The sequence below is a fragment of the Erigeron canadensis genome, chromosome 2 (assembly GCF_010389155.1).
Source record: "Erigeron canadensis isolate Cc75 chromosome 2, C_canadensis_v1, whole genome shotgun sequence".
Lineage (NCBI taxonomy): Eukaryota > Viridiplantae > Streptophyta > Magnoliopsida > Asterales > Asteraceae > Erigeron > Erigeron canadensis.
In genome coordinates this window covers 36463579-36589748 of record NC_057762.1, presented here as the reverse complement: position 1 = coordinate 36589748, position 126170 = coordinate 36463579, and the positions used below count along the sequence as shown (strand labels likewise).

Here is a 126170-nt window from a genome sequence, read left to right as displayed (position 1 = left end):
CTTAAGTTGATATTAGTAATTTAAATGTGTTAAGCTTACTCTTTATTATGCATGTAAGCGAATCAAGTCGATACATTGTACGCTCGAAACCTGACTCAAGCCATTGTAGGCTTGAAACTCGACTCGAGCTCCTCTAAACCTTGATTTATAAGCTCTAGCTTTGCTTGATTCAGTGCAATTATGACCTAAAACTAGAATTCAATCAAAACTAGTAGGTTTTTTTTTTTTGAACATTAATCAAAACTAGTAGTTGAACTTAATAATTTCGTGCTTGACAAGACAATTTTAAATACAACTCTAAAACTTTGAGTTCAACTCCATTAGGTAGTAAACAATTAAATAAATACCCCCATAATATTCAAGGTTACGTATCTGGAAATGAAAAATACTCGAGCTCCACTCGAAACTCGATCAACTAGATTTTTCCTATCATATCCATCTACTATACATATTCTAAACCTACATTTACATGTCGCATTAATTTGAGGCATTTTTTCTAACATTGTTAACAATAACTTTTTCATTTTTACAAATTAATATTACCGAGTATATGCCAACTTAAAGTAAGAGTTTTCAACTTGTCATTACAATCTTCTGTGTTGTTTGCTTGCTTTTATATGTTTTTAGCATTAGGTATGGATGCAGTGTCCAGAACCATCCAGAACGCTACATCAACTTTCATGATTCCATCATATTTTAGCCGTTATGGATATAGAACGATCTAGAACACAGAATAACATTTTTTAATTTTTTATTATTTTTAAAAGTTAAATAAATTATTTTAAAACTACTTTTTATTCAAGAATAAGTTTAAACATATTTTAGTAATATAAGTAAAATATTACAATAAAAAACTATCTATGATAAACATAAAGCTAAGATAACCAAATTTATGTATAAGTATATACCTTTGTTTTACCATTTCGTTAGTAAAATTGCTTGTAAATTTAAATAATGACTCAAATTTTTTGGTCTTAAATCAGATGTAGTAATTAATTACTCGTATTGGTTATATCCTTGATGACACTTTTTTTATGAAGCATAGATAGATATATTGGTCAGTTTAGAGAGATTGTCTATAATTTAATTTTAATGTTAAATATGTACATATATGTGAAGGTTTTAGTCTCCACTCTCCACCATACATACATTAACTTTAAAAATAACCATTCTTATCCTCTTCTCCACTTCTATATGTAAGTTAGAGTCTGAATCTATTTTCCACAATTTGTTATCAAATAAAACCAAAGTAAAAATCCAAATGAATTAATTGACTCCTCTGCTTATTATAAGCTTATTAAATATTAGGTAGGCCAACATGTATTTACTAAAAGTAGAAGATAGATAGCATACCGTGGAACGGCAATGAGACCAAGAATCTTGATGGATTCTTGATGAAGTGTTCAGCAAAGAATAGGAGGGAACGGAGGAAGTTCTGTGTCGACAGCCATGTAAGCATTTGGGGTTCGGCGTTTTCGTTCCATACCCAATGCTCTAAGACCATTTGTAACCGTTCACCCCTTTACTTACACTTTTTTCTGTCACCTCAGCATCACCTTCTCATTTCTTTCACCTTCTACTTTTCCCTTTAACCATTCACCTATCATTTGGTCCTCACTTTTATTTAATTAAAAACAATGTACCCTGTCAAAATAGAACAAAATAACACAAATAATATAAATAAATTAAAATGGACCCACATCTCATCTTTCATTTAGGTTAAACTATTCACCTATCTCTTATCACCTATGAGTCTTAACAATTCATCTATCCATTATATTCTTTCTCCTATAATATTCACTTTTCCTTTAAGAATGGTCTAAAATAAGCTAAAATTTTGGTCTTTGCTTCCTCTTGTTGTTTAACAGAACATAACCTACAACCCAACACAATTATCAAAACAATCATCAGTTTCACACTTTCACTTGAATTGCTAAAAACGAAAGGGTGTCGTCACCTATTAATTGTTACATATCTAAATGCCCCTTACTAAAAAGCAAAAACTTTGCCTTTAAGCTGTCAGTATTAATTAATTTGATGCATTAAAATTTGTACTTTGTCAGTATTAGGGCTGTCATTATCATTTTCCTTAATATAATTTTTATTATTTATATGTCCAAATACTTAGAAAGATCTTCTGAACATTGATACATGATTTGATAATTCAATGTCTATGTTATCTTTACATGATATTTCAAATTTATATTCCACTAGAATAGTCATATAAAAAAAATCAAAATTCAAGATAAACCATATTGATGTGAACTGAAAATTCGATTTTCTCAAACGACCTCGACGACCCAATCGGAAATACATTATCCATCTACTTTTAAAGTTTTAATTGGAAAAAAGGAAGGTAAATTAAAAGGGGATAGCAAAGCGAATTGATAAAGGAAGGAGAGTTGATGCACGCGCGCAAGATAGGGGAGTGGTGGGCTACAAAAGGAGGGACTGAACAACGCATTTCTCGGATCTGCTGGGGGTGGGTGGCGAAGGACGTTTGTCTTTTTATGGGAGAGGGGTCCTTGCTTTTTATTTTTATTTTTATTAGATATATAAATTATAATTTATTTATTTATTAATAAATAAAAATTCTAATTAGGGGTGTTGTTTTGTTGGTACGTGCCGATGGGTTCGGGCGGTCACGTCCTGTTTCTTACCCCCCCAAAACCCAGGTCCGACCCATCTATTAAAGACAGACCCTAGACAGGGCTAGGGGGCCTAACAGATTCCAAAGATCCTTTTTCACTTTTTCATGTCAATCCAATAGACCCCCCTCTCTATTATCCTCCCTACCTATTATTGTCTACATCCCCTACCTCTACTTTTTTATACCAACAAAAATATTTTCATTTCTATCACTATATATATTGTTTTTTATTTTGTTTTATTTTGTATATAACGTAAATATTCTTATGTATTTCATATGAGAAATAATTTGATAAAAAATATTTTAACTATATAACGATGACATGTAATAAAATCAAAAGATAAAAATTTGAAAGAAGCTAGTAGCTTACACGTCATTATTTTGTAATTTAAAAAAAAAATTAGATAAAATTTATAAACATATATCATTTTCCATTTCATATATGTACGATTTGTTTACTATAAGAGCATTCTCTTCTCTACTCTTTAATAAAACAAATTTCTCCCTCACCCAATTAAATATTTTTGTTTTTAAAATACTTTATTTGTCTTTGGACTTTTTTGTTTTTTTTAACTACTCAAAATCCCTAAGTCCAACTTCCCCACTACAGCCGTCGCATTGTGCGGATACCATGCTTGTTGTCTTTGATGTTAACAAAGTAACCAGTTAATCAATGAATAAAAAAATTAAACTATACATTGAGAAAAAGTAATGATTAATCTTCCAAATTTATAAGTCTATAATTCTCTTTAATTATGTTGGAAAAAAGAACCCAAAAAATAGGCTTTATGCGAACCAATTTACACTAGATCGAACCAACGTACACTACCAAAAAGAAGCTATTAATTGCATGATCAAAGAAACTTTGTCATTATAGTTATCTACTCAACCAATAAACAAATCCTAATAAATCCAGTGCAACTTAGTGTGTAAAATGCATAATATTCATTTGAAGAATATTCTAGCATTCCTTTGGTGACAAAATTATACATCCCATTCCTTCAGCTTCACTATGTTTTCATCTTCTAAAACAAAAATCATCTTCTCATGAAATATAGTTCATCATTCTCTTGGTTTCTATCACCAGTCCTTATGTTCTATGTTGATTTTTTCTTCATCTTGAAATTTTGCTTAATGACTTTCTCTTCTCATTTCATCACTTAATTTTAAACACGTGAAAGAAATTTCACTACAAGAAAACTTCCATCTAAAGACATATTTAGTGACACACTATCAAAAGTCGCTATTTTGAGACTCAACTAGAGACTTGTTTAGCGTCTTTTTAATTGTCCTTTTCGCAACGTAAGTCGAAAACCAAGTCGCAAAAATTTTCTAGTCTAATAAGACGCAAGTGTTGTAACATTCGTGAATTTTGACCTATTTAACAATATGATTAATTGTAACACCCGTGGTGATGGACCCGTTGACTTTCGTTAATTATGCAGGTAACATTTGCCTTTTCTTTCCAGATTCATCCTTCATGTGTATAACTCATGCTTTTAGTAGACTAAATGTGGCGAAATCAGAAAATAGACTAATTCGTAGAGTATTAGTCTAAATAGACAGAATGAGACTAATTCGTAGAGTATTAGTCTAAGTGCTGGAACCCCACACCCCCTTATCTTAGACTTATTTCCCTTTCACCCATCTCATTCTATCTTCGCTTTCTTTCTCTACTTCTCTCCCATGAACACACACAAACACATATCTCCCTCTCTCTAGATTTCTATCATATTTATGGAAATTTAAGCAAGATTAAAACTAGAATAATAATCTTCATGATCTTCTAAACAACATATGAAAGATTTGAAAGTTAAAGTCCAATAAATTCTTCCATCTAGCTAAAATTCGGGTTTGAATCCTTGAAGATAATTTTGGTAAGTAAAACTCATCTCAAATCCACCATTTTATGTTTATAATCATGTTTCTAGTCAAATCCAAGTGTTCTTGAGTGAAATTCTAGGTCAAAAGTGAAATGGGTTGAAATTAGGGTTTCAAAGTGGGTAAACTAGGTCAAATCCGAATCTAAACTAAAAATGGATGTTCTAAATCGATTTTTGCAGTAGATGTACCTAATTTTCGTTCATATATACTTCCAAATGAGTTCCAAGCCTTCAAAAAGGCAATTTGGCTGATTTAGGGTTTTTGCAAAAGTCAAAGTGGGTCAAAAACGGGTTTTGATGATTTTGTGAGTCATGGGTTAAACTTTTGAAGTGGGTTATGTTCGTTAATGTTATTTCATGTCTAATAAAGCATGAAATTCAGTTTTGAAGCATTACAAACCAGTTACAAGTGTCTAATTAGGGTTTGGATGTTCTTGGTCAGGTTTGACTTTTTAGTCAAACCATTCTTACCCATGTTGTAGCCTACTTCCTTCTTGTATGTCTTTAACTCGTTTAATCCTTGTCAAGTCGATTCTTAACATCCTTTTAACCTCGTATCAATCCAACAAACATCGTTTTGATTCTTATGATCGAACGAGTCCCGAATAATGAAATTATGAACGTGTATTGATATGCATATATGTATAACTATAGGTTGGTATTGTGTGACGAATATTGTGCGCTTGTGATCATTCTTAACTTGTTTATGCCGACAAAGGTGAGTTTCGTAAACCCTCCCTACTCAATTGAGATTCGGGCTGAAAAGTGTACGTGCTTGTTATTGTCGTTTAATCGATTGATTGATTAACGTATTGACTTCTTGCTCGGTTATTATGCTTCCGTTTATGAATACTTGTTGTGGTTTGGGTAGTTGTACATACATGGAAGACGGTTATACTTTCAATGAATAGGAGATATGGTGGGAAGGCTGCGGGTGACCCTATATATAAGCATCAATGATTCCTTGAAATTAGAATCGTAAGAAGTGTATGTGCATTGTGTTGTTAATTGATGGAAAACGTTTTGATAAGGATCGGGACATAGGATCTCGCATGATAACATTTTCCCCCTTAATGTATTATAGATTTGTGATTGTGATAACGATTAAGTTCATGTTGATGACATAGCGATAAGCCCACGATTTGTGGCATAACTTTGTTGTTAACGATATTGTTTAACATGTATATTGAATATGAATGCTTAGTTGTAACGTAACGTTGATCATGCATTTGAAATATATGTAAGTCATGCCGTTGAAATATACGTAAGACATGCCGTTGATCATGCTGTTGAAATATACGTAAGACATGCCATTGATCATGCATTTGAAATATATGTAAGTCATGCCGTTGAATTATACGTAAGACATGCCGTTGAAATATACGTAAGACATGTCGTTGATCATGCCGTTGAAATATACGTAAGAAATGCCGTTGAAATATACGTAAGACATGTCGTTGATCATGCATTTGAAATATATGTAAGTCATGCCGAAATGAACACGCCTTTGAAATATATGTAAGTCGTGCCGATATGTGTTGATTTGTGTTATGTGTTGATTCGTAGTAACGCGAAACCTTTTAGGGTTTCCCTTGGAACGTGAATTGGTATTTTAATCCTCGTATATCGTTAACGGTTGTTATCCCGACACACTTGTTTCCTATTACTTGCCCCTACGAACTCACCAACTTTATGTTGACGCGTGTTAGTACACTTTTCAGGTGAACATGTGAGCTCATAGACGTATTGGATGGTTGATTGCTTGATCATGCTAGACTTGGACTTGGACTTCTTGGATCCGTGATTCATTTCTCAAATTAGGGGTTATGCTTATGTGTGATCCGGATACTTACATTATTGAATGGTTCGTATGGATTACTTGATCCTTTTTATGCATATAGACTTACTCTACATAATTTCCATGTCGTGTTGTGCTTTTCTTGTGATACCCTATGATTCCGCCTTGTTGGGGGTGTTACAAGCGTTTTAGCCCCTTAAGTCGCTATTTAGCGACGTCTATGTAACATCCAAGTATTTTAAGGTAATAGAAAATTAACCCTTTTCGTAGTATTGACATCTAATTAATTTCCTAGTATTTTGTTTTGAGTGAAGGGGTTAATTTAGTTGGAACTTTAGTGGCTAGCGGGTATTTTACCCACAAAATACAAAGTGGGACGTGGCTAGCAGGGAGAAAAGCCAGCCACTATGTTGATGATTCATGCTTTCCCACTCAAACTCTTTTCTCTTCTAACTACTTCCTCTTCTCAAAATCCTCCAAATCCATGCAATTGAAGCTTCAAAACTAAAAGTAAAGAATTTTAATCCTGAAGCAATAACAATAATCATCTCCAATTGAATTAGAAATTGACGTTTGGGGTTTTCTTGGAGGTGGTGGTGGTCGAAATATTAAGGAAGAAAAGGAGAAGAATTTCAATTTGAAAACCCTAACTCTTTGTCTCTCATTCTTGAGGTATTGATTTCATAACCCTAGTTTTATTTGTTATTGAAATTTAGGGTTCTTAACCTTAGAATTTGGGGGTTTTGTTAATTGAAATTTCCAAGAAGAACCCTAATATTTTGAATTGGGAATTTGTTAGTTTGATTTAAAGAGTTGGTGATAATGGAAAATCCCCCATAATAAGAAATTCATATTTGGTGGTGTTTGGCTAGAAATCATGGAATAAAGTTCTAGCATGAAAAATTTGGGTTTGTTGGAAAAGTGTTTAGTAGCCAAACACCATAATCTTAGAATTTGTTGAATGCAACTAGATGTTTGAAAGTAGTTGAGTCATGGAACTCATAGATGATATGTGATTATTCTTGTATAGGTGTTGAAGAATAAATTGTTGAACTTGTAGCCTTATTGTGTCAAGTAGGCAAGTTTGAGGTGAGTGTATATGCATATAATCATGTTCTTGTTACTAGAGGTCATAGGTGGGTAAATTCCTATGACCCATTTGATAGTTGTTTGTTAGAACTAGTAGGTGGGTAAATTCCTACTAGTCAATTTGTTTGTAAAAGGTAGTAGGTGGGTAAATTCCTACTAGCCAAATTATCCATGGCCATGTTGAAAATGAATGTATGCTGTTTGAAATGTATGAAAAGGCTAGCTTGCTAGGCTTACATGGTGCTTGATGCACAAAGTTGAAATGGCATGATTATGATTATATGTGTATGCATTCACTAAGTGTTGCTTATGTTTTAGTTGTTTGACCCTTTTATAGGAGTTGGTAGTAGCAAGGGTAAAGAAGCGATCGAGTGAAATCAGAATTGAAAGCTCTTGCCATTGGAAGGTTGGCATTTTGGATGATTTGGGTAGATGATCCCTTTGGTACTTATTGGCTCTTGATACAAATCCCTTTTGGTTAACTTGTTTTGGAAATTCTAGAAAATTGTATTGACATGGGAAATGCAAGTCTTGAAAGACTTAATGAATTATCCAAGTTGGGCATCCAACCCACTTGTTGAACAATGTGTTTGTAAAGCTTGTATAGATGTCAAGTCTTTTGAAATGGTGTATTATATGTCATAAGCAGGTTTGGTTTACTCCATGAAAGGTTTTGAAGGAAATTGGCATTTTTAGTTGAAACCACTTTGTGTTATGGTACAGGAAAGTGGATTTTAAAAGAAGAGGTTTTTCTGCAGGTCGTCCCACTGCGCCGCAGTGGGAGTCATTCCCAGCTCGCTGCGCCGCAGTGGGCATGTGGTCATTTTGATCCGTGGGATTCCACTGCGCCGCAGTGGGTGAATGATGCCTCACTGCGCCGCAGTGGGTTTAAAAAAAACGATTTTGTTTAAATAGGTTTGGGTTCTTACAGTCTATGAAAAATGGCTGATAATGACGCTAATATTGCGACTTACGAACGAATGTCGTTAATGATGTCGCTAATTTGCGTCTTCCTATGAACTAGTCGATAATGATGTCGTTGGCCTTTTATTAATAACTAATAATAATAATAATAGTTTAATTAAAAACAAATATGTGGCTTTATTGTTTTAGTTTTTATTATGTTGACTAAAACATTTCATTTTTTTAAATTTTTGTTTGATGACAATTAATAAGCTTTAAACAGAAAGTAATAAAAAAAAATTTTAAAAGACTTTTTCTGGTTCTATATTTAAAAATATAAAAATCAACTGATGGGCAGCTATCATGTTTATAAAATGTTGTGGTCAAACAAAAGAAGTCTCACCAAATACTCATAAAAACGCGGCATAAAAAAGGCTTTCTAGTTTCCACATAAAAAAAAGTATTCTAAAAAAAATCTCACAAAAAAAGATCACTTTGATCGGAGTTCTATCCACCGCAGCACCACCACACAATCGTAGATCGGAGCTCTATCAAATCGCATAAAAATTAGGTTTACACCGTAGCTTCATCCAATCGCAGATCGGAGCTCTATCCACCGCATCATCTCACCACATTTCCGCCGCTCAGAACCACCGCCATTAACGGTATGAATTACAACTTTTCAATCAGCTGATTTAGTTAACTTTGATGATAAATTATCGTAATCTCTCAATCACGTGCCTAAATATTGCGTGTATATATATCGAATATATAAATATATTCAAAAGTCTGCATAAACTTGTTTGAAGTTATAATAGTCTTGATATCAAATTGTTGTGTTTTGTGAGTTTTATTGTTGAGCTGCGACTTGTTTAGAACGCACACTAACTGTTCGATCAAATGACTAAATGAAAAATAGTACATGTTGATGTTTGGCTGAGATTGTTTGATATTGTATTATGCGTTTGTTTTGATATCCATGAGGTTTTTGATGTTTGGCTGAGACTGTTTGATATTGTATTATGCGTTTGTTTCGATATCCATGAGGTTTTTGATGTTTGGCTGACACTGTTTGATATTGTATTATGCGTTTTTTTCGATATCCATGAGGTTTTTGATGTTTGACTGACACTGTTTGATATTGTATTATGCGTTTGTTTCGATATCCATGAGGTTTGTGATTGACACTAACTGCTCGTTATTGCTGCTGAGTATAAATAATTAGGTTAATATGATTGTAATTAGTATACATGTTATAGTATCTATTTACACTGGGAAGGTATGCAGTGCAGACCCCTGTACGACTTTTAACATTAAACATGGAATCAATCTGAGAAAGTTTTGTGTACTTAAATACTGAAGCTAGTGCATCCCTTCCTACCTTTCCCAGGTAGCTTGTGTGTCTCTTGTTTTATATTTGTGTATGTGTGTGCTAGACTGCTAGTATTTATCTTCAGTTTTATATTTGTGTATGTGTGTGCTAGTATTTATCTTCAGTTTTGTGTTTTGCTGTATTGTCGGCGTAGTCAAGAACTAGTTGCAAAGGTTCTCCATGGGGTTGAACTGAAGGTTAGGCATACATACAGAGGTGAGTGTGGTTAAACACTAGTTTTTAACAAGGGTTTTTATATGGTTGAACTAAAAGTTTGTGAATTGATTAGGAAACTGAATAATGTTCTTGCAGGTTAGTCGTGTGGCATTTGCTTACAACGGGCTTCGAGGCTTGGAGGGCATTTGCTTACTACGGGTTAGTATTAAGGTTATGCTAAGATCAGGTTAGTATTATTGTAGAGACTGCTCTAAAGTTTAATATCGCACGAGTGTTGGTTTCTGGTTCATGCAGAATGTTAATATACGAGTGCAATACTATATAGGAGTAATAGCAATGCAATTAACAACCTGACAATTAGTTATGTAGTTATGGTCTATGCAACTCTGTGATTTTCTATTCAGTCGTAGTCTTATTTTTCTTCTAACAATTATAGTATATGGATTTACTATATGAATTCCCGTTTCAGGAGTTGACCAATGATGACATTCGAACCACCACAGAATGCAGCTAGTTCTAGATCGACAAACGATTACAATCTGAAAGAGGTAGTAAGTCACGTTTGTTTGGCCAATCAAGCAATGGAATTATCACAGAGCTGGTTGTTTAGCTTAATACTATATTACTATATGATGTTTAGTTTACCTTAGAACAATTTTGAATGGTGGTAATGCTTAATACTTTGAGTTTGAATACCAAATTCTTTATTATTATTGTAATTATTAGTTATTAGCTCTCACAAGCTTTGTTTATTCAGTATTAAGTGAAGCTTCGTCATAACGAACAAGATGACATGGCCCACGGGACATGAAATGTTGCTAAGATCAGCGACTTAATTAGAGACTTAAATTGCGACATTCCTACAGATTAGCGTCACCGTTAGCGGGCATTCACAAGCATAGTCGCTAAATTTGCGTCACCGGTAGCGGCATTTACAGGCACAATCGCTAAAGTTAGCGCCGTTGATAGCGATAGAAAGAATAATGTCGCTAAATAAAATTGCGTCACATTAGGTGTCTCTATATGTGTCGCAATATTTAGCGTCTTTCATTCTATGACGCAAAAATTCTGCGACTTTTTTCTAGAGACATCAAGCCTGATGTCGCCAATTAAATTGCTAGCTAAACAATTCGCTAAACATGTCGCTAAAAGACATTTTTTTTTAGTGTTTGTTGTTAAGAATAAAAATATAATGTAGATTATGGCGAAAGAGTAACAATAAAGAAAATATTGATGTATGCACAACTATATTACATCTCATTTATGTTGATTTTCATAACAGTAGCAATTTTTTTGGACATATATCATTAATGGACAAAACCCCACTACTTCCATTATACTACTATTTCACTATTAGCTCTATTATTTAGTTAGCCTCCCTCTCTAACCTATCAAGCTCAGCTAGTCTGATTACATACTACATGGTAATCGACTCATGATTTCGTAAAATTATCTATTTCAAGTTATTATTATTTATGAAAAGTAGGTTAAAGAAAGGAGAGAATGCACCAAGTAGTAGGCCAACCTAGCTCTCACACTATTGGCTGATACCACTAGAATTTGTTTCCGTAAAACAAACCATTATCATTTTATCCCTATCTTTTATGTCTCGTCAACATTATTGTTATCGTTTTTTTCTTTGAAAAAGTGTTGGCTTTGAATCGTTTTTTGGAAAATGATAAATCCTCCTAACCAAATAACTTAATAATCCTTCTAATATATTAAGAAGGTGACATGTACGTATTAACCAACTGGGTTGGATCAGTGGTTGGAGCTCATGCCTCTGGAAACAGAGGTCATGGGTTCGATCATCATGCCCAGCAAGGCTGGAGGTCCTTTTCTACCTATGGTAGAACCTGGAAGCAGTCTCTCTACCTTTGGTAGGGGTAAGATTGTCAACATATCAACCTCCCCCATACACCGTCGAAGACGGTATTGGGACCCAAAACCCGTGGAAGACGACATTGGGAGTTACTTTACTTTATGTACATAGTATCCACTAATTCTCTTTCCTAACCTTGCCCTCTGATTTTTCCATGCCATCATCTCATAGTTAGGAGAATTATTAAGCTATTTGTTTAGGGTGATTACTCATTTCCCTTGTTGTTTTTTTTTTAAAGGTGAATTAAACTTATAATTTCATGTTACGATTTGACAACGAGAGGTCCACCATAGATTGTCTTAACTGGGTCCGTACTAGATTGCTCTTTAGAAATAGAATTGTGATTTTAAATACCCAATGAGGAAAAAACATCCTATCAATCTGTCCGAAAACATGAAGATTAATATGACTATGAATTGTTAGCTCAGTTTAGTGAAGAGGGTTAAAGTATCAATAATATAATTACAGTTATAAAACAATACAAAGTATATATGTCCGAATGTTGGTTCATTATAAGTTGTTGTTTTAGATTGTTTAGTACGAATATTTAATTTACTTAATGTTACTTTAGGATTATTTTTTAAAAAAAAATATAGTGTACACTAGCAGTATGTCGGAGATTCGGTGGCCTGAATGATTTTCTTTTATGACATAAAGTTCGTAACAATATTTATCTCTGTAAATAAGATATGCTTTAAATAAATGTCAACGACTTGCTTTAACTTTAAACAATTTGTGTTATAAAGCATACTCTCTAGTCTCTATGACTCTATTGTCATCTTTTCTATATTTCACATATCTATGATAATATATATTGTGTATAGTAAAATAGAATAAAGTTTATACTTAGTTATATACACAGGCTCATATTTTTGAAAAATGTTTCTAAAACTCAAAAATATAATTACACCATCATATTTCAATGGCATATACTTTTGGGTGACTCCATATATCGTCGTAAACGTTTTGTAGAATTGTAGCTGCACTGCAAACATATTAAAGTTGAAACAAAATGATCGATCGAGTCCCGCTAATTTGTTGATCTCTCACGGTTATCATTCATATCATTTTTCATTTTGGTTCTAACGTTAAGACGATTTGAATCTAGCTAACATGTTTTATAAATCACGATCATTTTCTTTTATATCAAAAACTTTGGTATAATACTTTATCATATCAAAATTTACAATTAAAATATTCGTTAAACTAGTACGATTCTTGCAAAAGCGATATTAAAAGATAACTTATGAAGGTTTCTTGATATTTTGTTATTTTTTGTTGGTTGGCAATGGTGATTGACAAATGTGGTGTAAATGTGTAATTAAGATGGATATAAAACATGGGCTATAAGCCTACAACAATATGTCAAGTGTAAATCATCAAAAAATAATGTACAATTCACTAACACATACGGATCGAGTATGTGTATGTCTGTTGGTAAATGGGTAGTTAGTTGTTATTTAATTAATTATATTTGATGAAAATTTATTTTAATACCGATTTATGTGATTTTTTTTTCTTCCAAATCGTGAATCAGAATTTGTGATATATCATTTTATAGGATCAGTGGTGAACTGGTTAATATTGTGAATTTTTGAATAAAAAGAATAGATAAAGTTTACAAATAGCAAATATAATCATTTAGTGAGATTATTAAGGTAAAAACAAAATATTGGACGATACAATATAGAACCCACATACTTGAAATGGACCCCCGAAGTATGGTTGGAGCTTAATTATATGGACGCTCTGCCAGGAAAGAAAACGTAGTGAAAGGAATTTAATTTCTTTATGGAATTAGAGAAATATATACGAAATTAATTAAATGGGGACGATCAAGAACATGGGTGAGAAAATTCGTCTGAGAGTACATATCTTTCATTACTGCAAATGGAAAACAAGAGCGTATGTAAATTGAGATAACTTATTGGATCTTAAATTTTTAACGAGTCACAATTCAGTACTTTTTTGTCAGGAGAAAAAAAAAAAACAACTTTGGAGAAATATGGTCTCCTTTGAAAAATTTATATGAGCAATGGTATAGCATGATCTTCAACTTTTACCTTTATATTTCGAGTAAAAGTACACCAACGTTGGCGATGAGAAAATCAATATGATTGGAGGTAGATAATGGAGTAATATTCTTGCTTAATTCCAAAGATAATAATTGGATGTTTGAGCTTGAGCAATGATATGTCACTTATGAATCGTCTACCTATATGACAAGTGACGCATTATAAATGGAAATGCCTTACTAAATACGGAGGGAGGAGACCGAGTTGACTATGCAATCGATGTGCTGCCTAAAATGTATTGAAATTCGAAAAATTTATATAAGATTATTCTAAAGAGTACAAATAGAATGTAACTTTTGTAATCTTATGAAACGTGTTTAATTTTTTATCTGTAATTTTAAAATGCAACATTACAATCATGTGGTTAACTCAAACCAATATTAATTTCTTTTTTTAATGGACAAAGAGTTGTACACCATATATAGATTATACATATATGTTTTACGAATATATTGAGTTATTGACCAAGCCTTAAGTTTATGGACTTATGGCTAGATGATAGTATTTTAGCCCATCAACTACTTCATATTTTCCTACAATATTTATATATTAAATTTCACATAGAATAAAAGGCAAATGAAACTGCGTCGTTAATCCTTTTTATAGTCATCCTGGTCCTACCAATATTTACCAATTAACAATAAATACGTGACGTGATTAGCAAAATTCGCTTACATCAAACTACAGTACTATGTTTAAATATGCACAATTGCCTCTACACATTATATCAAAACCTCATTTTCAAACATATATACTTTGAAAATATAATTAATAAGTTGTATATAGTGAGAAAAAAGTTATCTATACATCTACAGATCTACTAAAGTATTTGGTATATTTGTACAACGCGACGAAAGCAAAATGTTTACATAGATCCTAATGAATGATATTTTATGATGATTTAATACTTGTGAATCTCACGCGACTTGTTAAATGTATCTTTCAAGAATGAAAAAAGTTATATCAGTGAAAATTATTTTTGATAAATTTTAAGTACAACATAATTTATACTCCGTATGTAACTTCTTTATTTTTTTAGTTAAGAAAGACAATATTTCTTTTCATAAAACATGTTTTTAATACGACTTTTGTTAGATAAAAGCAGGGCCAGTGCTATGATATTCATTCTTATTAAAACAAATCATTGATTTATAACAATTATGAATCAATAAATATTTTTCAGATTAAGAAAAAATCCTTTTATCTAGTACTCCTAGAGTCCTAGTAGTAACAGTCAACAGATCCGAGAAGATGGGCTTTAGCACTCATATAAAATGTAATGGAAGTACTACTAGATTAAGTGTGAATTAGCCTAGTAAATGTAGATGGGCTTTAGTTATTTTCTGAAATGAGAGCCCAGTATCAAGCGATTCAGTAATTCTGTTATAATGGCCTCGAATGTTATAAACTTAAAATAGTGACTTGTGAATTGTGACTTTATATAACTCTATGTTATAAAGCTCATCTAATTATATATTATTCTATTCGAATTTTGTCAACCACAGCCATAATTGACGTAAGTAGAAGCGCATCGTGTACCAAACGTCTTAGATTGGAAGCTCTGCACCAAATAAGAGTGGAAATATTTGGATCAGTCAAGAAACCCACATGAATGAATCAAACCCATATTAAGTACCAACAATATTTATGACATCTTATCATAGTCAAGATGTTAAAAAGTCCTAAAGTTTAGGCTAACCATCTTTTTCCCAAATTGTACTTTTCACCTCTATATAGCTAGTTTGTGGTCAGCAATAATAAAAGCTAAAGAGTCGTATAATCCAGGCTAATTTTCACTTGCAAGGAAAAAGTAGACTCAACAATTAGACCTCAAGTAACTTCATAAACGTGCATAGCTCTTATTGAAAAAATAAATTCCATGTCTAATTCCAACGTTAGATTTATGCAATTTATAGTTATTGTACTTTCGTGTCTAATTCGATAACTGGCAAATTCAATGTCATAACTTTGATATTTTAGAAAAGGAATTGATATCCCAATAACACAAATTAATCATCCACAATAATCATTGCTTCAAATGACAATGTTGGACTAGCTAGTTGCCTAAGTGACATTAAATATATAGTGACATGCCGGGTCATTTATCCATCATAGTCTATACTCGAGAAATCCCACATGTCTAAAATATGGCATATATTATCCACATGTTTTCACAATATAAAATCTATGGTGTTCCTGCTTTGCTTTGTTGCTTTGCTTTGAGTGTGGTGAGAATCATGAGGCTTCCCATATGTTTTGATAGAATCAATAAGTACCAAATTGATTTTAAGAAGAAAACTGCAGTAGCATTTCGATTTTGAATATCAAATTAGTAATTTCTTATCATTTTATGCAACGTCTTCTCGAGTATTTTTTTAAATACAGTAACTGTTCGATGGTGGAATTGAATTCTTTCTTTTTTAATGTGTTCCCCACTTCTTAGAGGGTGTTTGGTATGATGGAATGGAAAGGGAGAAACGGAATGGGAAAGACTTCCTTTGTTTGTTTGCTCTAAAGAAATGAAATGGGAACGGAGAAAGGAGAATCAATTCCATTCTCTCCATTTTTTACAAATTATAGAGAATGGGTGAGAATGGAAAAAAAAATTGTTTTCAAGATGTCATATGTATTAAATTTATTATTATTTAAAAAATTATTTTTTTTGTATATTCATTCTCTGTGGGTACCAAACAACGGAATTCATTCTCTTTCCACCTTTTTCAATCATTATTACATTTTCATTCTCATCTACCAAACACCCCTTTAGTTCTCACCATATACAATGAAAGTTTTGCATAAGGATTCCCTAAAGTTGTTTCAGTTTTATCTATAAATTTAAATCATTGAATTAAAATCAATGATCAAGATTCAAACTTGAATCTTTAATATTAACCATTGATTGTAATCCAATGGTTCAAGTTGCTTCAACTTTACCTATAAAGTTGAAGCAACTTTTAGAAGATCTTTTTCCGAAAGTTTTATGTCACATACAATATATTAACTTTAATATTGGTATACAATAAACCGATCATTTAGCTACTAAAAAACATTTTTATTACTCATCACCCTCAATTCAAATGGTTAAAGTAGGAAATTTATTGGACTCAATAGATAAGTTGTTATGAACCACTAGCTTAAACCACAGTGACCAAGAGTATCTTTTAAATTGTAACACCTTGCTTTTAAAAATGTGGATTTCAAAAAAATTTTCAAAATAAAACATAACTCCTTTAAGTAAAGTGCGGAAGCGTCATTTAAAAATTCTCATCTGATCCCTATCAGATCAATAAAACATAATAAATGTCTTAAAAGGTGTTACCAACAATGTCATCACAATAGCCCAAATGAAATCCACAATCAACGTAAAAGACAACTGACATAATAATGGCCAAATGGCTAAATAAATGTCTACGTAAGTAAATGCAACTATGGGTAACTAAAGCCACAATCCTCAAGCTCCACAAGTAGCTACCTATCTTACCATCTATCGATCAGCTTCAAGTCCTAACCTGAGGGCACAACATTTTTTTCCACAAAACACAAGTGTCAACTTAAAAGCCGAATAAGATAACATGTTAGTACAAAACAAGGATTGCCAATAAAAACATTTTAATAAAGAATATATCTCACACATATGTATAGGCACAATCACACAATTCTACGTAAACAACATCTTAAGGATATTTAATCCTATAAGGTGCCTAGCAATCCTTATTATTCCACATTAAAACACAATGTTCACGTTCCACGATATCCACGTATAGTTATGCCATTATAGTCAACAATAAAAGATTTGTGTGTAGGTGGTCATAAGACCTTACAGGAACCTCACACCCGACATGATGGGTAACCTTTTGGGGTCCATCGACGTCGTTATGGATAGACATAACCAAATCTAGGAGCAAACCGTTTCCGCACGTATGGTGGTCAATCACTCCACCCGGTATACTCTTTCCACAATGATTGAGTCACATGGGAAGCATGTACATTGCCCCCGAGTGATTCACGTACACAAGAGTCCATTAGACTAATGTGGGTTAAACTTAATACTTTTCCACGTTGTGCTCGAGACTTAAACACACGATAAATTCCACGTTAACACACGATAATTCCTCGTTACATTATTAGGGCCCTTAACGTGCTTCGTGATATGACAACTTAAATAAGTCTAATGTACTATGTGTACAAGCCAACGACAAGCAAATATCACACAACAAACCATCCATCACAAGCATATCTACATAATCATGCAAAAATGTTCACAAGGAACCCCCCACACACATCCCACACATAACATACGTATGAGATAATTAAAACATTATAAAAGGGATTACTTATTGATTTGTTTCACACTCTTTTTCCTTTTGGGTTCTCAAACAATATATTGCAATTTTTTTTATGATTATATCCCGTTTGAGCATCTATTACGGGTTACTTATTGGTTTTTTTCACACTTTCGTTTTTTCCATTTGAGTTTCCAAACAATATATTGCAATTTTTGATGGTCATATCCAGTAACATTATATACCCTTATTTGGTTTTCACACACTTTCTTCTTTGTGGTTTAAACTATTCAAAACTTTTATTCGACTTTTTTCTTTGTGCATATTAAATATATGTATTCGATATTATAAACTTTTGGATGCGTTTGTGGTATTGCTTTAAATAAATAAACATTTCATGTGATAAAAGTTTTAAACTAATATATATTTATATATATATATATATATATCAACACATCATATGTAACAAAATGTAAACACCATAACTGACACTCCACAAATGGATGCTAATATGGTTTTGACATTAAGTATATTATATATATATGTACCAAACTTGAATATTTTTTATTAAACGGTTGGAGATTCAACATATATACTCTAAAAACAACACAATTATTTTAAAACGAAAGTTTAAGGCCCGCAATGCAGGCTCAAATTATACTAGTTATAATTAGTACCACTCGGATTATGTTACCTTCAAAAAGTAAGATAAAACATGTACTTTTTAATTTTAATTATTATTAAAACATAAACTAATAGACACTAGTTTGTGAACATATAACAACATACTTTTTTAAACTAAAAATACTAATCGAATATATTCGTTTTGCCTTTAATCCAAACAATATATTGAGAAAGATAAATATTACTCGTAATTAACAATATACACAGTTGCAAAAAGAGAAGAAAGACATGGTCAAATACAAGTTCATACATACAATTATACAAAAATTTGGCCGGTTGCAGCCTAGATTCAAAACTCACGTGGGTCAAACTCAAAGTTTTGTGCAACTATCATATTTTTCACAAGAAAAAAACAACATAAAAAAGACCAATAAAAATTAGCTTTCCAGCACACCATAACTTCCGACCAATCAGAAGCCACCACTACCCAGGCGTCCACCTACTCTTCCACCACATCACATTCTAATTTACTTTTTCATTATGCGCATATCTACATATATAAACACACATATAGATACATATCAACATATTACATATACACATTATTACTACATTAGTATTTTCTAAGTCACAGAGAGAAAATAAAAATGGCTACTACTTCAGCTGCTTTTCAAACAATCTCATATCTGAAGCTATCCCGGACCACGGCTGCCGCCACGGCCGCCGGAGCTCCATCACTACTTTCATTCAAGAACTCTGTTAGCCCAGTTTTCTGTCAGAAGCTGACCACTGCCACGAATAGCTCCGGCAGCCGAAGATCGTTGACAATTAAAAGTCAAGCCCTCCCATCACCAGATTCTTCAAGACCCAGTAAGCAGACCTTTAACTTTTTTTTTCTCATCAGGATTTGATTTTTTAGTGAAAAATAAATTGGGGATATGATTTTATTTGTGTAGGTAAAGTTCATGAACTGTGTGTGTATGAGATCAATGAAAGAGACCGTGGCAGTCCAGCGTATCTCCGGTTGGGTCAAAAACCTGTTAATTCACTTGGCGATCTTGTTCCCTTCACCAACAAAGTACTATTTCTTTTAGCTTAATTAAATTTGCAACTATTTTGCTTGTAATTATTAAGTTCACCGGAAAATAAAGAACAAATTGATCTTAAGGTCCTACTTCAATATCGGCTTATTCAACTAATTAAGCTAGTGATCGATCAAGCTTACTAACTTGAGTTTATTACACGGAGTACTTTATTTCATTCAGTATAAAGTCAAACTCGTAGGTAAGGCTATAATTACTCGTTAAAAATGAGCTTCTAATTGACTTTTTAAAGTAGACAATAGACACTTCATTAGAATCTTATTTGATTGGATTGATGTTTTTGAGGTCTTGTGTGGTCACTCATTTAGTAGACCCTGTCGTGATTAAGTTTAGAGAGTTGACACGGATCGATATTTGGAACAAATTTGAGGCCTCTGGGATCACATATCTTTAAAGGTGATTCGGGTCACATTCTTTAGACCAAACTGACAATGATTTGATCTGACTACAGGTATACAGTGCGGATCTACAAAAACGACTAGGGATCACAGCCGGAATATGTATTCTGATCAAAAACATGCCGGAAGTAAAAGGTGACAGATACGAAGCTATCTACAGCTTTCACTTAGGCGATTACGGGCAGATAGCCGTACAAGGTGCTTACATCACAACTGAAGACACTTACCTGACTGTCACCGGCGGCACCGGGATCTTCGCCGGAGCATATGGTCAAGTCAAGCTTCAGCAGCTAGTCTTTCCCTTTAAGTTGTTCTATACTTTTTACTTGCAAGGCTTGTCTGCTGACTTGCCGTCGGAGTTGCTGGTGACTCCGGTACCACCTTCTCCGGCGGTGGAAGCGTCACCGGCGGCTAAGGCAGCTGAGGCTGGTGCTACTGGTCCTAATTATTCTGATTAGTAAAAGTAATATAAATGGTCATGGGCCATGAAGTAATGGATGGGCTTTAACTTTGTTTAATTTAGCTAGAATAAATCTTTTTGTGGGCTGATCGAGATTGTGTGAGTTGTAATCAAGACTCAAGAGTGAACTGATAATGCAATATCTAGATTTGAATATAAAGTTAAATTGTTTTATCATATGGAAATCATGAGTTTTGGTGTATTTGTTTATACCGAGCATTTTACCATTTTGAATCTTTTAGAATTAATATGCAGTATATTATCAGCAATGCTCTTAAGGAGGATTCTTGAAACAGATTGAAGAAAGTTTGCCTCATGTTTGTCATCTCGAGTTGGATACAAGTAAGGGGTGGAAACACATTGAATACTGGGTAGCCGGACTACGGGTCTGCTAAATTCATTTAGTTAAATATTTTTGAAAAATGATGTATTTTTTATTGGTGCTACGGGTCAAATAAATATAGGATACCGGTCAGTGTAACCAACTTTAAGCTTTTAAAACATTGTCCTATCAATAAAACTTATAAAAGTGTATCTGTACAACTAAATGATAAATAAAAACTACTAAAAGTGCCAAAAAATTCTTAAAATCCATTATAAGTAGGCAAAAATCATTAAAAAAAATGCTAAAACTCGTAACAATTTAGTCGTTATCATTGTTGTCGTTACTTTATGGCGATAGAAGACTAGTGGAAAAAAAATTGTGCTACTGGTCACTTTCGTTTTTGGTTCCGCAATTGATACAAGTCCAAGCTGGTTTACACACAACTCGATCTTGTATGAGTGTATCTTCAATTTCAATATGTGACTTGGTTAATTATATGCTATATTTAACCTTTGATGCAGCTTCAGAACATAACTTCCATATCTTCGATTCTATATAATTACATGATATGAAACTAACACTAGAGGTGTATCAAGCCGATACACAACCAAGCTTTGATCAATTAAGTCTAAGCAAGATAATTATGATCAGCTTACAAATTAATTAGTTAACTATGTCGTACTTACATATTGTCATCAATCATCATACATATCATCCATTTAATAGGTCTCTAGACTTTTTTTTTTTCTTTTAAAAACTTTAAAGGCGAATTTGTAATTAGGTCTCAAGACTTAGCAAGTTGATTGTTATTTTTTGTTTATAAGTTGTTTTTACTATCAATTTGATATGTGATTTTAATAAAAGTACAACTTTAATAATCTTTCACCTTAAGATTAAGGATGTGGGGGACAAATGGGCACCAAAATTCGGTACACGACATTCCCATTCCTTATGTATCGGCAAGCATTAACATGCGGCATGTAAAATCGCCAAATCGGCACCACTATGCCGTTGGGTTGTATGGGTGCGTGTATGTGGACTTTTTTCTTTTAATTTTAATTTTTGTCCCAAATCGACATCACTATGCAACATCCTCGCACCCTAATTAAGTAGGCAAGTTTTTAGTTTTTTACATGGGATTTGTTGGGTTATGTCCATCATCTTATTGTTTGTTTCCATGTCAAAGTTTGACATTTTGACATGAACATCCTTCACCCTTTAACATTTTTATGTAATACCATTATTCTAATTTATGTCTTGATATAATTAAATTTGTCATGGCGGTCTTTAATTTGCTAATTTCATGGTTATGTCATGATTTTCATAACAAAATGATTATCAATCTGATCAAATGGGATTATTGGTCAATGAATTTAATCTACTAATTTCATGGTCGTTATTTTAATATAATCGGGTGTATTCTTATTAACCCAAGTTGGTCTATTGTTGTTATTTAAGATGCCCGTATATCACATGCATATATAAACTAGTACACTAATAACTTTAATCTGGTTTCAGTTATTAAAATTTGCATGTCTTCAAAACTTTAATAAAAAATCATACATGGATCATGTTGCTTTCAATTAAAAATAAATAGGATATCTTTCTCTGCTTCAAACATAGCTAGTGGCCTAGTGCGTACAGATAAATCATAAATGTGTGAACATTCAATAACTTTTGTAATTGTTAAATTACAACTGACTTTATAAAACATTATTTCATGTATATTTAATTTGCCTTGACGATGGATTATACCTACTACATATTCCAGGTATTAAAAAAATAATATATCTTGACTCGATTAATTATATTATTACGTATTCAAGACTGACTTGTAAAACATTCAATATCGATCGAGTCAAATTAGCTTCATTGAGCTCTAGTTACTAGTTCGGGTCAAGATATAAGGGGTAAGGGTGTAGTCGGTAAAAAGTATCGACAAGTTCTTTTGGCAATACCATAGCACATGCATTAACAAGGTTTGACAAATCAATCGACAAGTTTGATCGGCTAGTTTTGGCCGATTGTGGCAAGTTTTGGCCAGCTTTGACAAGAGTAAAGATTCTTAATTTTTTTGGTTTTATTTTTTGTAGCAACTTTTGGCAAGAAATGACATTACACCCTCAACATTGTCAAAGATCGGCTAGGATTGACAAGTTTTTGGCTAAATCCATGTATAAAGCTCCTATTGGTTAATTTTTTGTCAAAACTTGTCAAATTGCCAAAGGTTTGACACTACACCCTTCCCCTTAATATCCGCCTCCAAAAGCTCAAAAGCCTTAACGAGTTTGTACTAGCTACTTACAAAGATGAGCTTAAATACTCTTTTATATTTATTTATTATTGACGGACTATTAACATATACTATATAATAAAGATGAGCTGAAAGTGGTGATCAGTTTTGTTGAGTTGAGCTTGAAATTACCGATTAGTTTTATTATCCGGTTTATGTTCGTTGTTTACTGATTTTTTCCCAACAACTTATGTGTAAAAAAATACATAAATTAAAAACGTCTAGTGTCAAATTTAAGATCTATATTATCAATATAAGGCTATAATGGACGGTTACATTAAAAAAAAAAAAAAAAAAAAAAACATGGTGAGATTCAAATACAAAGTTCATAGTTTCTGCGTACAAAAGAGTTTGGCCGGTTATAGGTTTCATAGAAAACTCACGTGGGTCAAAGTGTCAAACTCAAAATTTTTCCGTCTAGATTTACTCATTTACATAGATTAGTTTTATTATCCGGTTTGTGTATCTTTCATCAACAAATTAAATAGAGGTGAATAAAAAAAATCAGCGTGTTTGAATACACACATTCGACTCGATTTCAGACCAATCCAAACCCATCACCGTCCACCTACTCTCTTCCACTCCAAAAACTCATTCTCCCTCTTCATTGACACCTATATATACACACACACAAATATACATACACATTTACATTCCCAAGTCGCAACAACTAATTTGATCAACAACAAAAATAATAGATTACTTCAACAATGGCTGCTGCTTCAGCTTCTTTGCAAACAATCTCATCATCTTTGAGGATATCACGTACCAGCCGAACCACCGCCGCCGCCGGATCTCCGTCACTACTTTCATTCAAGAGCTCTGTTAGCCCAGTTTTCTCTCAGAAGCTGACCACTACTATGAAGAGCTCTGGCAGCCAAAGATCGTTGACTGTTAAAAGTCAAGCCACATCACCAGATTCTTCAACACCGAGTAAGTAAAAAGCTTAATTAGTTTCTTTTTTCAATATTTTTGGTGATAAATAATTTGGTATTTTGATTTTATTAATTAATCTAATAAGTTTTGTTTTGTGTAGGTAAAGTTCAACAACTGTGTGTGTATGAGATCAATGAAAGAGACCGTGGCAGTCCAGCGTATCTCCGGTTGGGTCAAAAACCTGTTAATTCACTTGGCGATCTTGTTCCCTTCACCAACAAAGTACTATTTCTTTTTTACTTATAACTTTTTAATTTTTAAGAAACTACAAGTTATTGGTGTTTGTTTCATATTCTGAGTTAGTTGACTTATCAATTTTTACTTATAATTTAACTATATATGTTATTAGTTTTTGAAAGAAACCAGCACGGAATAATGATTTAGACACATTTTGAGTCGATACAAAATATGACCGACATCTGATCTCGATACTGCAGGTCTACAGTGCGGATCTTGAAAAAAGACTAGGGATCACAGCCGGAATATGTATTCTGATCAAAAACATGCCGGAAGTAAAAGGTGACAGATACGAAGCTATCTACAGCTTTCACTTAGGCGATTACGGGCAGATAGCCGTACAAGGTGCTTACATCACAACTGAAGACACTTACCTGACTGTCACCGGCGGCACCGGGATCTTCGCCGGAGCATATGGTCAAGTCAAGCTTCAGCAGCTAGTCTTTCCCTTTAAGTTGTTCTATACTTTTTACTTGCAAGGCTTGTCTGCTGACTTGCCGTCGGAGTTGCTGGTGACTCCGGTACCACCTTCTCCGGCGGTGGAAGCGTCACCGGCGGCTAAGGCAGCTGAGGCTGGTGCTACTGGTCCTAATTATTCTGATTAGTAAAGTAATATAAATGGTCATGGGCCATGGGCATTGACGGATGGGCCACTAAAATATAAACTTTTTTAGTGGGTTGAGATGGTGATTAAGAGTTGTACGTTTAGCTTTATTGTTTGTAATTGAAGGTGAGAAATGGGCATGAGATGAGTTCCTTTTTCTATGTTCATTCATGTTGTATTAGATTTTGATATTAAGGTCATAAATAAATTATGGAAATATTTGTTGGATTGACGGATGGGCCACTCGCCTGCCACCTTTGTCGTATGCAGACGAGACCGGTGTTCCCATTACCAGTTTCACTATTTGAACCATAAAGCCATCTCGCTTGAGATTTTTGAATCCGGTATTCCCACTACTAGAATACCCACTTCCGCAAATTTTTTTTGAGTGAACTCTTTTGAAAAATAGACCTCCTGAAATGTCTGTTATAAAAAAAATTTCTATAAATAAGTTAACTATGTATGGTATATATTGTCATCAATCATCGTACAAATAATCTATACTCCATATATAAACAAATCACCCTTCTTCAAATTAAACACTCTACCTTTAAATTCTCTATTTTACCCTTTTAATTTACACTACCACCAAACACTTTAATCCTGAAATAACGAAAATGCCCTTAAGAAAACCTTACGCCCAATCTCCCTTCCTTTCCCCTGAAGCAGCTCACATATTATACAAAAACACACACCCATACATCCCCCAAGAACAAAACACACATACATTCCTCAGAATCGCCTCCCTCTAAAACACACATAGCCACCCCCCAAAACCGTTGTCGTGTCCGCCGTCTAAAACACACATAACCATAGGTACGATGATCTGGTAATCGCACGGATACGACTAATAAACAACATTTTTTTCCTATATATCCTGTCGCATCACGCGAGTATAAGACTAGTCCATTAAATAGGTAAAGGGCTTGAAACATAGCTAGGGTGTCTCACCTATATCATAGATAAATGTGTGAACATTCAATAACTTTTGTAATTGTTCAACTGACTTTATAAAACATTATTTCAAGTATATTTATTTTGCCTTACGATAAATATACCCAGTACATATTCCTAGTATAAAATATATATATATATATATATATATAGTAGAGATCTAGAGAGAAGGTTCTTGAGGAGAGAATGTTCGTTTTTTATTTTTTTTAGCTTGTTTTTTAAACAATTTTTTCATTTCTTTTTTTAATTAACTCAATCCATTAAAAAAAAACTTTAAAAAATTAAGAAAAAAGAAAAATTTCTAACCCGAGTTAGTAAGTTATACATGTAAGGGTACGGTACGGGCTTCACCTTTAAGGATATTAATAAAGGGTAGCTGGTGGGAGTGATAGGTTATTGAGTGTGATACGTCATAGGGGGTGATCGGTGATAGAGTGATCTACCTTACGGGTTTCGCCCTTAGCTATCATGGCTCTGCCATAGTCTGAGAAGCTTCGCCTATAGCTTACGGGCTACGCCCTTTAAAGATAAAATATTTTTAGAATAGTTTTAAAATTTTTATATGAAATTGGTTGATTAAAGAGAGAATGAAAAAAAAGTGAAAAATGGAAAAAAAAAAAAGTTAAAAAAAAGAAGCTAAAAAAAAAATAAAAAACGAACTTTCTCTCCCTTCTCTCTTTAATATACCTTCTCATTTGATCTCTATCATATATATATATATATATATATATTGACTCGATTAATTATACTAATTATTATGTATTCAAGACTGACTTGTAAAACATTCAATATCGATCGAGTCAGACTAGCTTCATTGAGCTCGAGTTACTAGTTCGGGTCAAGATATAATAACCCGCTCCAAAAGATAAAAAGCCTTACCGAGTTTGTACTAGCTACTTATAATAATGAGCTCAAATACTCTATTTATTTATTGACGGACTATTAACATATACTCGTACTATATAATAAAGATGAGCTCAAAGTGGCGATCAGTCAACTTCAAATTTGTTGAGTTGAGCTTGAAATTATCTAGCTCATATTATTAGTTTTGGTTAATACTTAGTTATTACTTAAATCAAGTTGAATTTACCTTGAAAGTATTGATTTAGTTAACTGAACTTTGAAAAATGTTCGGCTGAAATTGATTTACAGTAATTTTCAAGCTTTAAATCTAATTACTAAGTAGAAATCAAGCCTAATCCTATACAAAACCAATTCTACCTGATTACATCCCTGTAAGAAGATAAATGATACGCATACTTAATACAGGCCTAACAAATAAATTAAAATAAATGTCAAATTTAATATCTATATATATCCTTCAATTCCGATTCCTATAATGGACGGTTACATACAAAAAAACATGGGAATACAAAGTTCATAGTTTCTGCGTACAAAAGAGTTTGGCCGGTTATAGCTTTCATACAAAACTCACGTGGGTCAAAGTGTCAAACTCGAAAATTTTCCGTCTTGATTTACTCATTTACATGGTTTGTAAACACAACAAATTAGATACTCGTAGACTTGAATAAAAAATCAGGGTGTTTGAATACACACACTCGACTCGATTTCAGACCAATCCAAACCCATCACCGTCCACCTACACTCATTCTCCCTCTTCATTGACACCTATATATACACACATACATATACATACACATATTCATACACATCATATCCACATTTACATTCCCTGTCTCAACAACGAAAACAAAAATAATAAATAAATTTTTTACTTCAACAATGGCTGCTACTTCAGCTTCTTTGCAAACAATCTCATCATCTTTGAGGATATCACGTACCAGCCGAACCACCGCTGCCGCCGGATCTCCGTCACTACTTTCATTCAAGAGCTCTGTTAGCCCAGTTTTCTCTCAGAAGCTGACCACTGCCATGAAAAGCTCTGGCAGCCAAAGATCGTTGACTGTTAGAAGTCAAGCCACCCCATCACCAGATTCTTCAAGACCCGGTTAGTAAAAAAGCTTTTTTCAAGATTTTGGTAAATTAATAATGGGGTTTTGATTTTATATAATGGGTTTGTATTATTTTTGTAGGTAAAGTTCATGAACTGTGTGTGTATGAGATCAATGAAAGAGACCGTGGCAGTCCAGCGTATCTCCGGTGGGGTCAAAAACCTGTTAACTCACTTGGCGATCTTGTTCCCTTCACCAATAAAGTACTATTTCTTTTTTACTTATAACTTTGTAATTTAAAAATATACAAAGGTAATTAGTGTTTGTTTGATATTCTGAGTTTGATTTATCAATTTTTTGAAAACAATAGGCCTCCATTTTTTCTATCTATACATATGTTTTTATTAGCTTATTTTTGAACCTATCAACTTGAGAATTTATTTCTTATTATTAGCATTTAATAAGCTTATAAATTACTAAAGTTAAGCAATTTCATCAAGCCAATAAGTAAAAAAGTTAATCTAGATAAAACTGTTTTTTCCTTATATACATCATTTTTTCCGAATTAGTTTTTGAAAGAAAGTAATTCACGGAACAATAATTTAGGGGGTGTTTGGTATTGCGATTCGTAAACAAAATCTGCGTTTTCAAAATAGATTATGCGTTTTCAAAACTGCGTTTTTAAAAAGCATGTAGTTACATGCTTCTCCAAAACTGCGTTTTCATAGCCAATAATCACTTTTTCATACAGACACTTTTTTAGATTATTTGCGTTTTACAAACGTAATAATCAGATAATCACTTTATAACGCATTCTCAAACACCCTCTAGATACATTTTTGATTTTTGATTTTTGAGTTATGTGTATATATATATACTAGGTCTTTTACCCGCACGATGTGCGGTAGTTTAAAGCTATAGTTTAACGTACAAAGTATTGATCAAAATTTTATTAATATAAGTCTAGGTATTTCCATGTATCTAGCTGCTAATCGGCTTATGGTTATTTTTAAAACGTCGCTCCTTCATAAAAGGATCATGTGACTTCATGACCAACCATTCGATTAATTTTGTAAATAATCCGGTGTGATGCACGACATTGCTTAATGCTTATTTTCCTTTCTTTATATGTCGTATGTTGATTAAAAGTAAAAAGCAAAGGGGCGCATGGCTTCATCCATGTTACAAATACATATGTCGATGGACAACAATACTACCTTCCAAAGTTGATACAATTACTCAACAATGAGCTCCACAAAAAGCTTCTAACTTAAACAAATACTACAGTATAACAATTACTCTCATTTTTTCAGATATGTTTATATTTCTAGCATTTACTATCGCATGCTAGTTACCAACAAATAATATAGTGTATCAAGCACAAAACCTAAAATCAATTTGAGATGGTAAGAATAAGAACTGTAGAATAATAATTACAGCATTTTAATTGAAACTAATCATTATGAAGATCTCAAATCCCGACAACATGAATAATTAGAATGACAAACAATTTATATATTGATATTGCTTTTCGTTATTCTAGACAATTAGAAGAACTAAATCAGGGATGTTTTTACACAATGTCAAATTTATTTTAAAGTTCGTTGAAGTCACAAATATTGATAGGGAACATGACTCACTAACCATTTCGCTTTTAGAAATCCATCGTAGTAAAACTTTATGAAAAAAGCATTATTACTGAGTGGCATGCTATGGCTATTTGTCTTGGGGCAGCAAAGCCCGCGTATTGCATCATCACCATCCTCATCATCCTTAAATCATTGTCCGTACCTATGTGACTGTGAAAATAACCTTTTAATTTTTAAGTGTCGCGTTCTTAGCACATTGAATTTCTGATACTATATATAAACATTACATTTAAATTAATAAACCAATTTTTTATTCTCCTATAGGATTTTTAAAATGAGGACCTACTACCAAAATTTGCAAATAATATAAAAGTACAAATAATATGAACATTGCATGATGCTAATTTAATGTTTTAAACTCTAAGTCTAATGTGTTATTGAAAAGGTAATGGTAAATGAGTGCGATGTACCTTGTACAGTTGATGACATAATGTTGTGAAGAGACTCTAGTGCTTCAGGTGGACACAAATGACGAAAAGACTTCATAGCCTCAATTGCTTCTTCTGATCTATTAAAGTGTTTCATTGCTACTGGTATGTCTTTTAGAGCGCTATCACCTAGATATATAGCAGCCCAAACATAGCCATAGCTTACAAATAGTTGGATGCTAAAGTAAGATACTAAATGAAAACTCTACACTCTACCTCTTCCAAATGACCTGTAACAAAACATCATTTCGAGAAAATACATTTGTTGTTATGTACCTAGGTTAACACCATCTCGGAAAAAGAAACTGGATGCTTTTTCATAGATATTTATAAATACATCATGAGGGCACACATACATTCAAAGTTACAAACATATCTAAGTTTCTTATAGTGCAAGTTCCCAGGGAGAATTCTTTAAAGAAGTGTATTCATAGAACCCTTGGATCTACCAAACTGTTTAGCCCTGTTTTTTTTGTTCTCTATTAACACTCATAGTAGCTATCTCCCTTCTCAATCTATTTGCTTCAACCTCCATAGCTTTGGTCAACGTATCTATTTAGCATCTAAGACGAATATAATATTCCTAATTATAGATAACGGCCTTATAAAGAAATCTCTCGTGTGGAAGGGTTGTCGCTAAACGGATTAAAATCAACTGACATAATCATTACACATAAAGCTAACATTTTTTATGTAGAAACCTAGACAATAAACCCTCATCAAACAGTAATACTAATACTTATTAATTTCATTCATACCATAAAGATAGATAGAGATGCAAATATACATACATAATCACGGAAGTAATGCCAACTTATATACTCTGACTAATTTCTTCGGTTAGTTCTAAGATACCATATATTCACCCTCTAACATTTGTCCACCACCTGTACACATATATACAAACAAAAAACATATATACATAATCAATTATGTAATTACCAAAAAAAAACACAATTATATAATTACATATTCAATATAATTGAATTTAATTAATAACTCACCGGCCATAAATTAGCTTCTTAAGAATGCAATTCGAATTGGGTATCTCTTCTTTTCTGTTTGTATAGAATCATAGATTTTATAGATATTGATATATAGACATATAGATGCTTGTGTATTTGTATTACGTCTAACTAATTAGGGCAAAAGAAAAGGGAAGGAAAAAGATAGAAGTTGTTTAAACGGATCGGGTGGGCTAGGTCCGCGTGTGTTTTTCTATAAAACATTGTAAGAAAAATTATGGTGATGCCATGTAGGATTTATCCTATGTGGCAATATTTTAGCATAGTTTTAATATATTGAGGAGGGCTTAAAACGCTTGGTTAACTACTGTTTTAATAAATATATAGATATATTACTTACACATATATATATACAAAAAATGACCGAAATCTGATTTGGCTACAGGTATACAGTGCGGATCTTGAAAAAAGACTAGGGATCACAGCCGAAATATGTATTCTGTGTTGGAATAAACATGGTTTGATTCAAGGAAAAATACTCACCAGATGATCCTGTGGAACCTGTAAGGGCACTAAACATATTTGTCATTTATTTCGGGTTCCCAAAACAAGGTGATTGAGTTATGATGAGATGAGTAATTCGGCTGTGGCTTGATGCACGAATCGGAGAGGAGAAAACACACAAATTTAAGGTTTAATTATATGTAGGGATTAACCTAAACTTAGGGTTTAATGTGTGCACCGTTAGTCCTCTTAGTTTACAATCACCTAATGAGAAATCTTATACCACGTCTCTAAGAGTAAATATGTCCATCATATATTTTACATAGACATAGGGATTTCATTATCGTCAATTATCATATCAGGAATGATAAACGATCAGTGACTGTCACACTAACGTGGTTCCAACATTCTCCCACTTGATCGAGCGATCATTTATCTATGAGTATTCATTAAGTCCGGAATAACACTCATTTTGTTTTAAACCGAAATCATAGCCAATAAGAGGTTCTGAGTAATCCTCGATACATATAAGGTATCTACTAGTCTAATGCATTTTCCAGTGCTCATACGTAAAATATAAGTTCCCATGGCTTCGACATCTAAAAGATCACCGCTTCCAACTCTAAGTTTTCTTTGGCCCTTTGGTAGCTTCTGGATTGTATGGAATCCCTGCATTGAGTTAGTCACATGAACCATAGAACCAGAGTCACCCCACCATGTATTAACAGGAACATCAGTCGTAAAAGAATCAAATATTACATAAAGTACGTTACCTTTCTTAGCTAGCCATTCCTTGAACTTAGGGAAATCTTTCTGAATATGCCCTTGAGTACGACAGAATTTACATCTGATGTTCAAGACATTAGAGCTAGAGGAAACTGCACCAGGACTGATCTTTGAAGCTTTATTTCCAGTCTTGTTACTGTTGTTACCCTTCCCCTTCTTGGAATTAGCAGTGGTAGTAAGGTGAACAACTTCAGGTTGCGCGAGCTTAAGGCGATCCTCTTCTTGTTGACACATTGCAATCAGTTCACTCATCTTCCATTTATCCTTCTAAGCATTATAGTTAATCTTGAAGGCATCAAATTGATCAGGCAATGATGTCATTATGAAATGCATAAGAAAATTATCAGAGACTTCCATTTCGAGAGTCTTAAGCTTGTTCGCCATGTCACGCATTTTCATTATGTGTTCACGGACACCGCTACTTCCATCATATTTCAGAGTAAGCATTTTTAGCATTAAGCTGCTTGCATACGCTTTAGACGATCCTTTGAAGTAATCCTCAACAGATTTGAGGTAAGTTTTTACTTTGCCAGACTCAGGAATAGCTCCTCGAAGACCAAGGTGAATGAAATTCTTGACCGTCATAAGTGACAAACGGTTCGCCTTATCCCACTTCTCAAATTATGCTCTCTGTTCTGCAGTAGAGGTCGCAGTAATAGCATCGGGTTCATCATGACGAATGGCGTAGTCAAGGTCAAAATACCCAGAATAAGATCTAATTGATCTTTCCAAGCAATGTAGTTAGCACCGGTAAGTGGCTGAATGCCAAGAGTAGGTACTACAATGGAAATAAGGAGGATATAAATTTAGATACAAGTAATAGAAGATTATTAAAGTAATGCCTAAAACTAAGGGCAATAAGATTATAGTGACATAATTAGCTATCTAAGGCAGACTAAGCAATATCTATAAAAGTAAGGGAACTAAAGTAATGCCTAAAACTAACTAATGGCTGTTATAAATGTTGCTTATAACTAGATATCTAAGGGAAGATTAAGTAATGTCTCTAAAAGTAATGGAACTAAAGTAATGTTCCTAAAAGTAATGAGACTAAGGCCATTACTGTATATTAATGAAGCTAGTGATAAGTAAACCTTTTATAAACACCAAAACAATAAGTTAACATAAGGCTCTACTTAGAATTTACATCACCTTTGGGCATAAGTAACTAATATCTAAGTACAAATGAGCATTAGGTCATGCAACACAATGCTTATCTTTTGACCTTTGGACACAAAATTAAGAATTGTGTATATTATGCATGAAAATATTCCTTTAAGCGCACAAAGTATATTAAATCACCTTTGGGCAGAATCAATACACTAAGTGTTCGTTATGCAAAAGGAAAAGAACGCAACATGAAAACACATTTGACCTTTTGTAACACCCGTCATTTTTGACATGTCAACTCTAACGAACTTGTAAAACGAAAATTTGTCAATTTAAAGTAATTAAACTTTTATAGTGAAAATGGAGGCATGTTAATAGTCATTAGAAGCGTAATTCGAAAACATTTAATATTGTGTCAACGAAATATTTGAACAATACTCGGGTTAAAAGTTTTAACTAAACGAATCATTTCTTGGAAGAAAACCGAAACTAGTCGTGAGAGTGCAAGAGGGGAACAAAACCCCCCTCCACCTCTCATTGCTCCCTTATCTATTCACACACAAAAACACACACACCCTCTTTTCTCTCTAAAACACAAGAACACACACACACCATTTTCTTCATCCTTCTTCTTGAATCCGAAAATTTAGGTTTTTGTAGCATCAAATTGTTAATTAATCATTGTATAATAATAATCTCTTGCAAAACTTCAAGATTTTTGGGTATAAATTAGTGTTCTTCGTCTCTAAATCCGAATCCGAAGCTCCGACTTGTTTTGGTAAGTGATTCTTAGCTCAAAATCATCATTATATGTTCCTTAGTCGAATCTAAACATTTTTGGTCTTGTTGGTCGTCAAAATCGAATTTTGGATTTCTAGGGTTTTGGGTTGGATTTTGGTAATTTGATATTAGATTGATGAAATTGAAGAGTTTTGATGATGGTTTTTTCAAATTATGTTAGTAGCATGTTTTGTAGCTTCAAAATAGTCCTAAATTGGTCAAAAATGAGTTTGGGGTCGATTTAGAGGTGCTTGGGGGTGTTTGGGTTTGTATTTCTTGATTTTGGGCATAGCTGGTCGAGTTTGTTCAGTAACCAGCGTAAGTTACGCCAGTTATGGCCGTAATTTACGCCCCTCTAGAATGCCAGATTTTACTTTACGCCAGAAAGCTCCTGTTTACGCCTCACTTTATGCCAAAACTCATCTTCCTTGTAACGATCATAACTTTTGAACCGTAAGTCCGTTTTTGACGATTCAAGTTGCCACAGAAGCGTAAATGACTCTAGTTTCTAATGGTATAGGCCTATGAGTCCAAAAAATAATTTGAACAAATCAAAAGTTTAGATAAAGCAAAACGTAACGATTCCACCTTGGTTGGATCAAAGCCTTATAAAATGGATATAATAAAGCTTTTATAGTAATATAGGGTCAATATTTAAGAGACCTTAACTTTTGAGATGCTTTAGGTTTAATGTGATACATGTATAATAGGTTTCGGCTCTCGTGGACGTCGGTTCTACTTCCTTTATCTTGGGCTTGTCATTGCTCGTCACATGTGAGTTCCGTAAGTCCCTACTCAATTGAGATTCGGACTAAAAAGTGTACACATACGTGCTTGTTTGATTGTTTGGTTAATTTGATTGACAACTTTTTGTTTGATTATATGATGGATAGTTTTAATTGATTGTTTTATTGATTAATAGCTTTGATTGATTGTTTGATTGATGGATGGTCTTGATTGATTGAATGATGGATTGATTGACACGTTTGGTTGATTACGCATATGATTGTGATATTGTGATTATTTAGGATAGATGTACATGCATGGAAGTCGATTATACCTTCAAAGGGTTTGAGATGTGGTGGGAAGGTTGCGGGTAACCCTATATATAAGCATCAAGAACCCATTGAAAGTAGAATCCTCCTAAGTGTATGTACATATAGCTTTGGTTGGTTGATGATTGATGGATTTGTGATTGAGGTAACACGCGTTGTTGGTTATGGATGAGATATACGTATCCTCGCGCTAATGGGAAACGTGAGCGAGAACGTACGCACCCCTCTAACATGGGAAACGTGTGCGAGGCCGTTCTCTCCCCGGGGAAACGTAAACACGCATACGTATTGATATGGTTATTGATGAAACACAAGCACCCCCACGCTAATGGGAAACGTGAGCCGGAACGTACGCACCCCTCTAACATGGGAAATGTGTGTGAGGTCGTTCGCTCCCCGGGGGACACACGGTATACACTCATGCATTGCTTGATCATGTCGCATGCACATATGTTTTATGCATCCTTATTGTTTTGCATACTCATTGATGATGATATTACATATGCATAATTGTGACACGCATTCCTCATCATTGTTGATACACTATTGGCTTGTTATGTGACGAGGTTTACTATTGCTTTACCTATCTTGATTGACTTTGTGCCTTATAAAGGCTACCGTAAGACATTGCTTACTTTTCCTTATACATATTGTGACTGTTGACAATGGTTCCTTATGATCCATTACTACGAACTCACCAACCTAGTGTTGACCTTGTTTAGTACACTTTTCAAGTAATCAAGAAATTCTTGGATGTGAAGTTTGATTGATACTTATGTTGGACTCGGGTTTGGACTTTGGTGGATCAAGGATTCATTCGCCCATTGCTTTACTTTATGCTTAGGATCGATAGCCCTCTTTTGATTGTGCAATTGTACTTTTATTGAGGTTGGATTCACCGGATCCTTTTTATTCATTTAGACTTATTATACGATAATTTCAAGCATACGCTATATCTTTTCAGTAGCATTTTGAGCCTAGCTCGGGGTGTTACACCTTTGGGCACAAATGTTAAAACCATGTACATAAGTGCGAAGCCCCCACACATTACGGGGGTCTGGGGGCTAACACACATATTGAGACAAAACAAATGAGCTCCATCCGCTTCGAAATGGGTGTCTTTTTTAGGGTTTTAGAATGCGTCCCTACCCCTCCGAATCAAATTTGATTTTCCACGTCCCTCCCCTACTAAATCCCACTCTAGGGTTTAGGGTTTGAAGATTGAGGGTTAGCCGTTTGGCTAACCTAACGACTTCAAACCCTACCCCGTGATCACACTTCCCCCTTGGATTCACTTTTAGCCCCCAAGGGTTTAGATTTTAAGGTTTTAGAATGGAACTTATCTAAAATGTATACATAAAATCAAAAATGATTTTACATATATTTTTAACATTATACATGTGAAATCAAATTTGATTAGCAATTAAGCTTTAGTTTAGGGTTTGAAGTCGTAGGGTTAGGCGCCTGATATATTTTACGCGATATCATTTCTTTTATATTTGTATTATTGTCATTTTTATAGACTTTTATACTTAATGTGAGTTATTATTTGATTATAGGTCTATATGATGAAATATGTCAAGAATGAGATGAATTAAGATAATTAATAGAGAAAATGAAGATTGAAGCTGAAATGACAAAAATCGCATACTTGGACCAAGAAATCTAAAACTAACATGGCTGCTGCTAAATATTATGGTCTAAAATGGCTAACAAGAAAATTTAAGCTAGACTCAATCTTGTCAAGTGGATCTCGGTTTGGACGTGTGACTCAGGTAGCTTACAACTTCACCTTTTCATTCTCTCCAGGCTAAAAATCTGTCACAAGGTGGGAATGTTTACCATATTCCAACTCTCTTAGTTTTTTTGTCCTCTTTTGCTTTCTTTCTTCCTGGAGAAACGCTTACCATATCCATCATTTGCAGCACCTATATTCTTCTCATTAAACTCCTGTGCTTTACCACTTTTATTCTTCTCATCTGCAGCACTTTTGTTCTTCTCATTGTCTATAGCAGCTTTCTTCTTTAAGTAATGGTCATGATCTTTTAATATAGACTTGCGAAGATGATCAATAACAGAAGATTCATAATCATATACAATATCTACTATGTGGCTGTACCCATCATCATTGACAGTAGCCAGAAGTAGATCAAGCTCTGCCCTCCCATAATGGTAATTACCCTCTAATACACTAGACTTCGGATTGAAATAAGGTGAGTCTATTTTCAACCGAAAGAAGTTGAAAATATTCACAGCTACACCGCTCTCTTTGAGCTTCTTTCCATATGAGCTTGCTTCGCTAAGATGCAGAGATATAGTACTGGCAGCAAAGAGACGCAATTACTTGATTAGCAAGTATACATATATGAAACAAGATTAACAAAATCTATCAGCGATTATGACAATTCAGATAGAGTATTATAGAATGGTTCTCATCATAAACACCGTTCCAGAAAAAGGACATTAGTTTTTCCAATCAAGTTTCTGGTTTTGGGAATATATGTGAGATTTTAACTTTAGTGGTCTTCCTAAAAAGAATATAAGTAAACAATTTAGAACTTGCATAGGTGAAACAATTAAGCAGATATAGGATTAAATACCTTCCAATAAACATAAGTAACCTTTTGTTCATATCTGAGGGAGCACTGGAAAAAGTAGCACATGCACTAGCCAAAGCCCATTGAACTTCTGTCTCACCTTCACCTTGACAAGGTACATCTGAGAAGCAAGCATAGTCCCGATTTCAGTTCAGCCAGAAAGTTCAATCATACACGCGCATATATATTTTTACTTTACTTATTTAAAACGGCAAGCTACCCTCCTCATCAGCTAGAGGAATGCCTAGTATAGAGGCAAGGACTACCGAACCGACCACCCCCTGCCAATTAATCCACTGCGGGACTGGGACTCGAACCTAGTGGGACACCCCGAAGTCGAACAACTTACCAATGGGCCACCAATCAATCACACACACACACACACATATATACACATATATATATATATATAAAGATGGAATATACAACAGGTAATTAAGTAAAAGGAAGGAAGACAACATCGAAGGGCACTCATGATTTGTTCTAGATCACTAGTTGGATGAACCAGCACACCAAATCCTAACGAACTCATTGTGATAATGCTCACAATATTCTTTGGGTCACACTGCAAGGAAAATGAAAAGGAGTAGTGGTAGTCAACATAAATAAGATAATAGTAAACCAATAATACAATTCAATGGCCCAATCAACAATATATGGTATGAAAATGAATGACCAACCTTTAATACAGTTTTACAATACAATCTAGCAGCCTTAACTTGAGCGTGATACACCTCTTCACAATACACAGCCCTCCGACCATTGTCAATACAGATAACTGTAAACTGAAAACACACACACAGTTAGTAAGTTTAAGAAGAAGAAGAAGAACAACAACAACAACCTCTGGGGGCGGCGGCTCCGTCATGCATGAAGGTACCTGATTTCATTTGAAAAAAGAAATAGAAAATCATCAAAGAGACTCGTAACTTTTGACTCGACTAGAAAACATGATTTTGCCTCGTGAAGGTGAATCAACTCGTAAGAGTCGGGACATTTTTAAATACTACATAATATATATCTGTGAGCAAAATATAAGTTCATTATCTTAACAAATTTAGCAAAATATTACATATTCAATAGTTTTGAGACATAAAGTTACATTTTATCCCCAAATTCGCAATAAAATGATCAAAACTAGTGAGCTACAATAATTATAAGTTTGTGACGGGTAACTCGGCCTAAGTTCACACGGCGACTCGTAAGAGTCTGGACAAAAGGAGTCATCTAACGAGTCGAATCGTTTCGTAAGAGTTTAACAACTGAAAACATCATCTAAAAACAGATTAAGGAGCGGAAAACATGATGAGAATTTATATTTTTTAAAAATTATAAGAAAAAGGGCATAACTTACAGCAGCATGTGGGTAAAAAAGACGAATTAGGATCGAGATAAATTAACACGTGATTGAAAACATCAAAACATTAGGATAGATGGAACGAATATGAATATGAATGATGATGCACCATACAGTTAGTCGGTTTTAAAATTCTAATTGAATAGCGAAGAAGATGAAAATTGGTACCTCAGGGATCGGCTCCGCCATCATGAAGGTACCTGAAAAATTGAAAACATCTTCGTCATCTAAACAACAGATAAATCATACACGATCCAGTGGAAAATCACCATGCGAATTTATAATTGAAAATAATTAAAAAGGTAAAAAGGATCGCTTACAGCAGGTGAGTCCGATGAAAACGAATTAGGGTCTACGATCAATTCACACCTGAAAGCATCAAAGAATTCTTTATTATTACTCTTAGATCGGCAAACAGACCCTTAGATTTATCTATCGATCGAATGAAATTAGATGATGCGCCATACCTGCCCTTACGCATCAAACCCTAGTCCAACCCTAGACGAATTGTTTTCTATGTAGCACCGAAACGGATACGGCAAAGCGGCACGGGAACGATACGGGAACGGGGAACGGCAAAACTAAAAAATTTAGGATACGGGTACGGCAAAGATACGGCAATAAAAAAATTTTAAAAAATAAATATATTGATTTTATATAGAGAGAGACTTGAGACTTCAGAGATTATGTAAAATTATATATGTATAATTTTATAATATATGTTTGATGGTGATAGGTGATCACGGATTAAATTTTTAATAATCAATTTTGGAACAGAAAAAGTCTAATGGTGATCTTAATTGTATAATTTAGTTGGTTTGTGTTTGGGAGTACGCATAGTCGCAAGATGGAAGTCGTTTTTGGAATACAAAAAACTCATTGAAACCCTAATATTAATTAGATACGGTATGAAAACTTCACATAAACGTTTCGGTATATATGGAAACTTCAAGAAAACGTTTCGTACGCGTTTCGTACGAGTTTCCGTTCCCATGGAGTTTCTGAAACGGGTACGCCTACCTGTTTGGAGTTTCGGTGCATCATAGATTGTTTTATCTCAAGGAAATGGGGGAATTTATATTTATAGACAGATTCGTTAAGGGGTCCGTTCGCTTTAGTAGTATACTTCTACACTTATATTGCTTAGCCCGGTTACTACTAATACTTTGTTCCATGCATAAAAAATAGTAGTTTATATATTAAAAAAAAAACATCTCTTTGAATTTTCGCATAATAATATACAAATTTTAATATACCCAAATAATTAATACTGATAGCTCTAATGGTGGTCATTAACAAAACTCTAAAATAAAAATAAATATATAAAATATAACATTAAAAATAAAAGTAAAAAATAAAAATTTCCTTTATGAGGAATACCTGCGCTATGCGGCGGAAACGGTAATGGTAATGCAACGGTGACGATAATTATCTAGTTCTTAATATAAAAGTAATTTATCATTGTATATACGAACCGTTATAGGTTTTTGATAACGTTGGATAGAGCCGGCAATATTAGCCCAATTGAATTTAATAGGATCAATTTGGGCCATTTAAAAATAAAATTGGACCATATTGGATCATATAAAATTATAACGCAGGTTGTATTGGGTTAAAATAAAATTCTTATTTCTTAGTACCGGGTCATATTGGGCGACTAACATTAACAACCGGGTGAAATCCCTGGCTGAAATCTCAGTCTTCAACTCTCCAAGCTCGATTCACAAGTTCTCCATTCTTATTCCCTCTCGACCTCTCCTGCGAATATGTAATCGGGTTTTTAATCTTTCCCTTTTTCAAAATTACATATCTATATATAATTACTTTTTCAAGGGTTATATATATATATATATATATATTTTTTTTTTTTCTTTATTCTGAGAGCCATTTTTTTTATAAGAATCATGAGAACTCTTAAATTATATATTTGTTCACATGTTTTTTTTGTTCATTCATATGTGAAACTTTATAAAAACATATGTCGAGGAAGAAATTTTTTAAGAAACCCTCAAAGTAGCATTTTATGAACTTGTGAATGAATTTGTTCACGTTTTATGTTCACATGTGACAAACAGCTACATATAAGGTTTTGGAAAAAAAAAAGTTCTTCTACAATATATGTTTTTATAACGTTTCACATGTGAATAAACAAAAAAAAAACATATGTTCCAATATAAAATTTTGGAGTCCTTACGGTTTTTCCAAAAAAATTGATTCTCAAAATAAGGGTCCCCTGTATATATATATTATAATCACTAAAACAAGTTAATGTAATTAACGGGTCAAGTTGGGTAATGTTGAAATTTGTTATCTCATTAGTTTTTTTACAAAAATTATTAATAGAAAACTAAAGATGATTGGTAAACATCAAATGGCTCTAATGTGTTTAATAATATATTTATAGATATAGATATATGTACTACTAATAGTAACTTTCATAAGGTTTTTTTAATAATCAAAAGCTATTATAGTTGTTACTTTTGAATATTTACACTTTTTCTTTGTTTAGTTACTTATTACAAGTTTGCTACCGAATGTTAGTACTTAGTATGGTGAATTAGTTTGTTGATTTAGATAGTGTAAATTGAGATATTTCTTAGTTGATTATTGGCTGAATTGGGGTTTTGCTTAAAATAGATTTGATGTCAGACCAACACTTTAAAGTGTTAGAGATGACATGACGATGAGGTATCTTCATCTAAATCAAAGAGAAAACGCTCTATAGTATGGAGTTGCTTCGAAAAGTTTGGGCCAACGGGAAATAGAAAGGCGAGTTGCACAGTTTTTGGCAAAGTCTATTGTGCCAATCCAAATTCGGGAACGTCAAATTTGAAGCGACATATACCAAAGTGTTTCATTATTAATGAGAATGGCCCACCACAAAAACGTGTTCCCTTGGATCAAGAAATGTATAAAGAGAAATTGGCAATCTCAATCACTAAACATAGCTATCCTTTTAGTTATGTTGAGCATGAGGCAACAAGAGATTTTAATTAATCAACTAATAATTAACTTGATAAAATATGATTTTCTTTATAAATTATTACGGTATAAGAGTAATTTATTGAATTTGTATATTTTACTAAAGAAGATATAAAGGTCTTGTTTTAACAAAACATTCATGATTATTTATATAAAACATAGTGTCAAACTTTAATCAATATTATTATATGAGATTTGCTAACTAGTACCCCTAGTGCACTAGTTAAGAAGTATTTAATGAACATGTTATTTATTTATTAATCAAAAATTGTATTTAATGTGTATTAATTCAACTTAGCAATTTCTTTTTTTAAGTCAATAATTAATACATATTTTCATATTTTAAGAAAGTTGGACTTCATTAAATGCTTATTAACTAGTGCACTACGGACACTAATTAGCAAATTCCTTATATTATATAATAAAGAGTTTGGATTATTTAAATAGACAATTTTTTTTAAAAGAGTTTAAATAGAAATTTCATGCACAAGTCAGTAGCTAGATTATAATTTATAAAACCCATTTTCAAGCAATGCAAAGTAACGAGCTAGCATGGCAACGAGATATATAAAATGGTAAATGAAATAGGTCGTTGAATATACCTCTAACGGATGATTACGGACTTACGAACTAGACTCGTAATTTATCTTAACGTAGCTCTCGAACAAACCCGATATAATTTAGAAAAGATCTTAGAATTTACTCGAAATGAACTCGAACAAACTAACGACCCTTATGTTGTCATTCTTCCCTTGAAACCCGTTTATTATTATGTGAAAGTGCCGAGGGGATTTAAGTGTTTGAAAAGCTCGTTTATAATTTTGTGTGCAATAAATGAATCCCAAAAGTTCCCTATTTATACACTTCCTTTAAACAGGTGAACGAGCACTCTATTTCTTCTAGGTTTCGTGAGTAAGCACCCTATTTTTTTTTAGGTAGCATTAGTCATGAATTCATCTGAAATATGTGTAACTCTCTTTTGATTCTTACTCATCATATACCAAGTAGGTTAGTCATTTTCTTCTAGATATATCTAGTTGATGATGTTGACTTTATACATAAATATCTCATTTTTATTTTGTGAGCTGAACAATCTATGTTATAAAAGTAACTTTTCTTTTGACATAAAACATAAGTTGTACGTATAAAAATTTTAACGTTAAAACTAACCCATTTTTAATTAAACTAAGTAGGTCAATTAAGTAGTAAATTCTTAGTAGTGTCCTAGTTATGTTAAAAGGTCATTAATCTTAAAGGTCTTATTTGTTAAGTTTATTATCAAGTTTATTTTGCAAGATTTAATACCAAATAAAGTAATCTAGCAAAAGTTGTCAAACTATTAACTAAATAAGCTAAAAATTGACATATTGCACATACATTGATTTAGTTATATTTTTAAGCAAATAAATAAGGGTATTTTTGAGGGTTGTTACAGTAGCTACCCGTTGAAGGAAATTTCGTCCCGAAATTCAGAGAGAAATCTTTGGTGGTGCAGATATTGAAAATAGATGAGGATATTTTATTTAAATTGATCTTCTCGTTCCCACGTGGAACTCGTGACCCCTACAAGAGTTCCATCGTACTTTTACTAACGGGATTCGATTATATCTCAATCCTTTGACCTCCTGATCCATGATTTCGACAGGTTGTTCGATGAAACGAAGTTGATCGTCAACTTGGATTTCTCCTAACGGGATGATAACATTTTTATCAGACAAACATTTCTTTAGGTTTGAGACATGAAAAACATCATGAATGCTGCTTAATTCTTGAGGTAGTTTTAAGCGGTAAGCAACAAGACCTATCCGTTCGAGTATTTCAAACGGTCCTACGTATCTTGGACTTAGCTTTCCCTGTTTTCCAAAGCGAACAACGCCTTTCCATGGTGATACTTTTAACATGTCTTTATCACCTATCTGAAATTCTAACGGCTTCCTCCTAACGTCCGCGTAACTTTTTTGACGATCTTGAGCAGCTTTTAACCTGGTTTGGATTTGGATAATTTTATCGGTTGTTTCATGTATGATTTCTGGACCCATGAGTTGACTCTCTCCAAGTTCTGTCCAACATATCGGAGATATGCACTTTCTTCCATAAAGTGCTTCAAAAGGGGCGACCTTAATGCTCGCGTGGTAACTGTTATTATATGAAAATTCAACTAACGGTAAGTGTTTATCCCATCCTTTGCCGAAATCAATTATGCATGCTCTTACCATATCTTCTAGAGTTTGAATGGTTCTTTCACTCTGACCGTCCGTTTGGGGGTGGTAGGCGGTGCTCAGGTCTAGTCTAGTACCAAAAACTTTTTGAAGGGTCTGCCAGAATCGGGATGTGAATTTGTTGTCGCGATCAGAAATGATGGATACAGGAACTCCATGTCTGGAGACAATTTCTTTTATGTAGACTTGAGCCAGTTTTTCCGTGTTGTCCGTTTCTTTAATTGGTAAGAAATGTGCGGATTTTGTGAGTTGATCAACGATTACCCAGATCATATCATAACCATTTGAGGTTTTTGGAAGCTTGGATATAAAATCCATAGTTATGTTCTCCCACTTCCATTGGGGTATTTCTGGCTGCTATAGTAATCCTGACGGTTTTTGGTACTCGGCCTTAAATGTTGAGCATGTTAGGCATTTGCTGACATATGTGGCTATGTCCGCTTTCAGGTTAGGCCACCAATATAGTTCCTTCAAATCGTGATACATTTTATCTGCTACATGATGTATCGAATATCTCGTCTTATGTGCTTCACTCATTACCAATTCTCTTAATCCTCCGTATCTAGGTACCCATATTCAATTCATGAAGTACGTAACTCCATTCATCTTGACTTCAGATTGCTTATCCATACCTCGTAGGGATTCTCTTTCTACGTTTTCTTTCTTGATTGCTTCAAGTTGGGCGTCCCGAATTTGAGAAACAAGATTAGTTTGAATAATCATATTTAATGCTCGAACTCGAATCTGTTTTATTTTCTCCTTTCTACTCAGAGCATCAGCGACGACATTTGCCTTCCCTGGATGGTAGCGAATCTCACAGTCATAGTCATTCAATAACTCCATCCAACGTCTCTGTCTCATATTTAGCTCCTTTTGATTGAAAATGTGCTGAAGACTTTTATGATCTGTGTACACGGTACACTTTGTGCCATATAAATAATGTCTCCACATTTTCAATGCGAATATCAGGCTCCTAACTCCAAATCATGTGTCGTATAATTTCTTTCGTGGGTTTTCAATTGACGTGATGCATAAGCAATGACTTTCTTTCTTTGCATTAGAACACAACCTAGTCCTTGATAGGAAGCATCACAATATACCACGAAATCATCATTCCCTTCCGGCAGTGCTAGAATTGGTGCACTACAAAGCTTCTCCTTTAATGCTTGGAATGCAGACTCCTGTTTATTGGTCCAGTCAAATTTCTTATTCTTTTGAGTTAACGAGGTTAAAGGCTGGGCTATCTTGGAGAAACCTTCAATGAATCGTCTATAATAGCCAGCAAGGCCTAAAAATTTTTGTAAAATATTTTATAATTTTAGTAATGTTATAAACTTATAATGGTAGACTTTTTTTTGTTTTTTGTTGTTGTAAAATATTTTATAATTTTATTAGTTATTTTTGTTTTATTATGAGACATGGAGAAATACTTGAAAAGAAAATTACCATGTTCAGAAAATGATGTTATTGGTAGCGAATCTTCAACTAGAAATACAACTCATAATATTCCTCGACCAACCTCTACTCCTACAATGTCTATATTAGTTGATTTTGATAATCTTCCATGCGATCTCGCCGATAGGAAAAAAATTCTTGAATATCACCATAATCAAAGAGATGAGATAAGACGAAAGTATTGGCTTAGGGAACCTTGTCAACCATGTGGCCATAAGTTCCCAAAAAGGGTAATAGGGAATCAAGAAAGAGCTTTTAGCCCGAATTGGTTTAACAAATATGAGAATTGGGTAGAGTATAGTGTCAAATTGGATTAAGTCTTTTGCTTGTGTTGTTATTTATGTAGAGATTATATTGTCAACTAAAGTAGTAGTGATGCTTATGTGACACAAGGCTTTAATAATTAGAATAAGACTGAGAGACTTAAGAGTCATATGGGTGATATTAATAGTTTTCACAATATAGCACTTAAAAATTATGAAGATCTAACGAAACCAAATCAATCTACTGGTGTTGCCCTTCATAAGCAAGATGATATTGTTAAGAATGCGGATTGAATTAGATTAAATGCTACAATTGATGCTTGTAAATATTGCTTAAAATGTGCATTAACTAATTCTAAATTAATATTGAAGAGTCAAGAGACCATTTAAAGTTATTAATTAATCAAATATTACTAGAATTATTATTATATATTTCTTAAAATGCAATTAAGATCACTTATCACAGCGTCAATTTTTTGAAACGCGATGTTATACCTAATAAACTCACGTGAAAAACCCAAATAACTAGAAAAAACCTTGTGGTGGGAATCGAACCCACGATGTACCTGTCCGGTAGCCCTTACTGCACCTGTCTGATAACAAATTTTAATTGGTTAACCAAATGTTAATTGATCGATATTTTACATAACAACATCTAAGAACTCAATAACTTCTTAAAAATAAGGTCAACACTTACAAACTTTGATACTCAAAGGGGTTCACAACAAAATTACAACAAACAAGATCTCCTCTTCCATACAAACACAAAAACATCTAAAAACTCAAAAACTTCATCATGTTTATAAGTTCATGTTTTGTTCTCAACTCAAACGACCATCAGTTGACTTTCCTGCCTCAATCCTGATGCCGTTAGCTCACCGTTAACTCCTCACCATACTCCGTTATCTCATCGGCTAAATGTAATGTCCATTCTAACTCAAGCACGGCAGCTCCGCCTCTCTCCACCACCACAAACCACCGCCATCTCCGGCATACTTTACGACCCCACCTCTTTCTCTTTAGCTCTCAAACACCCAGATTCATCTATCTCTCTCTACCCCAATATCTCACCTTTTTCATCACCACTTTCACTCTCTACCTCCGCCGTCACCGCCTTATCTCCGCCGTCTTCCGCTGCCGCGTTTCTCCACCTCCGATCAACTGGGTTTTCTCGTGTGATGTTCATTGTGTCATCCCCTCACCTTGCCGGAAACTACATATTGTTACGCTTTTATATACTTGGTTCCGATAAATTCGCTAGGGTTAGGGTTTGCTGTAATAATAATAATAATAATAGTAATAATAAAAGTGAAATGTTTTTTGATGAAAAGAAGTTTGGGGTACTAATTAAGGTTAATCATGGTGTGTCGGTTAAGGTTGTTGGTTCAGTTAATGTTTTTGCTCTGTATTCGGTTTCGGATAGTAAAGTTCGGGTCTACGCGGTGAAGAGTGTTTTTGGTGAAGGTGATGAAGTGAAGTTGATGAAAACCGCGGTTATTGATTGCGAATTGCCGGTTTTTAGCATTAGTGTTTCAGGTGGGTTTTTGATGTTAGGGGAAGAGAATGGTGTTCGGGTTTTTAATTTAAGGACTCTTGTGAAAGGGAAAGTTAAGAAATTTGATAATAAAGTGAATGTTAAAAAGGTTAGTTTGGTTAATGGAATGGTTTCGGATGGGGGTTCGGTTTTGTATGTGAAGAATGGCAAAGAGAAGATTGGGAAACATTCTGACAATTCCGGTAAGTTTGTGAAAAATTGTGTTTGAATTGCTAACTGTGTATGTGAATTTGACTTGTTAATTAATGTAAGTTCGGAATTTGATGTATCTATAGATATGACTCCTAGAAAAGCTAGGTTTGTTTAGTTGTGATGTTGTAGGTTTGAATGAATGTATATATACAGTGTGGCTTAAAAAGGTGTTAGTTCGGAGTAGAGTTGTTTTTGCCTTAGGAGGATGGAATGCTAGTAGGCTAGTTGAGGTCTTGCAGATCTATTGGTTAGATTATACTTTTATGTGATTGGCATTTTACGCGCCTCTTCTCACTTTACTTTAGGGCTATATATTTCTCAAATTATAATAGATTGTGCATACTATCCTGCATACTTCTCTGCTCCTGTTCCCGGTCGTTGTACCAACCTTTGAAGTTATATTGAGTGGAGACGTGGAGTGCCATCTAACTCTAGTACTTTTCAAGGAAATAGTTGATATTGATTTCTTTAAAAAGGGTAAGTGGGTGGGAACCCTCTGGTCCCATGTACCATCATGGTACCCAGAGTGCAAACTGCATAAACTCATGCCCGGTGATTCACCATTCTCACACATGGGTCACTAAATATAGTTTCTCCTCTTGCCTTTGGCAAGATTTGAACCTGTGACTTGCAGCCTTCATCTGTGGACCCATGTGGTCACCTGAAGGCGATACCAGTTGATCTATGATCAATTGGTATCATACACTATCAGGAGTTTTCAAATTATGCACTTTGAATATTGATTTTAGAACCATGATATCAAATGCATCTATATAATGTTCTTCAGTCCACTGTCAGCGCTGTGGAATTTTAGATACAATGGTTGTTTTTCATACTTAGATGTAATATCACTTACCAATCCACTATTAGCAGCAAGAACCTTGGTTACTTCCTAGATAACTAAAAGTATGAAACAGCAATAATTTCATATAGGGAAAGTTCGCTCGTGTCGTGAGATGTTTGGTCAAGTCCTATAACGAGCGAAACCCCTTAAGACCGGTCATTGAAACTAAAGGAAAAAAACAATGTGCTGCTCCCCACTACCTCATACTCTACAATCTACTTAGTCCATACTCCGTAGTCCATGCATCTCTACTTCCTCTGTTCCCGATATTTGTGTACCAATTTGTTATTTGTGACACAATGATGGTCTCAATACTTCATATTGCTTAAATCATGCTGTTTAGGGTTATTTAGCAGGTAATACTGGATATATTAGGATATGAAACCTTGATCTCATGGCTGATCCTTTGAAGGGCTTAATGGCATTCTCAACTCTTTCACTTGTTTTAGTAGTTCTCCGCTTTTCACTATCCTTCTATATACCGTCTATCTCCAAATATTCTCTGAAATATCTAATGCAGCATTCGCTTATGGCTGCATTAATGACCCAATATATTCCTGATTTGTACATTGTCTCAAGAAAGTAAAAGTTTAGTGTCATAGGCTTCAAAAGATCGTTGAGATTTTGTGCAGTTATTGAGCTGTTGTACACTTGATAATTAAAAAATATGAGGATGCAAATTATGTTATTTCCTCTATTAAACAGATAAGTAATAGAACCTTTGATGAACCGAAGAACAATTCTTGTTTATCTATCGTATATTGTTGAGATGATTCATGATTGTGAATGGTATTCAATGCTTGAATCTGTAACAATATTGCATTAATCTTTAAGCTCTGAGAATTCATGGAACCAAAAACTCTATGTCACTTTAATAGTTTTAAGTGATTTGTTTTCTCTCATGTTGTTTATGGTAGCGTAGTGGTGGGGGACATGCAACATAAAGGGATTCAAATCCCGCCGATGTCCATTTAATCGTGCTAAGTGATTTACTTTTTTCTCATGTTGGCTGCAGTGCCGATCGGTGGGGATCTGATAATGGGTCGGTTGTCCATTTTTTACTAGTTATGGCTTCTTTGGAACACCTGTACCTGATACTTACTGAAAAATATGAATTTACACTGATGAAAGATAGAGAATATATTGTTTTTCCTCTCCATTTCTTTTTATCAGAAGCTTAACTTGCTGCTCTGAAACGTTTGAATAACTTAAAGGCCTACTTGTAAACAATATTTCTGTTATTAATTAATCACGATTAACTAGTAAAATTAATAGATTTATTATCGTTTTGTGTCAAAAAAAGGCAATACCCAATTTGCTTTTTGTTGTGCCGACTGATCATACATTATATATCAACAGTGAAGTTGAAGCCTGTGAAAATGAGACAAAATTCTAATGAAGGTGGTGTTCGTTTTGTGGCATTTAAGAGCAAGGAGTTTGAGGATCAAAACTCCTCAAAAGTGCCATCGATGTCGTTAAAGGCGATTTCTATCCACTTTTTAGCCCATAATAAGTTTCTGATTTTAGACTCTCATGGCGAGCTGTACCTGCTATCGTTGTCTAATCCTAACTCTGGATCAGGATCGACATGTGATATGAAAAAATTAACTCTCACCATGAAAGTTCAAAATCTAGCAGTTCTTCCTGATGATTCCACAAGTATGCTGCTTATATTTCTTTGCTTTTATTATGTAAATATATGTGCTGATTTGTTTGATTTATGTTACATGTTTATGAACTTGAAGACTTGATTAAGATGTTATCCTTTTGCTGATTTTTTTATGTACATGCTATTCCCTAATTTGCAGGAGCTCAGACTGTTTGGGTATCAGATGGCGAGTATACCATCCATGCAATAATTGTATCTGATACAGAATCTCCTGCCGATGATAATGATACCAAGGACATTGAAGAAAGACTTCAAAGCATGGGTATCTAGCTTCTTTATTGACCCTTTAAATGGATTTTTTAATAATTTCTCAATGTTGACTGTTGAGTTTTTTGAATTCCAAAGATAATATCCGATAGGTTTTTTTTTTTTAGAAAAAAAAGCTTTTTTGCCTGTTATTTTATTAATCCAAAAAACCTCATTACACAGCATTAAAAAAAAATAACACTTGGACATCCCCAAGTAATACAATGCATACCATTCACTATCACTATTAATCCACTACTATACTTATCCTATCAACCTATATATCACACTCACACTAAATATATACAATTTATCCCCTTGACATCTAGATATTCCATCTTTGTTTTAGCTCCCTAAAAGTATTTCCATCCTTGAAGTTCAGCCTGACTAATCTACACTTGATGACATCCAGAATCTGCTCCTTCAATTTCTCCTTTAAAACGCAATTTTTGCTAAACACTCTTGCATTCCTTTCCTTCCAGATCATATTAGATTATTAACACAAGCTGCAAGACATAATCTTTGAACAACACTGGTCACAGTATTACTATTCTTCTTATTAGTATACCAACTTTTAATATCCTGCCATTTATTAGGGCCCTCTGATCCATCATAATAATCTTCATTTCATCCCAAATGTACTCACAATAATGACACTTAAAGAACAAATGCTCAAGTGAATCATGCTCATTCTCACACAACGTACATAAATAGTTCTTTGTAGGATACCACTTCAACAATCTGTCTTGAGTTAATAACTTATCTCTCATAGCAAGCCACAACTTAAAATCATGGCTTGGTATACATTGGCTGAACCAAACCACTTTATCCCATAGAACTTTATTACCACTATTTCTAGTATCTTTCCATACCTTCCCAACAGAAAAATGAACCTCCTTACCCATATCATTCAACCAAGCAACTGTACCATCTTTATTCCTATTCAAATTAGGCACTGCTAGCTTTCTCATAGCAGGGACCTTTTGCACCCACTCTGTAGGCCATTTCCAATTACCATCTTCAATTACTTCTTTGACAGTCACATTTTTCTTGATCTGTGCATCTTTTAGCATCCCTTCAGTAATGTGATCACTAAGAGGACTCATAGGACACCACATATCATGTAGCACAGCAGTTTGCTCTCCACTTCCAATCTTGCTAATGCAATGGCTTCTCATGATTGGTCTTTGCTTTAAAATACCTCTCCAACTCCAAGATGATTGCATTGTATCACTAATAGACCAGATAGACCTCCCTTTTAGTCTCTCAGTGTGGATCCATTTCACCCAAAGTGAATCTTGTTTGGTAAAAATATTCCACACATGCTTAGTAAGAAGAACCTTATTCCATTGTTGTAATCTCTTTAAACCCAACCCACCACAGTCCTTTGGTTTGCAAACCTAGGCCCAAATCTTTATAAATAGTCCCTCTTTTAGTTCACACACCCTAGGACCAAATCTTCATCCTGTAGCATTGTGCTTGTTTTTGGCTAAAAGGGTATTTAGGAGTGCATATTTGAAGTGTTTATTGCTTAAAGGCTGTGTTCAAAATATGCAGTACTGATGTCTTAAATGCAAGTGTTTTTTTTTTTCATTTAAATAAGCTAAAACACACTTAATAGCAAGCACTTAAAGGTCTATTTTGGCTTTCAAGAAACACAATAAGCTAAAATCACATGAAATATGCACTCCCAAAAGTTTTAAAGAAATGTGGAAAGAGCTATACCACTGACATCTTTTTTAATAGTTATTCTTAGAAGACGTATAGTAGCTTGTGTTCCAAGTCATGCATCATTCTGTTAATATTGATTTTAATCAGTTTTAGTTGCTTGTATTGAACTGAATGTTGCCTAAGTGTTGGTTGTATTTACTTCAATTCTGATGTGCCCTTCGTTTCTTTGGCTAGCCACTAAAGTGATCTTCACCAGTGAAAAGATTCAAGAAATAATTCCTTTAGCCGCTAATGCAGTATTGCTACTTGGACAAGGTACCTCGTAATATGGCTTTTTATATTTGGTCACTTCATTGAAATGGATATATAGTATGAAAGTCTCATCATTTCATGGTCACTTTTTTTTGTGATATATCTATTGATTCAGGTTTTTTTTCACTTCATTTTTTTTCAGCCAATAACATCTTTGCTTATGCAATATCTTAATGATGTTGGCCATTTCTTTCCAAACTGGTATTCTCATTTCTTGTTTTCTGTTTTTTAGTAATGAGTCTGAAAGCCCGTCATCATGCTACAATGTAAAAACTTTCCAGATTCATGGTATAATAGAGTTATTTATTTTCTCTTCTTATTTCTTTTTTGAATTTAGATTTATCAAGGCTTTTATCTTCATTCACATGGTGATGATTTCTTCAACTTACGAAATCCAGTGGATCGTCTTTTTGTTTAAAGAGTAAGGTCTCTGTTCTGGTGTATATTTAAAGATCTTGAATCATTTGCTGCCATTAAGTTTGATGGAATTAATGCTATTGGCGCTTGCATATTCAATTGCTACTGTATTGATATACCTTTTTGCAGATGGATGATACGTGTTCTCTTCCTTCCAGCGTCTCATTGTTATTATCTGACTAATCACGAGCTTCAGGTGTCTGTTATACTTACATAGTGTCTAACTCTCAGGGTGAGCTCTTGAAGGTATGAGTTTAGAACTATTCCCATTTGAAAAGGCCCAAATACCCCTCTTCTTCCTACGTACTCGCTCTTCGTATAAAAAAGCAGCTCACTTTTGACCCCAGATAACAAACCTAGTAATTTACGGATTCAAATTTGATGCGAGATATATTTAGTTACTGTACATGTCCCATGAAATCCCATCGTAGTTTCTAAAACTTGTTTTGAACATGTGTCAAATTTTCAAACACCTTTCAATTAAGATAAAAGATTAGAAAGTTTTCTGTGAACATGGGACTATTTTTCATCAATAGAGATATATTTGAACTTCAGAATCAATATTTGTCATTCGACAAATAAAGACAAATATTGCATTATCTTTCAATAGTTACTATACATGTACCATGAAATCCCACATTAAAATGACAAATACTGAATATTGATTCTGAAATTTAAAGCCAGTTTTTTCTCTTTTCATTTTGGAACATTAACAAGGTTACTTTGTTCAATACATTTGATAACATGAAAACTACTAATTCATATGTAAATTTTGACCAGAGAATGTTAAGCAACCAGTTCGGTGGATTGTCATTTGAGTTTAATCATGGTGAGGAGCGAGTTTCTTGACAGTTCATGCCACCTATGCAAGTGCCATGCTCCCGGGAGACATACTTTTGACTATTTGCATGGAACTTGAACTTCTGGTACTCAGAATCAACTATGCGAGGAGCGACCCACTGGATGTTTAGAAGATGCACTGTATTACATAATAAATCATTTGCTTTTGGCGATTATGTAGCCTCTCTTGCCATCTGCTGCTAATAAACTTAAACAAATTGGTATTTTGTTTGTTTCTCTTTTATGTATGCAAATAGGATAACTAAGCATCATCAAGATTGTGTAATCTGAAGATTGATGACCGTGATATTGATGCTTTAATGGTTCCTTTTGTTGGTACACAAGACGTTTAACAACATTTTTAAATAAATAAATAAATAAAACATAACCTTGGTCCCACTTTAATGTTCTATGATTGAGTCAAAAGAAACATACGAATACTTCGATAAGCATAATGGAAGAATTATGTGATTTATGATAAGCATGATGAAAGAATTACGTGATTTTTTTAATGTTTTCTTATTTATTCATAATTTAAATTTGCTTAAACCACAATTTCTATATTCATGTTAAAACACAATTTCTATATTCATGTATATATATTATTGTATTTCATACGCATATGATCTTTTTGCTACTTACACAACTGTTATTTTATTATATTTTATTTTTTTGGTTGTTTCATTTTTCTTTGTTTTTATGGTTTTTTTTTTCTTGTAACTTTCAAATTTATTATTTTTTGTCCTTCTAACATAAATTTCTGGATCCGCCACTAATCACAACACTTGATTCATGTATAAATTAAAGTTTACGAAATTAATTTTTGAATTTGATTTCCATTTTTTTAAAAGAAAAAGTAAGTATGAGGTTGTTATGTATCCAACGTAGGTGAAAACCCTCTCACATAATAATATTTTAATAATTTGATTAAATGTTTGGGCCCTATGTTTTTTATAATTTAATAAATGAGATGTGAGTAGTTTTTCAGCCAACTTAAATGCTTATATATTCTTCTCTTTTTTTAAAACTCATCCTTTAGTGAGTCTATATTTAATCACACTTCTGTTTCATTGTCTCTTCCTATCTACCTATTTCACTTTTATGCCTTTTTCAACTTTTTTCCATAGGAACCATAAATGTTTTTTCATTTCCATCCATTAATACTTAATTTTACATTTTTTTTATTATCTCTTCCTATCTACAACTTTTACTCATCTTCCATCTTTTATACAATATGAATCATACATGTTTTTTTAAAATTATTAGGCTATTTGGTTAAAAGTATCTATCATTTTCCATGTTTTTTACTTCCAATCATAATATTTAACCATATGTCTTTTCTATTAACTTTATCTACCTCCGTTACTCATCTTTCATCTTTATGTTACAAGAGAAGAGCTTTGTAATTAAATTTGTAACTACTCCACACCTAACAAACATGCATATAACTTAACTCATCTCTTTTACTCCTCCCCCATCTCTCTCTTTTACTTTAGGTTTTTTCCCTTGTAATTCTATTCCACTAGCAACTTTAAAAACCAAGAGGGAAGAGCTGATAATTCCGCTCTCTACTCTTTGGGATAGGGATGGGCAAATATACCGAAAAAACAAAACCGAACCGGTACCAAAATTCGGTACCGATGGGGATTCGGTATCGGTATCGGTTCTTGATTTAGGACATATTCGGTTTCGGTACAATTCGGTTAGGTATCGGTAACCGAATGTGAATACCGATTTGTTTTGAACCCTATATGATACTAGTATACTGGTACTTTAGTGATATAATTACCGAATTACTTCCATGTGAATACCGAATTACTTTATTTGACTTACAAGTTATAACAATGCTCTCTTCCATTTATATAATTAAGTTGAATCTAACTGCAAAAGTGTGTAACATCACAATTTCCTACACATTTCAAAAGCTTATCTCTTTGTCAAGCATACAAATAGGTTGAAGTTTAAAAATAAAAGAAGATAAAAATTCATTCTACTTGCCATAACCCACGAATTGTTATTTGGTTCTGAAATGCTTTTATGAACCTGACACAAGGTTGTGCACATATAAAAGTAATATCAAAAGAATATAGAAACCAAGTTCGTTCCTTTAACAGTGATGTTGTACATAGACAATCTCATAGTAGGATTTAAAGAAAAAAGAAATACGAAGTAATATGTAAAAAGATGATTCAAGTAAGACAATAAGAGCCTATCGTAAATATTATTTTTTTTTTGGTAAATTCAGTACCAAATAGGTACGGAATCGAAAATCTCGGTACCGAAACCGGTACCGGTACCGAGAGTTCGGTACGTCATTCGGTTTAGGATTTTGGGGTTTTTCGGTTTCGTTTTTTTTCGGTATCGGTACGGTTCGGTAGTACCAATACCATCCCTACTTTTGGAGTTGGGACGCATTTCCTTTGTCACCGTTTTCGACGGTCACAAAAGATTTCAATTTAAACTCATTCAATAAGGGAAAAAAGAGAGTTGTTGTTGTTGCCTTGTTGGAAACAAGGGCCCAATCTGTGACACAAAGAGAGTTGGCCAAGGCTACCCCTATTAATAGTCATCTTGATGAAACATTAGAAGAAGTTGCAATTATCCAACCCACGACTCTTTAATTTAATCTTTATCACATCTTTTCTAGCGAAACATCAAAAATGGCAAAATGTAATCAGAATAATTGCAACCCGGCAACATGCAGATGGAAGCAGAATGATTTTTAATCAGACAATTAACGGTTCAACGCAAATACATTAGAATACTGCAAGGCTCAAACTTTACTAATTTAGCGTCATAGTAACAATATACTTTACTTGTTTAGTTACAACAACAAAAGTACCCAATCCTAAACGAACGAGTTATATTAATCTCTACTTCTTTATAAAACAAACTACTCATTTTCCTTTTAAACTTTTTATCTTTAAAAACATAAAAGAGAAATGATATAGTTACAAACAAAAGTCTACTAACAATATTTATAAACTAATGTGAACCAATAGAAAAAGAACAATAAATCAAGAAAGAGAAAACACATACGAGTATAATTTTATTGGTGGTTATTGACATTTGTAACACCCCAAAGATTTTAAGGTAAAAGAAATTAACCCCTTTTCATAGTTTTGACATTAAATTATTTTTCTAGTATTTTATTTTTGGATATGGGGTTAATTTAGTTGGAACTTTAGCGGATAGCGGGTATTTTAATACCAAGAAATCATATGGGACGTGACATCTCCAAAGAGTGTCAGCCCTCTCTTTCTTTTGAGTCACCTCCCACTTCACTTTTTTTTTTCTTCTTCTTCTTCTTCTTCATCTCATGCATTCTTCTTATTTCCACTAAATCAAAGTTTAATCTTCCAAGCCCAAGGTAGAAATCAAAATAATAATCATCATTAACAACTTTTATCAAGCAAGATTAAAAGTTAGGGTTTGTGGTGGAGGTGGCCGAAATTTAAGAGGAAAAAGGGGAAGAAATTGTGTATTGAAAACCCTAAGTAATTGTCTTAAAGAATTTTCCCAATTTAGCTTTATCTTTTCTTTTGAAATTAGGGTACATGAAGGAACCCAAATTTGGGGTTTTGCTAGAATTGGATTGTGGTTAATTTTCCCCCCAATTCCTTAGTTAACCTAGTTGTCATTGAGTTATATAATGTGTTTGATTTCGAAATTGATAAGTTCTTATAATAAATTGAATTTATGAGAAAAGAAGAAGTTTTGTTAGCTATTGGAATAATGATGAAAATGGTAGAATGAGCTACCTAGTGTTATTATAAGAATGAAAGTAACTCAATGACAAATGGGTTGGGTTTTGGGTTTAGAAAAGGCTAGTAATTGAGTATGACTAGGTTAAGCTAGTCAAATTGTGAGTGAAAGCTTATGCATTTTATGATTGTGAGTGAAAGCTTATGCATTTTATGATATGATCATAGGTTGAGCTTGTTGAGCATTATTGTTTAGCTTTGTTGTCTTTGTTGCGGATGAGGTGAGTATACTTGCATACCTTTGTGTATACGTTGGGTCAATTACCATGAGATGTGAATGTTCCAAGCATGGTATTGATTTGGCGTTTAGCCCATGTGGGGCATTGTTTATGAGGCCTAAGAACATCCGGGGCCTAAGAACCCCGATAGTTGATCGATTGAGGCCTAAGAACCCTGATAGATGATCATGATTATGTTGTTTAGCTTATATGGATCCATATATGTATTTGATAGTGTGCAAAGTGAGCATGTAAATGTGACACGACGGTGTCATAGGTTACATGTGAAAGTCTTTGCACTTGCCTTCTTTCGTATTCGTAAATGTATGCAAGCATATTCACTCAGCCTTTGCTTATATTTTAGTTGTTTACACTTTTATAGGTAGTTCTGGAAGAAGGAACTAGTGTTATTGATTTGAAAAAAGTTGAATTAGAGCTTGAAGTAAATTTTGGAAGTTCTTGAAGATATTTAGGTCATCCTTGGATGGATGACGATCTTTTGGTGTAGATACCTAGTTGTCCCTCTCTTTTGGCTCTTGGTATATTTTGGTGTAATGGTCCTATTTCTTGTTGAATTATGTAAATGAGTAGGTGCAAAATTGTTATAGAGTTGTGAAGTTGAAATTTGGACGAAAATTGTGCTAATTTGGGTAAATGACCCGTTTAGTGGTGTTCATGGGTTTTGAAACTAAATATTGTTGTGTGATAGTCAAAATGTGTTTATAATGTTGTTAGAAACTTTCAGAATGTAGTTTTGAAGTTCATTGAGTCATGGTAAGGATTGCAAAATGGTTCAAGTGTCAAAAATGTATTAGGGTTGCTGATCAGGTAGCCCACTGCGGCGCAGTGGGATTCCTCGTCCTTAATTAGAAATTCATTATTGCGAGATTCGCTATATTATTTACTTTAATTAATCTTTTACAAGCTTATGAAATATGTTATTTATAATTAAAATGTGTTGTGTAAATATATTGTGTTTTTAATTAAATAAAAGTGGGGACCAAATGATAGGTGAATTGTTAAAGGAAAAAGTAGAAGGTGAAAGAAATGAGAAGGTGATACTGATGTGACAAGAAAAAGTATAGATGAAAAGGTAAACGGTTACGGATGGTGTTACTTGCTATTTACAAATAAAAATAAAAACAAAAAATAAAAGAGGAAGAAAAGAGGTTACGGACTTATGGGCAACCAACTATGGGCCATGTGACGTTAAGTCGGTTTGAAGTTTTAACACATCGATCTGAATCACACGCCAAAGTACCAAAACACTTCTCGTTTCCCTCAAAATTTCAAAACCACACGCAAATCCAAAAGCAAAAAAAAAATAATCCAAAATTTCCCCAAAATATTTTCCCTCTTTCATTTCATATCCCAAAACAATTCAAAATTTTCACCATCCCTCCAAAATAATTATATATCTATACACCTGTATACCTTAATAAGACCCAGTTAGCTCCCATAATACTAAATTATAATAACAATTATAATCAGATCGAAATATATATATATACACATATATAGATGGCGATTGCTGCAAGCTCTGACTCGAAAGCTTCTGTATCCACTGTGAATAAAATGATAACCGATGACAACGAGACCGAAATCGCCGTTGAGACGAAGTCCGAAAAACCGGCTAAGAAGAAGCGGAACAACAATCCAGGCGTCCGTGTTATTCGCGGTCAGATTTATGATTCCCAGAATGGAATTACTTGCCATCAAGTAAGTTATGCTTATTTGATTCCATTTTTTTTCTTAAGATTTACTTCATAAATTATAATATTATTTTTGTATAATTTAAAGTTTGTTTAGTGCTATACTGCTATATATGCATGAAATGAAATAATTAGTGAGATTTGAAAATGTGTATATAAGTTGATTGATGTAGGTGAGATCTGTTTTGACTTTTTGAGGCTAAATATGTTGCACATAAAATGTTTTGTTTGATGATGATATTATAAATTAAAGAAAAATATTTTTGTTGGTAAATACGCCACAGCGCGACGACCAGGACTCGGAAATTTGGAGGCTTTATCAAAAGTTCAATAATGTTTTAAGATTTGAAATTGCTACCAATGTATTGTTGTTGTTCGGATTGTTCGTTTTTTTTTTGTTGGATTTTTAGATTAAAACATGTTGATAGAAGAAGGTGAAAATATTGGGGTTGATTTTGTGTTGTATGGCTTAGATGAGTTGCCCTACATGGTGTAAATTTTAGAGTATTTAGAACTTTGAAACCACAACTAAATGACCTTGTACGAGGTTTTAGGTTACCCGGGCAAACATTTTAGGGGTGGCCAAGGAAAGCGTTTGAAAATGGTCACGAGGACACTCTTGGTAGGTTGCATAAATCTGAGTTAAAGGTGTGTCCAACTCGAGTTACCTGTATTTTGAACTATGAAAGATGGAGGCTATCTTTGAGTGAGTATATCAATTTTGTTGCTACCAGAATAGAGTTATGTTCTAGAAGTCTAGAACTGTCGGAACTATTGATGTCCTATGTGAGTACGACCTTGATTGTTTGTATACCACCATTTTCTTGGAAACCGATTATAAGGTGCTTGATTACTTGATTGTGAATATGACTGGTTCATAGTCACATATATGGTTTCACATTGCAAAGTCTAGTTGAAATGGACCACATTAAAGAAACACTTAACTGGTTTCTTTTTGACTATGGTAGTTTGTTTTGTGTGATTTTATATTGGATTGAAGTTGCCATTCATAGTTTATATGGGGTTATAGTTGTGATCCTTTCTTCATGTGTTAATTTCTGCTTTTTCTAGTTGATGATCATCGTTTCAGTTTGCAGTTAATTCTGTACAATCATATGATTATCCAAGTTCTTGTTTTTGATATTTGCCAAAAATGTAGCAAACTTTATCTAATTGTTTGCGTGTTTTAAAGTGCCGGCAGAAGACCTATACGGCATATGTTGCCTGCAAGAATCTGGAAAAGACTAAGCCATGCCCCATAAAGTATTGCAGAAAATGCCTGTTAAACAGGTCAGATTGTTACTTTGTTGTGTCATGTTTATGTTTTCATAGAAGTATATATCTTGAAAATATTTTTTTGTTGATGCATATGCTTCATCTTGAGTTAGGTATGGGGAAAAAGCTGAAGATGTGGAGTTATTGGATCAATGGGATTGTCCCAAGTGTAAAGGTGTATGCAACTGCAGCATGTGCATGTATGTTTATGAACTTATACCATCTTTATTTTTGGCTTTTTTTTTGAGATTATAATGAAATTTGAGTCTTTTTATAAACTATAGGAAGAAACGTGGTCAACAGCCCACTGGTCAGCTTGCCAAAATGGCAAAGGCAGGTGGTTTTTCTTCTGTGTTGGACTTGATTGATGCAAAAGGTGTTCAAAATGTTAGTAATTACAAGAGAGCAAAAGGAACAACCGCTTCACCAAGAAAGCTAGATGCTGCAGGAGAGGTGTGACTCTGTTCCCTTTTTTACTTTTCTATTTACAAGAGAGTATACCAGATGGGGGTTGGACATGTCACTTTAAATGTTCAAGGTGTTTTTGGGTCAACTAGGCCACTAGGGTAATCTTTTATGGGTTGACACATCAGGTTGTGTTGAAGCACTTTTTATATGGGATTAACATTATTTTTAATAATATATTAGAATGCCAAAACCTGAATAATTACAATGACAGTGTTGTCTTTTCTTAAGAGCAAAGGTTTAAGAAGTTTATGTATTAGAAACACTCAGTAAGTTTAGAGTAACACCTTTTTAAGTAACCTTTTTAGAGTAATTAGCAACTTTTGTCCCTATGGTATTTCAATACCCTGTTTTGTTTTCACCAATAGTTTAAAGTATTGGTTGGTAGTTTGATACACTTAGTTTTAAAATTAGAAAATTTTGTTGTGAAAACTGAAAAAGTAATCGAACTTTGAAGATGATCACTCACATCACATTCACATGATTGGTTTTTAACTCTTTAGGTACATTCACTAGTTTCTATTACATGTTTGACTTGCTATGGAATATGGATATTATGTGACCTTAATTGAACAATTTAGCCTCTGTTATACGATATTCACTATATATGCTTTTACAGCTTAGGGTTTTCAGACATTATCAGCTGTTTGAAAGATTGCTTGAGCTTTTTATATATGCTGCTTTATCTATATTCAACAGGAAATCATGATTACTTCACCAAAGAAACTGGGCAAGGAAAATCTGTTTGATGGAAAGACCGATTCAAATGCTGATTCCCAGCTTTCAGTACCACCTCATGCTGAGAACAAACCAAGGAAAAAGAAGCGAAAAGGAGCAGAAGTTATGCAAAATGGCACTGGGGTTAGCGATCATGCTCTTAATGAGAAGAATCAAAAGAAAGTTAAATCAAAATCTTCAAAGGAGTTTGTTGGAGAAACTACCAAACGTAAACCAGAAAATGAGGCAGAAGGAAATACTATTGTTCATGATCAAAAAGCAGCCCAGCTTTTGGAGAAACCACAGAAAATAAAGCAAAAACGGGTTAAAGTCATGCAAGACACCATTGGGGTTGGTGACCATGCCTCTAATGAGAAGAAGCAAAAGAAAACTAACTCAAAAGAATCAAAGGAGATTTGTGGAGAAATTGTGAGTAGTGGCACAAGTCTGAAGGATAATAGGGCTCAACAACCACAAAATGAGCCTGGAGAAAAAACTACTACTTGTGATCACACTGCAACCCAGCATTTGAATGGCAATCAACATTCAAAAGTAAAACAAAATGCTATTAGTTCGTTTGAGGCTGTTATTCCTTTACCAACCGGAAGTGAGTTGGTAACTATAGCGGGGGTAGACCTCCCAAAAGAGGATGCTGGTAATGCATTGCAATTGTTAGAATTCTGTTCTACATTTGGAAAGGTAACTTTGTTTTTCAGCTCATTTTATATAATATGGAGAGTTATTCTCTTAAGTTTACTTAAGCATCATGATTTCCTTTAACACATGAAAGCATGCATATATGTATTTAATATTTAATTTACTTATGCAGATTCTAGATGTCAAAAAGGGGCAGGCGGAAGCAGTTCTGAGAGATTTAATAAACGGTCGAAGTACACGTCGTGGGAAATTTACTTCAGTAATCCAGTTTCATATTCAGTTGCTGTCTGTTATACAAGAGGAATCTGAATCTGAATCTGAATCAGAGTATTGACCTTATACTGTTATCTCGTTAGTAAAGTAGGGCAATATTTTATATTATGGTATATGTACTTATAAGGATGCATAACTTTTCAGATCATCATCATCAGATCTGACTCTTGGAAATGATTCATGGTGGAAAGCTCTAAAAAGTTGCATTTCTAAATCTCAATTGAAACATATGGACTGTATAGAAACAGAAGCTGGGGAATATGATAGTTTAGATGCATCAATGAAACTTAGACTCTTAATCTGCCTTTGCGATGAAGTTCTTGGGACCGAGTAAGATTACTTTACATATTTTAGGTAACTTATGTTTGATATTTAAGTTGGTATGATCCAGTGATTTGTTCAATGCTCCAATATCACGACAGAAAATTAAGAACTTGGATGGATGATCAAAATGTCAAATTTGTTGAAAAGAAAAAGGAAGCAAAGGATAAGCTCTGTGCTGCAAAAGATAAGGTATAGATGGCAATGTGCCGTTGTTTGCTCAGACATTGACTTTCAGTTTGTTTTGATAATTTATGCGTTCTATTTTCTAATTTATAGGAGAAAAGCTTGAAGCAGAAAATGCTTGATGATGTTGCCAAAGCGGTCATAGCGAATGAGGGTGTTCCTCTTACTACAATGGAATATGATGCAATTGTTTCTAAGATCAAGAATAAAGCAGCTGAAGCTCATGCTGAGATGCTTGAATGTAAAACAATGGTTCCCATAGGTGTGTCTTTGCTTCCTTGCATTCTGATAGATAAAAATATTTGATTCATGGAATCAATAGATTGACCCATTTTGGATAACTCTGGGAGAACGAGATTGATATTCAAATGTATGCGGCCTAACCGGGTATCCTCTAGACTGTTTCCGAACCCTCTCCCAGGCCACTCAAGGTGTTTATCTAGGGAGGCTTGCACTGGATATCTTTTGTGAGGACATCAGGATGACGCCTAACCACTAGGCCACTTTGGTTCTGCTTATTTTCACTCTCATATTTAGTCAGTGTGACTGAATGACACAATGAGAGTGATAGCATGATACCCATGAGCTGTATCGCGCACTCAATAGCTTAATCCAACACCTAAAATTTGGTACTTTCAGACTTTTATAACCATACGATGTGCCAACTAATGACCAAGTTGTCTACATTTATGTAGATAAAGAAAGGCCGGACTCTGTGAGAACAGAGCCAATATTTAGAGACAATAAAGGACATCTGTACTGGCGATTGAAGGGGTGTTCTGACAAAGCTGGTATTCTTCTTCAAGGTAATGTCTAGTTTCTGGGGTTATACCTGGCTGTATATATGTATCACAATTACTTATAGTTACCTATCAACAGATATAGGAACTGGAGATCATGCAGTTGAAGTGGTTGACAATTGGTTTGAGTTTGATGATGAACAGACGGGTTTGATTGAGAGTCACATAAATCTTTTAAGGTAACTCTTGTTCTTTGGTTTTAAATGATATATGTTATTCACTGTTAAGTTAAGATTACATTCTGTTAATGATTAATGAATTTGACCAAAGGCATCCTTCATTAACCTGTTCAGCAATTACCATTCTGTAGCCTGGTTTATGGACTAAGTCAAAATTTATCTCATGAGATTTTGGATAGTTTAACAGGAACACCAAATAATGATACAAGTGCAAATTTTAAAGGGTGTGGGAAGATGTTCCATCAATGATATACTGATATGTGTAGGTATTTTAATAGTCATTCGATCCGGTGGATATCCACTTACGTCATATTGATGGATGAATTTGATGTGTAATGGAAATGTATGGTTAGTGTCACTACAATTTGGTACCCCTTTTGTTACCTCCCAAAAGTAGCAATGTTTGATTAGCAGAGTCTAAGAAAAATTTCTACTACTATGTATTAAATGTATAAATTACCATAATATGACAAAGTTAGTAAAAACTGCTAATAATATCTGTGGTGTTATTGTGCAGGTCCCGGTTTAGAAAATGCTATAAAAATTAGTGGATGTGCTCATGTGTAGAATGGTCTTCTATTTTAATGCTTCTAGGGTCAATGTTATGTTATGCTCTAAGACTTCTAACGGTCATGGTTTAAGATTGTTGCCATCCCTATTTTAATGTTGATGGGGGCAACGCTATGTTATATCACAACGTCTGTTAGTTATAGCCGAGTAGCTTCTGGTGAGTTTTGCATTTGATCCTGGATGTAATGCATTATAAATCAGCCTTTTGAATTTGCAAGCCTTTTGTAAACCACAATCATTTTGGAGGTCTTGGTCTATTGTTCTTACAAGTAAGATGCTGTGTTTTAGTTCCACTACTCTATGATCCAAGTTTGAAGGAATTGCTTATGTGTTTTGATGCTAGAGGGAGCTACATAATTAGTTTGCTAATCTTGGTGATAGAAACACCATCAATTAGGTATGGGCCTTTTTTTTTTTGAACCCATCGTCTGACTTTCCAGGGTTGAATGGTGAACAAAAAATAGAACCCAAAGCTTTACTGATGATCAAAGTGCTTATGTAAAACTTACACATTTTGAAACTCTTTCTTGAAATCGTTGCTTTATAAAAGCTTACTTTGTGGTCCTGAGTCCCTGACAAATAAATATAAAGCCTTTAGCAGTACGGCAACGGAATTACTATGTTTTGTTTTATCTATGACATCTCTTTAAGGCAACATATTCATTCTTTTATGGGGATAAATTATATGATGTTAACATCATTTAACTAGATGATATTCTTCTCACAAATACCATAAAATTTATGTAGGGCTATTTAACATGTGTGTAATTGATGTGAGTTCATAACATTTTCCCTTCTTTTATATGGTAATAATAATAAAAAGGAAATATACAATATTTTCCCAGGCAATGGAAAATCCTGTGGAAGTATTTCCTAGTAAATACAAATCGGATACAAGTAGCATGTAGAGTAATTACAATCTCTGATAAAATTTGACCACAATTCTATCTTTCTTTTTGTCAACTTTATACACATTTCAACTCATCAACTTCGGCAGCGATTCCTGGGCTAAAAAGGGAGGCAAACTTTTAATGTCAAGTCGAGATGAATTTCTACTGAGATCGACTCAAATGTCTACTCAAGTTTGCATGGGCGATGCCCAAGACTTAGGAAACATTGCCACTTTACTCGAGTAAAGTAGGCTAATTCGAGGCTCAAGATCGACTCGAATGTCTACTCGAGTAGCTTGAGATCGAGCTTGGGTTGATTCAGAATGAGTCGATTACGAAAAATTTTTGAGTCGATTTTGGGTAACTCGCGAACTGTGTCGTTTTGTCTACACCCCTGATGCCACTCCTATTTGAGTTCTTTAATAATTATTACCGTTTATATAAATAAAGGGATCTTTACCTTTATATAAAGGGGGCTTTTTAATAATATTTTGCCATTGGTGGAGGAAAGTAAATCATTGGTTCTTAAATAACCTCTTGTTTCTTCTTTGGGATCATATGTTAGTGGTGAAAGAAACGGTGATGTAAGAAGTACACGATAGAACCCAATTTAACTTGTTTATATATCAAACTCTTTTGGTACTTAAAACTTGAATTATTTGATTGATAAAACTTTGCTTGTTTGTAGCCGCAAGAAGGGCCATTATGGCATTATGCTATGCTAATGACTCTCTCCCTTATCTATGATACAGCAGGACAATTTTTTCATTCTTATATATAAATAATAAGATAATGGATTATTCAACGTTTCCCCAGCTATGAAAAATTAGTGGAACTCATTTCTAGCAGATACAAATGGTATTCAAGTAGCATGTAGTAATTACAACGTGTTGTTGGAAATTAGGCGTACATCGTACGTACTCTCTTCTTCTCCTTTCCCTGCAACCACAATAATATATGATTAATTTTTTTAACATAATTTGTGAACTTCATATAAATCTCAACATACAAAAACTCACCGACTTCAGCAGTGATTCCCGGGCCAAAAAAGGAAGCAAATTTTTGCTGTGAAACAGTATTGTTAACATGTTATATGCAGTAAATTACAACAAAAACTATAGCTGTGGCCAAATCAAAAAACACTTGACCCAACTCTTGCTGCATCTAGGGACATATTACTGTGTCATTTTGAGTTACGTTTTTACTTAAGAGGTGACACTTTTCAACTCAGTTTCCTAAGATTGTGTCATTTAGGGTTACATTTTTTACTTCCATCATGTCAGATGGGAAAAATCTAAAAATTAAATGAACATGAAATGGTTTAAATGCATAGGAAGTCCTCAAGGACCTCAACTGTAGACAATTTGTAAATCTGTGGTTATATGCCAATCTAGCAAAAGAATGTCCTCCAAAAGTCCAAAGTGCAGTCAAATGCTTACAAACTCATAATTGGTTTTACTACAGAACCTAGATTGTTACTTTTAATACTATATAGTATTTGTAATCATAGTGAATACATCATTATTTAAAAAGACTGAAAGGTGGACAACCAGTGTGAATGGATCAATTTGACCCGTTCAGATATGTACTAGAAAAAGAATATCCATTTGTCACCTCTAGATTTGACCAATTTACCGTTGGGAGATACTCAAGTTATTCATAAAAAGGAAGTACCTGTCTTTTTTCAAAATCAGTCAACTCAAGTGCTTTGGCTTCGAACACCAACACTAAGCAATATTTACCATCTTCTGTAACCTGAACCATATAGCATATCCGGTAAGTTGAGTAGAACTTACAAACTCCACTATTCCGCAAAAATAGCAGCATATTTGGACAATCTGTAATGCTCATACACCAATAGGTAACTTAAGCATGAAAATTGACCTTTTGAGGTATCTTGTAGTTGATATCGATACCACAGGAAAATTATAATTGATAAACGCCTAATCCGTACTACTTTAAGATATGAAAACGGACATGCTTTGTGAATGTTAATAGACGATTAGGGCGTTTTTATGTTTGTTTAAGTGTTTCAGGTCTTTGGTGACAAATTGAAGTTAAATGGATCATAAACAAGTCAAGCAAAGTCAAGAATCAAGTCAAGAAGTGTCAAGGCAAAAGTCTGGAAAATTGCATTTCTGGAGGGCAGTCTCAGACGCCCAGGAGGCAGTCTGGGACGGCCATAGCTGTACAAGAATTCCGAATTTTAGGGCTTTTATTATTTTTTAGTTTATATCCATTCTAGTCACGAACCGGGAAGTTACCGATTCATATTTTCACATACCTGGGCAGTTTTCTAACACACACAACACCCCAAGATCATCATCAAATCACAATTCCATGGAGATTCAAGCCCTAATTGAAGAATCAATGATGCTATCAATGATGAAGATTATAGGCTAATTCTCTTTTAATCATTCTCATGTGAACAATTATGTAAGACTTTTATGTTCAACCTTTCTCATATTCATGTTGGATTAGATGTTTAATTCTTAATTGTGTTTTGCATCAATTTTGTTTGGATTTGAATGAATGGTTACATGTCTATGACTTTGAATGAATTTCATCCATCTTTTGATTTCAAATTATTGTTTATCATGGATTATTGAAAGAATCTCTCATAAACTTGTAATTCTATGTTAATGAATTGAAAATCTAGTTGTGTCAATTCCTCGGTTTTTCATTATCGTGAATCATCACAACCGATTACTTTAGTTTTTAAGTTCATTCAATCCAAACATTATAACGAATCATGTCTATGTGGTTTCCAACGAATATAAGTTAGGTTACATAAAAGAAAGCATAATTTGAAGCATGAGAATGATCCCGTTTATTTAATTGAAGTATTTTGTTAAGTTTATGATCAATTGTAGTTTTAATCAAAATCAATCAATCAAATCGTTTTAAGTTTATGTCTAGTTCAATTAATTCTTGTAACTTATTCAACACTTTCCCTTGATTCCTTGTGGATACGATACTCTACTTGCCCTAGCTAATTAGTGGTATTTAGTTTTAATTTTGATCGGTCCAACGACATTGATCAATAATATATCTGTACTGGGGAAGTAATGTAACTAGACAAATTTTAGGAAAAGAAGATGATATAAATGTGCGAACAGGCGAACAGCTTGTTGAAAATTTTTCATCTGGAATTTTTGATGAATAAATTGTCGCTAAGACAATCACATGAGGACTCAACAGTGTATTCGTGTATATATGCAATTTCGTAAGTGAAGTATATTAGAAGCAATAGGAGATCTAACAAGTTAATTGGTAGTACAGTCAATTCCGATTATGTCAAATTGGGTATGCTGACATACAGATAAGTAAATGTCAAAGTAGCAATATAATTGATAAAAATCAAGAGGCTTACTTCTTCACGGATTTTTTGTAAAACTGGAGCATTCCTTCGTGACACACCGCCACCCTAAATCAAACAATAAATTATTCAGATATCAGCATAGTATGTTTACTGGAAGTTTATCGTCAAAAGAACATCTTAATGACCAACTTTAAGTATTCATAATTTACATTGACAATGATAGTGGATAGCTAACAGGCTAAACTACGTGCATATTGTTTACTGGAAATTTAGTTTTGTTTCATGTTATTGAGATCAGCAAGAAACGAGCACACATAAGATGTTTATGAAAGAAAGAACATACCAGACCATACTGGAAGATACGCTTCAAAGCCTCGTCCAAATGTTGTTCATCTCCATAGCGGTATCTGATAACATCATCCCTGACCTAACACAAAGGATCAATTTGACCAGTAAACAATGGAGGAAAAGGTACTAACACAATCAACACAAATATCTCCAACCACACAGACATGTGTCACAGGTAGGTAATAACTCCATTCTTTCGTTAGACTAAGTCGTAGCATGAACAAGGAAATACAGGCATGGGAATAAGCACACTAACTATAAGAAATTGAAAACAAAATTTGCCACCGAGCAAGCAAACGCCTCAGATTATATATATAACTATTTGATGAGGGAGGTAACATATTGATATGGTTTATTATCATGGAGATTGTTGGTTGTAAATATAGCATAGACAAAAGTTGAATGAGTCAGTTCTTAGGATGAGAGCTCTATTGTGCCCTCACAAATCCAGGTTAAAGAGATGACTAGATGATAGCATTGGATATGTACATCACTTCAAAATTGACTTGTATGCTTTTTCTTATGAGGTACTGCATGTGAATGTAATCATTTGATGATAAATATTTAGGTAGGGCGCTCACATCTTTAGCGATTTATTATGATGGCAAATAGAGAAAGCATAAATAAGACATTGGTACTCTTTGTGACATGTGTCCCGGTATTGAGCATTGTAGATTGTACTACCCCCCGTTTTAGTGCTAACAACCCATTACAAACAAGTATTTTTCTAACCTGCTTAAGGATAGGGGTCGCACATTTTTCTCTCAGAGCCTGAGCATCAGAGTAAGTCAAACATGGCACTGGTTTGAGTTCTGCGTACTGCAAAAATGTTTATATGGTTAACATGGAGAACAAATTTGCTTGTCATGAACATTGACATGTACAGCAAAAGAAGCATACAAGTTTTAATGCATCTCATACTCACACAGCAGATAGCTACTTTTCAACGTAATATTCCCAGCCACAAACATAAGAAATGGTGTATGATTTACTAGAACTTGATATTGCTTGATTTATGTTCCTATGTGATGCATAATGTAAGATAAAGATAATCAAACGAAGTAATATTGATTCACCTTGAGAGCCATCCCAATAATCGTCAGAGGAAATCCATACGTCAACATCAATGCTGACCATTCAGATCCTGGGAGAATATTGAAATATGCTCCAAAACCATAACTGCAAAGCTTACTCAACACATCATCAGGAATGCTTGAAACGGCAGACTAAAAGGGACTGCTAGAAACTACATGGCATTTAACTTCCTAATGACTGATATAATGTACATGGAAAGTGCATGAAGGCTATAGTTTCAAGTGAGACAAACATACAAACTAAATATCTGACGTGAAACAAACTTAGTCTATTGGTTTACCAGCCAAAAAAACATCGTTATCGGTTTGTAATGCATGTTTGGAAAATCAAACTTTTATACTTGGGGCTCGTTTTCCTCATTATGCAGATAATGTTTTAATTAATTTATTTTTTGCTTTCCAATATGCACTACTTTAGCACTTTGGGAAATACAGCTTAAGACAGTATAATCATAACAACAGGGTACTTACGATAGGAGTGAAAGTCCAAGACCTAGTCCAATAACACCAAAGGAGACCTGCAGAGGAGGCATTAAAAAAAAAACAGTTCAGTAATGATAGCAATAAATGGTTACATAAGTGGTTAAATGACTTAACACATACACTACGAACAACTCTTCTTTACAACCCTCTAAAATTATAATTGCCGAAGAGGAAGCTTCAGCCCTGCCCCTATAAGTCTCTTTAATTCAAGATGATACGTATTACAAACGACAAGATTTTACAATCCTCTAGATCTAATGTACTTCAAGAGGTTTAGGCCTTCTTCATACCATATCAATAACCGATATACGACTAAAACAAAACACTAATAAGAGTATCTTCACATCCTGCGTAACTCTTTAGGTTAGATTTTAAAAATATATCCAACTTCACACCAAACAATATAGTATGTATCCTATTATAAGGCTTATTTTGTGTGTATCCTTGTTTTACCGAATTGCCTATTACTCAATAAGGTTTATCCGTCTCACATTGAAATTAGATGCATAAAGTAGGTACTATAGATACAGCATTCTATATGGTTCTCTTTTATATTAAACCTATTACAGTACTATTCTCAACATTCAATCATCTAAATAGTATGTTCTTATATAACAATTCTAACTAAATATAATATACATACAAACACATAAAAAAAATATATGTATTTAATTTCATAAATTTTTTGAAACGAGAAACATAACATACTTTCGCAAGCGAAAACTCCTCGTCTTCGACTATCGCCTTTCCGCCACTAGCAGCGGCAGCCGGAACCGACGCCGGAGAAGAATCCGCAGCTCTAACAACAACAAACCTAAGGTTAACGTAACTTTTAGGTCTATCAATAAACTGATCCTGATTATTGAAGCTACCGGAGCTCCGCCGGAGATTCAACTGATTGAAAGAGATTAACTGACGGTTGTTGCCGGAGAGATTTAACCGATGAGAACAGAGGATATTACCGCCACCGCCGATTGATGCTGTTGATAATGCTTTCATTATGATGATGATGATGATAGTTTAATTACACACAGTGAAAACACACACACACACAGAAATAAAGAAAGAGAGGGAAATGAGAGGATGTCGTTAGAGGAAGAAGAAGATGGATGAAGTATTTTTCTTGTATATTTTTTTATATTATACATCTAATCTTAACCGCCAAATTAATGATGACGTGGCGTTTTGTTAGCTACCAAGTTAATACTGTATAAAAGAGTTCCGATTTAATCGTCAAAATTTCAGTGTCAACGTTATTATCACAAATCGTTTAATTTTTGCACTCTTTTTTTTTCTCAGTGAATATGAATATTCTTAAACCTTCATAAGTAAAAACGCTTTTAAACCCCACTCTCGGGTTTTAAGTTCAAAGGCTTTCATAATCTAATACTAGTAAATTTGCAATTTGTGTAGTAGAAATCAATTTATTAGTGTTGCTGTTGCATTTAGCCAATTATGTATCTCTTATTAGTTTCTTTACTATAATAATAATAATAATAATAATAATAATAATAATAATAATAATATTATTATTATTATTATTATTATATATAAATAGATGATTTTATTATTATTTTTTACAATGAGTTTACTACTTTGCGTTAGTGGAAAGTGTAGCTTGTTTATGATACATTGATGGTTTTTTGTTAAGTTACTTTTGTTGTTTATTGTTTTAATGCTCTATATTGTTGTTTTAATACTAGTAAAATTAATGTCATACTGGTTCCTCCTACTAGTGATCTTCGGAAACTCTTGAATGCCCTTCAATGTTAGTTGCCTGCCTTCCTTTTTTCTCATTTTCTTTTTTTCTTTATGTATGTATGATTGACCTTTATGTCAATTATGGGTTGGGTTGGGCTAGTGCGCCCCATTGGTAAGCTCTTTGACTTTGGGGTTTTCCACCAGGCCAGGTTCGAGTCCCACAGTGTCCTGGGCTCTAACCTAGGTATGTATAATGATTGAACTTTTTATATGGCTGAACTGAAAACGCGTCTATGCTTGCTTCTCAGATATACCTTGTTGCCTTGACGATGAAACGGACGTGCAAGATGCGTTGGCTCATGCATGTTCTACTTTTTCCCGTGGTCCCCCACAAATGAAAAAAAAGTTATATATGTTCATTGGACAAACTATAGATCTGCATCTTAGGGGGGCAGTCTTGTATGGAAAGGAACTTAAGGAGCGCAGTGTAGCTTAGATGTTTTCAACTTCTGTTTGATAAAAAGTAGCCACTTCTTCCTATATATGAGAAGGCTAGTATATTCCGAGGTAAATACCATTATGGGAGGGGGGCGCTTGAGACACTTGTTACTGATACCAATATTAATGGCAACAGCCACATAAAAGATATTACAAATGAACATGAATCTTCTGTTCTTCGCGCCTTCAAGCATAGATTAAGAAAGCATCTAATTAAGTTACCTAGAGAAGAAAGCTGCCGCATACGATGAGAAAAGTAAAAGTGCTGCAGATGAGAAGAATGTAAGTGTTGAAACACCGGAGTTGGAGCTGTTTCAAAATGAGAAGAATAAAAGTGCTGCATCCAGGAAGAAAAAGAAAAAAAACAAAAGAAAATGTTAATGTTTAAACAAGAGTAGGAACCCCCCTCCCTCTCTTGTGACAGATTCGAAGCCTGGAGAGAATGAAAAGGTGAAGTTGGAAGCTCTGCCTGATGTGTATGTTGCTCAATTGTTTCTCTATAGTTCCAAGCTAGTGTGTTGATTTTATTTGTGCATGCATACCACTTGATGAAGATCCTTAATTTTGTAGCATTCTGGAACAATGTTGGCCGGTGTTATTAAAGGAATTGAGTAAATGCCATATCCCAGTTTTCGATTAAAAACATCATTGATATGTAATGCATCTTTTGATTAACTTTGTTTCTAATACATTTTATAGTCTACATATATCGGAGTTAAGGATTTTTTTGGTATAAAGTGATTACTGATTACCATTCTTACCAAGAAAGAAATTGAATCCAAAAAAAAAAAAAAAAACTTTAGATCTATGTGAGTATGTAAAAAGCTTTTGTTCTAGATAAACATTCCTGACCATCGCCTTGCTAAAAAAATACCCTTTTAATGAGTCCAGCAAATGATGTTAGTCCTGCATTCAAAATAAATATATTGTAAATAATAATAATAATAATAATAATAATAATAATAATAATAATAATAATAATAATAATAATAATAATAATAATAATAATAATAATAATCGACATAATAAAACGTTATATAAACCGGCCATATGCAGAGCCAATTTAGCATCTAAATACATCCAATATCAAATGGAGACGACCATATATATACATCCAGAGCCGTATTATTTATCTGTAACGTATAAAGAAACCACACAGATACACACCACACAATAAAATAAGTTCAGCATGGCACGGTGCCTAGCAGCCTGATCGATCAAAAAATTGTCAAAAGATAATGACAAATAACTGGACACAATTTAGGGTCAACCCAACCTGGTTGAATGAAATCTGATTAAAGTCAGGAGAACATGGCTCTTGCTAAAAGTTACCCGTGAGAGGGTCAAGGTTGCAGGGCTCTTGCTAAAAACCTACATCCATAAAGTTTGATCTTGAGCAAGAATGTACGATAATTGGGAAGGTAGTAGATACCGTAATTGAAGAGTCAATCAGAAATTGGTGACCTTCAACAAATCATGTCTGCCCTTCAATGTTGCTTTCCTCCCTTTCACAGTACTTGATTACTTATGTATGCGTGATAGAGAAAGATTGAACTTCATGCCAATGGGGTTAGCGGCCCATTGGTATGTTCTTTGACTAGGTTTGACCTAGACAAACATAGGTTTGACTAAGTTTGACCCTATACTAGAATATAAGTGTTGTGGAAAAATGATCGAAGCCTGCCTGATGGATGCATATGGTTATTGCGCTGCTGATCGAATTGTTTATTTAATGTCTGCATAAAACAGAACCATGCACAATATGGATCAATGTGTTATCATCGATCATACTAGCTAGTATTTTACTTATCATATATGCGTTCTCTTCATGAATTTGTTAAATTGCCACTAGTATTATGAATGACTTATGCATTACAGGTCCTCATATTTCTAATTTTTTGTTCATTTTCATTCATGCTACGGTTTTGTACTTGTGATATACTTCGATATTGCTACATCACAATATTGCTCATTTTCATTTGAAAGGAGTTTCAGATGTACGTTTGCTTGTTCATGACATTCACTTCATTTCATTGTGAGGCTTGAATTGAAATCTTGATTTTAAACTTTACAACATATCATTTTCAACATATTTACTATTTAAGAAGGGTTTTGTTTTGTGATTTTGTAAGGATTGCACCTTTTATCAGTGACAAAGTTATGAGTAATATTTGGTATGTCATTTTAGAAGCACCGACGTGAACCCGAAAAAACGGATAAGCAATTAATTTTGTCACCATTGAAAGTAACCTAACTAAAATCCTGAATTTGACATGGGTACGGAAATTTTTTAATCCAACACCAAAAAAATGATTTTTTTTTACTTAAAAAAGTGAAAATTGAATCAAAGTTGAGTAATGAAATTTGTCAAATATTCGAACTTTATCTCAATAACATTATCAAATTTGGGCATTTGGCATCATTATTTTACCCTTATACGCCAATAGCAACGCAAGTTGGTAAATTTATTGAATTATTATTATTTTTCTATAAATATAAAAGTTCCTTAAACCCTACAAAAACAGCTATATTGTTAGATAAAACTAATTTTAAAGAATCCATTAGGAAACTTATTTATAGAATTAACATGAAAGACTTGAAAGCTTAAAAAAACAAAATTGTAGAAACTAGAAGTAAATATAAAATGATCTACCATCACTATGAGCTATGTAGCACCGAAACGGGTACGGCAAAGGGGTACGTGTACGATACGAGAACGGGGAACGGCAAAAACTAAAAAAATTAGGATACCGGCACGGCAATACAAAAATATACAAATATAAATTATATCGATTTTTTATAGAGAGAGACTTGAGAGATTATGTGTAATTGTATATGTATATCTTTATAATATATGTTTGATTAGTGATCACTCATTAAATGTTTAGTGTTTAATAATTGGTTTTGGATTAGAAAAAATTTAATATTAATCAAATTGTATATAATATAGCCGGGTTTGGGGAATGAAAAAAGCTCATTAAAACCTTGATATTAGTTAGAAACAATATGAAAATTTCAAAGAAACGTTTCAGTATCTATAAAAAACTCAAGTAGACGTTTCATACGTGTTTCGTATGCGGAAACGTTTCCATGGAGTTTCGGAAACGGGTACGCCTACCTGTTTGGAGTTTCGGTGCATCATAGACTATGAGAACTCTTTGAAAAACAATTGTTCCAAAAATGTGTAGCTATTCAAGAAAACGATTTTGTTTGTAACAAAAGATGAATCTATGATAGCCGGAAAAGTAAAAACATTCATTATTTAGCGGGTACAAAAGCAAACATTTGTGGTAGAGTGACCTCCATGGTAAACAATATATGGGTCACAAACAATAGAAGGGGCGAAGCCACCCAAAATAGCTTCAGAAACACAATAAACATATGATGAGCCAGACACAGTAGTGTGCCTAAAAATCCAGAATTTGATAAAAAGAAAAAACCAACTCGAGTCCTAAGCCACAAGTACTTGAACAAGCTTTCAATCTATTGGGTATGCTAGCAGCACCCAACAATTGTGCAAATCATCACGTCACTTTAAATAGAAGACCTAAAACGTACCAATGCGTAGTACACAAACTATTTTCCTACAAAACCCATGTATATTACTGAGTTTCTTCGGGTTTTGAGGATTCCTTGATCTCATCTCCAGCCTCATCCTGCAAAACAGATAAAACATTAAACATGTCAGAAGACTATACCAGTAAAATTACAGGAGCAAATCAAGTACAGCAGGTCGACCTGCCAGCATCTTTTGGTTCTTTTCGGATGAAACGTTCTAAAACTTTAATAAAACTACGTTTAGTTAACTATTTTAATCTTCCAATAAATTGTTTAACAGGCATTTCAACTTAACTCTTAAATTTTTAATTATATTCATCAACTTTACCCATTAGAGAATGGAACATAACCTCAAAATAACCAACTTCTTTAAGTATTAGTGGAACTTGTGGCCCTTAAGAATAAATAACAGTATGCATCTTCAACACAGGTGCAAAAAGTGGGACAGAAACACAAACAAGAGAGATGGGATGATAAATAACAGTATGCATCATTATAAATAACAGTATGCATCTTCAACAAAGTGCACAAAAGTGGGATATAAACACAAACAAGAGAGATAGGATGACCAACCGCAATATCAGATGTCCACAGAGTGAGATTATCTCGGAGAAGCTGCATGATCAGTGTGCTGTCCTTGTATGAATCCTCACCTAATGTATCCAACTCGGCAATAGCTTCATCAAATGCCTGCAAAGGATTACAACGATATAGCATAAATACTTGGAAGAGTCAGAATGTATGAAGGAAACTTGAAAGGAGACAAAAAAAATAACCAACTGGCCTTTATAATGTTCAACTGCACAGTTCTATGCATTACCAAAGCAACAAATTAGACACAGTTAGGCCAAATCATAAGTTAATAACTCTTTTTAGTATCATCACCAATTGTAGCTCCATAGCTAGTAGACCAATAAGAGATATGGTTTAATTAGTACAGCTAATCAGTTCAAGTATCCCCTCCATACCCTTTTGACATTATACAAAATATTCTGTTGTTTGTGGAATAGAGAACTAGAGAAGCATTAAAGAAACCCATTGCAGGCCAACAGGCGCTGATCAAAATTTTCAAATACAATCTGCCACCCTATACTTCCAAATGCTACCAAGAAAGAATGATCTTCAGAAACTGGGTGACGTGTTTTCCATTTGCAGTATAGCTTCCATTATATACCCAACAAACCCACATACAAAACCCTAAGGTATATAATTATGCTTTCAAGCAAAACACATCATCCAATTAAATGCTAAGGCATTTGTAAAAGACAGCAATAATAGATAATCAATTTATTAAAAACAACATAGAAGATTTTAAATATTGAATAGTAAAGAAATTACCTGCTTGGCAAGATTGCAAGCACGGTCAGGTGAATTGAGAATCTCATAATAAAACACTGAGAAGTTAAGTGCAAGTCCTAGCCGAATTGGGTGAGTAGGAGCCAAGTCGGAGAGAGCAATATCCTACAATACAATACCATGATTATAAGTTAGGGTAAGCAAATGGAAACAAAATAAACCAAAAATCAAAGTAGAAAATAAAAAACCCCAAAAAACAGCTACCCACCTGAGCAGATTTATAAGCTAACAAAGTGCTCTCGGCAGCCTCCTTCCTATCGGCTCCTGTCTTGAATTCAGCCAAGTATCTAAAGTAATCACCCTTCATCTTCAAGTAAAAGATCTTAGACTCGGCAGAAGAAGCAGAAGGAACAAGATGCGACTCCAGGAGTCCCAAAATTCCATCACAGATTTTGCTTAGTTCAGTCTCAATTGTAGCTCTGTAGTCCTTAATCAGCTTAACATGATCTTCATTCCCACGGCTCTCTTCCTTCTGCTCAATGGAAGATATGATCCTCCATGATGCCCTCCTAGCACCAATCACATTCTTGTAAGCCACAGAAAGAAGGTTCCTTTCCTCCACCGTCAACTCCTCAACGTCAACAGTCTTTGCTACCTTCTCCATAAACTCAACCATTTCCTCATACCTTTCGGCCTGCTCAGCCAACTTAGCCATGTACACATTTTCTTCTCGCGAAGGTTCAGCTGATGCCATTTCTATCAAGTAAACATATTCCTAAAATATCAGTCCCTATACAAAATCAAAATGCCAAACAGATCTACATCTAAAAGTAACAATACAGCTGATAGGCCAAACTCGAGTTCAAATCAATTACCAAATGAGCATAGCTAAATTTTACCAACCTCATAACGCTACAGCATTTTTCAACAATCGATGGACCATAACTTGTACATTACAAGTAGCAATTGCTCATATAATATCTTTTTTTAGTTCACAAAAAGCATCATTGGTACAAGTACTTTTTTAACGGCTAATTTGGATGACTGACGGATCACTACGATATGATCGTACCACTAGATACCAACCAAATGACCAATCATATCAAGTCACTAAGTTACCTGGTGCTCATTTTTTTCCATTTCATACATCAACTCACACTATGCATCATAGTTGTACGGTACAAGTAACTGATGCACAAACCATTTCCGTTTCATTTTATACATATTAAGCAGCATTACTTGTACAGTACAACTTTATATAATCGTCAAATCGAACCAATACAGATCCAAAACTTTAAAACTAAAAAAATAATATATTCACAGATCTTAGCAGCTAACAATATAATAATCAACAGTTAAAAATCTATATAAAACTAACAGATTCACATCCATATAAGCATTGATTCAGTCATACATACATATATACATACACATATATAGATATAGATATGATGTTTATATGAGTTTAAAAAAAAAAGAGAGAGAGAGAGAGAGAGATCGGAAAATACCTAAATTGACTGATAATAAGGAGTGGTGGCGGCCAGAGAGTGTGTGTGATTTGAAGGTGTTTAAGTGTGAAATTTGATGCGGTTTTATCGGAGGGGATGGAAAGAAGCGGATTCGAGGGGTTTATATAATTGAGGAAGGTGTGAAAGAGAGGAGAAATAAGCCAATGACAATATGACACGTGTTATGTTTTCTTAGGGGACGGAGTTGGCTACACGGATGCAAAGGCGATATACACGATTTTTTGCCAGCCTCAGCCCGTCGTAATAGTGCCTTTTTTAATTCTATCTCCAAGTGGGAATTAAGAAAATGACAAAATGTTTTCAAATTTCGAAATTCAAAGTATTATTTTATAAAATGATAGAAAAATAGCATATAATGTTCATAAAATAACAAGATAGATAAAAATGTATAGAGTCTTTGTTATTAGAAAATGTTAAACAAAGATGTTAGGGTTTTACTTAACGTGCATAAAAAAAATTGTACATTTTCATATCAAAAGCTCACCCCTAAATTTTATGGTAAGTGTACAACTAGTTAATGCACCTTAACGAAAGCCTTAGGACTTCGTTTAGCAAAACCCTTGTTGTTATAATGGCTTTTACGTTTTTATATGAATTTTTACAGCATTGATAAAATGATGTAAGAAAGTAATATTTAATACTTTTTGTAATTAAATATAAAAAGATATGAATAATATAACATAAGATATGATATCTTAAGTTGATCATTAACAAAAATAATTAAATTAATGAGAAAATTTTACTGAATCTTTAAGAAAACAATGAATCAAAATATAAGTTATCAGAATGTATTTTTTTTAGAACGGCATTGTAATCTACTCTTACTCCTAAATTACATGCATGACTATAATGAAATCAGGACTTTCGAAAAATCCCTAGGGCACCAACCCCATTGACAAGTTATAAGAATGTATTAATAACAACATTTATATTATAATTTATATTATATGATTTCCATGTTGAATCATAAAGTTGTGTCTTACTTCTAATAAGTTTTCTCAATGTATATAAAGATGATCGGATGACTTATTGATTAGTCAGAAATCTAAATTTGTTTTTCAAATAAAAAAACATGACCAATATATATGGTCTTAATATCAACAATTTGGATTTTACAAAAACATCCCAATAAGTTAATTTCTACATGTATAAAAGACAAAGAGACAACAAACTAAACTGTTAATTTTTTTTATAGTAAAACATGACGTTTAAAAAGTATATTTATACTCGTAAATTTTAACATCATAATACATATAATATGCACACTCTACAAATAAAATAACATATAACATGTACCTAAATATCCTTTTCTAAAAAATTTACATACATACGTATTGACAACATATAATATGTTGTATTACATACATACGTACTGACAACATATAATATGTTGTATACAAATGGTGAAATGGATTCAGATTTTATACACCATAAAATCCAAATTTACATAAAAATAAGAAGAGAACTCATATTTCACAAAACACAACCGAATTTGGGTTGCTTTTTTCAATTATTTAATTTAGAAATCTAAATGTGGTTTCTACAAAACAATTGAACCATTGGTTTATACGATCGTTAAATGCCAAACAATTATTCCCTTTTTCATAAATGGAAAGGGTAACCAATAGTCAACGTATTCCATTTAGACTTTTAGAGATTCCATTGACACAAAAAGTAAAATATTTATCTCGCTTTGTTCTCTTTTCAATGGACTATATATAAAGAAAAGAAAGTAACTTTGCCTAATAGCCTGTTAAATTGGGTGCTCGTTATTGTCTCTCCGAACCAACAGAACAGGGATGAATCACGCTAATGGTGTTCCCTCCCATTAAACACAAGAAAAGTAGACTCGATCAAAGGTACAAAAAATTATAGACATGACGTCTCTAGAGCAACTTTTTCACACCATGATTCTTAAATGTAAAAACAAAACCTAATAAAATAAATGCATCGAACACATGTAAGCAGTTGATACATTTTCTAACAAAAAAAATATTTCTACAAACCGTCAACATCAACCCTAAAGAAAGGTGTCAATATAAACAAGATATCAACCAAAACTGCTAATAACTCAGGAGCAGAAAAACAAATATCACGAACGGACTACTTAGATATCATTAAAAGAACACATTAAAAGTTCTAGGTATCATTAATAAAAGAAAAAACCCAACAAAAATTAGGTTGGCAGTGGACCAACATAAACAGTCTATCCATCAGCACCTCAAAATAGTATGAAAGCAAATTGATTAGCTGTCTACTACAGCTGACAGCTAAAAATGTAACACATCCTAAGTTGACCAAAATCTCGAAAATAAAATCCTCTTTTTTTGGGACCATTCAAGGGGCAGTCCTGCATTGAAAAACAAACCATTCCACCTGCAGCTGTAGTAACGAGCAACTAAGTTGGCTTTCGCATGTTGCGACCTGCACGAATCACTTCATCAACAAGTAGCAGTTGTGATGCAATTACTGGCCTGCAAAACCCCAACAATTCATTATATATAACTGGAACGTGCCAAACTTTTGTTCAAGATTTTGAAATTATAATATTTGAATACCCTGAGTTGATGATTTGGCGTTTCACGGCATAATTATCGAAAATGCCCTCCATCTGAGGGTCAATTGGATCCCCAGTGTGTTGATTTAGCCCAACAACATTCCCATTGTCATGCTCTCCCTAATCGATTAGTTTCGGTGAGAACATAATACACTAACGTATCATATGAAAAGAGAAGGGGAAAAAGAATAAGAGTAAGGGTATAGAAGATTTACAGTTAAAGAAATTATCACATCTTGAGTGTCAAGTCCAGAATTTTCAGCCAGCGTTTTTGGCACAATAAGAAGCGCATCAGCAAAAGCTTGGATGCCAAGTTGAGCACGCTGGTCACAAAAATAAGCACCAAAAAATTAATAAATGCATATAGCGTAGATATGGTGTAATATATGATGGAAGGAGAATGAACAACTTACCCCTTTGACGGTCTTCTTCACTTCATTAACCAGATGCTGCCGAGCAGCAACTTCGAAAGCACCAGCACCCTGATATACATATTGTGAATGCTTGATGAGAAAAGAACTCAAGTGGTTGAAAGGTCAAAATTCCTACGTTTGTTCTTTTTGTACACCATGTAAACATTGAAATCATATTCTAATCTATAATTACTACTGAAAAGATATTGTATACTGGCTACAATTATCTTAAAACACAAGGGTGCATTTAGCTACAGAATAGTTTTTTTCTATTTTTCAATAAAATGGGTGTCTATTATCTTTCTGAAATACCAATTATAAGATGCTGTTAGTTAATTTCCTTTCCAAGTTTTCTATAAGTAAAATGCACCCTGGAAGTTTGCAATTTTTGTCTTGATAAAAACAAGAAGCTGAAGTGTTGAACTGAATCCCTAGTGACTATAAAGATGAGGAACTCTTTAGTGCAGCATACGGGACACTCTAGTAGTTCCTGACTTCACGTAAATGACCACATGAAAGAAAACTTACTCTAACAACGGCTGCATCTTCAATGGTATTTTTCACAGCTCTCAAGCCATCTCTAACAGCATCCTTAATTTGAGCAATTGTGTGATCATTTGGTCCTTCAATAGCGTAAAACATCATGACAAACATCAGAAAATGTAAAATAAACATGATAAACCAACATACAGAATAAGCAAATTCAAATAAAAAAGAATCCACAGTCCTAGAAAGACATTATATCCAAAAACAAACGTACCTTTAATTAGAATTGTGCACGAATGGGGATGTCTTACATTCTCAACAAATGTATACTTCTCTTCCCCAAGGACATGCTCATAAACGAGTCCCGCCCATCCAAGGCAATCTGGGGTTAGGTCATCCACAGAGTTCACAGCTTCTCCACCACATGCCAAAACCAAACGTTCCATGTTTCTTCGTTTGGCCCTTCGAAGAGCAACAATCTGTATAAATCACCAAGTTGAAAAGGTTAATAATCCAGAAAAACGTGCAAAATTACAGTGAATAATATAGCCCAACAAATGATTGAAGAGTAACAGCATCTCCAACGGTAAAGCTTTTTTAAATAAGCTTTTGATAAAGTTGGTGCTCCAACGGTAAACGTTATAAAAAAGTCTTTTAAATATTACTCGTATTTAATAATAAAAGCTTTTTTGAATAGTAAAAAGCTTATGCAAAAGTAAAAAGCTTTACAAAACGGAGATGGTCTAATAATAACAACATGATTGAAAGTCGAATTCTGATTCAAACTGAGTTACTTACCCCTGCCCTAGCAAGAAGATCCAATGATGGAGGATCGATCCCTTTCTGATTAATAAGAACAAAGTTGTCTTCAGTGCCATCACAAACCTGCAAACCATGAGATTTATTAGAATGCAAACTTACAACATGAACGCTTTACCAATTCAATGGTATTCGCCACCTACCTTGTTTTTAAGAGCAATGATTTTTCTCACTCTCTCATCAACAGAACGTCTCTCTGCAGCAACCATTGCTTCTCTCTGCTCCGCGTTTGAGTAGAAAAATCCAGCATTTATTTCACTGGAAATGAGATGTTAGACAACTCAATACTGAAAAACACAGATGTGAAAGAGATGTACATGTGTGTGTGTGTGTGTATATATTATAAGCTTTATTTTACAATAAATGTAAATTCTACCTTTTCTCATACTCCAATGATACATTACAGGTCATGATGTGACAATTTTCTGCCCGTCTCTTCATATCGGGGTGCCTGGATCCATGATCAAGAACAAGACCCTCCACCTATTGAAAAACACAGTCAAATAGTAAGCTAAGTGAAGTGATGATGTCAATCTTCATAAAAGAGTAACCAGATCTATACCAAACGAGTGTCAACATCAAACTTGTGACGCATGTGCATAATCTCAACCATAAAAAGGTCAATAGCTTCTTCAGGTTTCTTGATGCATAGAACCTACAGAACATAATAAAGAACTTTAATAACTTTTAGCTGCCAGTAGCATGCACATTGCTAATTCTAAGAGAATTTAACAAGACAGCAGACTTATATATGTGAGGATTTTCAAGCACAGAACTCTCACCGCATTCACAACTATGTCAGTTAATTGATCTGCCAAAGCTTCATATAACTGCACAACAATTGAAAAAAAGAGGAAACATATGTAATAAGCTATATATAAAACATGCATGTTATCATCCAGACAAGAACTGAACCATAAAAAGAAGATAGCAGAGTATGTAGATAAAACTACCTTAGTTCTTAATGTTGTTCTTGCTACCATCTTTAGTATCTCTCTATCAGGTGCGTCACCCATCACTACAGGAGTCTTAAACTTTTCAAGAAATTCAAGTGTGGCCCTCTTTGCAATTTCAAAACCATCAACCACAACCCGTGGATGCATCCCTACATAAATCAGCCAAATGTATAACCGAACTTTTAAAGTATGCATAAAACACCACAACATTAAAGAACAAATAATATCAAAGCATTGTAAATTAGCTAATAAAAGGAATATAACACCTTGCAAATCAACGATCTTCCTTTAAATGAACCCAAACAGATTACAAAGTACAAAACAGAGATTAAACATAAGCAACATGGCCAAGGCAAACAATTCTGGGTGAAATAGTTCATATAATCATTTGCTTGTCCGTAAACTTGAAAAACCACCCCAACCATCTCACCACATAATTAGAAAACAGGGGACAAGGTAAGGAAACTAGAAACGCATATGCTACAGTGAGAAATGTATTTACTGATGGGGTATTCTAGGTTAATGAATCTTGCAGCAAAACAAATCTGACAGAATGATGATGGTGATGAGCATAAGTCTATTGAAATAAAAAACAGAACTGGATAGCAACACAGACGTATAAGACTAATAAATATAAAACCTTCATCAATACAACGCTCGGCCTGTTTCATTAGCTCGCCAATAAAGATGACTGTAGAAGTAGTCCCGTCACCACTAATATCGTCTTGTGCAACGGCTGTCCTTGCAATCATAATAGCAGTAGGATTTTGAATTTGCTGCAACCATTAATAAAAAACAAAAGTACATAAGTATCAAGGAAAGAAGCATAGTACATTAATAATGTAGAAAAACTAAAGTCATGCATATCAGTTGACAGAACAAATACATCGCAATTCTGATCTCAGCAATGGAAACTGAGCACAACACATAGCCTCCACTGGTTCCTGTTTCCATTATTTATCGTTTCCCAATATCCTTGACTTCGATTGGTGAAATATTATAGTCTATAAACCCCAAACAGACCAACTATATATAAAGACATATCCATATGCATTTAAGCATCAATTGGTAAATCCACCAGTCATCACAATTTAAGATATGCAAATTAAATTTTCATATCTATACTATATTATAAAGCAGATTCCTTCCAAATTTTCAACATTAAATTGAAATTTTCAATATTGATTTTAAGTACATCCCCAAAATACCCCTCTCATCTATTCTATATTTATCTAAAATAACCATAATACCCTTTCTCTCTCCTCAAATCTCAACCAATCATCTTTTTTCTCTCTCCTCCATAAATCATTTATTCCTCCAATTCATTCAAAATCTTTTATCTCAAAAACCGTACATCAATAAATTATAAAAATTGTTTGGGTATTCTTAAAATTTCATGCTCTTTCATTAGAGATGTCATTCGATATACTTTCGACAAATTTTTAAATCCGAGGGCGGAGCCCGTACGGCTAAGGCATTTGACTATCATACTCTATGACATATCAACTCCTATAACCTATCAACTCCTATAACCTATCACATTCTATGACCTAGGTATCACCACCACTATCTCACCGCCGCAACGCGCGGGTACTTGCTCTCGTAACTTATTTAAGTGTACATACAGCATACGAGTTCAATCTGAAAAAACCAAAAGCATACTAGTCTTGGTACAAGCATTCTATCATTCCATGTCTTCAATTATGGTAGCGAAATGCCTAAATCTATCTAATTTAGTTCTCAAATGTTAAAGTTTAACTTCAATAAAGTTATTTTCTCTATCCTAGTCTCCTTGCCCCTTCCACAGTTCCACATACAAGCAAAAAGTACACCCAGAACATATATAGCCATATTTGTGAAGTCCAATGCGGTAATCACTATTTTCTAGTGAAACTATTTTCTGGTAGCAGAAGCTTTTGTAAATATATGTATTTTGCAAAGTAGTTTGAGCTTGTAGCTTATCAAATCAAATTTCGTAAATGGCAATAAATACATCAACGTTTCTCCTATCATAAAGTCATCAACTCTATTTTCATCTATTCTAGTAAACCCAGTCGTGCTAAATAAGTACCTAAAGTGTCAATCATACTAATTAACTCCAACGATATATAATTATATCACAGTCTCCCATGAAGACAAACAAGCATCAAGTTATTAACAAAACAATATATACTGAAACCCTAAAAAAATATTGTAAATAAATGCTTCTGGTGTCAAGATAATGGCTGTATATAACTTCAAAACAGATAATTATCAAACCCTAATTAATCAAATTTAAAAAAGAATTATATTATTAAAAAAAAAAAAAAACTAACCATTTCTTTTAATAAAGTGTTACCATCCTTAGTTAACTTAATATCTCCAGCTCCTCCAACAAGCCTATACACAAAAATATTAAAAATAATATAATTATAATAAAATAAAATAACAAATCAAAACATACACATATAAAATATTGCCATCTGTATATGTATACATATATATACGTACATCTTAATGGTGCCTTTAGGGCCGAGATTGGATTTTAGAACATCTTGTAAGCCCTTAGCAGCATTAATGTTCATATGAAGTGCAGCCGATTTGTTCAATACTTCCGCATTAGGGTTCAGTGCTCTTATTGACATTTTGGTGCTGGATCTAGTGAAAATAGACAAGATCGGGGGAAATGAAATTGAGAGTCAGGGCAGAGGGGTTTTTAGTGGGAGACGGTGGTGGGAAGAAAGAATGTTTGGTTTTTTAGGGCTTTTTATTTGGTTCCCGATACTTCATAACCTATACGACGTCGTTTCAGTCGTTTCCTAACTTCTTTTCACAAAGGATTTACCTATAAATGCACCTGCTAATACAAAATGTCTATTTTATATAAAATTCTAATTCTAATGTATGCGAGTATATATAGTTTTTATCGGTCAAATAATAACCGGGATTTAAAAGTTTATTACATTATATAACATGGGCATTTTACAAAGTTTTTACATAATATAGATATTTGGTCATAGTTAGTTACATCCACAGGTAATAATCTCTTTTTCTAAAATCTATCTTACTAAGTTACCATGTTTCTATACTAAAATAGTATCCACACAATCTAATGATAGGGAGTTTTTTAATTATCTCTGTTGCTTTATCAAGAGTTTTTCTATTTAAAGTGGAAATAGTGTGCACTTCAATTGCTTTAATCATATTGAGGTTAGTTAGTTTATGATATTTCATGTTTTCTTTTTTTATATCCAATGTATATGCCACTTTTGATATATGGTTGAGGTCCGTGGCTGGTCCAATTGAAAAAAAAAACACTTAAAATGGATCCCTCTAATTGTGCTTAATAAGTTGGTACATTTCAACGGTTAAACAACGTGTAAATCATTGTTAACGTGAATATATTTTTAATTAGGTAGTAATTTAAAAGTTGACAAGTTGCATTCTAATAACATCTTATTTTGACGTTTAATGTTTTTCGTTTTAATTGCATAATAATACCATGCTACTTTTTTAGTCAGTTATATTTTTAAACTATTGTAGGTGTTCATTTTTTTACTATAAGCAAATGTTCATTTTTTTAACGTTTTCATATTTGTATGCCATTTAAACCTTTTTTAAAAAATGTTCAAACTTTTTTATAAAATATATAATATTATATATTTTATTATGTTTAGTTTACATTGTGAATTTTCTAGCTATATATAAGTTAATTTGTTGTTTGTTTATGTTTGTTTGTATTTGTTTACATTCATTCAATGAATAAAAAAAACGAGCATGAACATGCACTTTTCTATAGTGTTCGTAAATTCATTAAATTAAACAAATGGACAAGAACACAATCGCGTTCAGTTTTTCAGCTAATAGGGTTTTTTAACACGTCGTGGCATATTGCACTAAAAGAATTTTTTGTGCCCCCCACTACCCCGTTTTCTAGATCCGCCACTGATCACCTGTATCAAATTTCTTTTGAAGGTTTGGAACCTAAGATTTTGTGAGTCCTTTGGTGAATTTGTTAAACTCTTTGTCTAGATCAATTGTGGCTTGATTTGCACTAACGGATGTCATGAAGGAATTTAGGGTTTGGGTAGTTAGTGGTAGGTCAGGTGAGTTGAAAGTGAGAGCTAACGAGTATATAAAGCCACAAATTAGGGTTTTATGTTGTGATATGGGCTTAGACTTGGGCTGGGTCAGTCTTTTCAAAAAGAATGTCAAATTAGTTTATGTAACAAGATGGGTACCCGCGCAATGCGGCGGCGACGGTGGCAATGGTGGCGTTATTGATAACGATGTGGTTATTAATCTAAAAGTAATTGATATAAATGGCAGTGTGGTTATTTTATGGTTAAGTGATATATCTTTTGTAAATAATTTATTAAGAGTATTATAGAGATATTAAATGAAAATATATTTTTTTTTATCTCCAAAAGGTGAAATATATATTAACAAAACTTCAAACTATACAAAACATAATGCAATATTAGACATTCCCCAAAATCGCACTTCATCGCAAATTCACATATAACAATCCATTCAAACCCTATCAGTGCTATACATCACAGTAAATAAAACATACAATTATAAGTGAATTGAATTTAGTTGCTCCTCCATGACAACAAACTCGGCCTTCAAGTAGCCACAATGCCAGAAAAAGACTAAGCAGTCTCATCTTTCACGACTCGCTATTCCTTTTCGCAAGCATTAGCCATTACCCAACCAACCATAATGATCACCATTTTTCACAATTTGTACATAACTGGGTTGAATTCTCCAATACTTATTTTAAGGGAATATTTAAATTAGTTAATAAACAAGATATATAGTTTGAATAAATATGGTTGAAAAATATTTTAGGGATATATTGGGTAGGTTTAGTATGTGAGTTAATAATGTGTTAAAAATAAGGATACTTGGGTATTTTAAAGCTAAAAAGTTGAAAAAATGGGAGAGTAGTTTGTTTTACAATATAGTATAAATATAGATTGTTGTTGATGATTCAAATTTTTTTGTTTAGAGAATCTTGAAAATGAGCAATGTTTTCACGACCGGACCGGTTAGACCGGTCGGGTCGGGAACCGGTAAGCATAACGGTCCGGTTATGATGTAAAAACGGTCTTGCTCTCGAACTAGTGGTCGAATCGGGAATCGGCGGTTGAACCAGAAAACCAGTTGAACCAGTCGTTGAGTTTTAGTTGACTTTGGCTAAAAAGAGATTCTAACTTGCGGTGACCCCTACAGAATTGCACCACGTTACTTGTAACATTTGACGGAGATGGAACACGTTGCGGGTGATACATTTATATTTATATATTATAACTTTTTATACGTAGTATAACTTTAGACTTATAATGTTATCCAGTTCTCTAATATGGTCCAACCGATCTGACCAGTGATCACTAAGGAGATCGGTTTGCCTTCCGGTCCGATTATGAAAACATTGAAAATGAGTTTGAACTTTGAATGGGCAAAAAGTAAATAACAAAAGATAAAAATAGAAAAATTTGGGTCAGAGTTGCTAAACTTAGAAGTTTGTGGGCCAAATTTGTAAAGTCCTAAAGTTTGGTGGTAAATTTAAATTGTTCCTAATATAATTAGCACCCCATTTTCCCGTATTTTCACATACAAACCCAGGCTCTCTCTCTCTCTCTCTCTCTCTCTCTCTCTCTCTCATGGTTAATCTGGCATCTATAGAAACAACAGCACTGAACTAACGCTATCACTCTCGATGGCGAAGAATTACGTGAGAGAAAACGTCCCGTTATCGCGATTCGGAGTATTAGTCGCACAATTAGAATCAATCGTCGCTTCTGCTCATCACAAACTTCCTGATCCCTTACTTTGCTTCGATCTTCTTTCCGATCTCATTTCCTCTATTCAAGACGAACCTAAGGTCTGTATCTATCTATCTATATCTATAATTTTATTCAGTAAGTTATATCTATATGTATATATCATTTTACGAAACTTAAACCTAATTCGTAGTAATGTGGAGTGTGTGACCTTAGTTAATTTATTAAATGTGAGCTGAAAATAAACTGTATAGCTGCTTCTAGAAGAATACACTAAATTAGATTCTATATGTATGTATGAGCACTCGAGGTTATAGACTTACATCTGTTGAATTAGGATAAAATGAGAAACTAGCAAACTGATTCGCCAATTTTGTATCGAACGGGGAAGTACACCAAGTTGTGTCCAACTGATCACAATTTGTAATTTTGTGTATCGAACTTTTAAGTCGTTGCTGTTGTTACCTCTTCATTGGGTGCGTGGTATTTTAGATGGCGTGGCAGCCGAAGTTTGCCACGTTGTTAGAACCGGCAACACGCCACGATGTTACAAGTTATAAGAGGTCAGATACATACAATAACAAAGATTTGAAGTTTGATATGCGTAGTAGATTTTTCGGAAGCTGGATACACATAATAGCATATTGTGACGAGTGTGATACATTTTGGTGCATTTGGCCTGAAGTTGTGAATCACATTTGAGAAGTTATTGAATAAATATGCTTCTTAGTGGATCCCACGTTCATATATACATGTAAATATCGTTACTTGATCGTCAAGTGGTATATGGAGTGAGCGATCATGTTTTTGAGAATCACGTAGGTAATATTTACCCTGTTTGAACACAATATTCTACATTGTGATGCTAGAGTGACAAACTAACTACTCTCCAACTTAAAGTTGACATCAAGGTTTCATGGTATACCATATACTTTAATTAGTTAAAAATTCTTTGTGGACTTATGGAATTTGACAAGTAGGTTTTGGACATCATAAGTCAAATGCGGATTTCTTATTTATGATTGGAGGGAGTTTTAGTTTATGATGGCTGTGCGTGAATAACTAAAAAAATTTGAATTTTCAGGAGTCTGTACTTCTGTGGCAAAGAAAGTGCGAGGATGCACTTTTTTCTCTGATAATTCTTGGTGCAAGGCGTCCTGTACGTCATCTGGCATCAACTGCAATGGGTAAAATCATTTATAAGGGAGATAATATCTCAATCTACTCAAGAGTGAGCGCTCTACAGGGATTTCTCTCAGATGGAAAGAAGAGCGAGCCTTTGCGAATAGCTGGTCTGTTACTTCAAGTTTGAATTCGATATGCATTTCTTTATGCGATATGAATTTTAGTTATCTCTTAATACCCATGTACCTGATCATTAAATATACGATCTATATATGCTGTTCTCATTTCTGTTTGACGATTTAGAAGGCATCAGACTTATTGTTAAGCTGCAACTGCATAGAGGGGTTACCATGTATGAATATGTATAAATGAAAGAGCATGTTATCAGTATCTCAGTTCATATTTTGCAAGTAATGTTTTGAATGCATTTTCTACTGATGATGTCATTGTGGAGCTGTAGATCGGTGATTGTATATGGTGGTCTGGCTGATTTTATTACAACTCACTGAAACTCTGTCACATTTATCAGCTTGTTTAGTGACTTCATCTAGCTTATGCTTATACATCTTGTTTTCTTGATGTTCATGATTTGATTTAATTTTATGTTATTTCTCTAGCCGGTTTGCCTTTTATTCTCCATGTGTTTTTTTTACCATATAGTAAAAGTTCTTATTTGCTTGAAATTAATACAGGTGCCGCACAATGCTTGGGGGAACTATATCGGCTTTTTGGGAGGAAAATCACATCTGGATTGCTTGGAACTACTAGTATTGTTGCAAAACTGATGAAATTTTCCGAGGTTACTTGGAGACCATTTCTTCTTTCATTGTACCACAATTTGGTGAATCGGTTTTATTAGGACTCCAAAATAGTGTAAATCCCTAAGAAAGATTTCCCTTTGTTGGCAGACATGTAGAGTTGTTGGTTTTGTTGTGTGATTACTTGATTTTATGAATCTGATGACACTACTGTCATTCTCGGAGCTTTATGTAGAGCCTAAGTTGTTAATAACCAATCGAACTATAAAAGATAATTCTGATTTTATTAATGGAGTATTTTTTAGGTTTCAAATTTTAATATCTTAGAAGTGCTAAATCTAGGGAATATGATCGGAAAGGAATAAGGGCAATAAGAGTTTTCAAATTTCTGACAGTCTTTACTTCAAAGATTATCTTACAGGTTATAATAATTGGCTTAAAGATTTTGCTTGGATTGTTTGCATGCTTTGGTATTACTGTTGTTTTTGCTGTTTTTAGTTCAGTTTGTAATAGCCATTACTCCTAAATAATCTACCAACTATTTTAACATTGTGTATTAAAAGGCATGAATAGTTTTACTTCTGGGAATCGTGTCTTGTTCTTCTTCACCAATCAAGAATGTTGTTGGTTTTGAAAGTCATAAGCTGTTTCATCGAAATGTGTTCCATTCTCCTTTTCTTATATATAGAAAAAAATCAGTAGTTACATAGTTTTCGCTTTAAATTATCGGATATGTTTAGTTGTAAAAACTAGGGTACTTTTTCCAGGAAATAAATTCAAGGGCAACTAGAAAGGACACAATATGTTCAACTTGCACTTCTAACGCAAAGATATCGTAGAAAATATATAATCTCACATATACTTGCTTTTTCTGTGCTCTGCCTTTAATTGAGCAATATACAGTACTTGTAGAGAACTAGATCTGTAGGAAAATCCGTCCATCGTATAGATCTAGTTTCCTAGTCTACACAAAATTTACTTTCCTGTTGTGTAACTACATTTTTGAGAGCTCACTTTTCTAGTTTTTAACTAAATTTCTTTTCAAGCAAAGTAGAAATGGAAAACTCACTATGTTTTCTAAACTTTTGAAAATGAAGACAACTAAACATGTTTTCCAAATTTATAGTGGTTCATTTTCTTAAAAGTTAAAAGTAGAAAACTACAGAAATATTTCTGCTAGTTAGGCACCCTTGATTGTACCTTATTTTTTGGCAGTGGCATGGCCACATATTCGAGGGTTAATCTGCTGATTTATGAGTTAACCCATATGGCCTTCTAAATTCTGCCATCATCAGTGCTAGCTGAATAGTTTATCCTTTTTTTTTATGGTTTTCTTGTAGGAATGATGGATGCATTTTGTTTGCAAGTTATTTGAAAATTAACTCCAAAGCCAACATGTGACAAATTAAGGATTGTTTGATTTGAAGTATTAGCTACTGGCCTTATAATGTGTCACTTTTGTGCAAAGAAAGTTACTGTAATTACTAGTCTCTTCTATTTCAGATTTGGCTTGGAAATGGTAAAACATTCGTGTTCTCCAATAGCATTACCATTGGAGTATGTTTTTTTTTTGTTCAAAAAATGGTATTTTTAACTCTTAACACAACCACCATACACATGATGGTATTTAAGTGGGACAAGGGGTGTACTACGGAAGTGCATACTTACTATTTGAAGTTTATTTCATGTTCTCCATCTCAGTTTATGTTATTGTTTCTTCGTCACCTCAATTTTTTTTACTGCATCATTCTTAGGATTTTGTGAGACGAGAGGCTTTGCAGATGCTTAGAAATGCTCTAGAGGGTTCTGGTGGCAATGGTTCTTCTTCTGCATATGCAGAAGCATATCGTATAATTATGCGACTAGGTGTTGGAGATAAATCATTTATCGTCAGGAAAGCTGCTGCAAGATGTTTGAAAGCTTTTGCTAACATTGGAGGCCCAGGTCTTGGGGCTGGAGAGCTTGAAAATTCTTCTTCTCATTGTGTCAAGGTAGGGTGTTTTTGTGTTCTTAGTTACTCTCTAGTCTGTAGTAGAGGTGTTAAGATGTGCGGTGTGGGAGACTTTCGACCAGTCTAACCTATTTGTTTTTAGCTAAGTTTTCTAAGTGTACCCATTCAATTTTTTAATAGCCAACTTGACCCATTTACCCATAAGTCGAAGCTGTTACCTTCTAGTACATAGTATCAAAACTCCATATCTGACTTTCTCTACCTTATAAGGCTCTTGAGGATCGTGAATCATCAGTTCGTGACGCTTTTGCAGAAGCTTTGGGCGCCTTGCTTGCTCTTGCATTGAACCCTCAAGCACAGGTAAATAGATTATCTGGTTCTTAAAATTGTGTGTCTATGTTTTTGCAATGTGTACTTTTCTTTTCATTTGTCATAGCCATCTCACATCTATTTATCTTCTAGGTGCAACCAAAGGGGAAAGGCCAGCCTAATCCAAAAAAACTTGAGGGGAGTTTGCAAAAGCATCTTATATCTCCCTTCACGAAAGGTCATTATGTTTTGGATTAAGCATATGTCTCAAAGAATTTACTTATGGGAATTTAAGTACTAAACTGTTAATTACAATGGATCACGATAGAGTAATCAATTCATCACAAATAGCTTAATATGTTAAAGGACCATTTGAAAATACGAACGACAATGAATTAGGTTTCTCGATATATATAGTGTTTTGATGGATATATATATATACATATATATTTTGCAGCTAGTGGTTCTCGTTCCAAGGATCTGCGAGTGGGTCTAACCTTATCATGGGTGTTCTTTTTACAGGTATATTATTGTATCTTTTGCTATGTTTAAGAACTTTAACAACATCTGTCCATTGTGCCTTTTGCTTTTCTGCTATAATTTCCCAAAGTATGAAACTATTCATATTTCTTGCTGTCATGTGTCTATCTCCATTTCTTTGCTAGTCTGTGGTTTGTGTATTATTCCTCTTCCTCAAATCATGAACACTCATTATAACAAGTTTCAAGTTTTAAAGCGATATCTTGTCATACTTCATTTATTTTGAACTCCAAAGTGTTACTTATCTTCTTCCCATGCGCCAAATTTTTATTTTTTCACAATGATTTTTAGTTAACTAACACAAGGGATTGAAAACCTTTCAGCTCAGTATCTAAATATATAAGTATGTCCTTAAGGCAGATTGAAAGTAGACTATACTTGAACTGAGTTATCAGCAGTGTTGTAAAATAAGGTTTTAAAGGCCGTTATAACGCTTAAAGGTGGTCTGCCATTACGTTAGCTATCTTGTAGGGTAGATTTAAAGGTTGCAGTCAATAATGCTCAAATGACATGCTTAACGGGGCTAGGGCTATGGATAATAAATAGATACATATATTTAACCTAATGCTTTTATGTTTATTAGGACAACTTTGGTTTTGGGTTCAATACAATTATCTTATGAAATAAAAAGATGACTTGGTTAAATTAACACCACCAACATTTTAAGTTAGGTACATTATTGTTGTAAGTTTTAAATATATATAAAAAACCATATAAAAATAAGTATAAGTATCTTATGTTATGCTTTTTCGTTTTTTATGGTTAGACTTATTTTATTGGGATATTGTTAATACATATATTTTTTTAAAAATAAATTTCTTTATAGGTTATAGTCTCCGTTATAACGGCGTTATATCTCTGCGAAATGAGATTTATCCTTAAAGGTGGTCGGTCGCCGAGTGACCCCTGACCGTTATTTACAACCTTGGTTATCAGAGTTTGAAAAGAGTAGGCTGTTACAAATTGTGATCTATCATTGTAGGGATGGCAATGGGGTGGAGATTACCTGGGATTTCATTTCCTATCCCCAATTTCTACCTTGAATCCCCATCCTCGGCCCCATCCCCGTCGGGGAAGGAGTTGGGTCTCCATCCCCGTCCCTAACGGGATCAGGGGTCTCCATTGGAGAATTGGCCACTCGTCTTTGTCCAAAAAAATAAATAAGTTGATAGCTCAAGCTTGTTGGTGGACATTAAAGTTTTCAGCTAGTTGTTTACACAAATTAACTAAAGCTTGCTAGAAAGTAGAAACCAAAAAGTGAAAATTACATAACCACCGAGTTTCCACTGATAGTCGATAAGTAATTAAGCCAAGGGATGGTTTGTGATATATATAAAAAGAGAAGCCTGGGTAGGGTTTTTTTTTTTCCTGCGATGTGGGATATATTTCCTATGCTATTAACGCTAGCAGTCTTAGATTTAACAATTAAGCAATTGGTAATGGATGTTTTTTGAATTTTTTTAATCGTATAATCTAATTTTATGAGTGAATACTTAATAAATATATTGTTAACTTAGTCATTTACGTATTTAACTACTTTGGTGGTATCAAATATTGTGAAGGTATTATGGTTTTCTGTTGCATCTTACAACTCAAGTTTTCCAAAGCAGTATCTTGCTGCATTGTTAGAAATGTTATGATTTTATCTGTGAAATCGTATTATTTGATTATTTTAATGATGATGGATTAAAATAATAATAAATATTTTATACTTAAATAATAAATAGACACAAATATATATGTTTATGTGTGTGTTTGTGAGTGGGTTTGGGGAACAATATTCATAATCTCATCCCCGCTGCATTCCCTACCCATACCCCGTCTCCAAACCCGGTCAATTGGGGGTATCCCATACTACCGGTCAAACCCGATTTGGGTATTAGATCTTCCATTGGGTACGTTTTTTTTTTTTTTTTTTTTTTTTTTTTTTTTTTTTCTGTCCGTAGATCTATGTGATTTGTATGGATGCCCGATTTCGCTAGATTAAAGTTTTTACTTGGTGAATAACTGAATATGCTCATACATTATTACATGCCTGGTTTATAAATAATGATTTACTTTTAATTTTGAATTACATTTCAGGCCATACGTCTTAAGTATATGCATCCAGACAGCGAGCTCCAAAATTTTCTTGTGCAGATTATGGATATGCTTCGTACAGATTCTTCTGTAGATGCACAATCATTGGTATTTTGCCATGTATATGTTGCTTTATCTTATTTTATAATATAACGTGGTGAAAATTGCTTGAAGTACTCATGGAACTAAGTAAATTAATTTTATTTATAGATGGTGCAGGGTGGCTATTAGCTGCAAAGTTAATTCATTATTAGTCCCTAAAATTCCTACTTAAGTACAAATGCTGCATCAGATCTCATGTGAATTTGTGTTTGATTAAAAAATAAGTCATAACAGGTTAATTTCTAAATATTGTGCCACACACACGCACACATATAGTTCTCTATCATCTTCATTGACTAGATTCTACACTTTTGCTTTGAAAAGAAATCACTATTTATAAGATTGGATAATAATTAAAGTATCAAACATTTAAACAGTTTTAGTCAAGATTGCTTTATGAAGTAAAAGTGCAATAGTGTTATGTAGTAACAACTTGTTTGCCAAATACAGTATTTCATACTTTTTTTTGCGGACTAACGATCTAAAATAATAACCTACTTTTCCATTTGTTTTTTTAACCATCCCACTTTTTTATGTCTCAACTAACCAACGAACTTTTCAAATTTGTCTTTTTTAACCATCGTGTAACTCGAATATCGAAAAGGGTGGTAAAATCTTGTTAAGCTAGATATGACATGCCATACGTTAACTTGTAAATTCGTGATAGTGATGTGAGGATTCTCAAAACCTTATTTGTATAATGTCTGGAGAATCCAAATGCAAGTCGTAAGCTAAATTTGAGAACCCAAATTGAATAGAATCACGCTCGTAAGCTAAATTATTGTATGTTATATTCAAAGGTTGTAAATTGTAACAAAGTTATTCCTAAATGCTGTTTCCACTTACTTCACAGGGTTTCTAGCAGTAGAGTTGATACTTGCTAATATATCATTTGTATTTTTTGAAGGCATGTGTTTTTTATATACTACGGGTGGGTGTGATTGATCAGATGACTGAACCTACACAAAGGGTTTTCTTAGTTAATCTAGGGAAGCAGGTATGCCACAATGACTCATCTGATCGCTTATTATATAATATTTTTTTTCCTGATATGATTAGTTCAAATGACTTTGTGCAATACTCTGTTACAGCTTCAGTCTCCTGATGCAAGTCCATCAATGAAAATTGCTGCTTTACGTACTTTATCATATGCCTTAAAAACATTAGGAGAGGTGAGTCTTACTTTAAGGCTCTTTTTTTCAATGACATAGGAGCACTAATTAGTCCTTTGATGATTCCTGTATTTATATCTTGTTAAAGCTAGATTATTTACTTGTATATTATGGTTTTTGAACCTTGCTATCGTTTGTTGCTGATTGATTTGAATCTCGTTTGGCAATGAGACAAAGATTGTTATTATATCCATAAAGTTCTCATACACTATGACAGTATATGACCTTCAGTTTCTCTGTCCATCTTCAGGTTCCGCTTGAATTCAGAGAGGTTCTTGATGACACAGCTGTAGCAGCATTGTCTAATTCATCACCACTTGTACGATATTGATTTTTATGCTGTCCTTTTCAGTTGAATTTCAGATGCATATTTTTTTTATTCTTGCCCCGGTATAAATTAATAAAGTTGGCCTTTGCTTTGGTTTTGATACAAGTGTCAGTAATAACTCAAGTTTCATGAAACAAACCTAACAGTTTTATAATCTAAAGTTTATTCTATCGGTTATGTTAATTCACTTGCTACATACTTGCATGAAGAATTGATCCAACTTGACTGTTAGGTACGTGCCGAATCTGCATTGACCTTGCGTGCACTGGCGGAGATTGATCCTACTTGTGTTGGTGGCTTGCTTAACTATGGGGTCACCACACTGAAGGCACTAAGAGAAAATGTGGCATTTGAGAAGGTATGGCATGAGTACATTGTTTCATGACTTCTTCTCATGGAAAGATAGCATTTCTATACGTTTTCCATAGCTAAACGTCCAAACATATATATCTCTATATTCTTATGGTTAGTTGCACATCTTAATCTTGTTTGATAGTAGGCTAATTGCTTGGAAAGTACTCCAACTTTGACACTTTTGTTATTGTGAGGCTCTAACAAAAAAAAGTTATATTGTGAGGAAGGAAACCGGTTAAAACGTCTTTTGCGGGATTATGACTTGCTTTCGCTGATGTGGACAATTTTTTAACCGGTTGTAATTTTCTTTTTTGTTTTATGTACAAATAATCTGCCACATACTTCACCATCTACACATATATAACACTAACAATTAACCCAATCAACATCAACATGTATATATAATGCAACACAAAATCAGCCTGATTTTGATTTAATAACCCAAATATCTACACATATATAATAACAATTAATCCAATTATCTTTTATGGAAATAAAAAAACTTAACAAAATTAGCCAGCCATCGATTTTGATAAACCGCAACAAGCCAACAACCTCAGCTTGATGGTCAACGGGAGACAAACCATAGACACACAGATCTATACATATTCATATTCATATACACATACATATACACATGTATAAATCGTTGTCGGAAATGAAGCTCGCCGGAATCTCCCACACGATTATCTCCAGCGGTAATTGTTGTTGGCGGCTGTGAGATTTGTAAAAGAAGCAGCAGCAACAACAATTGTTTTGTCTCTTCTCCAGGCGCCACAACGCTGCCGGCGATCGTATCCACAACGCACCACCCCCTCATTTTTCTCTCCCACCTTTATTGTCATTCTTATATATATATATATATATAGTGAAAAGTTATTTTGAGAACCCTTTTTTTTGCGAGAACCTTTGAGAACTTTTCAAATAAAGCCCAACTGATGATTGTTCTTTACATGAAAATTGTTTTATGATTGTTTTCTGAATAACTTATGTGTAATTTTAAAGTTTATAATTGTGTGGAGCATGGATTATCATCCGTTATACAATTATGTGGAGATTTAGATTTTTATCACATATGCATGAATATTGCTATAATTACATGTGATCATAGCAATATTCGTGCACATGTAATCAAGAATCCAAATCTCCACATAATTGTATAACGGATGATAATCCATGCTCCACACAATTATAAACTTTAAAATTACACATAAGTTATTCAGAAAACAATCAAAAAACAATTTTCATGTAAAGAACAATCATCGGTTGGGCTTGATTTGAAAAGTTCTCAAGGTTCTCGCAAAAAAAAGGGTTCTCAAAATAACTTTACCCTATATATATATATATGATTTAATTTTTTGTTTACACACATTAATCAGGTTGGGATTGTGGTGGTGTGATTAGGGTTTTTTTAAGAATGAAAATGGTGAGATTGATGTTATTGAAAGATTAATCTATCCATGGTAATACCATTGTTATTGATTTGGATTGTAAATGACTAAATGTTGTGGCAGTGGTGGGATATATACATTATTATTATAGATAAAAGATAAGATATAGATTCTGAATGGATCTATGGATTTGGTCACATCTGATATGCAAAAGGTCAAGGAGTGGAAGCAGCGGATTGTTGGGGTTAAAGTAGAAATATACAGATATACACTATTATATAGATGGTGGAATATCTATGTGGAAATGAGACTATCAATTAATGAGGTGTAATATCCATGTAATCAGTAAATGAGTTAAAAAAAATGAAAATGTGTTTCAAAAATATTTTTAACTGGCTACTTGTACGGAGCCCGACAAGATGTTTTAGCCGGTTTCCTTTCTCACAATAGAACTTTTTTTTTTGTTAGAGCCTCACAATAACAAAAGTGTCAAAGTTGGAGTACTTTCCAAGCAATTAGCCCTTGATAGTAATATGTCTTTTGTTTTTTTAACTTGGTCAAACTGATTATCTATGTTAACCTGTCTTATTTCATTTTCTGTTTTTTTTTTCCAACCCTTAAGTTTTATTTTTCTTAGATTATGGAGGGAAACTAGTAGTGTCAGTAATTATTGAATGTCTGCATGTGTGAATATAAGTTATCTTTAGCTCAGGTATCCACATACTACCTACCCTAAATCCCATATACCAATGCTTAAGTACTATTATACCCCTGTAGTAGCCAAATAGGCTGGCACCGATACATGATACTGTCAAAGGTCATACAGGTTGTCTCTATTGATAAAGTAATATGATCTCGCCAGTTCATACTTCATAACGATATATTGATTGTTGAGCAAAAAGCCAAAAATATTCAGTATCTTGTATTCTGAACATAAACATTACCCCACTTTTATACCGTGAAACTGTCATTAGAATGCATTTGTACGTATTCCAATCCTTCTGGTTTTAATTAACCTTTCTAGTGCTACATTGGAACAAGTTGGAGTTGCATGCAAAATTTGCTGTATAACTTTCTGTTGGATTTTGCCCAGGATGTGCCCTGAATTGTTATTTAAGATGCCAGCATGCCTATATCGTAAGGAGTCATATTTTTATTAGTGTAGGTGTTTGAAAGAGTCGCAATTTTGAGCTTCACTAGCTCGAGTTTGTTTAGGTCGAGCTTGAGGTCCAACACAAGTTATTGCTTGATTTGTTTCACAAGCTGAGGTTATAATATCAAATATTCGGCTCCACTTGTTTGGAAGCTCGTTTAGTTATTTCGAAAATAAGGTTATGTTTTGATCATAAAATGAGATGATTCGAGCCCCAGCTTGAGATGTTAAATGAGTTTGAAAACTCGAGCTTGCAATGTTAAACTAGTTTATCGAATGTGAGATTAATAACGTGAACTAGTTAAGTATAAAAAAGTTCAATAACTAAATGAGCATCGAGCTCGAAAATGAAAATTTTGAGACCAAGCTCAAACAGAATTATATAAAGTTTACGAGTATATCATTATTCCCTGTTATCTTTTAAGTGTATATTTAATGATTGTTTTGCCACAATGGTTTATAGGGTGACAATTTGAAACTTGAGCTTGATTCTTTGAGCGGACAAGCTACAGTTTTGGCTGCACTTGCATCTGTTTCTCCAAAGCTACCTCTTGGTTATCCAGCTAGGTAACATCAACTATGCAACTTTACCGATTCCTTTTTGCATACTCTCTGGACTTGCTTTTGTTCGTCGACTTACTTGATTGATATTTTGTGATTCTGAAATAACGAGCATTTTATGTATATTGTTGTGCCTAGGTTGCCTAGAACAATGCTTGATGTTGCCCGGAAAATGCTTACAGAGGCTAGTCGCAACCCGCTGGTTGCAACTGTTGAAAAAGAAGCTGGATGGTTACTTCTATCATCCTTGTTGTCTTCCATGCCAAAGGAGGCAAGTATTTTTAATTCTTTTAGTGCTATATTATAATAGTTCTTGATTTTTGGGATCTGCATGAATTGTACAGGAGATGGAAGACCAGGTGTTTGATATTCTTTCTTTATGGGCTGATGTCTTTAGTCGAGCCCAAGACAATCAAGTGAATATAACAGAGGACCTGTCCTTCAAAATAAGGTCAAACTAGTCCATACTTGCAAAATAGTTATGCGTTTTCTTTCAAGCTTTTTTAATGTCAATTATGAGAATACGCATATGCTTTCCCGAAGATTTACCTAAAAACTTTCAAGCTTTGTATAGACCTATGTTTATAAGTACCCTTATTGAGGTTTGCTCATGTTCCTTCTAGAGTGTGGTCTGCTGCGGTTGATGCGCTAATTGCATTTATTAGATGCTTTGTTTCTCAAGATGCCGTGAACAAGGGGATCTTGCTTCAACCAGTACTGCTATACCTTAATCGGTATGATTAGAACTTTATAGTGTTAATAATGCCTTCATTTTCAACTGAGGATGGTATTTTTTTTTTTGCTGATTCTTCAATGTATGTTAATAAACAGGGCATTGGCTCATATTTCTTCCTTATCAACTACAGCGAATGATTTGAAGCCTTATATGGACATATTCACCAGCAGAACATTGATTGCTTATCAGTCACTTTATGATCCAATGACATACAAGAGTGACCACCCTCAAATTATTCAAATATGCACCAGTCCCTTTAGGTAAAAAGAGGTTCATTTCTATGCATAATACTTTGATTTTTATACTTTTTATGTCATGCAAGATTTATGAAGTATAAGCCTTCGGTTTTCTATTTGGGGAACAGAGAAGCATCCAAGTACGAAGAAAGCTCCTACCTGAGAATACTTTTGGACAGTAGAGATGCTTGGTTAGGTCCTTGGATTCCTGGAAGGTATTTACCTATTCTAAACTTGCACTTTTGATGCATATTCAATATCTGATTTTCATTGTGGTTTCACCAATTGGCTATGATTTCTTATAATTCTGCATGGTGGGTGTGCACTATTTTGTCTCTAAAGTTTGTAAATGCTGTTTATTCTTGTTGGCACGTAGGGATTGGTTTGAAGACGAACTTCGTGCATTTCAAGGTGGAAAAGATGGTGTTTTGCCTTGTGTATGGGAGAATGAGCTCCCCAGTTTCCCTCAGGTAGAATGAGTTATCCTCTGGTATATTTTGTTGACTTACACGGAAGAGTTATTTAATTATCCTAGCTTGTTTCATCTGCTGGCTAAACACATGCACTGTTGCAACAGTTATTATTTATGGTACTTTTTGATTTCTTCCTTGACACACTTTTCGTTATAGTTAAATGGTTTATGTCCAGTTTCTAAATATTACAAGTCTAGACGTCTGCAACGGTCTTCAGATCTTTATTTTGTTAGTAAATAAATTTTCTAAGGAACTTAATTTGTACACTTATTGTAGCCAGAGACTATTAGCAAGATGTTGGTGAACCAAATGCTCCTTTGTTTTGGGGTTATGTTTGCTACTCAGGTAGCGTTTTCTTTGTGTGAATTCTTTCCTCTTTGAAGTGGTTATAATGATTCCTTGATATCATCATTAAATTAATCTGAATATTACCCCAGGATAGTAGTGGGATGCTTTCAAATCTTAGCATACTGGAACAGTGTCTAAAAACTGGAAAGAAACATGCTTTACATTCAACCGTTGTCACCAACATATGCGTGGGCTTACTCTCTGGATTGAAGGTTTTAATACTTTTCTTTGTGCGTCTACTGCATAATTAGCTGAGTTCTAAAATGGGTTCTTTGTTCCACATTTGCTAGGCCATGCTTACACTACGATCTCAACCACTAGAAATGGAGGTTTTAAATGCAATTCAGGGAATCTTTCAGGTTTTTTTTTTTTTTTTTTTCTCTTGTGTACTTTCACATTTTACTTGCTTATCTCATTAAGTCATGATATTCCATACGCTTGTGCCCTTACGCTCTTATCTGGTAGATATATGACTCATGTCCTTGGCAGAATATTCTAGCCGAAGGTAGCATCTGTGAATCACAGCGCAGAGCATCATCAGAAGGGCTCGGATTACTAGCTCGCCTTGGAAACGATATATTTACTGCCAGATTGGTATATTCTTAACTATACATTCGTCCTATGTCATTGTTTTTTAACTTGATTATGTGCATGTTAAACATCTCACTGGTGCTTCATTATTTCCATACCTTATGATGCTGGCTCTCTTCTCTCCATGTCATGTATATCTGTGAATGTGCATTTGTCATGTATTTTCTGACTCCTATCTTTTTTTTTCTTCTTTTTGTTTCAACCAGACTAGATCACTGCTTGGTGATGTAACTGGGGTAACAGATCCCCACTATGCTGGATCAATTGCTCTCGCTCTTGGTTGCATTCACCGCAGGTGTGCTACTTTTCTCTGAAAAGTGTTTGCATAATGTCCAGCTTTTGTCTGTATTTACTACTACCTTTTCTCTCTCTCTTCAATGCTTTGATATTAGATCTATTTTCAAAGACTGATCGACATCCAAAGTATAATATTATCTTAAGTTTATGCTATTGGCTTTATCTAAAACAACTGAGATCATCATTGCCATGCTGCCTGCAGCGCAGGAGGAATGGCATTATCGAGTTTAGTACCGTCCACCGTGAATTCTATCTCTTCACTAGCTAAGAGTTCAAAAGCTAGCTTACAAGTATGGGCTTTGCATGGACTTCTTCTGACTATCGAAGCTGCTGGCTTGTCCTATGTATCACAAGTTCAGGTGTATTCTTTCGTATATTTGCATTTCACCCTTAACTCTTAATCTCTTATGTGACTGTATATAAGATTTGTAAAATGTGAAGAAATTATGTTCCTCTCTTTGAATTTTACCGTAGTTATATTTTGTTTAATCTCTTTCTAGGCAACACTTGGCCTTGCTATGGATATCCTTTTGTCAGAGGAGAATGGATGGGTGGTGCTTCAGCAAGGAGTAGGTCGTCTCATTAATGCCATAGTTGCTGTTCTTGGTCCGGAACTTCACCCCGGAAGTATATTCTTTTCTCGCTGCAAGGTTTGTAATTCATAAATTTTACATCTCTTTGAAACCACATTCATCTTGAGTGTGACATTTTTTTAGTTTTTGAGTTAGCAATAAACCTCAGATAATGTGCAGCATATAATTGTTTGATTTTGTACAGTCTGTCATCTCGGAGATAAGTTCACAGCAAGAAACAGCGACACTTCTCGAGTAAGCGACCTTACTATTCATTTGCAGGCATTTTGTTAAAAAATGGCATTCGATTTTAGACCTTATATTAATATATTATACTTTGACCTGATAGGAGTGTTCGCTTTACGCAACAACTTGTCCTCTTTGCTCCCCAAGCTGTAACAGTTCATTCTCATGTGAAAATCCTCCTCTCAACTCTTTCATCAAGACAGGTAATCATTGTTGGGGATTGTCAAAGTACTTGTATAGTATGTTTCTTGATCCTGAAACAGTTTTTTCTTTGTAACAGCCAACTCTGAGACATCTTGCCGTGTCCACTCTCAGGCATCTCATTGAAAAGGATCCGGTATGCAACACTTAATGCTGCATTTTGTGTTCTCCTACTCTCATCTGAAAGGGATCTATTAAGCTTGCCTTTTCATTCTGTTATTGTTATTTATTATTTAGATATGGTTTTGAGATCAGCGCTTGTTTGCTTAGGCATTATTTTTACAGTAACATAATAAATTAGAAGAAAAATATCTTGATTGCTGGCATAGCCACTGAAGTTAAGTTCTTCATGGTTGAAGCAAAATCACCCTCCTTGATTTGATTGTAAATGGTTACTTCTCCACTTTTTCAGTTCCAGTTTAAAGTTGCAAAACATAGAAATTCTCATTTCGTTCCAATGGGGTTGGTGGCCCATTGGTAAGGCCTTTGACCTTCGGAGGATCCACCTGGGTTCGAGTCTCACTTCGGGGTGGATTAATGGGGGTTTTTTCCGAGAGTCCTACGTTCCATCCATGGCATTCGTGTTATTTAGGAGTAGGAGTAGAATAGTATGCCGTACAAAAAAAAGAAATTCTCATTTCGTACTTTCAGTAACTTTCGTTATTGTCTATCTTAAAATCATTAACTTGTTCTAATCTAGCTTAGTATGTCTATTACTGATGGAATTACTTGCAGGGTTCCATTATTGATGAACAAATAGAAGAACATCTGTTCCACATGCTAGATGAAGAAACAGATAAAGAGTATGTCTCTATCATTTCTATATCATCATTATATTCATTACGAGGTTGTATGCAAAAACTTTTTCTGAAGATGACAAATTTGTTAATCGGCTAACGGAACTGATGTGGTGCCACGAGGCACGGCCATGGAAGTAATGAAAGAGAAAAAGTTATGTAGTTGCACCATCTGTTCTATCCGTTTGAGTTTTGCTTCGAAACTCTGCTTTATTTGCTTTGGATGTTTTGTCTTCACAGATTTGCACTACCATTTATTCCTTTACATGTTTTAGGAAATTTATGCAATAATAATGTGGAACTGTGGATAACTCTAGGAAATCAGCCTTAGGAGGAGGTTATAGAAAGAAGCTCATGACCCTCAAGGTTTTATAACACATTCCAGTAATACAAGAAGCTTATCTATATATATATATATATATATGTCATACTAACATTCTACCAAAGTCGTACAATTAGGACTTCGATATGGGTTTATTCTGTTTATCGTTTCGGAGGTTATGTTATTTTTTGCTTTTTTTTGGGCTTTTTTTCATTCTTCTTTGGCACCTACGGTAGAGATCGGAGGTATTTGGCCCCCAAAAGGGATTGCGGTTTTAGATCCTTTGGAAATCCCTTTTCTTAATACTCTTATTCTCCTTTCATCCGGAGCTGCCGTAACTTGGGCTCACAACAAGAAAATGGCGCACGCGGGTGCTAGTAGAAATGCTGCACCTCACCTCCGACGAACTTTCTTTTTGATGCCGAATGCTATATCGCCTTGTTGGAAAATAAGCCGGTATAATGAAAGAGCCACCAGGAAAAATGATCATCAATGGTTACATCAAATTAAAACTATATGATTAAGGGGACCTATCTAGAGTTGATTCCAGTGTTCATTCCTTTGATTTTATATTCCTTAACAACTAGAGCATTAACAACTATGGTTATTACTTTGTATCTAGATATCAACAACTAGAGTATTAACAACTACGATTATTACCTTTTTCTACAGTTGTGAAAATTATTGATGCCTGTTAGATAATTTTTGTTTTTCTAAATGACTATTGGTATTGAAGCAATGAAGCTTATGAGCATGTTTTATAGATTCGACTATGAAGAAAGAATTACTCTTGAAAGGAGAAATCTTGTAAACTTCTTTACTTATTTTGACAACAAGAATATCAGCTATTTATTTCCAATTTATAACCTAGTAATAAACCAGTGAAAATTCTACGATTATAGTTGTCGAGAAGGCTATATATATCTCTAATGCACAGATTTACCAATAGCAGAACCATAAAGAACTCGAACACGTTACCTATTGCAAAATTTCTGCAGCTATGTCAGCATTTTCACCATAATTCATATATGCAATTTATACATATTTCAATTTTCTAACGTATAAGGTTTCTTTTTATTACCTAGGATTGGGAATTTGGTGCAAACCACAATTATGCGACTGCTCTATTCATCATGCCCATTATTTCCTTCTAGGTGGCTGACAATATGCCGCAACTTGGTATATTTACTCTCCCTTCATATTTGCTGTTTTAGATTTCAAAGACCATAACAAGAGCTGTTGGTAGAGTTGCAAGTTGCAACTTTGGTAATGTTTAGGGTTGCCGAAGACTATCCCGATTTGAACCTTACATAAACTTTTGTAGTTGTAACTTACAAAATTCGATTTTTCATGACCCCAAAACTGTGTTATCTGATAATATATAGGTATGCCATTATTATATTATGTAATACACTTGCATCATCTATTGGACTATATCTACTTCTTTTAAATGTATGTCAAACTCTAGGATCAAATATACATCCTAGAAACCAAGGATATTGTCAACATCATTTTCATTATGCATACCTGTTTTTCTATAACGTTTTTCTGAGGCATAGCAGACACAATGAGGCTTAGTTTGAAATGCTGTCTTTAGTTTTTACATATTAATGCTTGATTTTAATAGCTATGTTTCATCCAGGTTCTTGCTACATCAAGTGGAAATACCAGAACCATCAAAGAATTGAATGACGATTCTGTTAGTGGGCCTAATGGGGACACATCGTATGGGGAAGATGATGAGAACATGGTTTCTAGCTCTCAAGAATCACCTGGGGTCAATTCTGCCAGAGACAAGAGCCTCAGATACCGGACAAGAGTCTTTGCTGCAGAGTATGTGCCTGACTATTAATATCAGTGATAATGCCTTTGCTAGTCTTTTATTCATGGTCCTAGATCCTAATATATTCATATCTTTAAGTATGTGACAGTGACATCACTTAAAATATCTGTCATCCTGCTCAACTGTACTAACGAATAAGTTCCCAAGCCTATTATAGAGGATTAGTCCCAGAACAAAGCTCCTATTTTTGATAGGCTAGTATTTGGTACTATTCCTGATTTTTGTGCATTTATCTTTGCATATGCAACTTTATTTTCAGTTGGGAACACTGAACAATATATCATGTGAACGATTTTGATGTGTACAGATGCTGACATAAAATAACAACTTAAAAAATCCTTGAGCGTGTATTTTAAAACCAGGGTGATGACAACTTAAAACAGTGACATGGCAGCATATAAATTTGTAGGTCATATGAATATGAGATTGTGTTACCTACAGATTTACTTAATTTATCTGAAGTGTAGTAAGTGGGATGCCCTCTCTCTTATATCTAAGCCTCCAAGGAATTAGCACCATTGCTGGATCTACTGGTTAGACTTCAATTTAAGATTGGTTTTAAACCATGTCTCTCTTTGGAATTAGGTGCTTGAGTCATGTACCAGATGCTGTTGGACAGAATCCTGCTCACTTTGACCTATCATTAGCAAGAAGCCAACCAGCGCATGAGCTCCTATCTGGTGACTGGTTAGTCAGCCAGGTTCAAGAGCTCGTATCTCTTGCTTACCAGGTGTCAAATATGAATTGTTATAGCTATTATATCATGTGGATGCATTTGTTTCATCTGTGGCAATTGTAGCCATTACTAATGTTTATATATTTACTTGTAGATAAGCACTATTCAATTTGAGAACATGAGACCGCTTGGTGTGGGCCTTCTAAGTACTATTCTGGACAAGGTACAAAACTATGATCTTAATAAATATAGGTTTAAAGGTAACAAATGTTTTTAGGTATCCCTACATTAGTTTACATAAAGTTTTAAGCGAATAACTGCTTGGCTTTAAAAGTTTCACTATATATGATTTTCAGTTTGGCAAAGTACCAGACCCTGAGCTTCCTGGACATCTATTATTGGAACAGAACCAGGTATGGGGGTGCATGCAATTCAAGTTTTAATTAGCAACTATATCCGCTTTGATGCCTCATAAGAGTAACTATATTTGCTTCTGATGCTATATGATGGTTGAAAATAAGAATATCTTCTAGTGCTCAATAAAGCCTAATATCTTCACATCTTTCAGGCCCAGCTTGTATCTGCTCTTCGTACAGCATTGGATGCATCATCTGGACCTATTCTTTTGGAAGCAGGTCTACTGTTGGCTTCTAAGGTTCAGTACACAAACATTCTTCTATTTCATTCTGTGATACTGGGTTTTCATAATGGTAACAATATAGATAACCGTTGCAGATATTGACAAGTGGTATGATCAGAGGAGATCAAGTGGCAGTTAAACGGATCTTTACATTGATTTCGCAACCCCTTGAGGACTTTAAAGACCTTTATTATCCATCATTTGCTGAATGGGTTTCATGTAAGGTATGGACCTTTTCCTCTCACTTATATATTTTCTTAGATAGGCTTTGTTATAAACTCCAATTTATCAATCTTCTTTCTACTGATGCCCCGTCTACCTTTTATAGATCAAGATACGACTCCTAACTGCCCATGCCTCTCTCAAATGTTATACATATGCATTTTTGAGGAAACAACACAGCATTCCAGAGGAGTATCTAGGACTATTACCATTATTCTCAAAAAGTTCAAATACACTGGGCCAGTACTGGCTGTCTCTGTTAAAGGATTACAGTTACGTATGCTTTCGCACACGTCCTCATATACATGTAAGCTATACCGATTTGTTACTTTTTGTTTTTAAAGCCAACTATAGACACATCATCTCTATAATATATTTCTCTTTCTGCAGTGGAAACCATTTCTTGATGGAATTCAATCCTCTCTTGTTGCCAAAAAACTGAAGCAATGTTTAGAGGAATCCTGGCCATTTATCTTGCAAGCAGTTTCTCTCGATGCAGTTCCAGTGGATGGGAAGGCAAGTAAATCTTCTAGAACAGAAGAAAACACACCCAAAAGTGCCTTTTTTTCTGGATACAATATGGTGGAACTGAAACAGCAAGATTATCAGTTTCTATGGAGCTTCTCTTTACTTGTTCTTTTCCAGGGGCAGCATGCTACTCCTGATAAAATCATTATTCCACTGGATTATGTAAAATCCTGCTTTGACAGTGACTCGCCAGTTGCCGACAAACATTCACCGGCGATGAAGTTCTATGAAATTATTTTACCAGTTTTCGGGTTTCTTTCTACAGAAAAGTTCTTTGCAACTGGGTTTCTTACAATTGATCTATGTAGGGAGCTGCTTCAGGTGATTACGGAATTTTAAATATAATAAATGTACATGTGGCTATAATTAACCTTTTGTTATCATCCATTGTTTTGGTCTATTGATATTGATATCTCTGACATTCTTCATGATCTTTGTTCGCTTATTCACGTTGAATCTTCAGTTCCGGTATCAACTATCTTTCAATACATTCTTGACCAAGATTAAACTTTATGGATGTAGGTTTTTTCATACTACATTTTCATGGAGGACATTTTGGACAGTCATGCAATCTCAGTTCTTTCACAGGTAAATATTAGCAGAGCCTTGTTTGCCTGACTTAATTCAGATTTCATGCATGTGGTGCTATGGATACCGTATGGTTAGAGGTGACATGGGCACCGTATAGTTAGAGGTGGAAAAATGGGCTGGGTAAGGCCACTGCGAATGGTGTCTTCGGACTCAATCAAAGAGTTTGTCGGTTATGTAAACCATTGACATGGGTGGTCAAAGGGGCACATCGCTTGGGAAGGCCGGATAACTGAAGAGGAAAAGACAAGGGGGAGTGGGTTCATGGTACGAAGTTTATGTATATATGTGTATGTATGTATAAATTAATAAAAAAGGTAGAGGGCAGAAGGAAGCAAAAAGACGCTGTTAAAACTGATGAAGTTAGTGAAGAGGGTATTGTTGGGAGTAGTTTAATAAGTCAAACATAAGTATAAGTTTTGGTACTGACTGAAGCCAACCAGATTGGGTTCACTGAAATTTCTGTCAACGTTATACAAGTTCAAATTTGATTACTTGTTTCTCTGTACCGGAGTGAGTGTTTCAACCTTGTGCTTCTATAACAGATTGTTCAGAACTGTCCTAAAGAGTTTTTTGAAATTGAAGATTTTGCATATCAGGCAGCCGAGCTTTGTTTGTCCTTCATTTTCAAGTTTTTACAAAGGTAACTCAAAATAATGACCTGTTTTTGCTGTAGTTATATTCAGCATTATTTTTATAAGTAATTTATAACCGAAATTATCGACTTATCATTGTTATGTTTACAATTGCTTTGGGTCGGCGCCATTGAAATACCATCCAGTCATTCAAATTGGGAGGATAAGATATCTCTGTCCCTCAGTTCGGCAACGTATCTTTTGATGCGTCTAGGACCCAAGGTAACTCACTTGATTTGATTTACAACTTATGTAGAAATTTTTTCTCTAGTCATTTCTGTAATTGTAACACATTAATAGTTGTATTATATATATACACACACACACACACACACACACACACACACATATATATATAGTCTTTATATCCAGTTGATATACTCTTCTAATTGTCTGTGCAGAAGCAACTGCGATTGGCATTAGCATTTCTGATTATTGGATACAAGTGCATTGGGGAAGCCTCAAATAGCATATGCTTGTTGAAATCTGTTGAGTATGCTCTATCTATGATGGTCATGCTGAAAGGGCTTGTTAACGGTATTTGTTTTTTTAAAACATGAACAGTATGCAATTTTGTGTTAAATGTTCGTAGCTGACAAGGCGTTTTCTGGCAGAGAAATTTAAACTAGATGATGATGCTCTTTGCTATTTAAGGACTATAACCAGGGCTTGTCTGAATATGAATGTTAAGTTAACCAATGACTGTATCAAGAGCATCCATCTGTTGGAGGATAAGTTGACAAACTCGTCTAAATTGCCACAAAAGAAGCTTGCTTTCTCTCTCGAGCAAATTATTACTTGTGCTAAGTTAATGTATGAAACTGAACTTGTTAGTGACGATCAAGAGAGTAAACCCCTATTTTATCGCATGCTGTGCCAGTGCACCATTTCTTTCCGTGAGGTTCTTAACGATCAATACAGGCAGGTAAGAACATGTGGCACCTGCAGTTGGTTCTTCTATTAGTGACAACCATGCATAATAGATCTGATTTATGGGCATTACATGCAGGCACATGCCATCGCCTTGCAAGTGCTAGCCAGTGTAATACGAGATTCCAATTCTGAAAACAACATATTCCTGACATTCTTTATTGGGGAGCTACTTAACGCTATCTTTGGGGTCATCAAGCAAACATTGCAGGTACCATATCGGTTAGAATTCTCCTCACAGTAACATCTAATTTTATCATTCTGACGTCCCCAACATTTATGACAGCAACCTGTTAAAAAGGAAGCAGTAACTGTTGCTGGAGATTGTTTGAAAACCTTGATGCTTTTGCATTCGTCTTCTAAAGCTGCAGAATCTCAGAGGAATTCCATGGGCCTGCTTCTTGAAGCAATTCTGATGATCATGTTAGCTTCAGAGAAAGATTTCTCTCAGGTGATCGCAATCCTCAACGTTAAGCACTATATGCCAAAATATTCATTTTTTTATCTTTTTTTTTTTTTTGTCGTACACATTCTGGTAGAGGTACCAATTTCGACCCCTAAACTTATAATTGGGTTTATATAGGTTGTGTTTCATCTTCAACAGTTGAAAAAAGATAAAATAGATTCGAGAATAATGGGTTTATTGGGTCAAAAGTCACCCAAAGTTTATCCGTAATGCATGAAATTTCCTAATTCTAATTATTAAGAAGCGTAGTAATAATATATTTTCTGTAATCATATTAAACGCATTAATGATTTGTAATTCATCTGAAGAATGGACAAAAAGTGGGTGGGCGTCAACCCAATCCAATCACACCCATATTAAAGAGTTTTACCTGACCCATGACCCAACCTGCAACCTTCCGTTTTCAGGATTATCCCACTAATCATCGATACATATCAATGACAGGAAGTCAAAGAATTAAGATCTGCATCCATGAGGCTTGTTTCTCAGCTTGCTCAAAGTCAAACCTCCTCAGCATACTTCAAGGATGCATTATTATCGATGCCTGTTACACGGAGGCAGAAACTCCAGGTGATATTTTCTGCCTGTGTCTTTGTAGACTTCACTTCAGTAATACTAATTACATGCTTTCATTTTATTCTTTTAAATCTTGTATTATCAGATGCTTAAACTACCTGTTCCAATGCGAATCCAAGACTAGGGTTTTTAAGACCACAAGAAATCCTTTAGACTTCCTTACTTTATTTGATTAAATGCAGACCTACTATCACCTATATAGTATTAATAGAACATACACTATTTTTAATTGTAATAGCTACCTACTTGGCTACATTACATTTTTCTTACTAATTTCATGAAAAGTATGAACTACAATTGATGACTTGACAACTTTTTTTTGGGCTGATATTTGCAATTCCATCTTGATTCCTGATTGCCAGTTTTTTCTACATTCAGGATATAATCCGTGCATCTGTAACGCAAGATCAGATTTCAACCCAAACTAAATCCTTGATGCCACCTTTGGTGATCAGGATGCCTTCACAAACAGAAGAAGCCAAACGCCATATTGCGCCTCCATCAACCGCCACACAAGTCGCCGACTATGCTAACAATGAAGAAGAGGAAGAGGAAGATGATTGGGATACTTTCCAGTCTTTTCCTGCCACTACAAATGAATCTAAATCTACTGAAAATATAAGTTCAGAAAAGAAGGTTTTGCAAGGAAACATAACTTCTATGACCAAAAGCTCAAGCTCAAGCTCAAGTGAAGATGAAGGGGAAGAAGATACTTTCTTCACAGAAGTTGCCCAACTTCAAACCATCAAAGAGCGTGATGATCAAGATAATGATGATGATGATGATGATGAGGAAAAAGATGAAGACGAAAGTTCTGAAGAAATTGAGAGCATTGAAAATCATGAGGATGAGGAGTATTTAGATGAATATTCTGGAGAAGAGAATATATATGGTGGTGGAGATGAAATTGAAGAGGAGACGGATGTAGATATATTAAGCCATATAGATCAGGTGCTATTTGATATGGCTGAGGAGAGCTCGAAATCTTCATCTACTTCTGAATCTGGAAATGAAGTAAAAGGGTCGTCTCATAGTAATGCTGCAACGGGTAAGGATGAACTTGAACAGAAGGAATTTTCAGCTGAACACTCGACCTCTCAATCCGGGAATGAAGAAAAAGGCTCAAGTAATAGTAATGCTGAGTCAGAGAAAGATGAACGTGAACAAGATGATGACTTCTCTGCTCAACTCGCTCTCTCTCACTCTGTTAATGAAGAAAAAGGCTCAACTCATAGTAATGCTGCATCGGAGAATGATAAACATGAACAAGAAGATGACTTTTCTACTCAACACACTCTCTCTCACTCTTTAAATGAAGGAAAAGGCTCAAACTATAGTAATTCTGCGTTGGAGAAAGATGAACTTGTACAAGATGAAGCCTTTGCTGTTGGACACTCTATTTCTGAATCTGTTAATGAAGAAAAAGGCTCAAGTCACAGTAATGATACACCTGAGAGAGATGAACGTGAACAAGATGATGACTTTTCTGTTCCACAATCTATTTTCCAATCTGTTGATGAAGGAACAGGCTCAACCCATGGTAATACCGCATTGGAGAAAGATGAACATGAACAAGGCTATGACTTTTCTGATCAACACTCTATTACTCAATCCGTTGATGTAGAAAAAGACTCAAATCATAGTGATGCTATACTGGCGAAGGATCAAAGTGAACAAGACAAGGACTTTTCTGCTCAACGCTATACATCTGAATATGGAAATGAAGAAAGAGGCTCTAATCATAGTAATGCCACATCGGATAAGGATGAACATGAACATGGCAAGGACTTTTCTGCTCAACACCCCACATCTGAATATATGAATGAAGAAAGAAGCTCAATTAATAGCAATGCTTCATTGGGGAACGATGAATATGAACAAGGCAAGACTCAACACTCTACTTCTGACCATAGAAATGAAGAAAACGCCACAACACATAGTAATGCTACATTGGAGGATGATGAACATGAACAAGACAACTTTTCTGCTCAACCTTTTACTTCTCAATCTGGTCATGAAGAAAAAGGCTCAACTTGAGAAGAATGAAGGGGAACATGATGACTTGCCTAGTCAAGACCACTTTCAGGAGGCTGAAATTCACCATAGCCCATAGGTACATAATATCAGTGGGTACTATTCACTTTGTCAAATTTGTTTACACGTTTTTGAACTTTTGAAAGATGGACCGAAAGAGAATGTGTGTATTTGTTTAACAGTTAGAGGCTTGAGCTACCTTATGTGTGGATTTTGATCTTTTTCAATGTTCAAATCCTCTGACCAACAAGCTTTGGTTTGCTGTCCATGGTTTCAAAGCCTTCTGAACTGTTCTGTCACCAGTTTTTGAAATATCTGTAGTTATTTATACTTGATGCTTTTATGTTATTTTTCCGGATACATGTAGAGATGAGCTAGTTTCACTTATGTGTTTGTTTTAAAATTGATATGTTCGAACAAAACAATAATCAATTGATCCCAATGTATTGTTCCTTATTTTTATTCATTTTTAGATTTACTGTGCCCTTTTGAACCAGAGGTGATGGACAATTGCCTTGGGGCCTCCAGCTTTTCCGGGTTGTAGGTTTTTCGTTAGGCGTCTGGTATCCCGACCATATTTTTGGTAACCCAACCAGACTATTAATGACAGGGGGCCGTTTTTACTCTACCAGATTTGCCATTACAGACAAGGGGCCCACACTATTTTGGAGCGATATGGTCGAGATATCAAAAATTTAGGTCAAGATACACCAGGCGTTTCGTTAATGTGTGAAGTCATATGTTGTCGGCCATTATCACATTTTATCTTTTTTTTTGGTGCGTGTGTATTTCTATTGTATAAGCTATTAATTAAAAGATATCTTTTATGTATTCAGAATAGTCTTTCATCAAAATTAAAAATCAGTTTTATAGTTGGCGATAATAAGTTTCATTTCAAATCATGTTCAGGATTAACTGCATAGTATGGAAGATACCAGAAACTCGACCAAGATATGAACACCTAAATAGGGTTTTTAACCGACTAATGGCATCAAGTTAGAACTAGAACTGCATCTTACCCAAAAGTTACTCAAGTTTTAATTAATGTAACAAAATTATTGAAAGCTTGGCAAATTTTTAGTAACTTTTACAAAGTGATGTATATATGGGTAGATAGGCAAGTTAAATGAACGGGTAGGTTGTAAGCTAAACGTATGCAGGGGTAGATATGGTCTATGGAGTTGAATGCGAGGATATAGCTGAAGCAGACATCTCGTTTCATCTTTTCAATCAACTTTTCCTCCACAATCTAATATTGATAATGTCGTAAGCTATGTGTCCAGTGTTGGATACGGTCCAAAATCTAGTATATCATATATGATATACCTACATACATATAAGCATGAACACGGGTCAAAATTTGGCCAGACTCGTACAAACCTGAAAACTGAAAATGCAACAATATCAAACGCGAAACCTGACTCGTTAACCTATCTGGCGTGTTAGTTCGGGTCCGGGTATGACTTACAATTTTAGAATCATATATGCATTTTCTTTTAGCTCTTTTCTTCTCTTTATTTACTAATTTAAACATCTTTAATGAAATAACTTACAATATAGATTATTTAACCCTTAAATAACCGTAACAACCTTTTTTACATCAATTAATTTTACATCCACAACCACAACTCCACTGCCGCCCATTGACGCCACCACTACCGCTGTCGCCACACCGCCGCTCCATCATCGTTGCCGCATCGCGCAAACATACTTCTAGTCATTTTAATCGATATTTGTTGTTTACTGTGGCATATTTACATTTAAAATCTTAATATATTTACATTTAATTTTGTTTGTTTTTTAGTAATTATATTAAGGGTATTGGGTTTCAAGGATTCATATCTTGAATTACTCATTTGTAAATTTGGTGCCTTGAAGCCCCCTACATTCTTGAGTGAGAGGGCTCAAGAGACTAGGTCCAACTCCAAGGATTTTAGTAATTATATTTATACGATAAAACGTATAATTAAGATATATAATTAAAATTGAAAACAAAAGTCAACTTTAAGAAATCAAAAGTTGTGGATTGGTCAATAAGTTTTGAGAGTAACTGTCTTTTAGTATATTAAAAAGAAAAGATTCTATGAAAGAAAAAAAAATTACAAATCAAATGTTGAATTTTTTTTTTTAGTTAATTAAATGATGAATATCTAAAACAAAATACTCAAGTTGATAACTACAAATTGTAATAAAGGGTAAGTTATTGATGGAAAACAAAAAAGTATCAATTAGTAAGATTTTTTTGACAAATATTAATATAAATATAACATACTAATATATTTAGATAAAGATTATTAAGATTTTTAATTTATAATTAAATTAATAATGACATCATCAATTTTTAATTTAATAAAATCAAGAGTTATGATTGGTTAGTAAGTTATTAGGTTAGTTGTCTAGTATATATAAAGATTTGATTCAGTTTTAGAATCATCTATGCATTTTCTTTTAGCTCCTTCCTTCCTCTTTATTTACTAATTCAAACATTATTTACTTAATATATTTATAATATCCTTAGGGGGCGTTTAGTAGGAGGGAATCACTGAGAATGAAAATGTAATAAAGAATGAAAATAGTAAGAAAGAGAATAATTACATTGTTTGGTAACAACAGAATATCATACTAAGAGAAATATAAAAAATAAACAAATTAATATGAAATTTTTTTAACAAAAACTAATTATAATATCATAATATAAATAACTAAAACTAATAATTAAATACATGAGAAAAAAAGGTAATTTGATTTCGTTCTCACCATTTTGGGAGGAATCATGAGAATAAAAATGATTCTCCTTTCTAACTCTTCATTTCCATTCTCTTGTGCAACCAAATAAGGGAAGTGATTTTCATTCCATTTCCACCATATTCATTCCACCCTTAAATAACCGTAATAATCTCTCTTGCATTAATTAATTTTACATCCACAATCACAACTCCATTGCCGCCCATCAACGCCACCACTACCGTTGTCGCCACACCATCATTCCATCATCGTTGCCGTTTCAAACGAGCATACTTCTAGTCATGTTAATCGATATTTTGTTGAAACGGGACCTATAATTTGAAACCATCTGTCCATGGTCCATCCGACTGACATAGTAAAAAAATTAAAAAATCATCATATCATATAGTTAATTTAAAAGAATTTTAAACTAAAACATCAAAATACGATTAACTTTCACCATGTTTAAACTTAAAATTCATGAAAATTAAACCACTTTAGTGGCTAAAATAACAAAAATTGTGTTTGAGAAAACATTTGTACCCAAATCAAATCAAATCGCCGTCAGCTTCTTCCTAAATCAAATTTTCGGCGCTTTAATCTGCATCTACACCTTCTTTACTCACTCACTGGTACATCCCCCTTCCTTTCCATTCATCTTTCATATATGTATGTATCTACTTTTATTGAATTAATGCTGGAAAATAATAATAATAAACATATATATATGTGTGTTTGTATTTACCTTATATCGTGTTGTAAAGGTCAGCTGGGGACCGATACATATGATGAGTCGATTATAGATGTTAATTTATTTTAAGTTATATGTTTTGAATTGCAAATTATTTATGTTAAGAAAATTTGTATACAAAGTAAACAACACCCAGGGGTGATTGATTGAGTAGTAGATTGAAAACGATATAGGTTACGAACGGCAACACTTGTGTGGTGAAGACAGACGGTCTCGAAATTTGGTAATCGTTTAAATAGCGTAGATAGCATTTTTGTATGATATTAGTGGAAACACTTTTTTGATCGAGTATAGAGGTATATAAGGTATTAATCTTGCCAATGTGTACTCAAGACTAGAATATTCAGTGATCCAAATTAGGAATTTATGCAATTATTTTTCCAGAAGAATCTGCTGTTACAAAATAGCGCATTCGTGAATGAAATTAAGGTAATTTAGATGGTCTCCAACGGCTATGACATTATTATCGATGATCTTACCAATGGCCATTTTAAATTTAGGATGCAATAGTTTTTGATATGAGAATTGAGAAAGAGATATAGAATCCGACCATCAGTCGTTTTAATCATCACGACAACTATCATTATACTGACTGGGACAGATCCATTAGGAGGTGTGGGTGGTTGAACCAAATGAATAAACCCATGTTCCCTTATTCATTGTGCCGCCTCGTCTTTTAAATCTCAACAGCCACATGGGTTTTTTCTCTTTGATGGCAGCAATTTCATATCTGATGCATCCATTGACAGACCAATTGAAAAGCAACTTTTAACGCTCTCTTATTTCTCTGATTATAGACTGAAGAGTTTGAAGCTCTTCTGAGGTAGAAATCTTAAGTTGTACATTTTATACAAAATAAGTATAACTATGTAGCTTTCACTTGTTTGGTCATAATTATGTGAATTGTGTATCTTGTAACTTTTGAAATTGTTTCTAAGATAATTTGTAAATATACAAGATTCAAACGGAGATATAGTGATGCACAAGTCAAGGGTCATGAAGGCCGGGAAAGACCGAAAAGTAGAGTTTAATGACGATAGTGCTTGGTGGTGGTTGACTCGGAGTGGTATTTCAGCTCCATTCGTATGTGTTAGTTTATTTGCAATTCTTGTGCGTGTTGCCGTGTCTCTGCATCCGTATTCTGGAGCTGGTGATCCACCCAAATTTGGAGATTTTGAAGCACAAAGGCATTGGATGGAGATAACGACTAATCTTCCGGTTAAGGAATGGTATCACAACAGCACTAAAAATGATCTTAGTTACTGGGGACTTGATTACCCACCACTTACTGCTTATCAGAGTTATGTTCATGGTCTTGCTCTAAGTTTTTTCCATCCAGAATCGGTTTCACTATATACTTCACGTGGCCATGAATCCTATTTTGGGTAGGTTGATTTTTCTTGATTGCCATCTGTAGCGTTTTTCCGTTGTTGTATAAGCGATTTCTAGCTGAGAAACATTGCCCACAAAATTTCCAACTTGTCCTTTATTTTCTTCCTGCAGAAAACTGCTAATGAGGTGGACAGTATTAACCTCTGATGTCCTCATATTCTTTCCTGCAGTTTTGTGGTTTATTGTAGTCTATGCAGGCCAATTGAGACGGCCTAAAAGTAACTTAGCATGGCTTGTTGCAATGATTTTACTGAACCCGTGCCTCATCCTCATAGATCATGGTCATTTTCAGGCATGTATATAAGTTTCTATCACTACCATTGTGTACTGAATTTATATTTTCCGTCTACATGTTAAGACATATTTTATATATCAATAATATCAAGAATTACAGTTTAACTGCATAAGCTTAGGACTTAGTGTTGGAGCTGTTGCCGCTGTACTTTGCGACAGAGATCTTGTGGCTTCGTTTTTGTTCAGTCTTGCCCTCAACCACAAACAGGTGCTTCTAATCTCATATTTGTATGTGTATAAGCAGAGAGTGTTTCAGTGTGCCTAAGGCGGTGTATCTTTATGCAGATGAGTGCTTATTATGCTCCTGCCTTTTTCAGCCATTTACTGGGTAAAAGCCTAAAACGTCAACATCCACTTCTCGAGGTATCAAAATTAGGCGTAGTGGTTGTAGGAACATTTACTCTTGTTTGGTGGCCCTATCTTCAGTCCAGAGTTGCAGTTTTGGAGGTACAAGCCACTTCAAATATTTGAAGTTTTTTTCAATAAGTTTGTTTTATCCTACGTATAATACAAGAAAAATAATTCAAAAAATCTATTTTGGCATACTCTTATGAGGTTGAAGGTCCCCACTCCCCACTCAATTATTTTGGCATTTTGATGCTTTTTGCAGGTTTTATCCCGCCTAGCCCCCTTTGAAAGGGGAATATACGAGGACTACGTCGCTAATTTTTGGTGCACAACCTCCGTCCTTGTTAAATGGAAGCGGTTGTTCACCACACAGTCGCTTAAACTATTAAGTCTTACTATGACAGTTTTGTCATGTCTTCCTTCCATGGTTCTGCAGATACAGGCTCCTAGTAACCGAGCTTTTCTCTATGGACTGCTTAATAGTGCTTTCTCGTTCTATTTGTTCTCATTTCAAGGTATGCCAACTTTTTTCTTTCAGCTCTGATCATATGGGCTTCATTTTACTAATCATATTTTGCATGTATATTTTTATCAAGTGTTAGTTCTAGAGTATATCCCACACGATAATTTTGTAACAAGTTATGGTTATGGAAGAGGCCTAGACAACCCTGCTCCCACCCTATGACCCTAATGTGGGGGTTCTAAACGGATGCTAGTAGAAGTGTCTGAATCTAATGAACACCAAATTAGATACCCGAATTTGATTAGCCATATGGAACTTGATTTCGTTTTGACTAAAAAAATCTACGAAGTTCAACAACTTTTTCCTATCCAAATCTGAATATGTAACTAAAAAGAGATGGTAAAAACAGATTTATGATTTTTCAACCGAAATGGAAGTTCAAACCAACAATCACTTTTTTTTTAATAAAAGACAGTAATAAAGATTTCACTAAGTGAGATCAGACGACGTACCTCATACTATTTAGATAAAGGGTGTGTTTGTCAAGAAGTTCTCCTAAGCCCAAGCTTTTAGTTTTAAAATGTGAGTTCTTGTCAAAGAAGCTTTGTTTGGATGTGAGAGCTTAAGGTTTTTTATTTTTCAAGAAATAAGCTCTAAAAAGAAAAGCTTGTGAAAATAATGTTGCCTTAATTTGAATACCCACCCTCTAACTCGTAAAATTAAATGTCGGGTGAACTTCAAACCAACAAAGGCCCTAGAGGGTTGGTGAGCAATGTTCAATTATATCGAGAGCTTGTATCATATTGTTAGTTATTGCCTTTGGAACAAATTCCCCTAATCAGGATATTGAAACAGTCCCTTGCCTTCATATACTTAAATGTTCAAGTCAGGTTATTAGCAGTATAATGTTTATACTAATGTGAAGCATCTTAATTGTTTAATTAAGTCGGTTTTATTAGCAGTATATCTTTGTACTAAAATGAAGTATTACTGTTGTTATTTACAATTGCAGTACATGAGAAGTCTATTCTTCTGCCGCTTTTGCCAGCAAGCATGTTAGCCATAGAAGAACCATTCCTTTTTCAATGGTTTGCGCACTTTGCCTTACTCTCTATGTTCCCCCTCTTATGTCGTGACAAATTATTTCTTCCATACATCGCTCTCTATGGTATCTTCATCTGCATATACTATGCCCCCAATGGAAAATCCAACACACCAAAGACTAGTTCTTCCTCTCGTTTAACATCATTACTGATTTCTTTTATCCTTTTATTATCTCTTGTTCTTCACATTATTTACGTGACCTTAATTCCTCCAAAGAAATATCCTTTTCTTTTTGAGGCCATCATCATGCTTCACTGTTTCTCTCAATTTGTTTTGGTTTTTGTTTACTCGAACCGAAAGCAATGGATTTTGTTGAATCAATCACCAGCTGGAACAAAGGAAAAAAAGTTTTGACACTGCAAGTTCATCTAGGGATTTTTCCTATCATTTGGTTTTGATATTGTGTTGTACTTCTGATTTCTTGTTAAGCGTCTTCCATTAACAATTATTTCCTTTCTAGTACTGAAGTTAGTTTTCGAGTTAAAAATATTTTTAATTTAGTCCCTACACATGTTAGGATCACTGGTCCATGATTTGTAACAGATGTATGTAACACGTATTACTTGATCAAAGATACATTTGGCACTGGACTACAACACCATTGCAACTGTAACTAGAATTGGATGATAGCGATGTTTGTAATTAGAAAGCTTGTGAGCCGTCATTATTCAAAGTTGAGGTATTGAAACTCATAACCCGTATAAGACGATATTGAGAGTTACTTGTATAAGACGATATTGAGAGTTACTTTTACAATCGATTTCTTTTCTTTTTTTAGTATATTTTACGCTTTATTGTTACGTCACATAATGGTGGAGATAACTTGATAAATCAAATTAGAATATTTGTGAGAAGGGTAACATTAATTTTAAAAATGACAAATATGACTATCGTTTATTTTTTTTCTCTCAGAAAATTTCTAACTTGTATTTTAAATTGAAATCAACATAAGAGAATTTTTATCCAAAATATTTAAAGTTATTACTGATGCATTTTTTATTAAGAAAAAATGTGATAAAAGGGTGAATTTTACGCCTAGGCAGGTTGATTTTATCAAGTTTGCATTGAATACAACTTGTTATCGAGAGTTGATATCATCACCTTTTTTTTATCTAAACAAAATGATTCAAAATATTAAGTTTATTTATTAATCGGTGATATTAAATCACATATATTATATATAATTCAAACTGATTTACATTAGTTAGCTTACCATATACGATTGATGAATTCATCAACAAGTATTACTATACATTTGATCATGAAGAAAGAAAGAGATCCGAAAAGAAACAAAAAAAAAAAACTACTAAGGATATTTTTGTTTTTCGTAAGAGGTTAGAGTTTGAATAATCTGAATGTTAAGATGTGATTTATTTGTTTAAAATCTAAATGACTATAGTTTTATTGCAGGATTCGTCCATGTGGTTTGTCCATTTTCATGGATTTCATCCCTGCTCAAGAATTTTAGTCAAATAGGTCCAAACTACTCATATTTTTTGCACATTACATCCTTATGGCTGATGGCATCAGATATTTTCCGTTAAATTAGATCACATGCTCCTCACATGAGGGTGAATTAGTCTTTTTGTCATAACATGTGTTCCTTTTTTCTTTCATATATGTATACATATAACATCTTATATTACAGATTAAAGTAAATTAAATTTTTCATTATAAAATAAAAATATATACAAACAAAACCCAAATGATAGATCTGTATATATGAATTTATTGATACAACAAGATCTGAAAAAGGATGAAGATTTCAAATTTACAAATCAAGACAAAAAAAATGAATATAGAGATACAAACAATTTTCTATTTCACGTTTCTAAAGCCTAAATTGTATCCATTACCCAGTGTTTGTTTTCCTATTTTTCCTTTCTAGTTTCCTTTACTACTATGGTAATAACTGATGAGGAAAAGGAAACGGAACATTGCAAAGTCAGCCAAATCTTAAACATATATATAATCTAAAAGTACAATTAGTGTTAGGACCTTTTTCGGCCGGAGTTTGTACAATGGCTGTTGGCGGCAGTGGCTGTTGCTATATTCACACGGTGGTGGTTGGCGGCGGAATGGTCAGTTGTGACTCAGGTCAGTTGAAGGGATCGAGAATAATAATACAATAAGAAGGATCTTGTATTCATTTTTCTCACCTCAGATTTTTAAGGGTTTTACTGGCTTTCATCTTTATCATATCCGTCATGGTTTTACATCTCTGGTCTTGTATTTATGTGTTTTTTCATAATAGAAGATTGAAACCACTAACTTTAAGCTTTGGGCTTCATTTTTGTACGTATATGTAACTTTCTGGTGTAAATAATTCTAAAATTTTGATGATGAATTTATTTTTTATGATTGTGGTTGTAGAGGATAAAATGTTGGATGTGAAGGAGATGGTGATGATATGTATTTTTTTTTCTCTTGTATAAATTTCTAGAAGATTTATATATGAAGATCTAGTAAAAGGATTTGTTAAATATTTATTTTTTGATTTTAACATCGATGATGATGATAGATATGTGTGTGTTTGTGTAAAGTTAAAATATATGTTCTTGTTTTTGTTGAACATGTTTGATCGAAGAAGAATCAGATTAAATT

At 34.0% G+C, this 126170-nt stretch overlaps 10 protein-coding genes across 17 annotated transcripts; 6 read left to right on the top strand and 4 right to left on the bottom strand.

Annotated features, from left to right (window-relative positions):
* The first annotated feature begins 19308 nt into the window (after positions 1 to 19308).
* On the top strand, positions 19309 to 25324 carry LOC122589871 (allene oxide cyclase, chloroplastic-like). Of its 4 annotated transcripts, XM_043762197.1 has the most exons (4): positions 19310 to 19606; positions 19693 to 19814; positions 20291 to 20712; positions 25110 to 25324. In XM_043762197.1, exons 1-3 carry the CDS (start codon positions 19384 to 19386, stop codon positions 20693 to 20695), a joined length of 750 nt encoding a protein of 249 aa, XP_043618132.1. In that variant the 5' UTR covers positions 19310 to 19383; the 3' UTR covers positions 20696 to 20712; positions 25110 to 25324. The 4 variants fall into 4 exon arrangements, with proteins under 4 accessions (XP_043618133.1, XP_043618132.1, XP_043618130.1 ...); XM_043762198.1 differs by lacking the exons at positions 19693 to 19814; positions 20291 to 20712 and adding an exon at positions 24352 to 24473 and having other exon boundaries at positions 19309 to 19606; positions 24689 to 25324; XM_043762195.1 differs by lacking the exon at positions 25110 to 25324 and having other exon boundaries at positions 20291 to 20882.
* A 2404-nt stretch (positions 25325 to 27728) lies between these two features.
* On the top strand, positions 27729 to 28344 carry LOC122589872 (allene oxide cyclase, chloroplastic-like). Its single transcript, XM_043762199.1, has 2 exons — positions 27729 to 28015; positions 28101 to 28344. The coding sequence occupies exons 1-2, from the start codon at positions 27790 to 27792 to the stop codon at positions 28244 to 28246; spliced, it is 372 nt and encodes a 123-aa protein (XP_043618134.1). The 5' UTR covers positions 27729 to 27789; the 3' UTR covers positions 28247 to 28344.
* Positions 28345 to 36830: 8486 nt separating this feature from the next.
* Positions 36831 to 39697, bottom strand: LOC122587211 (26S proteasome non-ATPase regulatory subunit 4 homolog). 2 transcript variants are annotated; one of them, XM_043759315.1, is made up of 8 exons: positions 39658 to 39697; positions 39511 to 39559; positions 39359 to 39390; positions 38678 to 38713; positions 38514 to 38618; positions 38293 to 38398; positions 37837 to 37954; positions 36831 to 37556 (listed from the first exon to the last, which is right to left on the bottom strand). In XM_043759315.1, the coding sequence occupies exons 3-8, from the start codon at positions 39380 to 39382 to the stop codon at positions 37094 to 37096; spliced, it is 852 nt and encodes a 283-aa protein (XP_043615250.1). In that variant the 5' UTR covers positions 39383 to 39390; positions 39511 to 39559; positions 39658 to 39697; the 3' UTR covers positions 36831 to 37093. The 2 variants fall into 2 exon arrangements, with proteins under 2 accessions (XP_043615250.1, XP_043615251.1); XM_043759316.1 differs by lacking the exons at positions 38678 to 38713; positions 39658 to 39697 and having other exon boundaries at positions 39511 to 39647.
* A 7135-nt stretch (positions 39698 to 46832) lies between these two features.
* Positions 46833 to 54174, top strand: LOC122590302. 3 transcript variants are annotated; one of them, XR_006322456.1, is made up of 7 exons: positions 46833 to 47846; positions 50060 to 50359; positions 50509 to 50631; positions 52521 to 52601; positions 52936 to 53019; positions 53145 to 53261; positions 53796 to 54174. XR_006322456.1 is itself a non-coding variant. In XM_043762625.1 (6 exons), the coding sequence occupies exons 1-5, from the start codon at positions 47033 to 47035 to the stop codon at positions 52770 to 52772; spliced, it is 1350 nt and encodes a 449-aa protein (XP_043618560.1). In that variant the 5' UTR covers positions 46833 to 47032; the 3' UTR covers positions 52773 to 52799; positions 52936 to 53019. The 3 variants fall into 3 exon arrangements, 1 of the variants encoding a protein (XP_043618560.1); XR_006322457.1 differs by lacking the exon at positions 50060 to 50359; XM_043762625.1 differs by lacking the exons at positions 53145 to 53261; positions 53796 to 54174 and adding an exon at positions 52741 to 52799.
* Positions 54175 to 59323: 5149 nt separating this feature from the next.
* On the top strand, positions 59324 to 65265 carry LOC122589631. The gene is made up of 12 exons (XM_043761945.1): positions 59324 to 59556; positions 60742 to 60839; positions 60938 to 61024; positions 61109 to 61277; positions 61989 to 62705; positions 62836 to 62990; positions 63081 to 63266; positions 63359 to 63449; positions 63537 to 63705; positions 64139 to 64249; positions 64323 to 64422; positions 64940 to 65265. Exons 1-12 carry the CDS (start codon positions 59359 to 59361, stop codon positions 64968 to 64970), a joined length of 2112 nt encoding a protein of 703 aa, XP_043617880.1. The 5' UTR covers positions 59324 to 59358; the 3' UTR covers positions 64971 to 65265.
* A 1361-nt stretch (positions 65266 to 66626) lies between these two features.
* LOC122589537 (thylakoid membrane protein slr0575) lies at positions 66627 to 72234 on the bottom strand. The gene is made up of 9 exons (XM_043761835.1): positions 71838 to 72234; positions 71118 to 71164; positions 70629 to 70731; positions 70285 to 70371; positions 69548 to 69631; positions 69256 to 69309; positions 67557 to 67637; positions 66902 to 66947; positions 66627 to 66821 (listed from the first exon to the last, which is right to left on the bottom strand). Exons 1-9 carry the CDS (start codon positions 72126 to 72128, stop codon positions 66763 to 66765), a joined length of 852 nt encoding a protein of 283 aa, XP_043617770.1. The 5' UTR covers positions 72129 to 72234; the 3' UTR covers positions 66627 to 66762.
* A 4325-nt stretch (positions 72235 to 76559) lies between these two features.
* Positions 76560 to 79799, bottom strand: LOC122590088 (14-3-3-like protein). The gene is made up of 5 exons (XM_043762419.1): positions 79691 to 79799; positions 78451 to 78938; positions 78225 to 78347; positions 77460 to 77576; positions 76560 to 76984 (listed from the first exon to the last, which is right to left on the bottom strand). Exons 2-5 carry the CDS (start codon positions 78934 to 78936, stop codon positions 76931 to 76933), a joined length of 780 nt encoding a protein of 259 aa, XP_043618354.1. The 5' UTR covers positions 78937 to 78938; positions 79691 to 79799; the 3' UTR covers positions 76560 to 76930.
* A 2002-nt stretch (positions 79800 to 81801) lies between these two features.
* On the bottom strand, positions 81802 to 87668 carry LOC122586887 (T-complex protein 1 subunit zeta 1). Its single transcript, XM_043758904.1, has 15 exons — positions 87433 to 87668; positions 87258 to 87321; positions 85583 to 85718; positions 84940 to 85091; positions 84769 to 84816; positions 84549 to 84641; positions 84363 to 84469; positions 84130 to 84244; positions 83966 to 84052; positions 83442 to 83646; positions 83210 to 83304; positions 82682 to 82750; positions 82484 to 82591; positions 82270 to 82388; positions 81802 to 82185 (listed from the first exon to the last, which is right to left on the bottom strand). Exons 1-15 carry the CDS (start codon positions 87564 to 87566, stop codon positions 82110 to 82112), a joined length of 1608 nt encoding a protein of 535 aa, XP_043614839.1. The 5' UTR covers positions 87567 to 87668; the 3' UTR covers positions 81802 to 82109.
* Positions 87669 to 90571: 2903 nt separating this feature from the next.
* LOC122590226 (protein SWEETIE) lies at positions 90572 to 116986 on the top strand. Its single transcript, XM_043762561.1, has 48 exons — positions 90572 to 90811; positions 91795 to 92002; positions 92528 to 92634; positions 94348 to 94584; positions 94815 to 94904; positions 95007 to 95091; positions 95311 to 95375; positions 97476 to 97580; positions 98482 to 98571; positions 98666 to 98746; positions 98997 to 99065; positions 99307 to 99432; positions 102436 to 102539; positions 102672 to 102804; positions 102878 to 102984; positions 103157 to 103267; positions 103365 to 103529; positions 103634 to 103720; positions 103882 to 103975; positions 104255 to 104323; positions 104416 to 104538; positions 104617 to 104685; positions 104816 to 104920; positions 105124 to 105212; positions 105417 to 105573; positions 105715 to 105864; positions 105992 to 106041; positions 106136 to 106235; positions 106313 to 106369; positions 106969 to 107036; positions 108438 to 108531; positions 108995 to 109185; positions 109781 to 109925; positions 110026 to 110094; positions 110228 to 110284; positions 110440 to 110526; positions 110607 to 110735; positions 110840 to 111040; positions 111124 to 111582; positions 111784 to 111849; positions 112395 to 112492; positions 112631 to 112706; positions 112886 to 113021; positions 113099 to 113409; positions 113494 to 113625; positions 113701 to 113865; positions 114325 to 114450; positions 114835 to 116986. Exons 1-48 carry the CDS (start codon positions 90647 to 90649, stop codon positions 116491 to 116493), a joined length of 7467 nt encoding a protein of 2488 aa, XP_043618496.1. The 5' UTR covers positions 90572 to 90646; the 3' UTR covers positions 116494 to 116986.
* A 2684-nt stretch (positions 116987 to 119670) lies between these two features.
* LOC122590215 (probable dolichyl pyrophosphate Man9GlcNAc2 alpha-1,3-glucosyltransferase) lies at positions 119671 to 124258 on the top strand. 2 transcript variants are annotated; one of them, XM_043762549.1, is made up of 7 exons: positions 119671 to 119846; positions 120924 to 121350; positions 121469 to 121649; positions 121752 to 121859; positions 121937 to 122098; positions 122262 to 122514; positions 123475 to 124258. In XM_043762549.1, the coding sequence occupies exons 2-7, from the start codon at positions 120944 to 120946 to the stop codon at positions 123918 to 123920; spliced, it is 1557 nt and encodes a 518-aa protein (XP_043618484.1). In that variant the 5' UTR covers positions 119671 to 119846; positions 120924 to 120943; the 3' UTR covers positions 123921 to 124258. The 2 variants fall into 2 exon arrangements, with proteins under 2 accessions (XP_043618484.1, XP_043618485.1); XM_043762550.1 differs by lacking the exon at positions 119671 to 119846 and adding an exon at positions 120725 to 120788.
* Positions 124259 to 126170: the final 1912 nt, after the last annotated feature.

Bases quoted from the DNA above. Each gene is read 5' to 3' on its own strand.
- LOC122589871 (XM_043762198.1), top strand. From the start codon at position 19,384: ATGGCTACTACTTCAGCTGCTTTTCAAACAATCTCATATCTGAAGCTA. The intron at 19,607-24,351 runs GTAAGCAGACCT...TGTTTTGTGTAG, and splicing joins ACCAGATTCTTCAAGACCCA to GTAAAGTTCAACAACTGTGT. The intron at 24,474-24,688 runs GTACTATTTCTT...TCGATACTGCAG, and splicing joins TTGTTCCCTTCACCAACAAA to GTCTACAGTGCGGATCTTGA.
- LOC122589872 (XM_043762199.1), top strand. From the start codon at position 27,790: ATGGCTGCTACTTCAGCTTCTTTGCAAACAATCTCATCATCTTTGAGG. The intron at 28,016-28,100 runs GTTAGTAAAAAA...TTATTTTTGTAG, and splicing joins ACCAGATTCTTCAAGACCCG to GTAAAGTTCATGAACTGTGT.
- LOC122587211 (XM_043759315.1), bottom strand. From the start codon at position 39,382: ATGATGGCGGAGCCGATCCCTGAG. The intron at 38,399-38,513 runs GTTGGTCATTCA...TTTTCCTTGCAG, and splicing joins ATTGTAAAACTGTATTAAAG to TGTGACCCAAAGAATATTGT. The intron at 37,557-37,836 runs GTATTTAATCCT...CTTTGCTGCCAG, and splicing joins TTACTTATGTTTATTGGAAG to TACTATATCTCTGCATCTTA.
- LOC122590302 (XM_043762625.1), top strand. From the start codon at position 47,033: ATGTCCATTCTAACTCAAGCACGGCAGCTCCGCCTCTCTCCACCACCA. The intron at 50,360-50,508 runs GTATGCTGCTTA...CCTAATTTGCAG, and splicing joins TCTTCCTGATGATTCCACAA to GAGCTCAGACTGTTTGGGTA. The intron at 52,602-52,740 runs GTACCTCGTAAT...ATTTTTTTTCAG, and splicing joins AGTATTGCTACTTGGACAAG to CCAATAACATCTTTGCTTAT.
- LOC122589631 (XM_043761945.1), top strand. From the start codon at position 59,359: ATGGCGATTGCTGCAAGCTCTGACTCGAAAGCTTCTGTATCCACTGTG. The intron at 63,267-63,358 runs GTAAGATTACTT...ATATCACGACAG, and splicing joins GATGAAGTTCTTGGGACCGA to AAAATTAAGAACTTGGATGG. The intron at 64,250-64,322 runs GTAATGTCTAGT...ACCTATCAACAG, and splicing joins AGCTGGTATTCTTCTTCAAG to ATATAGGAACTGGAGATCAT.
- LOC122589537 (XM_043761835.1), bottom strand. From the start codon at position 72,128: ATGAAAGCATTATCAACAGCATCAATCGGCGGTGGCGGTAATATCCTC. The intron at 69,632-70,284 runs GTTAGAAAAATA...CCTTTGTGTTAG, and splicing joins CGACCCCTATCCTTAAGCAG to GTCAGGGATGATGTTATCAG. The intron at 66,948-67,556 runs GTACTTCCTTTT...ACTGTTTCACAG, and splicing joins CTGATTTTGAAAAAAGACAG to CAAAAATTTGCTTCCTTTTT.
- LOC122590088 (XM_043762419.1), bottom strand. From the start codon at position 78,936: ATGGCATCAGCTGAACCTTCGCGAGAAGAAAATGTGTACATGGCTAAG. The intron at 78,348-78,450 runs GTGGGTAGCTGT...ATTGTATTGTAG, and splicing joins TAGCTTATAAATCTGCTCAG to GATATTGCTCTCTCCGACTT. The intron at 77,577-78,224 runs GTAATTTCTTTA...AATCCTTTGCAG, and splicing joins CTTGCAATCTTGCCAAGCAG to GCATTTGATGAAGCTATTGC.
- LOC122586887 (XM_043758904.1), bottom strand. From the start codon at position 87,566: ATGTCAATAAGAGCACTGAACCCTAATGCGGAAGTATTGAACAAATCG. The intron at 84,642-84,768 runs GTGAGAGTTCTG...TATGTTCTGTAG, and splicing joins CTGACATAGTTGTGAATGCG to GTTCTATGCATCAAGAAACC. The intron at 82,389-82,483 runs GTAAATCTTCTA...CTAATCGATTAG, and splicing joins ATGTGATAATTTCTTTAACT to GGAGAGCATGACAATGGGAA.
- LOC122590226 (XM_043762561.1), top strand. From the start codon at position 90,647: ATGGCGAAGAATTACGTGAGAGAAAACGTCCCGTTATCGCGATTCGGA. The intron at 99,433-102,435 runs GTATGGCATGAG...AATGGTTTATAG, and splicing joins AAAATGTGGCATTTGAGAAG to GGTGACAATTTGAAACTTGA. The intron at 105,865-105,991 runs GTTTGTAATTCA...GATTTTGTACAG, and splicing joins TATTCTTTTCTCGCTGCAAG to TCTGTCATCTCGGAGATAAG.
- LOC122590215 (XM_043762549.1), top strand. From the start codon at position 120,944: ATGCACAAGTCAAGGGTCATGAAGGCCGGGAAAGACCGAAAAGTAGAG. The intron at 122,099-122,261 runs GTACAAGCCACT...TGCTTTTTGCAG, and splicing joins CCAGAGTTGCAGTTTTGGAG to GTTTTATCCCGCCTAGCCCC. The intron at 122,515-123,474 runs GTATGCCAACTT...TTACAATTGCAG, and splicing joins CTATTTGTTCTCATTTCAAG to TACATGAGAAGTCTATTCTT.